The 144,179-nt window shown below is 42.9% G+C and overlaps 1 protein-coding gene and 1 pseudogene across 1 annotated transcript; one reads left to right on the top strand and one right to left on the bottom strand.

Annotated features, from left to right (window-relative positions):
- Window positions 1-38,775: 38,775 nt before the first annotated feature.
- On the bottom strand, window positions 38,776-101,829 carry TMCC3 (transmembrane and coiled-coil domain family 3). Its single transcript, XM_090273871.1, has 4 exons — window positions 101,599-101,829; window positions 46,696-47,612; window positions 44,491-44,626; window positions 38,776-40,816 (listed from the first exon to the last, which is right to left on the bottom strand). Exons 1-4 carry the CDS (start codon window positions 101,674-101,676, stop codon window positions 40,514-40,516), a joined length of 1,434 nt encoding a protein of 477 aa, XP_090129997.1. The 5' UTR covers window positions 101,677-101,829; the 3' UTR covers window positions 38,776-40,513.
- A 2,442-nt stretch (window positions 101,830-104,271) lies between these two features.
- On the top strand, window positions 104,272-105,123 carry LOC150012577 (transformer-2 protein homolog beta pseudogene; annotated as a pseudogene).
- The last annotated feature ends 39,056 nt before the right edge of the window (window positions 105,124-144,179 follow it).

Below are 144,179 nucleotides of genomic sequence, written 5' to 3'. Positions count from 1 at the left end.
ATAGGAATCAAGTCTGTAACCTAGATATATGCCTTGACCGAGAATTGAACTCACAGACTTTTGGTGTACAGGAGGACGCTCCAACCAACCGAGCCACCTGGCCAGGGCTTCTTCTACACTTTTATTCTTTCATTTATTACCTCTTAGGTCTTTAATCCATTAGAAATCAATGGATGTGAAGTGAGAACTTAAGTGGTTGTTCTTCCACGTGTAGTTAACCAATTACCCAAACACTGTATATGGTATAATCTTTCCTTTTCCAATGGATTGATGATACCATTTTTAACACAGATTCCATTATAATATAGTCCTTGGGTCTGTTACTGGGCTTTTTCCTTTCTTCCATTGGTGTGTCTATTGGTTCTTGCACTGCCCAAATATAAGTAAGGGGTGGAGGGTCCTCAGGGTGGGAGAGATAGCATCATCACTACCTCTGCAATTTAAATTCATACTGGAGAGCTCCTCTGAAGTCCACAGTTCAGGATGAAAACTCAGGAGAGAGACACACTGGGAGAGGTTCAATCCAGACCTCTCAGAGGGCAGACATATTTGAGCAGAGGGGAAACTTAGGATGAATATCTTAATCTAATGCTTGTGGTAAGAGCAGAAGAAAAAGCTATACTACAGTCTTGATGAGAAGAGAAACCCTTGGCTTTTTCCACCATTATCTGAGGTACCCAACATGCTCCTGTGAGACCAAAGTCCCAGAGAGCTGTGTGACTATCGCATGCGCAGGATCTAACTGCACTATGAAATAGCGAGTTGCAATCTTTCACTTGTGACAGAATATATAACATTTATTGATTTTCCTGTGTGCAACAGGTTTTGTGAGGATTGTCAATTCTCTGGGGGGAAAACATAAAATGGGTTCCCCTCACCCCCAAATCTGTCATTATGCTCTGTGGAACCTCCCTTCCTCCCTGGGAGCAGGCTCCATTAGCTGTATATATCCCAGTCTGATTCTGTAACTTTTCATCATTTCAGTTATCAAAAGAGTTTCTCTCAAGTTATTAAGATTCAGCTTTGTTCAATTTAAAATTTCAGCCTCATATATAGTTCAAAGGTTTCTTCCTTGCCTCTGGTACAGACTAGACTACTGGCTCTAGAAGATTTTGAGGGTGGAGACGGTGAGCGGACAAATGGTCTATTCTCTCTCACCCTTTCTTTCTCTCTGGTTTTGCGGGAAGAGAAAAAAAAGGGGAAGTTATAGATCTTTTTTGTGATTGTCTGTGGCAGGCTTGTTGTTCCTCATGGCTGAGCTAGTGGTCCTCAGGGTTCATAGCTGGCCAAGTGGCCCAAAAGAGAAAGGTGGCTTCCGCTTCTAGCTACCCCTAGCTGATGGCCTATGCAGCATTGCTCCAACACATACCTCTTCTTGGCCAATGCGTGGCTATCCTCCAACAAGTCTACTGCCTCCAAACTCCAGGGTCTGCAAGCAGGAAAAGGATCCACCCATACAGGATAATCCCACTCAAAACCTCACACAATCTTGTTTCATTTCCATCCTATAAAAACTTCCTTCTGACCCCAGGGCCAACTTCCTGCAGATCTCAGGGCTAGCGATAGCCCCAAACTTTGGACATTAATCTGAGATCTTGATGCCCTCAAACTCTTTAACATAGAGGTTATATTTATTTTGGCTAATTGAGTTAAAAGTATTTGCCTCATTATATGATCTTAAGATTCCACAGAGCGGCGGAGTCGCTTGCCTGAGGCCAGTCACCAAATCAGCACCATGCTCAAATCAGAATGTAAAGTGTCAGAGTATGGACTAAGGTCTTTCCCATCAGGATAGAATCATTCAGGCTAACAGAAGACAGGAGCTAAGAACCTGGGTTCCAGCATCAGACAGATTTCAGTTTGAGTCCTGGAAGAGCCTCTTCCTAGCTGGGTAATCTTGGACAACTTACTCAACCCCTTTTAGTCTGTTTCTTCAGCTATAAAGTAAAAACAATGATAATATAAGGGTTACATTGCTTAAATGAGATCATGCAAAAAAAGCCCAGTGCGTGGTACCTGAGTTGTTATCTATGGTAGTTATTATTTTTGTTGTTTTTTAAATTGAGGCATAATTGATATATAACATATTAGTTTCAAGTATACAACATAATGATTCAGTACTTGTAGATATTGTGAAATGATCACCAAAATAGGTCTAGTTAACGTCTGTCACCACACATAGTAACAAATTTATATTTTACTTGTGATAACTTTTAAGACTTATCCTCTGAGCATTTTTTTTGTTCTTACTACAATTTATTTATTTTTCTTTTTTATTGAATTTGTTTAATAAAATTGGGATGATATTGGTTACTAAAATTATACAAGTTTCAGGTGTACATCATCTGTGTATCGAATGGTGTGTTCATGGCCCCAAGTGAAGTCTCCTTCCATCACCATTTACCCCCCCATGCCCTCTTCTACTTCTCCCCACCCCTCTTTTCCCTCTGATTGTCTCTCTATGACCAATTTTTAAATATGCAAAATAATGTTATTAACTGTAGTCTAATGTTATTTATTGGTCTTCTAAGCAAGAGAATGTCCTCAGGCAACTAATAAATTCAAGTATGTCCAACTGTGAGTGCGTACATGTGAATGTATGTATATATATATACATAACGTTTTTCCAGCTGCAGGGACTATATATTAGAAAACTCTTAAATATTATTCAGTTTTTCTCAGTATTTAGACCTATTGCCTTATGAAAAATTGCCAAGCTGTGGTCATGAGTCAATTCACACATTAAAGAACAAAGACTATGATAGGATTGGTCTGTTAAAAAATCATTCATGGGATGCTCAATATTCACACTGCATCCGATCTCAACCCACCCTTTGGGTTTCCTATTTTACACTTATTTCCAGATTAATATTTCAATTAGAAACCTATTAACTAAGGCTGTAGCAAAAGGCATTGACTCTTTGCACTACAAACTTGCCCTTTTAAAATCACCCTTAAAACCAGAGGAAGGTAGCATTGGCTCTGCCATTCTTGGACAAGCTCTGCCCCCTACTGTTCATCCATGCACGTGCGTGCCAGCAATTGAGTCTCCTTTGTTATTTTTTCCTCCTGGTACGGAACAGAAAAGGCCATCATGCCCAGTCCCAAGTCTTTTGCAGCCCCGAACTCCCATCAGCCTGCTCTGTGCAGATAACCGACCAAAAGGCTCAGATGTTGTTTCTATCCAAGTATTTGAAATTAATTTAGCACATCAATTTTATCGTGTGTTCAAAAGTGTTTCTCAGCAGATTGGTAAGGAAAGTGAAGATGTCTGATCCCTCTGGACAGCCCAAGGAGAATGGTGGCTAAGCTTGCAGTCCGGAAGCAGGGCGGGCGTTGGGCAGGCCGCTGGGCCGGCTCGGGACCTGAGCTGCCTGCCGTGGAAGGGGAAGAGAGCGGCCCCACCAGCGTGCATCTCGCCCGTGGGGAGAAGCAGGTGGTGTCTGTGCTGCAGTTAAGAGAACACGGGGTGTAGGGATAGAGGAGATGACTTTCGATTTTGGCTCCAGCTGTGGGACATAGGACTAGAAATTCACCCTTCTCAGCTTTGAGCTTCTCATCTTATAAAACGGAAACAATAACGTTGCCAATCGCATCATTTTCTTGAGAAGAGCAAGCGAGGGAAGGGCAGGAAGGGGCGATGCGGCGTTTCCCTCGGGAGCTCACCCCGGCTGCACAGTCAGAGCAGGCTGTTCAAGGGCAGACTCCTGGCTCTACCCGAGAGGACTGAATCAGAACCCCCAAAAGATGCCCATGTCCCAAGCCCAAGGTCTGAATGTGTTGTTACCTTACATAGCAAAGACCTTTGCAGAGGTGACTAAATTTAAGATCTGAGATGGGGACACTGCCCTGGATTATCCGTAGGGGCCCATGTCCTCACATGTGGAGAGCGAGGGGAGCAGCGGAGGCAGAGTGCGCTGACAAGCAGCGGTGCGAGTGCCCCGGCCACGGGCCAGGAACAGTCTGCCCTGGGGCCTTCGGCAGGAACGCAGCTCAGCCAGCACCTTGGTTTTAGTCCCTTAGCACCCGCTTTAGGACTTGGGACCGCCAGAGCTGTAGATAATAAACTTGTGTTGTTTTAAGTCACTGTTTGCGGTAATTTGTTACTGCAGCTTTAGGCTACTAATAGGGTGTGTTGGGGGGATCGGGTGCAATTGATAATCATTTGATAATGCATTTTTATGAACTGGTGAGATTCTTGTGCAACGCTAAATGGAGAAGGCCAGAGGTGGAGTGGAAGGAGACCAATGACCAGAAGGTCAGGATTCAGCCGGGCTCTGGCGCCGTGAGCTGTGTGACTTCGGCAGAATGAGGGCACCTCCCTCATTTCCGCATCAGTGAAGGGAGGCGGTTTTGAGAGGGGTGCTCTCTAAGGACTCTACTGGATGCAGCATTCTGCTGAGAGAAAATAGCAAAGCGGTTGGAAAAGAGTGAAGTCTGCGGAGTGTAGGGTTTACCACTCTAATTTCCTAGAAGAAAAAGATATTGTTGATTATTTGAACAGCTAATTTTACACAGTCTTTCCTTTGTGTCGGGTCTTGGTCTAAGCTCTTCACTTATATGAACAGCTTTCTGTGGGGATATCTTGGTACAGCAATTACTAATGTGCAATTAATAATTAAATGCTTTGGGGGTGATGATTTCTAATCAGGAGTCTGATCAATAAGCCAGTAAAAGGGGGTAGGGGTGGGCACCACCTTCCACTAATTAAGGGGGCTACTCCCTGAACATGCTCTGAAAAGAAAAATGTCACCAAACATTACAAGCAGCTTGAGGGGTATGGATAGAAGGGGGAAGGGGCTGCTGTTGCCAGGCAACTAGCTTCTCATCTCTAATCATGTGCATAAAGCCTGAGAGTTCGTTTTCTGCACAGCTAGTGGGCATCCCTCCTCCTACCCCCTGCTCCCTACAGCTGGCCTTTGGGCTCTGGTTCCAGACACTTGGCCCCTAAACAAACCCAGGACCCCTCAGTATTCCAGGGTCGGTACTGCTGCTAGGAAGCAAAGTGAGAGAGAAAAGACTCTGTGTCCATCTCAGATGAGCCAAGGCTTAGCACTGATATTCCAAAACACCCCTTCCTACACTATGGCCTTTTGAATGAGCCATCACCCCAGAGGCTTGCTTAGATTTGAGGAAAATCCCTTTCTGACCCCTGCATTCAAGGGAGGCTCTTGCTATTTGCCAAACGGATGCTGAGCAAACATGTGTGTCCCTGGGCTGGCTTTCAATGTGCTCTGCAAACATTTCTCTCTGGATACAGCCAACTGTCCAATTAGGCAAGATGCAACCCTCTTCCCTGGGGATTTGCTGTCTTGAAGAGCAAGGACCCAGTGTGACCAGACAGTTTACATAGCACATGTCATACAGAGAAAACACACCCACGGGGGAAGCAGCAGTCCCACGGGAGCCCAGCCCTCTTTGGGAAGAGAAGCACAGAAGGCTGCTTTGTCTGTGACAACTTCTGGAACGCACAGGCTCAGGAACAAGCAACAATAGGATAGGGGTTCACATCTGTTTCCTTCCAAGACGCATAGGCTCTCTAGGAGAAAGAAGGACTGCTTTTGTGTTGCAGGGTAAATAATATATGCAGGATGTGGTACTGGAGTTTTCAAAGGGCTGCCTTGGTCCTGGAAGGTTATTTCAGAGAAAAGTCATTATAAGCACTGGCTAAAATAACAGATATCACCCCAGAATGTGGAATCTACCCACCTTTGTGGCCTCCAGAGGTCTAAAGCTGGAGCTGTCCTGTCTGGTCAAAGGCCTGGAGTTCAGAAAGGGCATTGGTCTTCTCAGGAATCTCTGAGGGGTTGTTGCCACCCCAGCAGGCCCGGCGGGCTGCTCTTCTGAAGAATGGTTGGGAAATGTGGGGACACATTTCAGCCACCTGTCACAGTCACTTTCCTGCTTTCTGCTTAAGCCACACTGGATTCCTTCCTACCTACTCGAAACTATCCACTTGAGGCCTTTGCATATGTCCCCTGGATGCTCCCACCTTGGATGACATGTGACCTTCTCTGACCACCACCTTGTCTAAAATAGTAGATGTCACCCAATTTATTCTCTCTATAGTTGCCAGTTTTTATTTTCTTCAAAGTACCTGAGTTCCTTTTCTCTCTTTCCCTCCCTCCCTCCCTCTTCAACTGTCTGTCCCTCATTTGTCCATTCATATATTTTCTTCATTTACTGCCTGTTTCATTCACTAGGGTGTAAGCTCCTTGAGGACAGCACACTCTGTGTCTTACTGACTGGCATATCCCTGGCATGGAGCCTGCCACAAGGCCAGCCCTCAGCTGGCATTTTCTGCGCCATCCTGGGTACTGTTATTCCACTCCCTTCAGGGAGGCACGAGGTGCTTTACTTACATCCTTATCCCCCAGCACCCAGAGATTTTCTCTGGAGGCAGGTGCTGTCTGAGTTTCTGGTATATTTCTACATACATTTCACGTTTATTTGAACAATACACAACATCGCTACATTCCTTCCACCTTCCTTTGTAGAATCATAATAGAGTACTTTGTACAATATTTCTTTTACACCTTGTTTTTACTTTATCATATATATATATTTTTTCTTTTTTGCCACAGCAATTTTGAGGAAGAAGAACACAGTAGGAGGAATCACAGTACCTGATATCAAACTATACTACAAGGCTGTGGTAATCAAAATAGTCTGGTACTGGCATAAGAACAGACATATAGAAAAATGGAACAGAATAGAGAGCCCAGAAATAAACCCAGATCTATATGGTCAACTAATATTTGACAAAAGTGGAAGGAACATCAAATGGAGTGAAAAGAGCCTCTTCAACAAATGGTGTTGGTAGAACTGGACAGGGACGTGCAAAAAAATGAAACTAAACCACCAACTTACACCATACATCAGAATAAACTCAAAATGGATCAAAGACTTAAATGTAAGCTGTAACACCATAAACGTCCTAGAGGAAAAAATAGGCAGCAAAATTTCAGATATCCCACGTAGCAACATTTTCACTGATATATCTCCTAAGGCAAGGGAAATAAAGGAAAGAATAAACAAATGGGACTACATCAAACTAAAAAGTTTATGCTCAGCTAAAGAAAACATCAGCAAGATGAAAAGGAAACCAACCATATGGGAAAATATATTCGCCAATGACATCTCAGACAAGGGATTGATCTCCAAAATATATAAAGAACTCATACGACTCAACACCAAGAAGACAGACAACCCAATTAAAAACTGGGCAGAGGACCTGAACAAACACTTCTCTAAAGAGGATATACAGAGGGTCCATAGACATACGAAAGAATGCTCAACATCACTAGCCATCAGATAGATGCAAATAAAAACCACAATGAGATACCACCTCACACCAGTCAGAATGGCCATCATCAACAAATCAACAAACAACTTGTGCTGGAGAGGATGCGGAGAGATGGGAACCCTGGTGCGTTGCTGGTGGGAATGCAGACTGGTGCAGCCACTATGGAAAAGAGTTTGGAATTTCCTCAAAAAACTAAAAACAGGAACTGCCTTTTGAACTAGCAATTCCATTGCTAGGATTATATTCGAAAAATCCTGAAACACCAGTTTAAAAGAACTTATACACCCCTATGTTCATAGCAGCACTATTTACAATAGCCAAGTGCTGGAAACAACCTAAGTGCCAATCTGTAGATGAGTGGACCAAAAAACTGTGGTACATTTACACAATGGAGTACTATGTAGCAGAAAGAAAGAAGGAACTTCTGCCAGTTGCAACAACATGGATGGAACTAGAGAGAATTATTCATAGTGAAATAAGCCAGGCAACAAAAGAAAAATACCTTCTGCTGTCACATATTACAGGAAACTAATGAACAACACAAACAAATGAGCAAAATTGAACCAGAGGTATGTAAACAAGGAGTCGTCGTCGTCGGCAGCCATCCGTCTCGAGAGACGATGGCGTAGCTTCCTGAGAGTCTATCTGCACCGCCGAGAATGGCTGTGCAGTCCGACTCGGGAGTGACAATCCCTGCCGCACTTGTTACAGGTGAAGGCAGATGGCTGTTGTTGCTGCTGTTGACGCTGCTTCCGCCTCGATCTTTTCTGGGCCGCCTCCTCGTTGCACGCAGCCTCTGCGCGTGACGTACCTTGCCTGACCGCGAGCCTCCAGGCTAGGCGGTCGTCTGCTTGAACTTCCCATGTGTTGAGATTGATGGAGCATTGTGTCATGTCCTTTTTGCAGATGTCTTTGAACCGCAGTTTTGGGCGCCCTGTCATCCTCTGGCCTTCTGCTAGCTCGCCGTAGAGGAGGTCTTTGGGAATACGGCCTGCATCCATTCCTTTGACATGGCCGAGCCACCTGAGGTGTCTCTCACTAAGAACTGCATGCAAACTGCTCATGTTGGCTCGCTTCAGCACCTCGGTGTTGGGAACCTTATCCTGCCAGGCGACATGCAGGATGCGTCGCAGGCACCTCATGTGGAAGCTGTTGAGTTTCCTTTCGTGCCTTGCGTAGGTGGTCCACGTCTCGCTGCCATAGAGGAGAGTGCTGAGTACGCAGGCTTGGTAGATGCGCAGTCTGGTTTTCTCAGTGAGGCTGGAATTGTTCCACACTCGCCGGTTCAGTTTGGCCATAACTGTGGCTGCCCTGGCGATTCTCCGGTTGACCTCCAAGTCAACTGACAGAGAGCTCGAGATGGTGGACCCGAGGTAAGTGAAGTCGTTGACAACCTCCAGGGTGTATCCGTCGATGGTGATGCATGGGGGAGTCCCCGTGCCTTGAGCCATAACGTTCGTCTTCGTCAGGCTGATGGCTAGTCCGAACTCCTTGCATGCGTGGGAAAGGCAAGTGACTAGCTGCTGGAGTCCCTCTTCGGAGTGTGATGTCAAGGCTGCGTCATCGGCGAAGAGCATCTCACGGATGAGCACCTCTTTGACCTTGGTCTTGGCTCGTAGACGGGCCAGGTTGTAGAGCTTGCCATTGGATCTGGTGTGAATGAAGACACCCTCGCTGCAGTCCTTAAAGGCGTATTGGAGGAGCATGGAGAAGAAGATTCCGAACAGCGTAGGCGCGAGGACGCAGCCCTGCTTTACTCCGCTGCTGACTGGGAAGGCCTCAGAGGTTGCGCCGTTGTAGGACACCGTGCTGTGCATGTTGTCGTGAAAGGACATGACCACAGCAAGCAGATGTGGTGGACAGCCAATCTTCCGTAGCAAGCTAAAGAGTCCGCTTCGACTGACCAGATCAAACGCCTTCGTGAGGTCGATAAAGGCGAGGTAGAGTGGTTTATGCTGCTCGTGACACTTCTCCTGCAGCTGGCGTAGGGAGAAGATCATGTCCACTGTTGATCGGCCAGCTCTGAAGCCACACTGGGACTCTGGGTAGACGCGGGAAGCAAGGGTCTGCAGGCGGGCAAGAGCGACCCGGGCGAATACTTTGCCGACGACGCTGAGGAGAGAGATGCCCCGGTAGTTGTTGCAGTCGCTGCGGTCTCCTTTGTTCTTGTACATGGTGATAATGTTGGCGTCTCTCATATCCTGGGGGATGTAACCCTCCTTCCAGCAGAGACAGAGTAGATGGTGGAGCTGCTGTAGCAGGACTGGTTTCCCGCTCTTTAGGATTTCTGGAGGGATTCCGTCGCTTCCTGGTGCTTTCCCGCAAGCGAGGCGGTCGATGGCTTTGCCGAGCTCTGCCGCAGTAGGTGGGGTGTCTAGCTCCTCCATGACTGGTAGGTCTGGGATGGCGTTAAGAGCAGTGTCTGTTACAGTGTTCCTCGTTGCGTACAGCTCGAGGTAGTGCTCGGTCCACCGCCGCATTTGCTGTTCCTGGTCAGTGATGACCTCACCTGTCTTGGACTTAAGGGGGGCGATCTTGGAGGGGATTGGGCCTGTTGCCTTCTTGATACCCTCATACATTCCTCGTGCGTTGCCTATATCGGCGGCTTCCTGGATGCTTCTGCACAGGTTTAGCCAATAGGTGTTGGCACAGTGGCGGGCGGTCTTCTGGACTTTGTTCCTGGCAGCCCGTAGAGCTTGAAGTGTACTGGGAGTGGGCGTGGCCTTGTAAGCCAGTAGGGCCTTCCTCTTAGCCTCGATCACGGGTTCCATTTCTTCCCAGTGAGCCTCGTACCAGTCAGCGTTCTTCGCTCTTTCTTCCCGTAAGCAGTAATGGCGGAGTTGTATATGGCGTCGCGGAGACGTGGCCAATTGGATTTGATAATGTCATCTGCCGCCGTTCCCTCGCCGAGTGCATCTTCCATCCTGTTGATGAATTGCTGGGTCTTAACTGGGTTGCTGGCACAACTGGTGTTGATGCGTGGGCGACCCTTCATCTTGGAGTGGTGCAACCTCTTCGATGTTATGCGCACCTTGCTTACCACGAGGGCATGGTCCGTGTCGCAGTCTGCACTGTGGTAGCTGCGGGTGAGGAGGGTGCTGCCAATATCCGTTCTTCTGGTGATGACGAGGTCAAGCTGGTGCCAATGGCGGGAGCGGGGGTGCCTCCATGACACCTGGTGGATCTCTTTGCACTTGAAGAATGTGTTTGTCACGCACAGGCCGTGGTGACACGAAAGCTCAAGCAGTCGCTGACCATTCTCATTGATCTTTCCTCTCCCAAAGTTTCCGAGGCAGGTGGGCCAGGCCATGTGGTCGGCTCCTACTCTTGCGTTGAAGTCTCCAAGGAGATAAAGAGCATTACTTCTGGGGATCTTGGATAACGCTTCGTCCAGTGCATGGTAGAACTGTTCTTTCTCTTCGGTGGTGGCGCAGAGGGTTGGGGCATACGCGCTAAGAATGCTGACTGGGCCGCAAGTTGTTGACAATCGGAGGGTAAGTAATCTCTCTGTGCCTCCTGTGGGTGGCTCTATGGAGTTAACAAGCGTGTTCTTCACAGCGAACCCAACACCGTGCTGTCTTGGTTGGTCCGGAGACTTCCCTTGCCAGTAGAAGGTGTAGTTGGTTTCTCTGATAGTTCCATTGTCAGCCAACCGGGTCTCCTGTAGAGCCGCAATATCGATGTTTAGTCGTGCCAGTTCCCTGTCGATGACGGCGGTTTTCCTGGCACCATTGATCCACGGAAGGTCTGCAGTAAGTCCAGGACACATGGTCCTGATGTTCCAGCTAGCGAGGCGAAGAGCTGGAGGCTTCTTTCTTGTTGTTTGCTTGGAATTGCCTGATGCGAGTGTTTTGTGGCCCACTTTCAAGAGACGCCTCTCTGATCCCCACGCACCCAGTGGGGCAGGCGAGCCAAGGCGAGACGGCACCTAATTGGCTGGGGGCTGCCCAGCTTGAGGCGGGCGGTAGCTGTCCAGTGAGGTGCGATGACCTCTCTCACCGTCAGAGGAGACCCCTGGCGCTCGTTTCCTTCGCCAATCGGATGAGCTTATAACCAGTATCTGTCTCCTCCCGTGTTGAGTCGACATCTTGCGATGACGCTGGAGTGTCCTCTCCAGTGAAGCTGAAGCTACAGAGCCTGGGCAGGGTGATATGGAGGGCCAGCTGTTGCCCATGCAGCAGACCCCCCCTCTCTTCGCAGCTGAAGGATCCAAGGGGAAAGACAGAGTCAATACAGCTTGGCTTCAGGTGCGCCGCAGGAGTTGCCGGTGTTGACTACAACGTCAAACCGCCTTAGGGACTCCGGCTCTGGATTTTCTGTCGGGGTTTACTCCCTTAGCCTTTCCCCTGAAGAGGTATGCCGCAAGGCAGCGGAGGTTTTTTGGAGTCAGAGTTTTCCTTCTCTGATGTGCCCTGACTGGAAGATCGAACCAGCGACACTTAGCTCGCAGGCCGACGCTCAATCCACTGAGCCAAACCAGCCAGGGTGTGTAAACAAGGAGTAGACTAACAGTAACAAGGAAGGAGGCAGGTGGGACAGAAGGGGGTAAGAAGGGGAAGGGTCTAGTCAAAGACATGTATAAATGACCCACGGACATGGACAACTGAGTGGGGACTGAATGTGGGAGAAGGGAGGGACAGGGTGCAGGGAAGCAAGAGGGAGAAAAAAGTGGGACAACTGTAATGGAAAAACAAACAAAAACATTTTTAGTGGGGGAAAAATAAAAATATGAAGAATGGAAATGCCAGTTCAGTGAATATTAGAAGGACAAGGACTTTCCTTCACACTGTATATTTTTCTCCCTATTCGATCCCTCCAGAGTTTGGCATTCTAAACAAGTAAGTAATGACATAAGTTTCTTTGCATAAAACTAATAAGACCAGTTGTTAATAGAGGTTTCTTTGACCAAGATGTTGACTGGAATGTCATGCCTAAAGGAGACATACTTGGGCTCTGGTTGTTACCAAAAAGCCCTGAGGAACTGGGAATGACTTTCAAAGGTAATAAGAGCCCACGAGACAAAAGACCTGGTACTGTGGTTGGTTGTACAATCCACAGCAATCTTTCCAGGGAAGGAATGAAGGTTGTTTTCCTGAAAGATGGTTAGAAGGAACCTTGAGGCACAATGGAAAACCAGAAGGACTTGGAAAAGACAGGTGTGTACAGGCAAAGCTGAATGCCAGATATGTGACTCAGCTTCTGTGCCCTGAAGGGAAGACTGAAGGTCACCCTAAATGTTCCTTGCGTAAGTTCCAGCAAAGCAGAACTAAAGATCATAGTGATCATTTGCTGCTCTTGCTGTGTTTATGCAAATGAACAGGATAAATTAAAAATGGACTTAATGCAGTCCTTTTAATGACAAGGAGGGTAATCTTAGGGAGAAAAATCGTTATTCAAGGAAAATCACAATGATCAGTGGCAGACTATAAAGTAGTGCAGCTAACTGTATTTAAAGTTTCTTTTCATTTAAAATTTGTTTTCATTTGAAAGTGAAACCATGTCTGTGGTATCATCAAAGATGTTCAATTTACAGGCAAGAAGAATGTCAAATGCCTTGCAACTGGATGTCTTTCCAATAAGACAGTCTTACAGATTTAGAGACTTGTATGTGGGTTATGTTACATAAATTAACATGTGTTTTCTGTTTTCAAAGGGCATAAGCCTATGATCTCATTACCTGAGTGATTGTCTGTAAGTATAGGCCTCACTTAATCCTGTCTGCAGCGCTGCCTCCTGAGACTCAACGTTTTGGCTGAACTAAGTGGCTGGGTTGGTGAAGTATGGGGTGGTCTGTGGGCTTCACTTTATAAAACTGGTTTCTCTTTTTTATCCTAATGGCTTGGACAGAAAGGGCCTAGAGGTCTGAGAGGGAGGAAACCTAAAATATTTCCCTCAGCCCAAACTAAGTATATTGGGCTAAAGGGTTTTGGACAGGTGAGATGTGGCTGGCACACCTTCCTCCAAAGAAGCCCTTTTTTTCCCCTAATGTGGGGCATTGAAAAATTAACCCCTGCCTTCTGTTATCTAGTGGTTATGGATTGAATGATGTCTTTTAACCCTGTTGCCAAATCTGTTGCCCCCAGAATACAACAAGGATGCCAGCCTGTTAAACCAAGCACGCCATTGTCCGGGGACAGCCAACCGACCTGGAGTCTGCACGATCCTTCCCCATGTGGGAAGGCCACCCTCCCCTCCACACCCCCACTATTATTAGGGATTTCTGGACCCAAGGGTAAGTAGGACGATGACCATGTCCAGCTCGAGCAGCTAGAGGAGCTCAAGACCTCCGCCCATTGTCTTTTATAAGATTATAAAGGGTCTTAAGCCTGAGAGGGAGGGATTGTTATTTTTTATTGTTAAAATAATTAATAAGTCATTTATTTATTTTAAAAAAAGAAGAAGAATATATAAAAGGGTGAAGTGGGAGAGCTTGTATGCACGACCCATGGGCATGGACTTGGGGGCATTGCTGGGGGGGTGCTGGGTGGAGGGGAGCAAAGGGAAAAAAATGGAAACTATTGTAACAATATAATCAATAAAATATATTTTATTGATTATGTTATTACAGTTGTCCCAATTTTCCCCTTTCCCCCCCTCTGCCTGGTACCCCTCTTCCCTCCAGCAATCCTTGCTCTTAATTCATGTCCATGGGTTGTGCATATAAGTTCTTCGGCTTCTCCATTTTCTATACTATTCTTAACATCCCTTTGTCTATTTTGTAGCCATCAATTATACTTCTTAATCCCTGCACCCCTTCCCCCATTCTTCTCTTTCTCCCTCCCGGCTGATAACCCTCCATATGGTCTCCATATCTTTGATTCTGTTCCTGTTCTGGTTGTTTGCTTAGGTTTTTGTTGTTGTTTGTTTTAGATTCTGTTGTTGATAGTTGTGAATTTACTGTCATTTTAATGTTCATAGTTTTTATCTTCTTATTTTTCTTAAATAAGTCCCTTTATCATTTCATGTAATAATGGCTTGGTGATGAACTCCTTTAGCTTTACCTTGCTTGGGAATCACTGTATCTGCCCTTCCATTCTAAATGATAGCTTTGTTGGATAGAGTAATCTAAGTTGTATGTCCTTGGTTTTCATCGCTTTGGATATTTCTTTCCAGTCCATTCTTGCCTGCAAAGTTTCTTTTAAGAAATCAGCTGTTGGTCTTATGGAAACTCCTTTGTAGGTAACTCTCACTTTTCTCTTGCTGCTTTTAAGATTCTCTCTTTATCTTTCACCTTTGACATTTTAGTTATGATTTATATTGGTGTGGTCGTCTTTAGGTCCAAGTTGTTTGGGACTCTCTGTATTTCCTGGAATTGTATGTCTATTTCTTTTGCCAAATTAGGGAAGTTTTCTTTCATTACTTTTTCAAATAAGTTTTTAGTTTCTTGCTCTTCCTCTTTTCCTTCCGGCATCCCTATGATTCAGATGTCAGCATGCTTGGAGATTTCCCAGCATCTTCTTATACTATCCTTGTTTTTTTGAAATCTTATATATATATTTTTTCTGTTCTGGTTGAATGTTTATTTCTTCCTTATGTTCCAAATCATTGATTTGAACTTCAGCATCCTTCCCTTCACTGTTGGTTCCCTGTATATTTTTCTTTACTTCACTTAGTGTAACTTCCATTTCTTCCCATATGTGTTTGCCATTCTCAGTGAGTTCTTTGAGCATTTTGATCACTAGTGTTTTGAACTCTACATCTGATAGGTTGGCTGTCTCCATTTTGTTTAGTTCTTTTTTCTGGGGTTTTGTTCTGTTCTTTCATTTGGGCCATATTTCTTTGGCTCCTCAATTTGGCAGCTTCACTGTGTTTGTTTCTGTGTATTAGATAGGGCTGTTTTGACTCCCAGTAAAAGGCTGGAGTTTTAGGTAATCACCAGGGTAGGGTTATCTGCTTCACCAATTTGTGGCTCTGTGTAGGTGGAGGGATTGAAGAGGGGACTGTGCTGCTGCCTGGCTTCTGTGGATTTGTCTGGCAGTCACCCCATTTCCAGTCACTTTACCCACTCCCTGTATGCGACTAGCACCCTTCCAGATGTTGCCCTAGAGTTGAATCCCAGAGTGGGTGGGTTTTCATATGTTTTAAGACTGTGTAGGCCCTTTAAGTGAAGTTTCCTGAAAATCTGGCAGTTTCTTCCACTACCCCAAACCGCACTGGTTTTTCCAGCCAGAAGTTACAGGGATTTATCTTCCTGGTGCTGGAACCCTGGGCTGTGTGGTCTTGTCTAGGGCTGGGATCACTTGCTCCCAAGATATGCCTTCCGATTTTTATCTACCACATGTGAATGTAGGATTGCCTGTGCCTGTTCTGCTGTTGCCTCTGTCTCTCCACACCACACCATATCTCCTTGCCCCTCCACCCCATCTCCACCCCTTTGCCCCTCCTTCCTGTCTGGATGATTGTGGCTTCTTTAAATCCTTGGTTGTTGGACTTCCATACAGTTAGATTTTCTGACAGTTCTGGGTGTTGTTTTGAAATTTAGTTGTAATTATTTTTGCTGTTGTGCGAGGAGGCGAAACGTGTCTACCTATGCCTCCATCTTGACTGGAAGTCCCCCAAAATCTTAACTGTTTTCACTATCCCTGAAGTCACATGTACTTGATATATCTTGAAGGTCCATTTTATGTCAGCTCAAATAAAGCTTCTTTATTTTTTTCTACAGCTGAATAATGTTCTAACATCTGAATGTATGGTAATTTATTTGGTCCTCATGTAGGCTATCTTTCATTTTTTATTATTGTAAAGAATGCTGCAAACAATCTTCCATATGTCATGTCATGGATGTGTGAACACTTGTATAAGACAAATTCTTAGAAGTCAAGTTGCTGAGTCAAAGTATATATATGTACTGATCATTTGGATATTGCCAAATTGCTCTATGCAAAAATTGTATCTACACGCCTACAAAGAATTTATGAGAGAGCTTCTCTCCCCATCTCTTTACCAAAATTTCTTTTATCTTTGCACATCTGATCTTCTGATATTGCACTGTAATCTGATTTTTCATTTTCTTACTATGAATAAGGTTTACTATTTCTCCCTATGTATAAGAGGCATTTTCCATTCTCACGAACTGCCTGTTTTTTCTTTTAGATTGATGATTTTTTTAAAAAATCAATTTATAGGAACTCTGATATATTAGGAAAATTAATCTTTGGCTGTGACATGAGTTATAAACATCTTTTTCTTATTTGTCACTTGTCTTTGAGTAAAAACCATTATATGTTTTCTGCCTTATAGATTATGTTTTATCTTATTTATTCATCTGTGTATGTGTGTGACTGCCACCTTTTAATTTGCTTTTTAAATACTTTATCACATGTCATTATGTGTTTAGCAGTATTCTTGGAAATAGCATCTTTTATTAGTTCCACTTAAATTGCTTCCCCGATGGGGTTTTAAGATAAGCTCTCAACTCTTGATAAATTGAGAGGCTACCCTATTCCTTGAGGAATTTTGAGAGATTTGGGAAGCACTCAAACTTGATAACTCTCATCTGTTTGATGTTGATTCTTATAAATCTCTGTTTCACAGAGTGACATTTTTTTGGACTCTTTTTCAGGATTCCAGAACGTACCACCTGTTTTAGTCTTTAATCATCTCTTCACTCATTATAGGCACAGAAGGCTGACACAGCTGGAAAGCATCTGTTCCCAAAGAAAAAGAAGCCCTCTCTCCTGTCACTCTCCTTGACAGGAGCCCACTGTGCACCCGCTGTCAACCTCACCAGGTCTGCCCTGCCCGCACTTGCCTTTTTGCATCCTCCAGCATCTGTATCCCCCACTTCTTTTCCTCTCTACCTGTCCATGGTCAGTATCCCCCACTTCTCTTCCTCTCTACCTGCTTGCAAGATTCCTCAGTTCTCAGGCTGTCTGGCCACTTTTGTCTCTTTATAGTAGCTTAGGCATGGAGACTGATTCAAGTTTACTGAGTCCTGAATAATAATCACTCTTCTAAAGAAAATGAATGCAAAGTGACAAGTAGAAAATTAAATACAAAAATGAATAGGAGAAAAATAAATAATAACAAATTACAAAGTTTTGAAGCTGAGAAGTATCACAAAACACAAAATATAGGAAAATAACATAGTTTGTATTAATTAATTGTCTGACACACTTTTACATTACTACTTTTCTTCCCTTTTGGCTGCATATTCCTTGATTATCTCTTCATATGACAATAAATTTAAAGTACCATTATCCATGGAGGGAATAATATAGTTGATTGTTTATGAAAGTGTATTTTAGCTTCACAACCTATTATTGACAATGTCTTGCTAAGACATAGTTGAATATATTAGCATTCATGAATCAATCAGGCAATTTCACACACCAATATACTATTATTTTTCTTTTTTTAAATCATGGCTATTTTTCTTTCTTTCTTCTTTCTTTTTTTCCTTAAATACACTTGATTGATTATGCTGTTACAGTTGTCCCAATTTCTTTTTCCTTTGTTCCCCTCCACCCAGTGACCGCCCCATCAGTTGCCTCCCTCTTTGTCCATGCCCATTGATTCTGCATATAGTTCTTCTCAACATCTTCCTGTCTACTCCACTCCCTCCTACTATGCTTCTTATTCCTGTACCATCTCTCTCCCTTTCCCCTCTTCCCCCTCCCTGGTGACTTCCCCCTAATATGTTCCCCATACCTATAATTCTTTTTCCACTCTCACTCCCTATTTAGTTTGTCTTTGTTTCAATTCCCCAGCTTCTGTTGTTGGTTGTTGTGACACAGTTTTCATTTTAATGTTCATAGTTTTGATCCCTTTTCTCCTAAACAAGTCCCTTTAACATTTCATATAACAGTGTTTTGGATCTGATCAATTCCTTCAGTTTTACTTTGTTATGGAAGCACTTTCTCTGCTCTTCTATTCTCAATGACAGCTTTGCTGGATAGAATAATTGTGGTTTTAGGTTTTTGCTTTTCATTCATTTGAATATTTCTTGCCAGTCCCTTCTTGCCTGCAGAGTTTCTTTTGAGAAATCAGCTGATAGTCTTATTGGGACCCCTTTGTATGTAATTCTCTTCTTTTCTCTTGCTGCTTTTAAGATTCTCTCTTTACCCTTAATTTTTGACATTTTGATTATAATGTGTCTTGGTGTGATTCTCTCTGGGTCCAGTTTTTTTGGAACCCTCTGTACTTCCTGGACCTGTAATTCTATTTCTTTCACCAAGTTAGGGAAGTTCTGCTTAATTATTTTTTCACATAATTTTTCAATTTCTAGTTGTTCTTCTTCACCTTCTGGCAACCCTATGATTCAGATGTTGGCCCGCTTGCTGTCCCATAGGTTTCTGAGCCTCTCCTCATTTTCCTCACTTTTCGTTTCCTCTTTCTGCACTGGTTGACTGTTTGCTCCTTCCCTATATTTCAATTTGTTGATTTGATCCCTGGTTTTCCTTCCCTCACCACTTCTTTTGTATGTGTGTTTGTTCATTTGAGCAGGACTAACCTTCATTCCTTCCCCGTCTTGTTTAAGATCCACTGTTAGGTCTGTAAGGTTTCTTATAACCAGAGCTCTGAACTGTTCCTCAGAAAGATTTCCTATCTGCTGGTCTGATAGATCATATATTTGGGATCTCTATCATGATCTGTGCCATCCTGACAGTTTTGTGTTTACATTTGCTTCCTGGGTGGGGCTGTCACAACTCTTACGCTATAGGGGGTGGAGCCCTGTGCACTCATCACTACTGGGTGACCCTTCTCACCACACTGTGGCACTTTGTGTGGAGACAGGGGTCCAAGATGGATTCCTGCCGTTCACTTTCCGCTGAGAGACCAGGAGCCTCCTCCTCTGTCCCCATGCCCTCCAGCTCTCACAGTTTGAGGCAACGGGGTCTGCCTTCCCTGGCATTGGAATCGCGAGCTGATGGATTTGGTCTGCAGCCAGGGGAGCTCTCCAGGTGCTTCTCGCCTCCCCTTAAATACGGGCATCTGTGCTTACCACTGTCCCGCCACCGTTGCTGCAGCTGCCTCCACCAGCACAGCTTGATCTCTCTGCCCCAGCTTCACCCCTCCTACCCAACCAGATGAGTACCATTTGTTTATAACTTCATACGTTGGACTTCCATGTAGCTTTATTTTCTGGAACTTCTGGTTATTTCTGGTTTTGTGGTAGTTGTATTCCTTCTTAGTTGTGGAAGGAGACAGAGCATGTCAGTCTAGGCCTCCATCTTGGCCGGAAGTCCCTCTTTCTTTCTTTTTTGAAAAACCATTTATTTCTTTTTAGAGAGAGGAGGAGGGAGGAAGAAAAACAGAGAGAAACATTGATGTGAGAGAGAAACATTGATCAGTTGCCTCTCACATGTGCTCTGTCTGGACACCAAACCTGCAGCCCAGGCATGTGCCCCAAACCCATGCCTTTTCACTTTGCAGGACGATGCCCAACCAACTGAGGCACACTGGTCAGGTCATTGCTATTGTTTTAATCCTATGGTATTAAATCCCACAGGAATCCTGACAAATACCACTTGGCACAATTTTCATTAAAAAATACATAATATGTGTCAATGTAGCTATATTTGGTATACTCCTGACAAAAACATATTTTACTTTTGAGCAGAAGTTAGGAATTTTGTCCCTCATTTTACAATTTTATACATGTCTGAGAACTAAAAGAATCTGTCAACAGACCAACCTTTGGTTCCGTACATTTTCCAACCTGTTTTTCCTTCACTCTCCACATATTTCTGGTGGCAAGCAGTATGAGACACAGTCAGGTAGTTTTAGGACTGCCAGGTGGCACCTTCTTGTCACTGTGCTGGATGAGTCAGGGCAGTGGGAGTATTTCCACTCCACCCCACCATCCAACAGACTTAATGAAATCACTGGAAGCCATATATCTCATTCAACACACAGTAAATGTACAATATCCTCAACTTAATTTCCCCCTAGTTAGTTTTCAAAAATGCCCATGATCATGTCAAAGCTGGGGAAAGGAAGGATTTAATAACAGAGGGGAAATTGAAATGGACTTATGTGGTCTTAATAATTGCAGTTAATGCATTTCCTAAATATTTTACAAAAACAAATGAGTATGACTCACATCCAGGACCATGGAAGGACTCACATAAGTGAGAGCCCTTGAAGCTTAAGCTTCATTAGCTTCAAGATAGATTCACCTCTGTTCCTCTGCCCCTCACCCTGCCTGCCACTGCTCTGCTTAGCCTTCCTTCAAAATAACTTCTGTATATGACAAGACAATTTTCACTCCCAGGGACAGAAACCCAGCTGAAACAAACTAAGTGCAGGATATACCGATTCCTAAACTGCTGGCCTCAGGAACAATTGGAACCAGGGATGAAAACACTGCCAGGACTCTCCATCTGCCTTTCTCTCCACACCTGGGTTTCCATCTCTAAAATGTGACTATAACTTTGACCTTACGGTAGTGTTCATCTCTGCTGGCTCCAGACTCAAATTGCATTGCTTTGTCACGCAAGGGGAAATCCCTCAAAGGATTCATGTGACCACTCTAGAGTGATGCAATGACAGATAGCTCCCCATTAGATTTTTAGGAAGAAGGGAAGGGTGCTGAAGTAGATAGAACAATGGCTACTCAAAGATGTTCATGTCTTAATCCCTGGCATTGTTGAATATTTTACCTGACATGCAAAAGAACTTTGCAAGTGTGATTAAATTAGGGATTAAAAGTTTTTAAAAATTAATTCTAGAAAGAGAGGAAGAGAGAGAGAGGGAAACATTGATTTATTATTCCACTTATTTATGCACTCATTGGTTGATCCCTGTAAGTGCCCTGACCGGGGATGGAACCCGCAACCTTGGTATATTGAGATGCTATAAACTGAGTCATCTGGCCAGGGCCTAAATTAAAGATCTTGAAATGGAGGGATTATTCTGGATTATCTGGGTGGACCCAATATAATCACCAGGTCTTTCTATGAAGGAGGTAAGAGAGTCAGAGACAGAGAAGATGTGATGAAGGAAGCCAGGGTCTGAATAATGGGGCCATGAGTCAGGGAATGCTGACAGCTCCACAAACTGGAGCTGTTGACTAGGGAAGGATTGTAGTCCTGCCAACACTTGATTGTAAGAAAATAAATGTGTGTTGTTTAAGTTAACTAAGTGTGTGGCAATTTATTACAGCAGCTATGGAAAACTAACACAGGTGCTGAGAAGAAAAAACGCATGCCCCTGGGTACCTTTTCTCTCCCCCTTCCTCATTCTGCCCACCTGTAGTGTTGTGTCCTCCTCACATTCATATGTTGAAGTCCTAAGGGCCAGTATCTCAGAATATGACTGTATTTGGAGATAGGTCTTAAAAGAGAAAAATTAAAATGAGGTCACATGGGTGGGCCCTAATATATCATGACTGGTGTCCTTGTAAGAAGAGGCGCTTAGGACACAGACATGTACAGAGAGAGGATGATGTGAAGACACAGGCAGAAGAGGTCCATCTACAAGCCAGGGAGAGCAACTTCAGAAGAAACCAACCCTGGAGTCACTTTGATCTTGGCCTTCCAGCCTCCAGAACTGTGAGAAACTAAATTTCTGTTGTTTAAGTCACCCCATCTGTGGTACTTGTTATGGCAGCCCTAGCAAGCTAACACACCATCCTTCACGGCAGAGGTGAAATTCTACCTCCTTTCTCAAACTGTCTTTGATTAGCTCAGCTCACAGTGCAACCAGAGTCTCAGAAAACCTTGTGGCCGAGAGGCACCACAGTTCAACACAAGGATCGCAAACCCAAACGCCTGCAGGGGCCAGAAGAGAGCTTACGTGAGTGCAGGGGCTAAGTGGAGGAAACGCGGTGCTTGCAACCTACATGTGAGTGCTATACGCTGTCACGTGGAAGAGGCTTGCTCCCAGTCTCTCTGTCTGTCTTTCATTTTCTCACCTTTGGGGAGGATGGATACCAGAGCATTCTTCTCTCTTCCAGGCAGTACAATGGGTTAATGCGGCAGAGCAAGGGAAGAAAGGCACTTGTCCTCCTGTGTGCGGGGCAGCTGCTGCTCAGTTAGCCAGCTGTTACCAGCGGGAAGTACAAGCCCCGCTGCTGCCAGAATTTTCCAATTTTTCAAAAGAAGTTGGAAATCAAATTGACTTTTTAAAAAACCACAAGAAATCTGTTTTTAAAATATTGGCAGCTAATTAAAAAAAATTTAAAGCTGGCTACTTCACACCCATTAAGATAGCTATTATCAAAAACACAAATAAGCATGGATGAGGATGTGGATAAATTGGGACACTTGTGTACTGCTCGTGGGAATGTAGAATGGTACAACCACTTTGGAAAACAGTCAAGCTTCCTCAAAAAGGTAAAAATAGAATTACCATATGATCCAGCAATTCCACTTCTGGGGATATACTCAGAAGAATTGAGAGCAGGATCTCAAAGAAATATTTGTACATCCATGTTCATAGTCAAAAAGTGGAAGCAACCCAAGTGTCCATTGAGAGATTAATGGATGAGCCAAATGTGGAATATATGTACCCTGGAATATTATCCAGCCTTAAAAAGGGAGGACATCCTGACATACGCTATAATATGGATGAACCTTGAGAACATTATGCTAAGTGAAATAAGCCAGTCACAAAAAGACAAATATTTATATAATTAAATTTATATGAAGTACCGAGAGCAGTCAAAATCATAGAGACAGAAAGTACGATGGTGGGTGCCAGGGACTGGGTGGAGGGGGATATGGAGGGTTAATGTTTCATGGGGACAGGGTTTCAGTTTTGCAAGATGAAAAGAGTTCTGTGATGATTGCACAAGAATATGAATGTAATTAACACCACTGGCTACACACTTAAAAATGGTTAAGATAATAAATGTTAGGTATATTTGAACAGAATAAAAATAGAAAAAACAAAAACAAAACAACTGTGCTGACTAAAATTATTGCCAAAAGAGACATACATAAGGGCTAGATTCTGACCGTAGGTCATGAGTTTGTAATCTCTGGTTTAACACTTAATTGTTTTCTGGTTGTTTCAGGTGTTCATGTTTTATTTACCCAACAAGAAGATAAAATTCTGTGAAAGTAGGAAGAACTGGTGGAGTTGGGGGGCTATAACAAGAGGGTTGATGACTTGAATGTGCTCTCATCAGAGGAGGTTGCTGAGTATGTGTGTGCACGTGTGTCTGTGTGTCTGGGTGTGTGCATGCATGCACTTGCAGTTGGAGTAATTCTCAGGTGGCTTTGGGCCAGCAGACTGTCTACAGGGTCAAGCTGTTTCCTTCCTCTACACCTTCACCACCAGTCCCAGACTGTGACTGTGGGATGGAGGCGGTGCTCAGGTCCAGTCCTCAGATCATCTTTGCCTCCTTGGAGACACGTGGAGGAAACATTGAGAACTTCAGCTTTAAACTGATCCTAGATGTGGTCCCAAGCACTCAGTAACCTGTGGCAACCCCTAGAGGCTGCTACAACCTCAGCTATGGGGAGGACTGTGCCCAGGGAAGCTGCTGAAATGCTTGAGCCTTGGTGATCGATCATAGGGTGTGACCACAAACAGTCTATGCATGCATGGAATTCTCTAGCTGACCAGGCCTGAAGGGAGAAATGCCCACTCCCCCAAAACTCCCCTTTGAGGAGAAAAGATATTAGATGAAATTTTATGAACAGAAGATGATACTTTTCCAGTGGCCAACAGGGTCTGGACATTTATTAAGTGTAGTTCTCTGTTTGCTGAAGGGCAGTTCTTCAACATTGGGACTTGAATATCTCAGAAATAATAACCAGCCACAATTAATGATGCCTCACAAAGCCTGGAGACTAGGTTAGAAGAACAATGTTTCAGGGGTAGTTTGGGGAGGGGTGGACCATGGGGACAGGGACCATTGTCTTTGGGGATCTAATTATTAAGAACTGGGTGACTGCTGGACTGCTGGTCCCAGGGATTTTGTGCTTGGTGATAGAGGCTTAATTCATTCTCAACCTTGACCATTGGTAAAGATGCTGTATGCTCCATAATCGATTGATTATCATCAGCACATACTCAAACCAAAATATACGTCTGAATATAAATGGGAAATGCTTCCCAAGGGTCCCAGAGTTCTCATTAGCCTCTGGGTTCTCTGTTCTCTTCTTGCTCTGAATTCATCTTTACACTTCCTCTGCCAGTAAGTAGCACAGGAGGGATTCTGCTTGTTGCTTCCCCTAACAACTAATAATTGCCACTAGTTAAGAAAAGATGTAGGCACTAACTATGCGATCATGGCAGTATTTGTCACACAGGTGATAGCTGAAACCATGCAGAGTGTGTATAAAGGAGGTGGAATGGAGATAATGAAGCCACAGGTTGCTGAGGAGTGATGAAGAAGTAAAAGGAGGCCCAGACTTATGGTCTAATGGAAACCCCCTAAGGGAGAACAGAGCTTAAAGAGCAGGGAGAAGTCTGCAGTATCAATTAATCTAGAAATCCAGTAAGACTAGGGCTGTGAAATACATGCACTGGCTTTGGCAAGTAGGTAATTCATGACCTCATTGAAAGCAGTTAATGGGACGGAGGCATGGATTCTACTTTGTAGTGGTTTGAGGAGCTTTAGGGAATAAGGAAGTGGAGACAATTCCTTTAGGAAACATATTATGAGGTATGGTGATGTGAGCCATTTGGGCCTAGGCATTATAAAGCTGGTCATGCTTGGGGCCTTGTAGAAGAGATTGCCTTCTCTTTAAAAGGCAAGAAGAAGTGAGCAAGAAGAGCCTACAACTTCTGTTATGTTCTTCTGTGTGAAGATGTGATGGCTTGATCTGTGGCAGCAATTTTGTGGGTAGGAGGGAAGACATCACTGATGCACTGAGGCCAGCAGAGCAGCATAGGATGAGCTTGGTCCTTGGTTCTCAGTGAGCCGATGAACTAATCCTGTAGCCACCTACCTCCAAACTTCTTTTTACATGAATAAAATAAGTTCCCGTTGCTTAAGCCACTTTTATTTTCCCTGCAATTGGTATGTTGAGCACACTGCCCGTGAGATGTGGTAAAAATAAACTCCAGTGCTATTCCCCACCATCCTTGGAATCTCTTCAGCGGGGCTAATATCTCCCTACTCCTGGGTGAAAACTCTGGCAGGCCTCTAGGTAACAGAGAGTCTGAAGTACTTTCAATAGCAAACACAGTCGTGATTCTGGAATTAAAATGGCCCAGGATGAATACAAACCCTGAGCCAGAATGTGCATCAGGTCTCCACCGCTGAGGCCCAGAGCCGGAGGTGGAAAGAGCACATGCTGGCTTCTCTCTTTTCCGCCTCATGCCTCTTCTCCTGTTCTCTGGTGCCGGCAGATGTGTAAGTTGACTTTCTTGCAGGTGCTTCCCATCTCTGGGGACTCTTCCCTGTAGTTCCCTTGACCTGAGGGGATGCATCTGTCCAGGAGACTCCTTCCTCAGCCTCATAGGGATGCTGCACCCACCTTCATCTTCCTTCTGCTGAGTCCCCCCAACCCCCACCCACTGGCTCAATGCCATTCGTACCATGCAGATGCCCCCTGTGCGGCCCATGTCAGACTGAAGGGAAACACTGGGCGCCCTGGTGCTGGGCCACACACCGCCCCCCTCTCCAGCAGCCACTGGCCTTTCAGCTTTCCCACTCACCAGCAACGGCTCTCTTCAAAACCTGCGCTAAACGAAGGGTGGCACAACCCCCACCCCAGCCACCTCAGAAGAAAGCTGAAGAAAAACCAATTTGAGAAGTCACTTTCTCTCCCCTCTCTCAATCCCTTTATATTCTCAAATTGGTGGGGGAGGGGGGTTCATGAGCTTATGGAGAGTTTCTCAGTCATTCCCTTTGGGAGTTCTACACTGTAATGAATGACCTGGCTTGGGAATTTTATCTTTTATGTTCTCGTATCTTTATCTTTTGTATTCTGGGGGACACAAACATTTTGTCCATAACATGCATATGTATGTACCCATCTCATATTACATATTATACACAAATGCACACACGTATCTATCCACAATGCTACATGTACGCCCTGCCTCTGTCCACTGAGAGGACCTGGGAGTGGCGATGCTCCAATAGCAAAGAGCAAAGCTAGCACCCAGAACTTCCATTGAAAGGAGCCAAACTCCTTGAAAAAATGGCTGTTTCCAGGTCTAGGGTGGAGAAAATACAAGATGAGTCCAGAATATTTGGGCCAAAAGAGCAAGGGTACTCAAGGAATGATGAAGACGTGGCAAAGGACAAAAAGACAGCTTAAATGAGTTCCCACTGTCCAAGGAGTGGGCAACACATCATTAAAATACATACTAGTAATCACAGATTATAACCCTTTGAATAAAATAGAAAGCTATGATTTCATACCGATATAAACAAATTGAAAGTTTATTGAGGAGAAGGAGGCACAAAGCACTTCCCCACAAAATATTTACTTATTAACTGTTACAGAACGGGAGTGTCTGGGGGCCCCCAGACCCTGCAGGCTGGGGGATGGGGAGAAGGAAGCAGCTTTCAGGATGCCTTCACACGCCTGAGGCTGGTGGCCGGTGTCTTTGTTACGCAAATGGCTTTGATGCTTCCAAGGCCCCAAGAATATGGGAAGGGTCTTGGGCCGGGGGATGGTATGGAAAGAGCACACAGAGCTTGTGTGAGGTTCTGTGAATGGTCAGAACTGAGTGCCATGCCCAGTGCGTCAGACATTTTAAGAGGCAGACATTTTAACTGGGTACACCGTGCGGCTTGGAAAAGGAAGGTATACCATGAGGCTTTGAGAAGGAAGAACTCCATGCAGTTTACAAGGAGGCTAGGAATCCACGCGGTTCTGGATTAAAAGCTGGCGGGCACCACAGCACAGAAAGGACCTCCCCAATCAGAACTGAGTGATTGGCAGCTGCTGGTAAAGCTGAACTGTGCCTAGGAAGTAGGGAAATGGTATCTCTAACTTTTCTAAAACTAGCCTAGTTTGGTAAGGGGAGGCAGAACTATGGGTTTGTGGGTGTTTTAAAGAAAATAAGACTTAACAGCAGAAGTCCGCAAATAACTAAATCTATATAACTATTAAATAAACAATTCTTTTTCTTTTCACTAAACTCTGGTATTGAGAGTTATAATTCTGGCGGTGGGCAATCGGGACCCTAATAAAACAGCCCGTGGGTTCTGTTTCAATCGGAGCAGTCCAGGGGTTCTGTTACATAACCAAGGAGGAAAAGTTGCCTTTACAGTGAAGTGATCAAAGTGAAAGCACCGGTGACGGGTCACGGGACCCACTGGCGCCCGGACAGGACGCTGTGAGAGCACAGCGTGGCCCCTGTGGCATGCCTGTGGGAGGTGTTTGTCCCGAATCCAGTCACGAGGAAACACCAGCCTGCATGACATTATACAGAATAACTGGCCTGTAATCTTTAAAAGCACCAAGATTGTGAAAGTCAAGGAAAGATGGAGGAAATGTTCCAGACAGAAGGAACCAAAAGAGACGACTAAATGCAACTTGTAATCGGAAGAGGAACCTTTGGCTACAAAGGACGTTACTGAGAAAACTGGCAAAAGCTGAATGGGGTCTGAGGTTTAGATGTCAGTACCAGATCTATTTAATTTTCTGATTGTGATAGTTATGTTGTGGTTTTGTGGGAGAGTGTCTTTATTTTTAGGAATCGCACACGAAGTATCTGTGGTGATGGGACATCAGGTTGGCAACTTACTCTCAGGTGGTTCAGGAAAAATATAATTCTTTGTACTGAAATCCAACTTTTCTCTAAGTTGGCAACTATTTCAAAATTAAAAACAATAAAACCCAATAAATTCTATTCACATATGAGTTGAATCTATAGTCTATGTGGTTATACACTACATATTTACTTGATTTGTGCACTGCAGTGTATAAGTATACTACACGTGTAAATATCTAGTTTGGGACCTGGAAGCAGCCCCAGACCTGTACCCAGTGGGAGGCTGCAGGGCTCTGGGGTGCAAAGAGGCTCCAGAGAGAAGGTGGGGCCCCTCCCTATAGCATCCAGCCACTCTATTCTGAGATAATGCCTTCCAAACATCCTAGAATATTCAGAAATCAGAAGTTCAGAATTTCCGACCTTCTTGTCCCACTGTCACCAGAAATCCCAGAAATTTTTCTATTTTGGGACCCCCTGAGCATGTATGTCACAGATAGCCTTGTGCCCCTGATGGGGGCACCCACCATAGCCTGATGGCCCAGAGTCAGGCCAAGGAGGGCTGGGGTTCCAGCTGCAGCACGTCTGTGCCTCCAGAGGGCAGCAGCTTCTTCCCAGGGCTGTGGTGGGGACACAGTGACATAAACCACACCTTGGGCTGGGCAAGTGATGTGGCCAATGAACAGTAACTGTTTCTTTTCATCAGTTAGTAGCTCATGTTTCCCTGTTTCAATTCCAGAAGTGTGGTCACTATTTTGATAAAAGTGAAAAGTACCAAAAGCCAGTCAGGCTGAGCTCTGGGGTGTGCTCTATTTTTAGCCTGGGTGGACTTTGAGTCCTCTCCGCCAGGGACTGAGACCTGTTCTATGGCCCCAACTGCCTTCTGGTGCAGGGTGAGGGGACAATGCGGCACGAGGGGACAATGGCAGGCGGAGGGGACACTGGTTGGGTGAGGAGACAATGGCAGGGTGAGGGGACAATGGTGGGGTGAGTTGAAGGCTGTGAGGGAGAAAAACGGGGTGAGAGGACAACGGTGGGGTGACAGAAGGGTTGGCATCAGGGAAAGGGAAGTTGAAGGGAAGCCTTTCAGAAGTGGCACTCACTGTTCCAATGAGGTATCTTTATCCCTCAGCATGAGGAGGAGTGTCTGGTAGAAAGCTGGAGTCAACCCAATCCATATACAGCAATATTGATTGAACACCAGCTGTCTGGTCACAGTGGACAAAGAAGAGACACGGTCCCAGCCCACCAAGTGTTCCCTCTAGTGGAGAAGGAGGGCAGCCTCACCGGAGGTGTCATCCTCACGATGTGATTCTTTACTCACTGCATCTATTGAAAGTCACTCATGTTCCCAGCATTGGGGGAGGTCCTAAGGGAGACCCAGACGCGTAGGGTATGGTTTTGGCCACGGGGAATTCGCTAACTAGAGGAGACACGATCACAGGGGTAAAGGTATTACAACAGAAAACAGGGAGGAGAAGAACATTATAACCCTTTGGATTAAACAGGAAGCGATGATTCCATTCTGATATAAGTAACTAAAGGAAAGTTTGATGAGGAGGAGGCACAACATACCTCTCCACAAGGCTTCACAGAGCTGCCGAGTGAGAGGCTCTTAAGCATGATGGGGCGAAGGTAAGTGGTTATAGGCAGACAGAAGCACTTGTGCATCACCCAAGGGCATGAAAAGAAGGTGAGGTTCAGGGCCGGATGTGGGGAGCATGGGGCCGGAGGGTGGGGGATGAGGCGGGCGGCCAGGTTGGCTCCAGTATATCAAGGACCTTGCTGGCTTCACTCAGAAATTCAGATGTGACCCTGAGGGCAGTGGGAAGCCCTGGAGGGTGAACAGTGGAACACGGCATCTGGTTTGCACCTTAGGAAGGTCGCAGCAGCAGTCACATGGGGGATGGACTGAGCTGGAGGCAAAACCAGAGACCGGGGGAACCATCTCAGGGACCCTTACAGCTGTCCTGGGAGAAATCATGGTGTCCCAAACCACGGTAGTGGCAGGTGAGGTAAAGCGAGGTGGACAATTTGGGGTTCGTTTAGAAGGTAGACTTGACATGATTTACTGGTGCTGGTGAGGAAGAGGAGGATGGAGCTGGGGTTTCTAGTTTGGGTGGATGAGTGGGTGGCAGTGGTGCCTTTAATGGGATTAGGGAGCACAGAAAGAGCGGATCTGACGCAAGGGCTACTTCGAGGCGCCCTACTGATAATGATGGAGAGATGAAAGGTCAGTCATTGGAAATAGGGGTCTGTGGATGACAAGAGGCAGGTGCTTGCTGCAGTGATGGTGACTATGAGTCACACAGATGACGGTTGAATAATGGGAAGTCTGTAGAAAAAGGATGAGATGGAGACAGTGCAAAAGAGACTAGAGGTGGCCAGAGACAGAAGTGTGCTGGCGAGGAACACCCAGTGGGAGCAGAATGCTTCGGGCTGCAGGGCGCATCACCACGGCGGATGACGCAGAAGTAGGTAGAGATCCAGACTAGGACTATGCACCAGAGAAGCAAAGTGTCCTTGGTGAGCCCAGTGGGAGAAGTGTCAGGGGAGTTTCCAGGGCTGATACTAGGTGTCAGCGGTTTACGAAGTCCTGGGAGAGGGAAGTGGATTCTATCCCTTTATGAAACGTGGTGGTAAAGGGGAAGAGGAGTGCAGAGTTGAGAGAGGCAGGGTCCAAACAATCAGGTTCAGGATAGCGGCAGTGTGGGTGGTCCCGGAGGCTGATGCGAATTCATGGAAAAGCAGGCACGGATGGCACAGGACTTGATGTAGAGAGGCAAGCTCTCAGAAGAGGTGGTGCAGGGAGAAATTGGGCACTGGTGGGAGGGTCTGGCTTGGAGAAGGGGGATGGAGAGGAGAGAAGAGGGGGAAGAGGAGTGAGCAGGTGAGAGTTCAGGCCTGAAGAGGCGGGGCCCAGCCCCCTGTGGACGGGACTCTGAGAGCTACTGGGGAAGGGAGCTCCAGGAGAAGGGAGTGTCCCTCGGCCCTTGCAGCAGGAAGGAACACGGAGCCTCATCAGCTGGGCCCGGAGCCTGGGCGCAAATGCATGCAGCACTTAGCCTGACTCAAGGTTGTGACTGGGCAGGGCGGCACAGGCAGGGCCAGGGGCCAGAGGCTGCCTGTGAGAAGCTCTTCAGGGATTGGGAGGAGCAGGCTGGAGGCTGAGGCGAGTTCTCAGGGCTCTGCATCCTGCAGGGGGGTTACTCACTGCTGACTCAGACCCAGGTGCTCATTTGCATGTTATGCGTGTGAATACCAGGAGCATCTTGGCCCCTTTCCAAAGGGAACCACCCAGATCTTCTGCTGTTGTGCTGAGTCTCTCTGACCTAGAAATAGTTCCACTAGAGAGAGCTCTCCTCAGTCATGCCGACATGGCTGGCTGAGAAACTGACCTGAGAAACAACACTCGGGAAGGTCACCTCCTCACTAAGAATATCGAGGAGACTTTTCATTTTAGCTTAAATGCTCAGAGCACAGCCCTTACTGCTGACAAATATTTATTTTTGTTATCATCTGCCTCTTCCCACTAGAATGTAACCCACAAGGTCAGGAATATTGTTCTGTATCTCTATTTCTAGAACAGTGCCTGACACACAATAAGTACTCAATAAACACACTAAGTGAAGGCCCTGTTTCAAGCATTTTATCTAAAATTTACCACCATAGGCATTTAACAGTTTAGAAAATGGTGATTCCAAGAGGTTAAATGTTTCCCTCAGGTTAATCAGATTGCAGTGAGGGAATAGCCGCCCTGTTTCAGGCTGGGCTTTCCACATCATGCAGTAACTCAGAATCTACTTTAGTAGTTTATTAGGTGACTGCTCCTGTGAAACTGGTTCATGCTAACTCATTTCTGACAACAACATCCCTGACAAGAAAAATCAAATGTACTGATTACATTCAGATATAAATAGCTCCCAAGGAGTCTGTCCACAGGAGGACAGGTGACCTGAGGAAGCCAGGAAAACTCTCCTCAGCTTGGCTAGGAGCCAAGCCGAGAGGAGTACTCTCAGAAAGACCATGAACTGGTTCTGTGAACCAGATGCCTGGAAGACCCGTTGCAGCTGGCCAGTCAGGACCCCTGCCTCCAAGAGGACCCATGACACACTGTTGCCGCTCTCCAGCTCACCAAGAGAGCAAGCTGTCAGCCTCCTCGTGTCCTTCCAGCTCTTCCTCTGAGGAAACATGCGTGAACGACTGAACAGGCCTCTTCCATTCCATCTCTATATAGAATTTTCATTGACTTTCTATTTTGTACCTACCATTACTTATGCTTCTTAATCCCTGCATCTTTTCCCCCATTCTCCCCTCCCCTCTCTCAGCTGATAACCCTCCAAATGATCTCCATACATAATTCTGTTTCTGTTCTGCTAGTTTGTGTTTTAGATTCAATTGTTGATAGTTGTGAATTTATTGTCATTTTAATGTTCATAGCTTTGATTTTTTTCTTAAATAAGTCCCTTTAACATTTCAAATAATAATGGCTTAGTGATGATGAACTCCTTTAGCTTTACCTTGTCTGTGAAACACTTCATCTGCCCTTCCATTCCAAATGATAGCTTTGCTGGATAATCTAGGTTGTAGGTCCTTGCTTTTCATCACTTTGAATACTTCTTGCCAGTCCTTTCTTGCCTGCAAAGTTTCTTTTCAGAAATCAGCTGACAGTCTTATGGGAGCTCCTTTGTAGGCAACTCTTGCTTTTCTTTTGCTGCTTTTAAGATTCTGTTTATCTTTAAGCTTTGGCATTTTAATTATGATGTGTCTTGGTGTGGGTCTCTTTGAGTCCATCTTCTTTGGGACTCTCTATGCTTCCTGGAATTGTATGTCTATTTCCTTTGCCAAATTAGGAAAGTTTACTTTATTTTTTCAACTGTTTTCAATTCCTTGCTCTTTCTCTTCTCCTTCAGCATCCCTATGATTTGAATGTTGGTATGTTTGAAGATGCTCCAGAAGCTGCTTATACTATCCACATTTTTTAAAATTCTTTTTCCTTTTTGCTGTTCTGATTTTTTTTTCCTTACGTTCCAAATCACTGATTTGATTCCCTACTTCATCCACTCACTCCACTGTTGGTTCCCTGTAAATTATTCTTTATTTCACTTAGTGTAAACTTCATTTCTGCCTGGGTCTTTTTTATGCTGTTGAAGTACCCAATGAGTTCCTTGAGCATCTTGATAACCAGTGTTATGAACTCTGCATATGATAGATTGCTTATCTCCATTTCGTTTAGTTCTTCTTCTAGAGTTTTGTTCTGTTCTTTAATTTGGGCCATATTTCTTTGGCTCCTCATTTTGGCAGTCTCCCTGTTTGTTTCCATGTATTAGGTAGAGTTGTTTTGACTTCCTTTCTTAGTAGTGTAGCCTATTGTACAAAAGTGCACCTGTAAGTTGTATGGGGTGGAGCCTTAGGTAATCGCCAGGGTGGGCCAACCCATGTTGCTGTTCACCTGTGATTCTTTGTCAGGGAGGGCTCAGAGGGGACAGTGCTGTGGCCTGGCCTCTGGGGTCCTGTCCAGGAGGAAGCTATCTCCTGGCACTCGCCCTGGTGCCAGTCACTTCAGTTTCTCCCCATATGCCACTGGTGTCCTTCCAGCTGTTACTCTGGTGCTGAAGCCCAGAGGGAGTGAGTTTGCATTAGTCCTAAGTCTGTTGTGGGTCCCTTAAGAGGAGATTGCAGTTTCTTCCTCTGCCCCAACCCCCACTGGTTTTTACAGCTAGAAGTTGTGGGGACTTATCTTCATGGTGCTGGAACCCTGGGTTGGGTGGTTTGGTGTGGGACTGGAATCCCTCGCTCCTGAGGTATTCCTCCTGATTTTTACCCACCACACATGGGTGTGGGATCACCTGTTCTGCACCTCTGCGTCTCTGTGCCTCCTACCCATCTGGATGAATTGGGCCTCTTTAATTCTTTGGTTGTTGACCTTCATAAAGCTAGATTTTCTGATGGTTTTGGGTGATACTGGTTTTGTATTCCAGTAATTTTTACTGTGGTTGCACGAGGAGGCGAGCCTGTTTACCAACACCTCCATCTTGACTGGAAGTCTCCTCATTGACTTTTTTACGGGATTGTTTCTTACTGACAAGGGGAAACCCTGCATGTAGCAGTGTTAGAATGTACTGGGACTTGGAGGGCCTGAGCCCCCATCTGTGCTGAAACAAAAAGGGTCTGCATCACTGGCCACGTACCTAATCACAAGGTTCCCTATTAACAGAGGTAAGGCATAGCCAGCAGCATCCTGCTGAGAAATAATTACACCCCCATTGCCCATTCCCTCTCCCTTAATCATTTCCCAGAAACAAGAACCATAAGTCTTCTGACAGCCATCCCTAATCAGGGGGCATTGTTATTTTGCCAACACCTATACTCTGGAATCTGGAGCCAACTAGCAGAGTGACCCATCCTCTTGAGGGTTTGCTCCATGCCCTTAAAATCCCCCTACCCCTTGGGACTGCAGTCCCATCAGACTCAGCCGCCTGCTTGAACATCCATCAGTAAAGGCTTTGAACTGGTCCACCTGACTCCTCCCTTCTTCCAGGCACAAACCTAACAAGCAGGAAGTCACCATGGAAGTTCTGGCCATGGAGTCTGGGGAAGGCCACCTCTTGGTTGGGTCCCTGTTGGCTACAGAGACTGTGTGAGGGGGTGTGTATGTTCTGGCCGTGGCCCAAACTTAGGGGTTCCGTCTTATAATTCTCTATTCCCTGCAGCTAGAGGGCGTGGGCTTCACACCACAGGGGAAAAGTAGGATGATGGCACGGTTATCAAAACCACTTTTGGGAGGAAACACCCGGGAGGAGGCTCTGTCAGTGTTGCTGCGTGAGCCAAACAGTCCAAGAATCAGAGAAGAATCCAGGTGCCTGAGGTTCTTTGGCAAATGGAGCCCCTTAGCTACTGAGCACAGACCAAGGCATGACTCTGCTTTCTTTCTACAACAGGCACACCTCGTTTTATTGCGCTCCACTTTATTGTGTTTCACAGATATGGTGTTTTTTATAAATTGAAGGCAAGACCCCCCACCAGCAAAATATTATGATTTGCTTGATTGCCATGGTCTGGAATCGAGCTCACAGTATCTCTGAGGTATGCCTGTATTCAGTCACTTATTTTTAAGCGGAACAGAAAAAAAAAAATCTAATTCCCAATGCTTGGGCTAGAGTAACCACCAACAAAACAGCTGTTAACGTGGGTGACACTCATTTCTGCTGCTTTACTCAAGTGCAAGGCCTGGCAAGGGAGAAATTCTGGCTGGCTTAGCAAGGAGAGAAATTGCAGAGGTAGCTACCACAGATGGTAGCAGATGTCATGAAGCACAGAGCAGAAGCCGCCAGGGACTTCACTATCTCAGAGCTAAGCGAAAATCTGATATATACACAGCCAAAACAACTGCCGGGATACACCCCAGTAGCTCAGGAAGCCAGGGAGGGTGTAAAAGTTGCTTTAATTAACAGCTTTCTATTCTCTTCATCCACAGTCTATGTCTCTTCAAAGACCCGTCCTTACTTAGCACAGCACACCTGTAGTGCAAAGGTATAAATGCACAATTTGCAACTAACGATACTGACTGCTCTAGTCCTAGGGTTAAAAGTGACCCCTTGTAAGGCTCTAGGAGTCATCTGCCTTGAAGGAGCTGAGAGCTACAGAGGGATTAGAAGCCAATTGCTCAATACCCTCCCAGGGTTCCTAGTGCAGTCACACCAGCTTGGGGCTGAAGGAACGGCTCCACCAATATGCGCCGCACGATGCTGTTACCTACCCTCAGCGTTCTCATCTGTTAAGCAGGGATACCTGCCTGTCTTACTGAGTGTTGGAACAACTACATTTGACATTGCACGCAAAACACTAGGCACAGAGCATTGTATAGTAAATGCTCAAAGAACGTTACCTGTCATCCCATAACTATGAAAGGCCTGAAGGGTGCTGTTTGGTATCACCATGGTCCTTTGGTGTCCTATAAATTTCAATATCTTAATGGTCACACCTATTAGAAAGTAACTCCCGTGCTACTAGGACTTGAGGAATGGGCTGCGTAACACATAGCAACTTTTTATGAAATAGGCTTGAAATTAGTTTAAAAATTGAATATAGGAGGTGGGGGAAGGAGGGATAAATAGGCAGAACACAGAGGACTTTCAGGTGTGTAACTATTTTGTATGATACTGTAATGGTGACTACAAAGTCATAGAAGGTACAAGAGCGAACCATAATGGAAGCTATGGACTTCGGAGATAATGAAGTGTTGACGCAGGTTCATTAACTGTAGCAAGTTACCCTCTGGTGGGGGATACTGAGAGCAGGGGAGGCTGTGCATGTGTGGGATGGGACACACGAGAAATCTCCGCACTTTCTGACCAAGTTTGCTTGAAACAAATCTATTAAAAGAAATAAGAAATAAAGTCTACTACAAAATCAATGATAGACACACAAACAAGTCTGCTATTGATATTGGCTCTGACAGATGTGAAAATTTAAGAAATGTAGCTTTTAACATCAAAGCTAACATGAAGTGTTTATTTAAAAAATATAATGGCACCTGCTTTGAATGGGGTGAAGATCTACAGAGAATTTACAATTTTAGGCTGACATGAAACTATAAAGTGTCCCACAAAATGGAAATTATGCGATGGATCTCACAAGAAGCATTTCCAGTTTTTACTTTCAGAGCCACTATCTGCTGCTTAAACATATCTTAAACACAGAGCACGTTTTGCTGAAACATTTCTCTTAGGACAAACACAGTGAGACATGCTTTAAATACATAAATTAAAATTGCAACACATAAATCACTCCTAAAACAATTCAGGTACGTTACTTTCCAGCTTCTTATAAACAGAGAACTTGTAGTGACTTTAGAAAATCATAGGTTAATTCTGCTTTATATCTTATGTGTTATCAAACTCTTAATAACTATACCATTTTAAAAAACTTCTTAACTACTTCGTATGTAAACAGGCCAATATCACTCTTTTCAGTGACTTATGTTTTTTAGATCAACTCTTTTCTTAGCACATATGCTAAACTTCTTCAAACACCTCTCTCCAGATCAAGCCCCGAATTTCAAATAATACCACTTGTCCTACCAGCGGTTCCTCAAAATTATAAATATATGCAAAATAGGTTATTTAAGTACTAACATTCACATTAATAAGTATAATTAAATGTTTTTCCAAACCAATACAGCTATGTTTTAATACAAAAGAAATGTTCCCATTCAATGCAAAATAATTTGGTATTTAAAGTCCAAACAAAAAGGACAAAAGTAATGAGTTGCCGGAGGGAAGCTAGTTCCTGCAACTATTATCAAACCCATAATTCAATCGGATAAGCTACAAGAATGGCAGCCAATGAGCATACACAGAGGGGCAACATTTCAATGAAAACCAGAATGACAAAGCAGGAGAGGGGCTAAAATCACACGGATGCCAGGTGACCGAGAGGGTAACGGAACAGGGTCTAAAATGAGGAAGGGTTTCAGTTTCAGTCCACCAAGAGGGCACAGCGAACAGGGAAGTAAAAATGGTGCCCACTAACGCTCTCTACTGCCCCCGACCAGCAATGCAGGACTTTAATTTACTGCCTCATTGTGGGTTTGAGGTTATTTATTTATTTTTGCAGGGAGAGTGTTTTGCTCTGGCTTAATCATACTCAAAATATAAGCTGGAATAGCCAACTCAAAACCCATAAGGGAATATTTTTAGGTTTTTGTTTTGTCCTCAGCAAACTGTCATTATCCTGGTGATCATGAAAATAATGTCACCAAAAATTCCAGTGCTAGAATCCCATGTCCAACACCTACAATGACTCAGCAAGCTCACTGAGCGAGCAGGTGCTCACCCATCCCACGATTGGTTTTCATCTAGCAGGTGTGCAGAGGATGTTGGCTTCCAATGCAAGTGGGGGAAGGGATTAGTTGACCTACAGGTAAATTAAATACCTAATTCCAGGATATGTCATAGCTTGACCATTATCTTAACTGTATAACATTGTATTAAATTTCCTTATGCAGTGCTGAAAATAAGCAGTGGGAGGGTTTATTCCTTAGGAAGAGAGTAATAAACTAGAGAGAGTAGAAGCCCCTTTGGGGTATATCATCTATTATAAAACTTCATGAACTTTCAACAAAAGTCTAAAATAAATAGGCTATTTAGGTTGAGTATGTCCAAGTGAAAACAAACTTATCAAGCTTACCCAATGTCTAATGAGAATCACAGAAAACAGGAATTCTGTAAAAAGGATTCACAATGAGGTGCAATGATTTAGACGGTACACTATTTCAGAACAGCCGGTTTCCTGCAGCTTGTTCACTGCTCGGGACAGGAGCGGGAGGAGTGTGCTGCCTCCCATTTCCTTCACTCCTCTCACTGGGGAGCACACACTGCAGACTGGGAAGTGTCACAGCAAACCTGCTGCGCTGAGCCATGGAGTTGCACGTGGTGGCAGGAGGAGGCCCGAGTCTTCCTAGCCCCTCCCAGAGCCCTTACCTCAGGGCTGATGCTCTCACCTATTCTTGCTAAAGGACCAGCAGCACCTACACTCACCCCAGACCCTGGCACATCCACACTGCCGCAGAAGGTTCACAGACATCTAGAGGAGCCCACGCAGGACCCAGCTTGATGTAAGCGTGTAAGTTACACCCAGCCCTCAGCCCCCATGGAGGCTGGTGCCACACGTAAAGGGGAATGCTGGCCACTGAAATACAGATGCAAGGAAGCACATCATTCTCTCCCTTCCCTCCCTGGATTTGGAACCCGTCTCTGTCCCCTGGATCTGATGGATCACAGTGTATTTATAGTGAACTTGGGAGACCCAGGGAGTCTGAGAGTGAAAGGAGACAGACATGAGATGTGGGTGGGACTAGTAACTCCTTCCCTGAATCCAAAATACTTTACAGCCAACGATTTCATGAAATTGTTTACTGTTTTAAAAAGCTTGCGTCTGGAATTAGGTAATGGGGATACCTGTGTTTGTCAACTGATTAAAATCACTGACTTGTAAAACTAAAAACAAAAACAAAAAAACCCCTTGCATTGTGAGTCTCATACACATTGGACTTGTACCAAATGCTCGACTATTCATTCCATTTGCTCAAACCCATGGCACAGTCACTATTTTTTTTTTTCTCCAGGAGAGTTCCCTAAAAGCAGCTGTTTGCAAAATATTGCACTTAGATTTAAGTCCAGGTAATTTGTTATTTTCTGGAAGAAAATGTGCACTGACATGCATCTTTACGACTTCAGATAACAGCGTGGGTGATGGGGGCCAGGCCTAGACAGGAGTTTCCTTTTAGGTAGAGGAACAGATTTAGAGGAAAGCATCACCTTGGCTAAAGACAGTGAATGGCATCCCCCAAATAGGCCAAAGATGCTACCTTTGTGGGAACATGGGAAATGTGGCCACTCTTATCCTAGGACTTATTTTCACTGAGATCCTAGAAGACAGATGGCAACCTTGGCTCAGACACTGCATCTCATTTATCTTATTTCTGCTGGTCTCTCTGGGTCCTAAGAGGACTCTCTCAATCTTCATCCAGGTGAATTGCTCCCACCGATCTAGCTGCCATCCAATTAGACACACGTCATATTTTCCTCCTGCTTCCAGTGATCCTACCTTAGTGTACTTTAGCTTTATAAACTATGATTCGGTTTTCCTTCTTAAAGGAAAAAAAACCCTGTAACACAAGCATCCTGTGTTTTCATTTACTGAGTGAGCTTCGCCACTGCTCACAGACTCGTACACAAAGTGAATCACATCCTCACGGGGGTTATCACAATTAAGGTTTGTCGAATCACAGGCCTCCGGAGTAGAGTGCTCACGGATCCCGAATTAATGTTAAAGCCACAGTCTGACGAGGGATTTGGAAGCATTTCTACATGCTGTGGAGGCTAGGCATTCGACAGCTGGTTCAGATGAAATCAGGTGTATTGCTCCGAGGGCATGAGAAGGCAGGAGCCCCATTCACACATCCTCGGATCTTACCATTTAAAGTGCAACAGAGCAACTAAGTTAGACTTTGGGTGAATAAATGGGTGCAAAAGAAAGTTTCCATGTTACAGAGAGTCACACATAAATGACCACTGAGGCACTGGGCACATATGGTACCTACAGCCAACAGTGGGCCATCGGGATGCATTACATGGGATGTAATGTAATGTCACTTCCATTGGCTGTGAGTGTTCAACACGGTCAATGCCTGGGCTTCTTCCCTTCCCTGATTTGTGCCACACCCTTGCTGCTTATGGGACTCAGGGAAAACGTGAGCACTAACAGTGGGGAGCTCAATTTTGATAGACTTGAGACAGAGAGAGACCGACATTCCCTTTTCTTCTGAGCCGCTAATTAGGCCAAGTGCTCCGTAACCAGAAGTCTACCACGCTGGGCAAGCCAGGCGGCAGGAAACCCGGTCTGATTAAGGCAGTGAGTAACACGGGGAGAGCTCCTGGAACAGATTCACGTTAACCAGGCACGGGGACTGAGCTGGTGACCGCTACCAAGTTAAGAGAATTGTAGTTATTTACAACACACAGTCCCAGTTCTATCTTCAGTTGGCACAACTGTTCATTTTTAAATTTGGTAGTATGCACAGAGTTCTCTTTAAAATAAAAACTTGAAGAAACCTGAAGACGGGAACCAGCAGCTTCATCTGGGTATTATTATCCTTTCTATGGCACACAGAATATGATCCCAATTTTTACAAAATATTGCAAGAAGAGTCACAGCAAAGAAGGTGCCAAGAATGTGGAAGCGGCTCTTCATCATGGGCGAGACAAACTTCGCGATGGTGGACACACACACCAAGATAACAGTCATGAAGGCCAGGACCACGTTGATGCACTTCCCCAGGAGAACTTTGGCATTCACTGTGTCTGTCTGCAGAGCTTGCTGCTCCTGCTGGTGGAGCTCCAGCTTAGAAATGCGAGTCTGGCAGGATTCCAAGGCTTCCTGTGGGAAAAAGCAAGAGCAAGGGTCAAATACTGTGAGGTCACGGGCAACATGTGAGCGCCTGGCGGGAGTGCATGAAAGCCCCCCAGCTCAGAACGCTTGACGCCGAGGCAGCTTCACATCGCCAGACTGACAACGATAATGACAATGATGACAGCAAAGAAATAAAAACAAGACTCCCAAGACTCATTTTATCCTTTTATGGGTAGAATGAGCACTTGCACACAACCATAAACAATCATACATGAGAAATTATGGTTAAGTAATATATACGAAATGAGGTGCCTAAAATATGGGCATCTATTTGTATCACGAGGGACAAGCCAGAGGAGGGGTGGGGTTTCATTTTGGGACAGTTGTCTACCTCCAGCCACAGAGTAGGTGGTATCTCCAATGGCTCATCCTTATTTCACTGCTCAGAGTCTGTGTGCATCCACTACAGACTGGCAGAGGATGGAGGGAGCAGAGTGGAGACAAGACGGACTGTGGACAGCTCCGCTTTCGCCTGCTCTTGGAATGCTGCGTTACTTGAGACACCATCTGAGGCTATGCATTCTCGACAGATCTTGATCTTTCCAAGAATTCAATGACTAAGACACAGAAGACTCCAAGTATACCTCTAGCCCCGTTGTCTCTTCTGAGATTGAATCATATATCAACATGCCTCCTTGACATCTTCATTTGAGCTTCTTAAAAGCACTTCAAATGCAACATGTCCAAATGTGGATTCATGTATTGCACCTTTTCCTGCACCTGCCATCAACCCTGTTTCCCTTCCGGGGTTCCTTTTCTCAAAAACCAGCACCTGGTCTGCCCCGTTCCTCATACCAGAAGCCCGAGAGGCATTCACCCACACTATCACCCAACATCCGATGTCTGTTTCAACTGGTTCATTTCTTTCCCCTCCATGAGTCACCACCCCAGTCAAAGCCAGCAGGATCTCCTGCTTGCAACCTACACCGATTTTTCAGTGTAACAGAACAAGACAAGAACCTCTTGGTTCACAACCCCATGAATCCACTTCCCACAAGCAGCCCAAAAAATCTTTGAAAGATGTATATATGATGCCATTTATTTTTTGACAACCTTTCAAATCTTTAACATGACTCAGGCCCAGCCACTCTCTCCTGCCTCACCTAATGCCAGCCCCTGCCCCCCTGACTGTGTTCTGGCCACATTGGCTTTTTCAAGTTCTGAAAAGGAACATGCTCAGGGCCTTTGCACATGCAGTGTACTGTGTCTGAAACGTTTGCCTCCCCACTCCCTCCCCTCTTCACCTGTGGATCTCCCATTCATCTTTCAGGTCTCATGTCAACTGTCACATCCTGAGGGAAGCCTTCCTGACCCATCTGACTACGCCAAGCCCCCCTTTAGCCCTCCTCCCAGCCAAGAGGCCGCAGCTGCATGAGGATGAGGACAGGCCCATGCGCTGTGCAGGGACGCAGTGAGGAACCTGCAGCAGGTGCTTTGTACCGGCTCGGCATGCAGGAGATGAGGTTATGGGATATGAGGCTTGAAGGAGAAAAAACCTTCAGTCTCTTGAGATGAAGGGACCTAAGCAGAGGTGGCCGACTGAGCCCCTTGCAGTTCACTAGCCTGCTATCTAACTCACTCACCAAAATGTATTTGCTCAACTAAAGTACAGTCATCTTTTTATGTTTGAAACAGCATAACAGCTCTAACATGATGTGCTTGTCCTCTGCTGAATACACTCTATGGGCCAAAGAACGGGGTTTGCTGTCACTATATAACTTTCGTTACATAGGCTACCAACAAAAAAGGTAAAACTTCTTTAGATCTTCACATTCTAAAAAGTGCTGGTTCTCTAAAACAACAGGCAAGTGCCCTGGAAATCATGTATTTGTTTCAAACACTTGGGACCAAAGTGTCCATCATTTTGGACATGGCATGGAAAAGCTAATAGAACAAGTCAAAAGATCAACATTTTAGGCAAATTCATTCATCTTCAACTGGCTAGATGAATTACATAGATAAACAGACTGAGCCTAGAATTGCCTTAGATCTCCTATCCAATTTTTGTTACCAAAAGAAAAAAAAAAAAAATTAAGCAATGTGTTTTAAGGAACTTTAGTTACAGCCCCCACTGGAAGCTACTCAGCCCCATGACCTTTAGTACTTCCTCAGGTCCAGTATTTAACTGGGGATAAAGACAAAGGACAGGATTATCTTTTAAACTCTTTTAACTAGAAATTCAGGGTTAAAAAAAAAAGTCCAATACTCATTTCAGTCCAGCCCCTCATATCGCCCTGCCTCCCAGAACAAAAGAAACCACGAAAAAGGACAAAGTTGAGGTGAAAGCCCTGGGAAATATGTACTCACCAACATAATAAAAAGAATGGTCAGCATTTATTTTTTGACTGCTTATATGTCAGGCAAAGAGTTAAGTACTTTAAGTTATTATTCCATTTATGCTCTTGATAACCTTAGGAGATAGAGCTCATTATTATTTCCATTTAGCCGTGGTTGGTGTGGCTCAGCGAATTGAGTGTCGGCCTGTGAACAAAAGGCTTGCCAGTTCGATTCCCAGTCAGGGCACAGGCCTGGATTGCAGGCCAGGTCCCCATTTGGGGGTGTGTGAGAGGAAACCACACATTCATGTTTCTCTGCCTCTCTTTCTCCCTCCCTTCCCCTCTCTCTAAAAGTAAATAAAATATTTTAAAACATTTTTTTTCATTTTATAGATGGGGAAACTGAGGCACAGAGAGCTGACTTGTCCCTTGTCCTGGGTCACACAGAAGGTAGTAGTAGAGCCAGAATTCTCTCTATCATAACAAGAAAGACCCTCCATTCACTCAGAGATGTCCTTTTTGCACTTCTAAACTGGAGATGAAACCAAAAAATGTTAAAATGACTTCTGAAGTCCCTCCCTTTATCTTACTTTATCTTACCCATTCATCCCTAAAGTATGTTTCTTTAGAGAAAGGAGAACAGTATTAACCCAAACTAGCCTCTAAGTAAGAACAGTACTATATACCCAAAGGAAATAAAATCAGTATCTAGAAGAGATATCTGCACCCCCATGTTCACTGCAGCATTATTTACAATATCCAAGACTTGGAAACAAACCAAGTGCCTATTGATTAACGAATAAATAAAGAAAATGTGGTATTCTATCTATAGTGGAATACTATGCAGCCACAAGAAAGGAAATACTGTCATTCGCAACAACATGCATTGATCTAGAAGATATTATGCTAAGTGAAACTAGAGAAAGATAAATACTGTATGATCTTACTTACATGTTGAATCTAAAAAAACGGAACTCACAGAAACAGGACAGATTGGTAGTTGCCAGAGGGGGTTGGGGAGAGCAAAATGGGTGAAGATGGTCAAAAGATATAAACTTAAAAAGTTATAAAAGCAAATTTGTTTCACCTATTTAATTAAAAAAAATTTTGGTTGTGTGAAGAGAGTAGAGTATATGTGACAGGCTTGGGGGGAGTTAATCTAATTTAGGCAGAAACTAAACAGAATATAGCTTCATTACTCAGTAATGTCTGTAGCATGAGCAAATGGGGTAAATAAGATAGAGAAGAAATGTTTGCTCCATGAGCCAGAAATCCTCTAGGGCTCAGGGGAAATGCATTTAGTCTGTTAAGTGAATTAGCGGCTGGGAAGTGCCTGTGGAGCGCCTAATGACAGAGGACAGGCACCTGGATGTCCCGTGAGCGCTCGTAGGCCTGGTAGGCCACCTTCTCCTCGATGCTGGCCAGCTCCTGCTTCAGGTCGGCCATCTCGTGCTGATGCAGGTCCGTCAGGTCGTGGAGCTGGTCTTCCAGTCGCTCATACCTTTGTAAAGAGAGGAACAATTCTGAGCATGACATTTCAAAGGTATTCCAACGGCACATGCCAGAATGACGTCCCTCATTTCTCACTGCCGTCAGTGCCCCTTGGCTTGTTTCCAAAAGAAACGTCTAGATGTGGGAAACACTGGCTTCCAGATCCAGATAAGACTGGTCTCTGCAGTCCTGACTCTGTCCTCTCCGTTGAGGTTTCGTGCAAAGCAAACCTGGCTTTTCCAGCCAGGTCAGACCAGCACCTTGGCCGGCAGCGATGATGACGGCACAGACCTCAGCAATGACACACGCACCAGAGCTGGTCAGGGAGCAGGGCTGTCTGGGCTCCTGCTCAGAGCAAGGACCCGCCGGCATCCCAGTGCCTCTCCCTCCTCCGCCCTACGGTGCTAGCGGTTCACAGGCATGGCTCCCAGGCACCAGGGTGCCTATACAGAAAGAACGAATCACTACACTGGGGCCAATTCCACTATTTCCCAGTGTACACATTGATTCTGAATACACATCTCAGCTCCTGGAACTTAAGTACCAATAACAAGTTAGGCCCATTATAAATTACAGATGGCTTATCAGGTGACATTTCCAAAAGTCCAAATCTAAGGTAACAAAGCCACAAAGATTTCCATTCTCAGGCCTTATCCCCCACAGAGAAGAGGAATTTGTCATATTTACATAACTTATTTATTTTGAAACAGGAAGCACTATTTGGGGAAGATGTATTGGCTTGAAATGACTCTGACCAATGCCAGTTTTAAGATGCTTATACAGATCTGATAGAACAATTTTTTAAAAATGAGACAAAAATTACATATTTAAGTTTATTCTCAGGTATGACTTCTTGTTGGTGTTATAAACAAATCTTTTACAGACCCCTTGAAGTAAGCAATTATAGTCAGTGGCTAAATCATGGGGATTGCAAATATAACTATATAACAAATGAGAACAAACACGTTCCCAAATTTATGTAAGTGGGTATTTGTGACTTGGGATAAAATTTGGATCCAAAGAATGCTATATCCCAAACTAGTCTAATAGAATTAAGGCTAATATTCTCTGGAAAATTTGTGATTCAAAAATAGCTCTTGTCTGACAAAAAAACCAAAGTTAAAGATTATGAGGGAGGTTTAAAAAATTGTTTAATAAAATCTAAGCTGTAAAAAGCCACTTTCCTAAGTTAATAAATATATAAAACCATGTATCAGATATAAAACATGTAAGCTGCACTTAAAATTAAAATCTTATGTAATATTCACTTTCTTATCTACAGTTTTATAAGTTAACATATTTAGTTTGACCAAAAAACCCTTGGAGAATTTTTTTAAAGTAGGAAAATGGTGGAAAATCATCTCATATTTGGGCATATACACTTTTATTAACACATAAAAGCCAGCCTAGAAAACGCTTGATTTTTAAAATTAACTAATACAGGGTGGGGTAAAAGTAGGTTTAGAGTTGGTTGTATGGAAAATAATACAATAATTAATAAATAAAACTGTAAGAATAAACAGTGTTTTGTGTATTCACAAATGTAAATGTATTTTTTCCCTACCATGTATAATCCACAGGTTTTAAATTTATACTTTAATCTTAAAATTTCTTTTGAACACTCTTTATTTAGGGCAAAAAGTTTAATGAGCAAAATACAGTATTTAAAAGAAAAAAAAATAAAGCTATATAAAGACTTTAAAATCAATGCACCAAATAAAATCTACCTTGTTGGACAATGATTTAATTTTTCACTTGATAGCTATTGTGGAGGAAAATCAAACACAGACCTATGAACTAGTATAATAAAACTTCGCAGCAGAAGTCCCTGAATCAGGAGCTTAATATGCACATGAGTCACAGACTAACACAGTAATATTTTATTAGACCCACACATATAATGTCTTTCTCTAAACTGTCAAGTATGAGGTATGGAAAGAACTACTGATCCCAAAATGCCTTTTGACCCATATTCCTTTATATGAAAAACACAATCATTAGCATATCACTGTCAAGCAATCTCTCTGCAGTTAGTAACTCATGCTTCCAAATACATTCTAAAAGAACCATCTGAAATACCTGTATCTCTCCTCTTGCAGGGTCTGAGAGATAAAACCGTATTCTCTTTTAAACTGCACCTTCAGCGCCTCGATGTCCTCGGCCAGCTGTGTCTGGGTATCCTTGATCTCCCTCAGCTGTTCCAGGATCACGGCGAGCTTCCCCTGGCTGTCCAGCGTGCCAGCGCCACTAGCCCCGAACGACTGGTTCCCGTTACTGTCAGCGGAGCCCGACGTGCCGCTGGAACAGTCGTCGTCGCTGCCATACTTGGGTTTGTCCACGATGGTTGCGCTGCCCCCGTAGCCCCTGGCACTCGCCTCGGGCCTAAACTCCTCTAAGGAATTTTTTAGGTGAGCAATATTGTCTGCGCTGCCAAACTTATTCCGGATCAAATTGGCAAACTCTCTGGACTTACTGAAGACAAACACAGGAGGAGTGAGGGAGACCCCCGGCATGCCCGATTTACTGCTCTCCAAGCTGTGCGGCGCAGTTCGAGACTTGGCGTGGGCATCCTTCAGAGAGTGCTGGATGTCCTTCAGGTTGTCCTTGGAAATGTCCTTTGCACTTCTGGAGGTTCCGTTCTGTTCGATCTCCCTGAGCTTTCTGTGATACTGTTCTAGCTTCTTCTGCAGCTGGGCAATGGAGTGAGCTGATTTCTGATTCTTCTTCTCAAAGACTTGTTTGATACGGCCAGCCTGCTGTTTGTCGGCGCTGTTGACTAGTTTCAGGTACTCGGCAACGTTCCCATCACGTGACGTCTGCTCGATTTTGATCTGCTCTGTTACCTTTAGAATTTTTTGTTTCAGGCTGTCCGCACTGGGTTTGACTTTGTGGAAGTCCAGGATGCCATCTGGCACATCAAAGTTGAGGTTGGTGTCTGACCCGCCTCTTCGTATGTTCAGGGGCAGGCTTAGGGTATTCATGTCATGTCGTCCTACCTGAAAAAGAAGGCAGAAGAAGCACTTTAAGGTTTGCAGTCTAAGATAGCTACTGTGATAAAATCTGTGCACACACACAACAGACATATGTTAAGTCCCAGATTTTTAAAAAACTCCCTACTATCCTCTCAGGTTGAATATAGGACAGTCCAACTCCTTCCTGTGTCCATGGACACTGTGAGGTTCAGATCTCCCAGGGTATCCAATTTTCTGTCTGAGAAGAAGGTAACTTTTAGTTGCCAGAGTAGACATGCATAATGGAATGAGGTTCCCAGTCAGTCCTGGTTTCCCAAAGTGCCCAGGCAACTGGGATGCCTGCTATATGCCATTCGCAGTGAACTTCATTGTGGGAAGGGCATCCAATTCAGAACTCAATCATTTAATAGAAGGAGAATGAAAAAATAAAGGAAGGAAGAAGGATAAAAGTAAAGTTCTAGCAGGCACATTCATCTATGTAAGAAATTCTTTAAAAAAAAAAAATTTTATTTAGACATTTTTAGAGAAGGGGGAAGGGAGGGAGAAAGAAAGGGGTTGCCTCTTGAGTGCCCCCAACTGGGGACCTGGTCAGCAACCCAGGCACGTGCCCTGACTGGGAATCGAACTGGCAACCTTCTGGTTCTCAGACCAGCGCTCAATCCACTGAACCCACCAGCCAGGAAGAAATTATTTTCTTAATGAAGTCACTAAACAGATGGCATGAAATAATATGGTACAAGATTAATTTTAATAACTGATTAATACGGCAGTAGTACTGAGATGCGGGAACAACTGCAAAGCACAACCAAAGTGATTAAAAAAGAAACAATACTAAGACGATATGAAAGCGTTTTCTCATTCAAGGGCCACCTGGGGAAAAGAACTGCAAAGCTGAGCATCTTAGCAAGGGGTGGTGGGAAGTGGTTGGGGCAGACTGGGGTGCCACTCTGTGCTCTGAAAGGCAAGGCAAATGCAGTCTGTGTGCTGGGCACTGTGGATGTTCACAGGATTGTCTTGTTTGATCTTCACTACCAAGCCAGGCAAAGAATGTGTTAAAGCCATATAATGAGTAGAACCTGAGACTTAAAGGAGTGAGGATTTGAATCAAATCACCCTAACTCAGGTCCTCTTTGCATGTCAGGACACTACCACCAGTGTCCCCAGAGGGCACTAGTCTTTGTAGCTCCTGAATACATTCTCTAAACAAAGATTTGTAAGATCTAGACTGAAGGATCTTATTTGTCAAGTTAACAACCTTTTGATTAGAATAATGCCTTAATATAGAGCCTCAAGTGGAAGAAAAAACAATATTCAGGCCAAGTTACCTTTTTTTAGGAGGACAGTATGCTGACATAGTAAAAAATTAATAAGGTAATAACTTAACAGACCTCACATTGTCTGAGTGGCCCAGACTCGAATGTGGACTGTGGCCAACAGCAAACATTAACAACTTGCCACATGAAAAATCCCACCCAGTGCTTTGCCCCGGAGAAGGGAGCCCAACAGCACAGTGGGACACAAACCCAGGCTGGTGGTCAGGCCTCCTTTACAACTTGCAATAGTTTGTTAACACTATTTCTAGGCCTCTCTCTTCCCACACACGATTTTGCCACGCACAGGTGACACTGGTGGTTTTATCTGGCACAAGAGCATCAGGCTGGAAGGAACTAGATGCCAAATCCCTCTCAGACTAGCAAAGAGAACGTCTGAAAAAACGACAAAGGAACAGTGACTTCACCTGGTCAAGAGGGAAGGATGGGTGTAGAGACTAAAGAAGATATATAATCATAATCAAGTCCCAGAGAGATAAGCACAGGAAACTCAGGGAAGCTCTGTGTGTATGGCTCACTGGCGGACCCAAAAAGAAATAGGCTTAAATTACAGTAATAAAGAATGCACTAAACCTAGCAAATGTTTATTTTGGGCAGACAGGCTACCTGTACAACCACGAGGCTGGGAAGTTGAAGTCATTAAAGATATCTCATCTAATCATGCTCCTCTACTTCTCAGAAATGTTCTTTGGCTCCCTAATGTCTCTCTATTAAATAATACGACCTGGCCACTGTAAGGCCACAACGTACCTTTCAGGCTTCACCTTGTACCTGATGGATGCTGGTCAACTTGAGTGAACCATGCAACCCACAGTTTCCAGAATATATATGAATCTTCTATGGATTTCCTCCTGTGCCTAATATTTGCAATGCCTACCACCCATCCACCTCTGCTAATCAAAATCCTATATGTGCTGTGAGATTAATTTCAAATGCCACTTCTATGAAGTTTCTCCTTGTCCCGCTGGAAAGCTGCCTTTCCTTTCGAAGCTCCTCCGCTCCTTCGTGGTGCTTGTGTGGCACCCCGCTACTCCCCCCTTATCATCGTGCACGGCCTGAACCCCACACACTGCAGGTTCCCTCGGGGGAGAGGTGGCTCATGCCTGTGTCCAGCTTGTACTAGCACTGTCCCTTGTTCACAGGAGACTGTCAACAAATGTTTGAGAACTAAAATGACATCATTCTTCATCATTCAGGAGAGTCTACTCTGAAGTCATTTAAGATTCATTTTAATAGAATAAAAAAATGATCTTGGAAGTTCTGCCCACACTGACCTGACCATTCCAGGTAAAGATGTTTTCCTAATATCTAGGTAATAAGTTCTACATAATTTCACACTGATTTAAGTAAATGGAGACCAATGTGCAATAGACACAAACACAAATAAAGACTTTTAAGTATAATTTATACTCAGAAAAAAGAACATTTAGTATGTATAAAACTTAATGCATTCCCACAAACTGAACACATTGCCCAGTTTAAAACAAAACAAAGCAAAACAAAACCAGAACAGAAACTTCCTCATGCCCCTTCAATCACAGAACTACATCACCCTACCTCCACGGTAACCACAAGCCTGACTTTAGCGTCCTGTTCTTTTTTTCACTCTACACTGTTTGTGAGATTCCTAAGAACTTGCTCTTGCCCTCCTTGTGCGCATTAGAATAGATTTATTAAAACAAAACAAAACAAAACAAAACAAAACAACCTTCTTGGTATTTTCTCTTGAGAAGTCCACCACCACACTTGGAAGATCCAGAGGTTCTTACCGACCGCAGCAACCACATCACAGCTGGCCACCCGACACCTCCGGCATCTCAACACAATGGCCTCATTCCCTTACGGACTGCTGGGCAGGGCAGCCTCGTATACACAGGAATGTTTACGCACAGAGGGCTGGCTGACTTTTGGCTCACTTACATTTATAACAATGCTTGGCCTGTCCTCGAGAATCCAGGTCAAGGAAAGATACAGCATTTAAAGCTCAAGTCAGTCACTCTTACTGCTGGTCAGCAAATCTCAGTTAGAAATGTTTGATAAGGGTGAAAAGTTGGACCTACTGATGGGCCCCTCCTTGCAGCCTTCTAAAGCCCTGCCTCTGCAGGGTAGTTAGGAGTCCATGGACAGTAGGTGCCCACACACTCCCTGAACACAAACTGCAGTTTCATATACACGCTGGGAAGAAAGCATGTGAGTCCTCTGTCCTGCCTTTTCATCTGGACTCGGCACTGAGGGCAACAGCGAGCTGTTCCAGGGCTGGAACAGAGAGGACAGAGGTTCACGTTTCCCCGGGGCCCGCGGGCATGGGAACTGCGTGGGTCAGGAGGTGTGTTCCAGTTTTGGCACCGACATTTACCAGCTACGTTGTTCTTAGGTAAATCAAATCACATCTGTGGTGTCCGATTTTCCAATCTACGGACTAAGGAGAGAACCAGACTCCTCAGAGCTAATACCCTGCACTGCAAAATTCCACGAAAAGTAATCCCATTCCATGAAATGTGCCTTTACGGCGAGGGAGCGTCACAGAGTAGTCAAGGCCCAGGAGGCAGAGTGCTCTGGTTTCCAACTTCGCACCAGTCTTATGAGCTGTGCGGCCTTGGAGAAATGACTTAGCCTCTCTGTGCCTCAGTTTCCTCTTCTGTAAAATGGAGGTGATTCTTTGAAGGATTGTTATGAGAAAAATGAGATAATGCACGTAAAGTGCTTAAAGACTTCCTGGCACAGAGAATGGTTTCAATAATGTTTGCTATTCTTATCATTCCAATTTCATTAAAAAATGTACTTACATGTAAAAACTGAAAGGAACAATGGTTATTTTTGTACCACGAGGTTATGAAGGGTCATTGTTTTTATTATGCTTTCATTTGTTCCAATTAAAAAAAAAACAAACAACATGAACTACTGTTCTGGCAGAAAAGATGCTATTTTCTAAAATGACTGCTAGCTTCTTTCAGTTCTCAGAATTACTTGGCTATTATTACCTTACATGAAAGGCGGAACACCAGTACCCCAGTGAAAGCCATTTCTAATAATGTTTTCCTTCAGGCAGCAGAAACATTTTCACTGTCACCTTAATGTTCCAGAACAAAGGCTAAGGAAAAGATAAAGCCCAGGACAGACGTCAAAAACTGACACTGAGTCATCTCTGCAACAATCCAAGCCTCCAGCACAACGTTAGGTGAGCTCAGCTCACTCAACTCAATCATTACCAGTGCTGCTCGAACACACTGTTCAGGCGGCCAAAGAGAGCTGTCTCCTGTGACATTTCCTATTCACCCCCTAGAGCTCCAGAGGGAAATGAACACAAAGGGAAGGAGAGAGCATCCAGAGGCACACCACCCAAACTGGCAAGGCGGTGAGGGGCTCTTGTGGACTCCTAGAGGGCAGGGGCTGAGGCAAGAGTCCCGGAGGGTCAGAACGTGCAGGGGCGTAGACAGAGATTAGAATGAGCAGACAGATAACAACTGCCTGCTGAGTCCCAAGGCCAGATACAAGGAGCCTTTGCTTAAGGAAAAGCCCCTGCTTGAGCTCAGTCACAGAAGCAAAGGGTCAGGTATTTCAACTGGCTGTCATGCCCCAGGCAACAGGGACTTCAGAGCACGCCCGAGCTCCGTTTTACAGACAGGCCACACGGGGCTGTGTGCTCAGCCTTCAGTCCTTCCCAGGTCTTTGAGGCCTAGGTGCCCGAGTCAACACAGCTGACGTTCTGTACGCACTGCAGCCGAAATCTAACTTCATGTCTAGAGTTAAGGCTGTGCATGCACGTGGTGTGCCAGTCAGAATGTGCTAGGCTTTGCCGTGGTTACAAACAATGTCAAAATATCAATGGCTTAAAATAGAGGTTTATTTCTTGTTCAGGCTAACAAATCCGCTGAGTCAGCGGAGAGAGCCAGGCTGTGACAGACCCTCTGCCATTGAGAATGTTGCCAGTGGTCATGGCAGGGCAAGGAGCCTGGTGAATCGTCCACCGGCTCCTAAAGGCTTCTGCCAGAGAGACGCCTGTGACGCCTCCACGCAATGCACCGGCCCTGCCTGGCTTCAAGGGACGTACAGGACAGAGCCGCACAGCCCTACCACACGCTGGGAAGGAAGTTTCATGTTAGTGACATGCGCAGTATCTTGGTTAACTGTTAAAAACTCAGAGACAGGTTTCACTATTATTATTATTTTACAAATAAGAAAACTTGGTGCAGAGTTCAGTAAATTGCCTCGCGCACAGCTAATAAATGGCAGAGCGAGGACTGAAACCCACTCACACTGCCTCCAGAGCCTGCCTCCGTAACTTACATGACTGTGTACTTCTATTGAGTCAGCCATTGTGCTAAAGATTTTTTCATATATTCTTTACACCAATCCTATTTTATAAAAAAGGCTTGTAAAGAATATATATGTTTCTCGAGGTCCATGGGTAATAAATAGCTTAGCAGGGGCCCAACTCAGGTATATAAAATATAAAAGACTTTGAAAGATCTGTACAACTCAGCCACCGATCACGTGAGAGTCCACGCTGCAGTGTCCCTAACACAGTTATCCAGACCTGCATGGAAGCGTTGGGCTTAGTTTAGATCGCTCTACCAGAAGATTCTCCCTGAGGCTGAACTTGAAATCATAATCCATGTAACTTCCTGCCCATGGCCCTGGTGTTGGTGCCCGGGGCCACACAATCTCAGGTTTGATACACCTATAAAATCAATTTTTCTTCTCCCATGCTCCAAAATGGAAACAGTGACTTTGGCTAAATAATTTTATGAGGATAAAAAAAGCTCATTGTTTTTATCAAAATCATGGCCAGGCATTTACAATCACTAAGAGAAGAAAGAAAATAAGAGAAACCGAAGGTCAGAATCAGAAATATAAGATCAGGGACCTACAGAGAAGAAGTAAAGGTCTAACAGGTGAGGGGTTGATATCTGGACTCGTGGGAAAAGGCACGCTGCAGAGAAGGGAAGGCACCCTTTCCTGTGCTAGGTGACGCCGCTGAGAGAAGGAAGGGCCCTCAAGGGGTACTTTGTATCCTCTCTCAGAAGAACTTGAGCTTTATCACTTTCCCACTTATACCATTAAGCCCCCTTCCCTCTTGGCTTATTGAGGTCACTTGATACACCTTCAGAAAATGTCTCACCAGTCAGCAAACATGGAACCCAGGGAAGCTAACCAATCATACCTATACAGAATATTCAATACCTGTATTTTAGAAGAAAGGCACTTCCCCCACTACATGCTAGAAATGAAAAAATTATAATGATCTTCTCATAGTATCCAAAAGGACATTAGCAAAGTGTCTTAGTGACATGTTTGTTCAAATTTGTTTACACAAAGAACATTTCCTCTTACAGTTCAAGTCTGACAATAGTACACTCTAAACTTGAAATAAGTTCACAGAGTACAGAACGGGACTAGAGTCACTGGTTTTGCCATAAAGGGTTTATTTCCCCGCTCCTCTTCCTCCCCTTACATCACCGACAAAAGGAATCTGTAGTGTCAAAAGTTCTATTTCTTGACTGCAGGTGAAGTAAAGCTCATTACTCCGGAAGGGAGGCTGAAACACAGTACCTGTGATACCAATCCTTTATCACTGACACTGCTACTGAACAGTGTCAAGTGTTCGAGGCTCTCAAAAACAAGTTCTTCAAACATCTTCAAGAGCTTACAAACACTTGATACTGTAATTAAAATTAATTATGTTCTCATTAAGCCTCTACCAGGCAACAGTGATAACCTACTTTAGTTACATGCACTAGAAAATACATATTTCTTCAAAATAACTCATAACTCACACTTTCCATTAATACAAACTAATCCCTTACAAAATTAAGTCTGACCTGGTAAAGATTTACTGTATACTGTGTAATTTACATAAAACTTAAAGTAAAGGAGAAAAAGGGCCAGATTTTAAGACCATGCCTTGAAGGGTGGAAGAGGAAGGCTATGGTGATGAAAATCAAGTAACTTATAATGGGTAGCAATCACAGGTAAAGAACAGCCAAGGGTCCCCTGGAGAGGAACCTGTAGCAGGTTCAAGGCAACTCCCAAAGAGGGCATTCCTTTCTTTTTTTAATCCTCACTGAGGATATGATCATTGTTTACTGATATTAGAGAGAGAGGAAGGGAAGGAGGGGGGAGGGAGAGAGAGAGAGATTGATTTGTTGCCTCCCATATGTACCCTGACCTGGGAAAAAACCCGCAATCTTTTGGTGTATGAAACAATGTTCCACCTAACTGAGTCACCCAGCCAGAGCACCAAAAGGGCTATTTCGAAGGACAGGAAGAAGTCTCTGGGGACCCTATGTACCTCGAATATAGGCAAGTTTGGGAAAGGGAAGTGAGTGCCTATCACCTGACCCTCACTGAAGAACTCAGTCGTCTGGAAGGAAGGGCTTATGTTCCTTCCTGTGGGGAGATGGTGAGTTCTCACGAAGGAGAAGCAGGAAGCCCCAGTTTTAGAACAAATGCAGAATAAACGTCATTGAGGGTTTTAGTTCCTACATTCAGAAGAAGCTAGGGAAGGGGTAAGTGGGAACCCCTGGGACACTGAACTTCTGGGGAGTTTTGTACTCTTTCCTACCCATGCTTATTACTCCCCCACTGGTGCCTGGCAGTGTCTGTCAGCAAAACCTTCCCAGGAAAAGGACAGAGCACTTGGCTGGAGGGCTAAGGGAGAAGCGGGCATACCACGTCCACTCCAAGAGAACCACCCCCAGGCACTGGAGATTTAGCGGCAGCTCTAAAGAAGGAAGAAAAATGAGTCTCCAAGGCCCTGGGCCAGGGAGCAGAGAATGCCAGTCCTGGCTGGCTGGGTGTGAGAGGCAGCCTGGGGGCAGAAGGTCTGCCTCTGTCCAGGATGGGACCCCAGCCTTCTCCCACCGCATTTATTCACTGCCTCCCTTACCCCCAAAGCTGGGACAGTGAGCGTTCTTGGGAGGGACATGTGCTTAACTAAGCTTCCGAATGACAGCTACGAGTCCAGCACTGTCCTACCCAGTCCTTCAGTACCTCCCATCTGAAGGTCTCTGAGGCGTTATGAGGGCTCTTTTAGGTACACAGAACGACCAACTTCCTGTGAGGGGCACTGACCACAACACGTTAGACTTTCAGAGCTGGAGGAATCCTTAGAGGTCTCACTAGGCCTGCTGCCTATTTTTAAGAGCAGTAGCTTGAATATGAACCCAAGTAACTTTTTACTTTGATCCATGCTCTGTACATTATAGGTGGCCTGCACAAAAGGGAAAGTAACTTGCCTACTAAAGTACAGCTTCTTGGATAAATACATAAAGTGAATACAGTAGTGAATATGATAGGTGCACCGACCAGATAACAATTACGTTTCCCTCTTTGCCTTGGATGCTAGAAAGTTCAGAACCAAATGAAGAGTAACTGTTAGACCTGGTGATTAGTCCTTTTGCTTTCCCCTCCTTCCTTCTCTTCTGTGATTTCTGGATATTATTGCTACTCTATTTGCCATGTGTCCTACCATAAGCTGACCCCCAGTGGAAAGAGGTGGGTGAGCTTTATAGACGCTAAGTATGTCACGCTACCTGGAGATGAACACTACAGTCGCTTCCCAAAGTAACAGGGGTAACGTGGTCAAACATGCCCAACTCATGGCATAGCCACTTCTATCCCCCACTCCTAGGCACCCACAGAAAGCCGCACTAAAGGTCACAACTGGGCTTCTGTTCTTTGAAAAGTTGCTATGGAAGACTGAGCCAGAAAATAGGATTTGGTACTCGGGGTCCAAAGCACATTTCCAAGGAAAACCTAAGTCTCAAAATCAAGTTGGCTGCTCTCCGCAGGTAAGAGTTTAGTTTATTTCTGGTGCCATGACAAATACTGGGGTTGGGGTGAGGGAAATACATGTACCAGATGATCTGTAGCATAGAATTCTGTTGTAAATGTATTGGAATACTACTAGCCATCAGACAGGGCTTAAAAAATCACAGTTTTGAGGGAGTAGAAGGAAACTATGTATATTACTTTCTTTTCCTTTTACAATAATAAAGTTATTTGCTTTTAGAAATCTTATTTTTTTTCTAATATAAGCCAGCAGTATTATCAACAAACAGCAATTAGAAATAAAAGCTAGTTTTAGTTCTACCAAAATAATATACAGCTTTACATAAAGAAAAAATATTAATGTCCATGAAAAGTGCATTCAATCAACACTCTAGTAGTTATTTCTAGTAAGGAAAAACAACCTTACTTTGAAGTTGTGGAGGACCTTCAAATGAGGACAATCAATATAAGAAACCTCCATGGGACAAATAAAATGATCTTTAAAAATAAATCAGATCACGCCCTGTTCCTTCTGAAAAACCTTTCAAGTTCCCTAGATTAAAGTGTGAACTCCTTAGCGAAGAATTAAAAACTCCTGAACAGGGTCCTAGCTTAGCTACATTCCAATGGATCCATCCACATTGACAGTCTGAGCACACCTATGCACAAGGCACTAGAGTACGGCAGGAGCTTTACATACACTCTCACCCAGCTTCATGCAACAGGTGTTATAAGCTATGGCCTATAGACTTGAAAGTGGAAAGACGTCAAATAAGTTTTGGTTATAGCTCACAGGACACAGAACCAGGATTTGCTGCAAGTTTAAAGCTTTCAACCTACACCTTATTCCATTAGTCCAATCAGCCAGCTGCCCCTGAAGGCTTCATGAGCTTTCCTATTTCAGTGTGTGTAATGCCTGCTAGTTCCTCACCCTGGTGTGGCCTCCATGCCAGTTTACCTTTCAGATACTGATTCAAACACTGTCTCTCTTCCAAGTCCCTGCACCCCGCAAGTCAGCTGGAACTGATTGCTTTCCTTGGGCTCGCTGCCAAGTCTGCCTTTACCCCTTCTACAGCGAGCATTTACCTAGCGATAGTGTTTGTGTAACATTTGTCCCCCTTCTACCTTGAAGCCTCAAGGGTCGGAATGTCTAATAAACTGCCTGTGACCTGCCCCACATTCCTTCCTCACAGGCCCTCAATACAATGACTGACAGCCAGCCAACTGGGGCAGCCAGGCGTCCCCCGTGTTTACGTTCTCGCAGCTGCCTGCACTGAGAAAGAAGAACCTGCAGCAGATGTGGTGCTGGATGGACGGCTTTCCAGACAGGCTGGGCTTTGATTGTTCCTGGCTGCTGAATCACGCCAGATCAAACATTCCGGAAACTGACGTGTCTCATGGCTCCAAGCAGAATCTAGGTGACCAGTTACCAATGGTAAATATTAAGAATATGCAGGTGGTATATTCCCTTCCTCCCTAAGTGACATTTTCCCTGGGGTTACCACTGTAACTATTACAGAGAACTCAGGAGACTGCGCTTTCTAACACATCCGTGTTTTAATTCAATGTGTTATTTGTGATGTCAAAAAAAAAAAAAATAAGTCCTATATTTCATTAAATAAAAATCTTTAAAAAATAATTTATCTAATGTACCAGCAAGATTATAAAGTATAGTTCCTCGTCCCTCAGAAAAATAACAATTTATCAGAACATGAACACAAACAAAAGAATCTTTTTATCCTTTAAAGTCTAAGAAGTCAATGACTTGTTTAAAGAAGAAAAGCAGGCCAGGCCTCAAGAAGAATGGTCTGAGAGAGGACAAGATCTTGGCACAATATTAAAAATTTATTTTAAAAAAGAAGCTACCAGTTACTAAGGACTTATTAGGCATCATGTAATTTTCTAAATGCTCATATATTTTACTTTTGCTTTCCACAATCTAAAATTAGAATAATTACTCCCATTTTATAGATGAAAAAAGTAATTACTTTGTCTAAAGTTGTAAGGCAAGCAAGTGGCAGCGCTGTGGTCCCAGCTGAGAGCCTATTGCATATAACAGACCCTTTTCTAGACATGAATACGTTTCCCATAACCCCTACGAGGTAGTTCGCTTAAATCATTATGTTACTGTTAAATATTACAAAGTGATATTTAGAACAGCAAACACTAAACAGATTTTGGACAGTTCTCGGTGCCAAAAGGCAATTACTGGAGATGTTCCCCATTTGACATAAGTAAGAGAAGAGGATAGCTTAAATCCCACGATATCTTGCATAATAAAAAATGTAGGTTGCTTCTGTTTTAACTACAAATAATGATTCTCGCCTCCAGTGAAACATGCCAGCCTGTACATAAACTCCCTCTTCTGGCTAAAGCTCTAGTAATGCTATAATCATTAGATTCTCTGCAACCAAGATGCAGGTAAGAGAAGGCTCCCCTTTCCTCCATCTCCCACAACAGTTTAAAGCACCAAAGATTTGTATTTTGAATAGAGAACAGTTCTCTAAGAATATATTGTTTTATAATCTGGGAGAAAGGATATTACAAAGAAATAAACTAAATGTGGGTTGTGACTTTTAAGATAAACATTATACCGTGACCCTTCTTAGAAACCAAGTCCATATTTGTGTTGACTACTTTCTAACAGGGGAGCTGCCTTCCAGGGCTCATTCAACACACCCGCAGCACCCAGCCAGCTCAGATCCATAAGAAAGCCCTTGATTCCAAGGCCATGTATCCTAACAGAGGCTATACACATTGATAGCATAAGTCTGTAGTTCAAAGCAGTGATTCCGAGCCACACTGCATGAGTTCAAATCCCAGCTCTGCAACGTTAATTTTAACACCTTGTGTAAGTTACTCTCTCTATGCCTCAGTTTCCTCATCTGTACAATGAGTGAGGAAAGCAGTACTGTATCTACTTTAGAGGATGATTGTGAGGATGAAACGAATTAATAACTGAAATGCTTGGAACAGCACCTCTCACAGAGTAAGTGCTTAAGTGTAGGCTACCATTTACTAAACACAGCCTGCCCCCCAATAGGGGGGAGCTTCAGAAATTCCAGAGCCAAGCACGATGATGCTACTGTTGCCCTGAGGAAGATCTCCTGGAGGAGGCTGATGACTGCCCCCTCCCCTGCCCCACTCATGGAAACTGCTGGTGTGTGCACTTGTGTCTTGCCGCAGAGAGGGAGGAGAAAAGATGGGCAGGGTCTCAAATGCATAATAACATGGGGTCCCTTAAGGATTGAGTTTCAATGTATGTGAACTGAACAGTAAGAATACGAACGGAGAATACGTAGTATTTGAGTGATTTAACCTGACTTAGAAAGGTATAGAACCTCAAATGACTAAAATTTAAAACCTCTTAATAAGTGTCATTAGTCTTCTCTGCTGCTATTTTCAGTAAAACCAGGACTCTAGTATCCTAAAGACAAATGTCTAACATTTCCCATCTTCAAGTCTTTAAGTAAAACAAGGGAAATTGCATTAGAAAAATTTATCTAATGACTATAACTTGCTACGTCCTCTAAAAAGCCCCTTAAACCAATTCTTGAGTCATATGTCATGGTAGCTTGTCTTTCTTGGTAATGTGTGGGGTATCATGGACCAGCCACAGTCAATTCCATGACCTTACCTGTCAACGGCATCATCCTCTAATTTTTACCCAGGTTCTCTCTCCTTTATCCTCACTCAAACTGTCACCAACTTTTGTTATGTCTTTGTTCAGTAATTTCTCTCTAGATCACCCTTTCCTTGGCATCCCCAGGTCTATCTACCTGAATCCACACCCTCACTTCCCATCTCATTTATACGAAGGGCAATAGTTTAATCAGATTTTCAGTGCTTTCAAGATTTTACTTCTTCAGTCCAGTCACAGGGAGTCGTTACTCTAATCTGCTAAACTTCCATCACATGACAACACTGTTCAGCATGTAATAAAGAAACTGGGTTCCTTCTCCTGCTAGGACTTAGTCCCTGCCTACTATTTCCCAGTCCGACTATCCAAATATCTTCTTCCTTCCACTATCACGAGACAGATCTTAGCACCGAAGTCCACTCAACACATTTCTGTACCTTTTTTTTTTTAAACCTCAATAGTTACATTATGCCCTTCCGGATACACCATTTCCAAGGCCTCTGTCTTACCCAAATCCTAGCATCCCACCAAGATCTCTTCCCTGCGGGCTTTCCGCAGGACTCATGCCTATGTTACCTCCTCTCCTTCCGGATCCATTTTGGCTCTTATTTATACTGTTGAGTGGGACCCTACTTGTTTTTTCTTTCTTGTTGGATTTTTGGGTTACTGAAAATGTTCACTTTTTAAGACATCATACAAAACTCAGCAGAGAACTAGCAGCATCACTGAGTAGCAAATAATTGTTTATCTAACTGACTTCTCTGTGCTATAAAGCAGTATATTATAGTAAGTACCTATTTGCCGATACATAAATATATACGTGCAATGTATACACATGTGTACATGTGTAATTGAAACATGTGTTTTATGTAATAACATTTATCTTTACTACATGCAATGCAACTGTATTTTAAAAATCACAGCCTATATTTTGGACAGCTGCATATTGGGAAACTGTAATTAATTTTGTTAGGTATATTAACTTTAGCGTGCAGAAAAAGTCCTTGTTTTTAGATACATATCAGAAACTAAGTTCCCTGATGACTGTATGCAATTCGTGTTGAAACAAATTACATACACACCCACACAAAGCAAATATAAAAAATAATAATTGCTGAATCTGGATAAGGTATTTGCTATACTCTTTCTTCTGCTTTTCCTTATAAAAATATAAAATGATAGTTATTACTCACTGAGTTTATTTCATGACCAACCAATGAACTTAAATCCTATTTGAAAAATAGTGCTTTACAAATAGGAAAAACACAAGCCACTCATTTCTATGTTTGCTAAGTACATTTAAGGAGGCACTAACATACTGAAGAATGTTATTAGATTACTTCCTGAAGAGTGGGTCAATAAAGGATTTAATTTTCCATTGCTATGAGTCCACTAATCTCTCCTTTAGTATGCTTTCTATGAAACTTTCTATGAATCATTAGTACATTAGCAGGAAAGTATAAGATTAAGGACTAGGTTTTTACCTGCAGATCACAGAATCAGAAATTACTATAAAACCTCTCATTCTAAGAATAATCTCTGTGATAAAAGGACTACATCTGAGAATGGCAAAAGTTCAAGACAATGCACTTAAATAGAAAAATGTCATAATAAACATGCATGTAAGTTCCACGAACAGAGCCTGAAGTATCTCATTGAATTGACACTAAGAGGGAAGTGTTATAAACGAGTGAAAGAAATTTCCAGAGAATTGAAATTCTTTCCAGTTAAGGGCCAACGTTTTTAAGTCTTGCTGATTATGTATTTCTAAATTTCTGAATTCCTAAGACTGTTTTCCTGATGACTAGAGTCATCCCTATGATCAAGTTTGAATTGCGACACAGCACTGTGACTGCAGAAAGAAACCTGGACGAGATCAGGGGTCGAGGGACTCTCCAGCCTTAGCCACACACTGAGCCCCTGAGCCCCTTTGAGAGAACAAGGTGGCTGGACTTTGCAGTTTCTAAGGCCTTTGCAGCTTGCGCTCAACAATTCTATTAATACTGGGTCTATAATGCTCATAACAAACCACATAACACAAATTGAATACAGGGTAGGGCAAAAGTAGGTGTATAGTTGTTTGTATGTAAAATAATATAATAACTAGTAACTAATAACACACGAATAAACTGTGTTTCACATACAACTGCACACCTGTATTTACCCTTCTTTATAATGAATTTGCCTTACCAAAATGAAAATTAAGCAACAGTAGTTAAAAACCATATACAGCAAGTGAAAGGAATGAACACAACATAGGTGAATCTCATGTATGTCACTTAATGCAAGAGACCACACACAAAGCATACTTGCTGTTTGATTCCAGGGAGACACAGGTCAGGAGGGCGGTTACCCTTGTGGGCAGGGGTAGGGAAAATGATCTGCGGGCAGGCGGCACGGAGGGGTGCTGACTACGTTGATGCAGGTGGTAGTCACACGGTGCACACCCAGACCAAAATCACCCAACTGTGCAACTGTACACGTAAGATGTATGTGCTTTACTACAAGTTATTCCTCAAACAAGTAAAACAAACAAACAAAACAAAAAGTCAAGCAATGAAAATACAGAAGCCATCAAAATTAGTACTTTATCTTTAAAGTACCTATAACATTGCAGGTACTCAATAAATGTTGATTAACATTCAGTATTGTTCGATTCCAGCAGAAAAAGATCTTTAATTTCATTAGTATGTCAATTCATACTGCATTTTGTTAGCTCTTTAACACTTTCAAAGTTTCCAAAACTTTCATGACACTACCTGATCAATCTTTTAGTACCAGAATACAAAAGATCAAATGTACAAAACACAGAAAAGGAGTAACCATCTATATGGCATACTGGTAGCAAGGCCTTAGTATTCATGGTGTAACTGAATACCTCTGTCTAGGCACAAAAAAATTTAATCTTAAATTCTGAAAAATGCAGCAAAATCCTAAATACCACGTTGATGCAGGCTGCAAATGCCCTGGTTCATTACATCATAGTTATTAAGAAAGCCAATGTTTCTCAAAGAGGCTGAATTTAACTAAAGCACACAAAGCACAATTAGGGCTTATTGAGACCAAATTGCTTTATGATCACTAATGGAATTGATTAATTTAGGTTCCAAGTCAGGGCCCCTCAAAAAACAAAATCTCCACTTCAAAAAAAATTGGGGGGCACCTTTTGTGAGTCAGGGAGTATGCTAAAAGCACTCACAGAAAGATGAGTGTGGTACTCTGTCCTCGGAGTTCCCGATGGGGGCAGGAAGACGTGCAGAACACCTGCCTTAGAACAATAAAGTACTACAAGGACCCAAAGGGGTGGAAATGAGTCATCAGAAGATCCCAGTGATACAGCTTTTAGGGTAATATCTGACTCAGACCTAGAAGAGGACGCCCAAAAATCAGCCAAGTGATCCTAAAGCAAGGAGCACAGACAAAATGTAGAATAGTTCGGAAATTAAAAGTTTCTTGGGATGTCTAGAATTTAGAAGGACTAAATGGGTCACTTTAAATCACAGTAGATTGAGATCGAGGGCTGGGGCAAAGGAGGGAGAAGGCATGAGACTCTGAAGAATGTAGACAGCCTGTGGCAGGCTCTGTAAACCAGGCGAGACTTGACCCTTCATCACGTAGGCAAGGGAAAAGCCAGGGTTTTAAAAGTAGGTGGGAATTTTTTAATCATAAAAATAAAATACTGAGAAATAGAGAAGCTGAAATATCTAAAGAGTATGAAAAAGTTCACCCATTAAACCCTCCCTCAAATACAGACACTGTTTAGATTCTTACTAATTTTTAAAAACAAGTAAGTGTGCCTCTACTGCACAACAGGGATTTCAGACTTGGTTCACATGCTGTACTCAGTCACATAAGACGGACCTGCAGGGTTCAGTCAGTGTTCGGCTGCACAGTCACACCGCATTACACATCAGCATTAAGGGGCCTCTCTCTGGAATGCAGGGATCCTATAACCAGACCGTCTTAAAAAAATACATCATTTGAAGCTAAGGACAGTTGAGTTCTCACCTAAACTGGTATCATCCATCACATGCTGGGAAATCAGACACTGTGCCTCACACATACCTGACTGGTAATTTATTCTATCTCCGCTCTTCTCTCTTCTGGGGACCTGAAATACTAAACTGACTCCAATGATCACAGCCCTGGTGCTTTTTATCAAGAGAGCTCCACAGATGAAAAAGGACAACATTTTTACCCAGGATGAAAGAAAGGGTAGGAGTTAAAGATGACATCCCTTTTGTGTTGTATTTATGATTTAAAAAGAGAAATCCTCCATTGCATGCTGCAAAGCATATTCTCCTCACTTTAAGCCATAGTTAAAGAAAATGTCCCAGATTCTTCTCACTGCACCAATGTAATCAAATTACTAATCAAATTCTATCTGGAAAAAAAAAACACTCAAGTTAGAATATAAAAGGGGAAAAAGTGTATGAAGAATAGAAAGCAATCTGGGGAAACATCAATTCCAGTAAATCTTTACTGGGAACGGCAATGAACCAAGTCATGAGTCTGTACCTGGCTTAGAGCCCTAACTTCCCAATGAGACTGCAAGAACTCCAACAGGACACCTGCTCTGAGCTTATTACAGAAAAGCCTGTGCACAGAATCACCACTGGAAAACATATATTAGTTTTATGACCAATTGGATGAATGCCTTTTGTCTTAAGAGGCTTTACTCATGCCTAGTTCCCTAAGATATATGAATGAGGGGCTTTCTTATTGTTTTTTATTGGGAAAGCTGATAAACTTAGTAAGACTCCAAGGGCTGCTAACTGTGTAATAGTATTTTAATGTAGTGTATTTTATTAATTTGACTCATTCTACCTACATTATTCAGCATTTCAAAATGTTAGAGGACCATCTGTTCAAGATTCACCACTGAGAATATTATGAAACGTCATTCAACCAAGACATTACCCTGAATGTGATGAATGAAAATTGTGATTTCTATACATGACGATGCCTCTGATGTCATTCATTCCTTCGTGTGTTGTTATGACTAATGTTTTATTAATAAGGTCACTGTAAACATCTGTAAGTGCCACAATCCCTGTTGCAGAGATAAACTTTCCTCATTTGATTTTCACCCTGGATGAACATGTAGTCAACAATAAGTGAATATTACTACATACTACAGGACAGACTCAAAGTGTTCAGTAATATCTAACTAGAAGCAAAGATATGTTTGTTTTATTAAGGGGCACACGCTTCAAAGGAACCAAATTTTATATGTAAACACTAGGAAAGTGACAAACAATTAGGCAAGAATTAAATGACAAGCAGATTTAAGCACCATCACTTATCTTCCACTTATATAGCACCTCCCGATAAAAATTTCAATAAATCTTGCCAGATGTTCTTGTGCCAACCTGGGATATGAATATTTGAAAGTGTTACAAACATGTTCTGAATTTCATACTAAAACAACTGAAAAATATTCAGTTTTTAGGACTCATTGTTAAGTCTTCTTCCCCTTTGCTTCTCACATAACTATTAAATTTCTTTTCTTGATCTTGTCTCCAACACTTTACCCGTATTTTCTCTCCAACACTTGATACCTGCCTGGTCTAGGCCTTTTATATTGCACATCTGGACCATGGCAACAACCTCCTATCTCAGCTCACTGTCCCCAGACTGCCCGTCACAATGGTCACCACACAGGCTGTCTACATGGTGGGGTCTAAATTCTGTTGGAAGTCAAAGTCCTCCTGTCTTCGCCCAAACCTGTCTCTCCCAGATTTTGTACCCACACTCTCTTAGCTGGACCAAATGGTCTGATCCAGGTGGACTTTGACCAGATCAAGAACAATATGCCCCGATCAGTTCTACTGGCTCATCTCACCTTTGCTCATGCGCTCCCCCCGGGCAGGCAGTCTTACCACCCCTTGTACCTCCACCACCTACTACTTCATGCCTGCTATGTGCCTGTCACCATGATAGATGTTTGACATATTGTGTTTTTAATCCTCATCGTAATTCTCTAAGTTATGTTTAGTCTATCGTGATGAGCATCAAAGAAATCAAGGACTTGGACAAGGTCACAAACTAGTAGGTGATAAGCCAGAGGCTGAATTCAGGTCTGATTCCATAGCCTGTCTTCTTTCTAAAACCTCACCCAATCTTCTTGAAATGCCATCCCCAACCCTCTACTTATCAAAATCTTGGGGCTCCTTCAGAGTTTGGCTCAATTTAACCTTTTCCACACAGTCATTTCTTATGACCCCTAATCTAGTAGCGAGTGCTTGCTCAGAACTCCTGCTGCCCTTACTGAGCCCTTCCAAGTGTACTAAATCCTCTGTTGCCTTGTATCATTCATTAAATACCTTACTGCTTCCCCCCACCTTTTTTTGCAGTCCCAAAGCCTCACATTGTCTCCTGAACACAGTAGGCACTTGACTGTCTTATAACTGAGTTTTCTACTTTGATATTATTTTCTTTGGGTAAAATTCCATATAAAGTAGGATAATTTCAGTAACTGAATAAGAGAAGTTCAATTATAGGGGTCTTTTAGAGCTCACACACTAAGAAGATCAGAGGAGAGGGCTAATTTGGTGGCTTCAAAAAGTGTTATAAACACAAGCTCTTTTCATTCCACTATCCTCAGGACATTTGCTCATTCTTTCATGGAGGCAAGAGAGAGCTACTGCAGTTCTAAGGGTCACATGTAGACAATGTCTAGTTATAGACAAGTATGCTGTCTTTTCATATTTTACAGGGAAGAAACTGTTCTCCAGAAGCCCTTCAGCCGATTCCCCTTAGGCTCCTTTGGCCAGGACTGACGCATATGTCTGTGCATTAGTTGAGAGAGAGGATGCAGGAACAGGAACATTTTCAGCCTCTATTGCAGGAGCTGGCTCTGCCAGCCCTACAGAAAGGGAAGGAAAATGGTATGTTAATGTAAGAACGAGCTCTGTATAATAAAATTCCTCCATGTCCAAATAGATAAATTGTCATAAGAAAGGTTTGCTAATCACACATAACAAATAATTCATTACAATAGGGTGGTGTTTGTGCTAGAGGTAAGAGAGAATTGGACTCTCTCAGTTCTTTGGCCAATAAATTGTAAATACATTCCTTTTACTCAGATCTTTAGTTAAATATCATGATTTCTTACCATCATGACCATTACAAAGGAGGAAAGGCAAGGAGGGATATTCCACACAGTTCTTCGAACACATTAAAACAGACAAAAACATCAAAGAAATCGAAAGAACAAAAATGGAGAACGAAGTATTTACAAGCCTTTGCCTTTTCTCCTATTCTTTGCTGCTTCTAACAGGATAGTCTGCCTTGTATCACCACCAATACCACTACCATTATTACCATCACCACTGCCACCACCACCACCATCACCATTATCACCATCCCCGTCATCACCATTGCCACCACCATATCAACATCCTCATCATCACCATTGCCATCATCAACACCACCACCACCACAACCACCACCACCACCACCATCACTGCCATTATCTGTTTTTCAATTCCGGAATCAGCATAGATGTCCATCAATGGGGAACCATTTAAAAATTCTAGTTCTGGAAAAACTATGCAGCCATTTAAATGGAGGTGGATCTGAATGGTTACCACGCAAGGCTATTCAGGCTAAAGTATTCAAAGAGAAAGCGAGATGCAGAGCTATGTCTACAGTACACATTCATTTGTGCTTTAAAAAGGGGACAGCATTGGGTTTTTATAAATGTATACACATGTTCTCTGTATGAGAATTTCTAGGAGGGTATCTTAGGAATTGTGAATGGTAGTTACCTCTGGGGAATAGAATTGGGAATGCTTGACTAGAGATCGATAATTTTTATTTTATATTCTCTTGCTGGTATAGTTCGTTTTATTCACCTTACTTTCATATTAAAAAAGAAAAGTACCCAGTGCCCACATTCTCAAAGCTAGACTGTTATGCAAATACCTGCAAGATTTCATGAACACACTCAAGATAATTTATCTCCTCTTAGGACCTACGATTTTACTACTAATAGCAAAAAAACAGGACTCAGTATTCAGGATAGTAAGCATTTTTTGTAATACAAACTAACTTGATCTGGTAAACACAATTACTTTCTGAAAGCTCCCTACTGAAAAGAGGGCTTCTAAATCCAATTTCCCAAAGAAGTAAAACTATGTTTTAAAAGGCAGTTCGAAAAACTATTTATGGAACTGAGCAGGAATTGCCAAGTCATAAATAAAAGTTTTCAAATAAAATCCCATTAAAATAATCATGTATACTAATGTTATATCATTCTTATATAATTTCACAAAATACTATCTTCTCAAGAGACCAATGCTACTGGAACATTTCTATGGAGTACTCAGTTTCCAAACGCCCACAGCTTTGAGTCTGTATTGTGTGGGTGATGGTGTTTCCCAAGTAGGGTTTTCAGAAAACATCACAGGTGCAGACGGGCAGTGTGTGACAGGCATACATGTCCCTATCCATGGCAGCCACAGAGTCACAGAGTCAGTCAATCTAGGGACTGTCTGCATATAGCTCACATGATTCCTGGGGGCTAGATTATTCTATTTGTGATTCTCAGGTTTTAAAGTTTGGTTTTGCCCTTCAAAATAGTTTCTGTGCCAACAACTACAAAAAGCGATAAAGTTATCCACTAAAGATTGAAGTTCCTCAGAAGCCAAAACAGGACGGGACTACTTCCATTAAAAAAATATTTTTGATGGTTCTAGAATTTATTTTTAAATGAAGCAATGCTAAAATTGGATTACAAGATATATCTGGAATGCTTACATTTAATGAATCCTTAAAACATTAAAAACTGTTTGGTATTTCAGTATGCACATGCCCTAGAGACCCAGAAATTCCATTCTTAAGAACAAATGCCCGTGTTCAGAGAGCGCACTGAAAATATTCATAGCAGTAATGTTCACAATAGTAAACACCAACAATAATAGCCACCCGGAAATAACCCAAAGGTCTATCTATAGGCATTTGTATAATGCAATAAAATGAACCATAGCTACAAGAATTAAAATGGATCAATCTTAAAAGAAGTAAGTCACAGAACAAGACAGGCAGTATGAATTCCACTTTATGAAGGTCAAATGCAGGCAAACTCTTGTTTAGGTATAAACACATAGGTTGTAAAATGACAGAAAATGCAAGGGAGTGGTTAACACAAATGTGAAGACAGCATAACCTCTTGGGGGTGGGGAGGCTTTTGGTGGAGAGATATGCAATCAGGGTTAAGTTCGATTGCTTACCCTGAGTTTTAGGTACAGGGATATTTCATGTTATTTTTAAAATAGAATATCTTCTATATAGGTAGTGTTTTACAATTTACAAACCTAAATATAAAAACTATTGAATAAATTACATGATAACACGTGTAAGTTATATGATGAATAATATCCTCTTTTAATTTTATTGCTCTATCTCTAGCTCTACATGGAACTCCTCGGGTAATATGTTAAAACCTAAATTTGAGGCTCCACTTAAATTGTGACCTGGACGCAAAAGCCCTCAGGTCCTCACCTGCAATATACCCTGACTTTGTCTTTTTGGGTCATTATCCTCACCGGTTCATACCTGGGAACGTGGAGGGTGTAGTCAGGAGAGAGCCCCTAAACTTCCCCCAACGCTGCAGATTTGCAGCCTGCAAACCACCAGGTTTGCACGTTAGGCAACCCCCTCCTCCCTCAGAGAGGAACCTGGAGGGGGAAGGGCTGGAGGGGCTGACCAGCACTGAGAGGGCTCCTCCAGACGATCCCGTCAACCAGGGAACCTTCCTCCAGCTTTTTGAACAGCCTTGCAAAGAAGGCAGGTAGGGCTGTTTAACAAGTAGTGCACTAGGATCTGGGTAGGAATTTCCCCTTTTCATTCCAACTGAAACCATGCATGCCAATCTCTGTCAATTGTTGCACTCAGATGCTACGAGGCTATGAAGATGCTTTGCTGAGAGAACAATTGGCCCTTCATTAAAAACAAAAAAACAAAAATTTAATCTCCAAGATACAAAGGAGCAAATTATAAGCAGCAAACTTACAACCTTCCATATCCCTCTCTAGGAATCACTATCCACAATAGAGCCCCCACTTTGTGACATTCTAGACAAAACCTCTGCTGCGGAGCTAATTAAATACAAAATACTTGAATTAATAAATGTGTTCAAATAGTTCAAGGTTCAGAAAAATGAAAGAAAGATTATATTTGTTTTCGAGCAATATACTGAAGTCTTCCATGACATATATGCACACACAAAGCTACTGACTGAATATGGATTTCCCATGACACCAGACAGCTCACACGAGCAGGATTCAGGTGAAACGGGACCTTCACTGCCCCCCAGGGAGCCTTGTGTCGGCACCACGGGGCATCTGAGGGTGGCCCAGGAGCCCTGACTCTTCAGTGCCACATGATGCTTCTCCACTGCTGCTTCCCATCCCAGCCCACAGCTCGGAGGCAGCTACCCTACCTTCTTTCTCGCAATGGGCTGGCAGTGGCTGACACTGTCACACGAAGTCAGTGTTAGGAAGTCTGAAGTTTCCAGGGAAGGGAGGACTGAAAGACATCCACTTGCCACAAGATCGGATGTTAAAGTACGAAGTCAGGTTCCAACTCAGTCTGGTCAAACCCACGATGACTTTCGAACTGACCGGGAAGTGGGAGGACAGCTGGCTCTTTCCCAGCCAGTAGCTGGAACACTTAAGCCAGATATTTGTTCATCTGTGAAGCCATACACGTCGGGTTGACATTTTTAAAGGACTAAAGGTGATTCATTAGGAGTCTAGGCAGGCTAAATACCTAGAAACCTGATGAGAAATAGCAAGGGATTTGGGCAAGCACAAAGACAAATGTTAAGAGCACAAAAATATGTATTCTTTCAGGCTTCTCATAGAATATTAATAACCACAAAGCTCTACAATATATACTTATTCAGTCTGGTTGAAATGCGAGAGGGGTGAAGAGACTTACCAAACGCCACACAACAAATCAGGAAGCAGACCAGGACCGGCAGCCAGCTCACCCTCCTGACCGAGAGGCACTAGCGCCTGCAAGGCAGGCAGGCTCGATACTCACTCGAACAGCACCTCCATATGACTCACCCTGGACTTTGGAGATACGGCTCATATATCTCAGGGTAATCCTGTGTTTGTCTTAGAGAAACTCCACACCCTGCACTGTAAATCAATATAACTGCCAGCAATAATACACTGTATTCAACCCACCACTGGACAAATGGGCTCTTTGTGCTGCCAGAAGAAAAGATACCCATTCCGCATCTTTGCAGGGAGGCTGTCTGGAACAAGGTCCTGTTATCACACAACTCTGGGATTGCTAGAGAGCCTACGAGGATGTTCAGTCAGGCACTCCCCGGGTTTACCAAAGAGCTTGAAACAGGCTCAGTTCAACAAATCCCAGGTGCGCAGTCAATGCAAAGCAGTGAACTGGAAACCCCACCATGAATGAAGGCGGAACAAGCAGTAAACAGTCCAGGAGCCTCGGGAAGGCCAGTGACTCTAAGGCAGGGAGAGGACTCAGGAGAATCTTTCCTCTGCGGCTTCATTCATGAGACAGCTGCTCGCTGGTGCCTTTGCGTGCCAGTCGCGGCGAGGCGTCCTGGAGTTGCAAAGGGGCACCCACCCTCCAAGTCTAGTGGTGAGGGAAACAATGGGAGCCACTGATGAGTGCCATGAGAGGGGCACAGGGTGCTATGAGGTAGCACTTAAGAGGGGCAGCAAGGGGAAGGGATGAGGGGGTGGGGGGACAAGAAAGAGAACCTGTCAGTCAGAAGGTGCTTCAGGTAAAGGGAGTTCTGAATCAACTCGACAGACAGCAGGTAAGGATTCGGAGGGTGCACAGAGCAAAGCGAAGAAGGCAGGGGGAAAACTGAGTTGGCAGACAGAGATCAGACCTTGAGGGTTCCAGTTAAACCATGTTAAAAAGTATTCGAATTTCAGCTGATAGGCCATGTGGCAACTGCCGAAGGGATTAGGAGGATCAGATCCCTGTTTCAGAGAAATTCTGAGAAAGCAGGAGAGAAAATGCATTTTGGTGGAGCAGTCTGGAGTCTGCTAATCTAAGGCAAGAGCTGGCGAAGGCTGGATGTAGTCGGGTGGAGGCAGGGCATGGAGAGAATAGCGTCTGAAGTATACAAAGGAGGCAGCATCAAAAGGACTGGACAGCAATGGACTGGCTCTGGGGATTAACAGGGGGAGTCAAGGAAAATTCCAATACGGTTTTTCATTCCTTCTCATGGCCAGTGAGACCATTCACAAGATCTACAACTGAGAAGAGGAAGGTGGAGACAGACGCTAGGGAAGAGCAGGAGTTTAAGTTTGCATGTTTAAGCAAAGCTGTCCAGAGGAATGCTCAAAGCCACAACGCGGCTGAAGAAAGGGAACTGGAGCCTTTAGTGACAGTGTCTTGGGGCAACTTACTGGGAGAACAGGCACAGACTTTAAGGTCAGGGGACCTGATCAAACTCCAGCTCTGCCATTTAGTAGCTGTCTGACCTTAGGCAAGTAAATTAATGTTTCTAAACTCTAGTTTCATCTGAGGAAATTCCTCCTAGAAATTAATGAGGTCATAAAAGGATCTCATGTCATTCCAGACACAGAAGACATTTAACAGTTTTCCCTTGCCCTTTCACGATCATATACTGCTTTGTATTATAATTTGAGTACTAACCCTTGCAAGAGTACAAGCTTTCTTGTGAGTCACTCTTCTTTGAATCCCTTTTGACCTTCATTGTATGAACAGATTCTTCAATATCTGAACTGCCATAGAACATATAAAAAACTCAGGCCAGAATGGTCCAGGTGACCAGGGATTTCCTGCCTTTGAGATTAAATAACAAATGCAAAGATCTCAAAATTGTTATGTGGCATAAGTGATATTGATTTAATTGTGTTCAGGATGAGGTGGGGGAGAAATGGGGTTTGGAAAAGAGAGAGAATGTTATCAGTCTAATAAAGTCTAGTCAAAGGAACAGAACTTTATTCTTTGAGTAACACTATACTGTAATATTTAAGAGGAAGAATGTCTTCCAAAGTTAATATTGCAGAGCCTCTATCCTCTGACTCAGTTCAAGTAAAGGCTTTAAATAAATGTCAAATAATAAATTCTAGCAATAGATCTTGTTTTTAACCAAATGTTAAATCAACAGCATACTTTCAATACAAGAAATATATAATTTGTTTGCTAGGTTAATTTTGCTTATCCTATTTATAATTTAAAATGAACATTTTAAAACTATAATAAAATTAAAAAATCAGAAGGCATAGAGAATTCAATTCCACATAGCTAAGCTTGTGCGTTTTTCTTCTGTTTCGTCTTCACATTTGAGCTCTGAATTGTGTTACCTATTTTTACAGTTACCTTCCCAGTCTGAAAATATCTTGGTCACTGGATCTTTTATTTCATCTCCAACTCACCTACTACAACACATTCATGGTCACTTCTTCATTCCTACTGCCCAATACTTCCCTGGGAGCTCCATATATTTTCATTCTTTCACCTGCAGCCCAATTCAGAATACCTACTTCATGCTGTGTGTGTCACTCATATTTCACACATACACACACACACACAATCACAAAGTTTCTAATACAAAATTCCTTGACAATTGCCTCAAAGCCCTCTACTTATTTGGTCCATTTAATTATTTTGATTAAACATAAAGAATGATTCAATTTGGAGTTATAGCCTTTGGAACGTGCCTTACTCCTGGCTGTCTTCCACCTGCCACATGCAACGCAGCTCAAGCATGACCAGTCTGAGAGGGCATTTTGGCCCCTAAGTGCTGAGGAAGGAACATGTGCCCTGTCTCCCCAGTGTGCCCAGTTCTGACCTGGTGTTCTTGCTGCTCTCAGATGCCCTGGACTCTGGATACCTCCCTTAAACTCACACTACACCTGGCCATCCATCCCTCCTAACCAACTTTATGATTTGACACCCACTGACATTTAAACCCAAGATACCACTGAATTCTTCCCTGCCTTGAGAAGATTTGAACTTCCCATTCCTGAGTAGACTCAACTTAGTTTCTGGGTTTATAAGCTCCTTCCCTGTCTTGTTGGCAAAACGAAGGCACATAGATAGCCAGACTAGATGGTATCTGCCGCTCTAAACCAGCAACAGCCTCATGCCCCCTGGCTCCGATCTGCACAGTCATTCCTCGAACGCTAAGGAGAGGCACACAGTCTGAGTGACTACGGAGACATACTTCTTTTGAATTAAACATTACTTTGACACAGACACACGGACACCCCATGACTCATATTAGAGGTGTTGTTTATAATGAAGAGCATCTCCTCACCATAATGCTTCACGAAAAAATGCCCCACGACATCTACTGAAGGAGGTCATGCCCAGGAAACAGTTTACCACAATCTAGAGCATGATTTCCTCACTAGCACATTCTGCTCCAGGGCTGTCTTATTACTTTCTTCAGAATCCAGTTCAGGTTCTGTGACCTCCTGTGACTCAAAGCACTGTCCTTGAAAATCTGGGGTTAGCTACTTGCTTTACGTAACCTTTCCCTCTTTTCTTCCCCTCTTTAGATACCTTTTAATTTGTGTTTTCCTTAAGAAATATGTCATTTAATTCCTTCCACCAGGGGCCCTGAAGTGAGTCTTAGGTTTTGTGTAAGTAGACCAGGTCATTAGCTTTTACCTGCTGTATCAAAATCAGCTTGGGCAGGAAAGTCTTTTGATAATTCAGGATTTCCCCAGCAAACTGGTACAGCCCTTTGGAAGGCCATTTTGTTCCCATCTAGCCTTCTTTAAAGACACATATAACCTTGACCCAACAATCCTGCTTTTAGAAATTTATCCATATTTGGTTACTAAAAGAGATGTACAAAAATATTTAGTAAATTATTGCAAAGCAAAACAAACATGGAAAAAAATCACCCTGGAAGGAACTTAAGTTGTCTATCAATAGGAGACTTGTTAAATAAATAATGGATATATACGTTTTGTGAAGAATACATTTCCATAAAGAGGCATAAGAAACGTAATGGTGCTTATCTCTGGGGATACGGATAAGTTGGAAGGAGAGACCTTATTTTTCGCCTCACACCCTTTAGTACTATGGGATTTTTTTCTCTATGAACTTGCACTTTTTATGTTAAGCTAGTTATCAGGAAAAAAGGGAACCTTCATAATTTAGACTTGTGGATGATCTACAAAACTCTACATTAAACAATGTTATTTCATCTTTGTTAAACAAGGAATAGAACTAAAGAGGCATGAATAGAAACTCTATAGTGCAGATTTATATTAAAATGTGTTCATCATTAAACTTTAGGAACCTTTTGTCTTCGTCTCAGAAGATCAGCATTCTTCTCTAAGGTCCCTGAGGTATGTGTTATAAATTCTTCTACAATCTAAGCGGCTTCTCTGAGCTATCTTCCTGGTGCTGAGCATGTCTGTTTACATTTAAAGTAGCTTTTACTCTGTCCATTGGGTAAGATTGGAAGGAAAGGGATGCAAACCACAATCTTGGTCAAAACCTTAAAAAGAAGAAAAAAAAACCCAAGAAAACCATTCAAGTTTAAAAAAGAAAGAAACAACAAGAACAGCAACAAAAAACCCAAGACTGATGCCCATGCCCTCTACAGAACTCCTTGAATCTCTGGGTCCAGGAATCCAACTTCTATTTTTTAACAACTTTCCAGGTAATCCCTATGCTGCTGGTGCTGCCTCATGCACCCCAGAAGTGACTATGCTTAGCAAACACTATGTCTTATTTAAGGGAAATAAGATACCACAGAATAGAAAATTCTATAAACTGTTCGCTATTGCACAACTCCAAGATTTTAAAACAAGTAACTTTTAAAAAACACTGACAGGGAGTCTGGAACTGGCACTGGGTGTAAGCAGAACCCGTCAACACAACTGATCTGGCGCATTTGAGGGGGTCAGGGGCAACATGTGTAACAGCCACCCTTGGGGCTGGAAGGCAGCTCGAATAGTGTAGGCCAGTGTCACTCTAACTGTGGCTGCAATCGCTGATTGCTGAGCCCTGCCTGGACTCAGGGTGCAGGGGCAGGACCCGGGCCTCTGCATTAGACAGGGCCTTTCTCCCTCCCATCCCCCATTCTTATACCCAAATAAAGTCTGGTAGCTGCTGAGTGAGTCTGATATTTCCTGAACATCTGGTTGGACTGTAAGATCACCTAGGGCTACTGTCATCCTAGCTCCACGCCAGACCCAGGGAACCAGAATCTGGTAAACCAGTACCCTGGGTTACTCTTATAAACAGGGAAGTCTGAGAAACACAATTTAGGTCAAACGCTTCATTTTAAGATAAGGAGTCGACCCAAGAAGTTAAATAATCACCCCAAGGATTTAACAGCTGACGAGTAATACCTGGGTCACCAGAAACCTGGTGAGCCAATTCTTGCCTCTTAAACCAATACCAACCATTATTTTTATCGTGAGTATCTGTGAAGTTTCTGACTCACTATGGTGAGGCTGTAAGTCAGTGACTAATGAAGTCTGAACCCACAGGGCATGTCAGACGCACCACTGGTTTAAAGGGTGACTGACGCGGTGAGCTGTCCAACGTTTGCCCGCCTCTGGGTTCTTTCACTTTCAATATCAAGAGAAGGAGGAGTAAAAAAGAGCACATTTGACAGGAAAGTAAACGCGGCCCCACACATTCATTATCAGGCGAGGGGGATTCAAAGTCCTCAGATCTCACTATTTCTTGGTCAAACATGAGACAATTCAGCGAATGAAGTCAATCAGCCACTTTGGGTGACAGCATCAGCGCGCACCCTGCTGTTGGGACAGGAAAGAGGACACTCCTGCAGAGATCCCACAACCTGGGCCTGGAAGCAGCATCTCGGAACCCATCAGTGAGAAGCGTGGACGGGAGATGAAACACCCGCTCGGGCAGCACACAGTAAGCTTTACCTCAGGGGGAGTTCCTTCGGTTATAATTGCCTCTCACTGGCCCTCCCACACAGTCTCTCACAATTCACAGCTGTATCAGTTTCACAAAGAATGTGCGACATTTCTTTTCTACCTTTGAAATCAGAATCATCTCCAGTTCGGCTCTTACCATTACTATTTTGAATTGAAAAACATTTTTTTAACCAAGATATTAAAAAGGATGAATGAATGAATGAATGAATAGAAACAAAGATGCAGACTGACTTTTGGAAATAACCACTGACCCCTATGAGCTAATGATAACCCAATGGGATTCAAATTTGCAATGGAGACTAACATGAATTCTGGAAATCTTTCCATTCCAGGGCACATGATCCAAAAGACACATTCATCTGGCCGGACATTTTCCATACTCTGATTTTTATCTTTCTTGGCATACTTGACTCTCCTCTAATAAAGTCACAACCCTTCGTTGCCATGGAAGCCAGTCAGACATGGAGCCTGTTACTATGACTTCCCTGCAGTTCTAAAAAAACCCTAGTGACCAAAAGAACAGCTTTTTCTTAAAAAAAAAACAACAACAAATCTCTAAGGCACAGAAGCTCCAAAAAGAATCCAACCCTTTTATGTCCACTGAGGTTTAAATTTTCATGCAGGCTAACCTGAAATCTTGAGCCAAAACTAGCCAATGTTTTGTAAAAATTTTTCAGCTGGGACATTCCAAAGAAGATGATTTTATAAATAAGTACCTGACAAAGAGGGTAAAAATATTCTTAGCATATCTTCCTTTTTTTTCTTATAGGCAACCTTCCTGAAATTTGAGTAGCTGTTTAGGAAACTATGTGTCAATCAGCAGCTACCAAATTGCAACATTCATTTCCACCAATACTTAATTTTTGCCAAGAGCTCATTATTTCTCTGTGAAGAAAAGATAAGCTAAATAGCACAATCGGCCCTGTGTTCTGTCATATCTGGAGCTGGACTACATCTGTGGAGACAAATATCTGAGCCTAATAGCAGAGCTATTTCAGGAGAAAGAATTAACATTTGCTGAGTGCCTACCATGAGCCGAGCACTTTTCTGTCATCATGAAAACCCTGCAACGGAGGCCTTTTCATATCTCTGTTTTGCAGATCAGGTAAAGGCACAGAGAGTTCGAGCAGCCTGTGCAAGCTGCCGTGCTAGATCAGTGGACTGGTGTCTGGCTCTCACAGCCAAAGCTATTCACGCATTCCACCAACATTTAGTTCTGGCCTCAAGGTGCTATGCATTTTTTAAGGCTTCTTGTTCTTTACGACGGTATTTGCAGCCTGTAAAGCTTGACTTTAAAGAAGGCATGGAGTCTATCTTTATGGTACAAGGTGCCAGTTCTGGCTATACCCACATATAATAACTACCACATCTGCACAGGAGCAGCAAACCCTTGGGAGAATCATGAGTAAGCGCCCTGGCTGCTTACCTAAGATGACATGGAGCAGACACCTACTACACCTTAAAAGGCTGGCTGCCGACAGGGCCTTCCTTCTAAGCCACGGCTCTGTAGTGGGGAGGACCCGGAGGCCCTTGGCGACTTTTCTTATACAATGTTAGCAACAAAGTCAGAGCCACGCCACGCACCTCACAGCAATTATTCTATGCAATCCTGATTTTGGACAACCCGCTTCAACAAATGATTAGTAGTAGGAAGGAATGTGTTCAAGCATGGAACTTAATTTTGAAGTTATATTATCAATCATACCAGACGTCCAACTAAAAATATTTTACCTCTTTCCTCGTATAAGGAATACAACTGCTTTCATTAAAAGAAATTTCAAAAACCACCAAAAAACTTCAATGAGATACAACTTCACATCCACTAGGATGGCTATAATCAGAGGACAGCTAACAGGTATTGCAGGAGATATAGATACACAGAAATTGGAACCCTCATAAACTGCTGGTGGGGATATAAGATGATGCAGCTGCTTGGAAAACACGCCGGTGTAGGTACATACCCACACAGCTGCTAAAACCCTTGGGATTTCCTGAGTTATGAGTGATCAAACTGAAGTGGGTCTCTTGAGCATTTACTCCAGGTACCCAAGAGAAATGAAAACATATGTCTACACAAAAACTTTTACACAGATGTTTACAGCAGCATTAATCATAACAGCCAAAAGGCAGAAACAACTCAAATGTTCATTAACTGATGAACAGATAAATAAACTGCAGTATATCCACGCAAGGGAATATTGGTTGATCAGAAAAAGAAATGAAGTACTGATATATGCTACACCATAGATGAACCTTGAAAACATCATGTGGACTTAAAGAAGCCAGACACAAAAGACCACATTATGTCTGATTCCATTTACAGACAATGTCCTGAACAGGCAAATCCACAGAGACAGAAAGTAAATTAGCCGTTGCCTTGGCCTTGGGGTTTTGAGAGGGAGGAAATGGAGAGTGACTATTAATGGGAGTGCTGTTTCTTTTTGGGGTGATGAAATTGATTGTGGTGGTGACTGCACAGCTCTGTGAGTACACCAAAAAACCATTCAACTGTGCACTTTGAAATGAGTGAATTGTATGGTATGTAAATTATATCCCAATAAAGCTGTTATTTTTAAAATAAAATAAAAAAAGAAAAGCCAACGTAACTTTTTTTCTTTTTTGATTGTCCTACTAAGTAAAAAAGCCAAAGTGATAAAACTTGCCTGACGTTGGACAACTTACTTTGTCTCTGGTGTCTCTGCACCTTATGAAGAAACAAGGCTCATTCCTGAGCCAAATGTTCTCTTTGCTCTGTGTGAGCAAAGGTGTCTGCACCATTTCATCGGAGGGGGAAAACCACTTGGACTAAAACCTCCTTGGTAATGTTCAAACTGGGAGTCAGGCCCGGTCTGCTGCCAGGCCAGGATCCATCTCACCCTAGCTGAATCTTTTTAAACTTTCCTGCTTTGGTTCTCCCCGTAACTCCAGCCTCTGTGCCATGGTCGATTTCTGAACACCTGCTATGTGCAAGGCTCGATGCCAGGCAGTTTTCACTCCTTTTCGTTCTCAATCCTCAATCCCCAGGGGAGACAGTCTCCCTTCCACACCACAGTGCCCAACAGATGCAGAGTTCATGCAAGGTGAGCAGGGTCCAAGGGCCTCAAAGTGGCACACAGGATTTGAACTCAGAACCAGAATCTGAGCTGTTTCTCTTGTTCCTCCACCTGGGTTTTTCAAATGGGGTCCATGGTCATATTCTTGGGTTCCATGAGTTTGCTACAAACAATTTAAAATGTGTTTAGCTAGATGGTAAAGAATATAGACCAGCATTTGGGGGATTATAAGTGATAACCATCTGCTAACTGAGTACTGCCCGGGTGTTTCAAGGCCCCTGTATTTCCACTCACGTTAGGATTTCTTTAGCTGTGTGGGTGATCGGAAACACACTGGCTGACAGTATTAGTTTCCTGGGGCTGCCATAACAAAGTGCCACTAACTGGATGGCTTCAAATAACAGACATCTATTGTCTCACACTTCTGGAGGCTTGACATCAAGGTGTGGGCAAGGCCACATTCCCCTTGAGGTGCCAGCAAAGGAACCATTCCATCCCTCTGTCCTCGGTTCTCTCGTGGCCGCAGTCATTCCTTGGCTTGCAGGCACGACTAATTCTGTCTTCACATTTTAGGTGTTCTCCCTTCGTCTTCACAACACCTTTCCTTTGTGCATATCTGTCTCCCAACTCCCTCCTTTTATAAGGATACTGGTGAGTCATATTGGACTGGAACCCACCCTAAAGGCCCACTGTTAACTTAATTATCTCTGTAAAGACCTTATTTCTAAGCAAGGCCATATTCTGAGCTACTGGGGGTTTGGGCTGTGTAAAGGAAAAATTCTCTCCTGAGTCTCTTTTCTCACACTACTACCATACTTCTGGTCACCACATGTGTGGGGTGGGGGGAGGGGCGGTTCCCACACCAAACAATTCTACACCACCAGCTGGGTGTCCTACAATTTAACTGCATTCTGACATTACCTGCCTGGAGATAGCATCAGATCCCACAGGTTGAGGACTTGGTACGGAAGACCGCCTCCCACCCTTTAGACACCAACTGCAAGCCCAGGTTGTAAGTTACCACTGCTTCTGGCCAACCAGCTATAAACTGGAGGTTCTCATGATTCCCTCTTCATGTTCATCAGCTAGAGCAGCTCACAGAACTCAGGTGAACGCTGACTAACTGGATTAGTGGATTACTGTAAAAGGACATAATTCAGGAACAGCCAGCGGGAAGACAGGCACAGGGCAAGGTATGTGGGAAGGGCAGCCGAGCTTCTGCGCCCTCTCTGGGAGCTGCTCTCCCCATGTTCACCAACCAGAAGCTCTCCCGTCCATCTGAGCTTTTATGGAGGCTTCATTACTAAAGCAAATGAAACCATGGGCCACTGGTGATTACATCAACCTCCAGCCTCTCTCCTTTCCTGGAGGAGGATGGGGCTGAAAGTTGGTTTCCATGGCAAGCAGCTCCCTCCTTAGGGGCTTTCCAAAAGTCACCTCCTTCATGTAAACTTTTTGATTGAAAAGGCTTCTTTAAATGAATAACCAGACACCCATCAGTTTTATCCCTCTCAAAACTTAGGAAATTCCAAGAGTTTTAGGAGCTTTGTGTCAGAAACAAGGACAAAGTCCAAATGTACATTTCTTCTTCTTATTGTTATTCTATTAGAGTTGTTCCAATTTTCCCCTTTGTCCTCCTCCACCAGCCCATCCTCCCACTCCCATAGTCAATCCCCTCACCATTGTCCATGTCCATGGGTCATTCACGCATGTTCCTTGTCTAGTCCCTTCCCCTTCTTTCCACAATTACCCCCTCCCCAACACCCATCTGGTCACTGTCAGTCTGTTCCTTGTTTCCATGCCTCTGGTTCTTTTTTGCTTATTTTGTTCATTGGATTCCTCTTGTGAGATCATATGGTATTTGTCTTTCACTGACAGGCTTATTTCACTAAGTATCATACTCTCCAGTTCCATCCATGTTGTCTCAAATGGTAGGAGTTCCTTCTTTCTTTCTGCTGCTTAGTATTCCATTGTGTAAATGTACCAGTTTTTTGACCCACTCATTTATTGATGGGCACTGAGGCTGCTTCCAGTGTTTGGCTATCGTAAACAGTGCTGCTATGAACATAGGGGTGCATAGGTTCTTTTGAATTGGTGTTTTGGGATTCTTAGGGTATAATCCCAGCAGTGGGATCACTGGGTCAAAAGGCAGTTCCATTTTTAGCTTTTATTTCTTATTATAAAGCACAATATCAGACTTCAAAATATCTTTTCGGGGGTGGGGGAAGGATACAATTTAACTCATAACACTGACTTTAACTGTAAATGATGTAGCAGTTCTAGATGAAAATCAAATGATATCTCAGTGAACAAAGGTTTCACATATAATTTTTCTAACAGAATAGTTAAGGAACTGAGTCTTCCCATATGATATAGTAGATAAGAGAAGCATTCCAAATGCATAAAAAACAAACAAACTCTGCTCTGTAGTAGTCACTATGTACTGCACTGACACTGAGGAGCAATTTAGATGATCCGTATATAAAGTTGATGTTAATTTAAATTGTTACTATGTTTGAACTGATACAGAGAGATCTGATCACTGGGGAGGAGGAGGGAGAGGCTATAGGAGGAGGCAATGGTAAACAGTCTAGGATGGGATTGGCTGAGAAGCTGAACACCCCCAGAGCGCATAGAATTGTGGGCTACGTTTGAAATAAAAGAAGGGCTCCTGGGCTCTTGGGCTCTCGGGCTCGTGGGCAGTCTTTGGGGCACACTGTCTCTCTTCTTCCTTGAGGATGCCTGGATGATTGTGCTGCAGCTGCCTGTGTTTCCCAATGGATGGTATTTTGGATGGGAAGGAACTCCGGGTACAGCTTAGGATTGGGCTGGCCTGGCAGATGGTGGCAGGGTTATTCTTCTTTGGGTGTTCTAGAGGGAGCATGCTCTGAGGCAGAAACCTGCCATTCTTTCAAAATACTGTAGCTTTTGTATTCTATTGTTTTAGTTTGTAAACTAACCCTATAGAAATAATTAAAATGAACAGTGGGAATGATAGGAGAACTCAGGTATTAAACTGTTTAGCCTTAATTGACAGGCTTAAGTGATACGCACGTAGAAAGTTGTTAGTCCAGGAAAAAATAAACAACTGGGACTATATCAAATTAAAAAGCTTCTTCATGGCTAAAGAAACCCTCACCCAAATGAAAAGGGAACTAACTGTATGGGAAAACATTTGCCAATGATGCATAAGACAAGGGTTTAATCTCCAAAATATATGAAGAACTCATATGACTCAACACCAGAAAGACACACAATCCAATTAAAAAATGGGCAAAGGACCTGAACAGACACTTCTCCAAGGAGGACATACAGAGGGACCATAGGCATATGAAAGAATGTTCAACATCACTAGCCATCAGAGAGATGCAAATTAAAACCACAATGAAATACCACCTCATACCAGTCAGAATGGCCATCATCAATAAATCAACGAACAAGTGCTGGCGAGGATGTGGAGAAACGGGAACTCTACTGCACTGTTGGTGGGAATGCAGACTGGTGCAGCCACTGTGGAAAACAGTATGGAATTTCCTCAAAAAACTAAAAATGGAACTATCTTTTGACCCAGTGATTGCACTGCTGGGATTATACCCTAAGAATCCTGAAACACCAATTCAAGTGAACCTATGCACCCCTGCGTTCATAGCAGTGTTATTTGAAATAGTCAAGTGCTGGAAACAGCCTAAGTGCCCATCAGTAGATGAGTGGATCAAAAAACTGTGGTACATTTACACAATGGAATACTAAGCAGCAGAAAGAAAGAAGGAACTCCTACCCTTTGGTACGGCATGAATGGAACTGGAGAGTTTTATGCTTAGTGAAATAAGCCAAGAGGCAAAAGACAAATACCATATGATCTCACATATAAGAGGAACCTAATGAACAACAAAGGAGCAAAATAGAACCAGAGACATAGGGACAAGGAACAGACTAACAGTGACCAGAGGGGAAGGGGATAATAGTGGAAAGAAGGGGAAGGGACTGGTCAAGGAATGTGTATGAATGACCCACGGACATGGACAACAGGGTGGGGACTGACTGTGGGAGTGGTGGGGTGGGATGGGTGGAGGGAGGCAAAGGAGGAAAAATTGGGACAACTGTAATAGAACAATAACATATTTAATTTAAAAAAGAAATAAGATAAAGCTAGGAGAACTCAGGTGTTACAGTGTTTAGCCTTAACTGATAGGCTTAAGTGATTAAAGCTGTAATGTTAACTAAAGCGTTAAAAGAGTTTAGCTTTAATTAATAGGTTTAAGCAACTAATGCATGTGGAAAGCTGTTATTCCAAAACTGTGACCGTTTTGAATAAGAGCTCCTTTCCTTTATCACCAAATCTGGCCTCTGGAATTTTGTTTAGAGGGTGGTGGTGGCAGCAGGACCCCAACTGCTGTTTGGTAATAATATTTCTAACAGTAACTCACATGTATTTGTTTGAAATTTTTCTTAAGAAAATGTTGGGGAATAATTTCCTCAGACTGTTGATGAAATCTGTTGCCAAAATCTTTATTCTTAAAGAACACCTAAGTAAAAACACCAATTAGCATCTCTGAACAAACATTTCTCCACAAGCCAAAAGCGGGAAGAAGATAAATTTTAAAATATGGAAATAAGAGTACATGTCTTCCCTAATTAGACTTATTTAAATAAAAATGTAGCCAAGGCCCTAACTAATCACTTGATATCCTTAAACACTGAACTCTGAAAAGAAAAAGTCCTGTGGTCTGTTGGAATGTGTGAACTCAAATATTACAGTAACATCTATGCATGACACTCTTAATTCATTCTTTCCTTCCTTCCATTTCTCTAGTCGTCCAAGCATTTATGTGGCATCATGTGCCCAGCACTGGATATATAATCCCTGCCCACTCTGTGGTGGGGAGAGAGACAAGGGACCACAAGTGACAATTCCTGTTTCCCAGCAGACTTGGTACAGCTGGGTGGGGAGCAGCCAAGCCGGTGTGAGATGAGAAAAGGGAGTCAGCTAAGGCCCTTTCACTACATACCTTAAGCCAGTGGTTCTCAACCTTCCTAATGCTGCGACCCTTTAATACAGTTCCTCATGTTGTGGTGACCCCCAAGCATAACTAACGCATAGTGATTAATCACAAAAACAATATGTAATTATATATGTGTTTTCTGACGGTCTTAGGCGACCCCTGTGAAAGGGTCGTTTGACCCCCAAAGGGGTCGCGACCCACAGGTTGAGAACCGCTGCCTTAAGCCTTCAAGATCCTTCTAAATTCAGTATTACACTTAATTTTTACACAAGGAAACTGTAGTTCAAATGGGTTGAGCAAACTGCCTAAGATGATCTGACAAAGCTTGTAAGGATTTAAAAACTAGGCCATTGTCCCCAAAGCCTGGCACTACACTGCCCCCTCGGAGCTCTTAGCATACCCACGGAGGGCTTTAAATGGCCTTTTCTTACAAGATCTGGCTCCTCCTTATCACCTACACTGCGTGCATCCTAGGCCAAGCCACTCTCCTCTCCTCTCAGGACTCCCTGCGAGCTCCTGCCCACCTTTGGTCCAGCAGCCAAGGTGGCCTGTGTAGCATGAACTGGCCTCCCCACTACCTCTCAGACCGCGTGTGCTTCCTCATCCTGCTCCTTCCACACAGCCTCTTGGATGCTCCTCAGACAGGACAGGCACGCTGCTGTCTCAGGGGGCCTACTTGCCTGTCCCCTCGCCCTGGAACGCTCTTCCTTGAGTCTCCTACTTACAACTGCTTCCTCTGCCCTCTCACCTCGGCGCTCCCCAGCCTGCTTTCCTTGATGGTTTCTCAACATTGCAGTGATCATTTAACTCTGAAGTCATACATTTAAATACTGTATATTTTACCTCCTGGTCTGGTTTGTCTATCTCGCCTTAACCAGGATATAAGCTTGATGAGGGTGGAGATTTTTGTCTTGGTCCTTGGGATGCCTGTGCATATCTGTTGAATCAGGGTGAAAGCAGAACGGTCACAGCGTGATCCGTACCTGTGCTGCTGATGAGCGGCTCTGGCCTGACATCTCCCACAGACTATGCTCCTGACCTGGAGCAAGGGGGGAGGAGGAGACAGCTGGGTGGTGAGGGGTGTGAAGAAGCCAAGCCAAGGGAGCTCATTCTTAAACCCAGCACCCTGAAAGATGCCTGAGTGACTCCTTTTCCATGCCCCATGCTACGGAAACAGAGGCCCCACCAATTCCAACACCATTGCCAAGGAAGCGGGGCCAAGGACCCCAGAGCTCTCACTCTCACTGTGTGTGTGGTCACGGGTCAGGGGGACCCTCAGACCAAGAAGTCAGGGGAACTGAAGGACAGCACACTTCCTGTTTTCTCTCAAAGTGCTAATCAGCGGAACTCTCTGCTGGGGCACTCAAGGAGGCCCGTATTTTCCCAAGTTAAGCTACACCTGTTCACACAAGGGCTCTTTTCTTACGCTGGCCTTGTGTACACCAGCTCTATGAGCTACCAAAAGAAAACCTCAAGGGTTCAATTCTCCAGGAGTTCTTCGATAGCAAAAAGTGGACTCTGAACTTGCCTTCAAGGTGATGCGAAGAAGCAAGACATTCTCAGCATCTGCGATGGATGAGGAAGAAGCAAGCACAACAGGATAGTACAAGGTCAAACAGCAAAAGCCTTCAGAACATGGGAGATGGAATGCTTTTCCCGTGAGGAGCCTGCCACAGGGCACATGATGCCTGCCAAACTCCCACTCACCCTCATTCTGATCCCTTGTAAAAATCCTGGCCTGTGGATTACACTGATTGTGACCTGGGGGGAGGGGTGGGGCGTGCGGAAATGAAGGGGACGCCCAATGATAAGGGGAAACCCATGGCAATTGATTTGCAAAGTTCTAAGCACTTAAAAGGTGGCTTTCAGTTCTGAAATTCTATGAAGAAACTAAAATACTATTTCCAAAAAGCAAATAAACCCCCCACTGAGAGAAGGTACCATAATTTCTTGAGTTTGCATCAGTCTGTTTTCTGTAGTTAGAAAAAAAAGGTGACTGGCTTGGGTTACAAAGGCAGTACTTCACTATAAAAACCTGCTGGTTGCCATGACAATTACCATCTCTTCCTCTCTTTTCTGCAGCATTCTTCCTCCATCTGAGTCAAATCAAAGACCCTATGTGCAGTGCCCATGATTTAGTATTTCCTTTGTATGAGGATATAAAAATATATATACACATACACAAAATACACATCAAAGGGCTCATTACAGATGAACTAGAACCTCAAACGTTGTCGTCTCTCCTCCACGGCCAATAGTAACGTCCTACAAACAACTATCAGGAGACATCACTGCGGGAGGGTGGAATAGGAAGTGGGTAAGCCCACACCTATTCCTTCCGGTCTAGAGCCTCACAGGATGGGCTCTGGGCCCGTTCTTTCCAGAAGGGTCCAGTTGAGGCCAGGGCTCGCTGGAGCACTGTCACTATCTGTCTGTGGGTCTGTCCTCCCAGCCTAAGCTCCTTACAGGCAGTGTCCACACCTGGCCAATTTCGGGGCCTAGCTCAGCCCGGGGCGCACCCTGGAGCATCCAGGACAAGGAACGGAGCTCTGGGATGAGGCAGCCTTTCTTCCTTTTTTCTGCTGAGATATCAAGTTTAAGCCTAGCCTGCTTCAAATCATCTTAGGGATTCCCCCAAGGTATAAAAACATGCAAAATCATGCAGAGGAATGAAATACAACAACCTCAGGATGCAGAGACCTCTGAGGAAGTAGGAAGGGAGAAGGCATCCAGGTAGGTGGATCTACAACCATTCGCTTCTTAAAATCAAGTGACAGAAATCTGATGCAAATGTGGCAAAATTTAACATCTGTTAAATTGAGGAGGTAGGTATATAGGTATCATATGTTTTTAAATGTATTTTTCCATGTTTGAAGCTTTTAGTAATTAAAAATAAACTTGTCTGCTAATTATTGTACTTAACCAGAACAACTTGGTTAAATTAAGGATTTGATCTGGGATTTCCTCATGCTCAGAACATTCTCCACTCTGTGAATCTGATTTACTTTTAAATATGGTGTAAGTTGCTGTTTCAGATGGGCCATTACCTTATAATTTTGGAATCTGATGTCGATGCATTTACTTCCACAGGATATTAATTTCAACCTTAAATTCAACAACCAAAGCAAGCATAACCTTAAGAAAATGAAAATCCACTGAGAGTTTAATAAGCTAGCGCCCTAGACAAACATACTGGCTCATTTTAGGCTACTGTGTAAATAAACTAAGGAGTAATTATTATAAAGAATTATTTACTAACAAAGTTATTGTGGTTTCTGAAATGTGCTAAGTATCAGAGAACATGAAATTATCTTTGTACACAAATTTGTGTCTCTGTCTTTCAACAGTATATGTGTGATTCTTATTGGTTGAATTTGTTATCATTAAAATTACCCCAAATGTGCAACAAATTATTTTGGAAATAAAGGCTGAGAAGGCACCAACATTTAATTTAAAGAAAGCCACATAAATACAAGACTATTTCATTCATTTCCTATTTTCCAGAAATGTCTGTTGGAATGGTGGGCTGTTTGCAAAACTGTCCTTAAACATCAACGAGGCTGAAGGGTTCTCATTTTAAGTCCTTTTAAAATAAGAGCTAAATTTGAGCCCCAAGTATTTACGACACTTTTAAATGGCCTGAGTGCTAGTCAAATTTCTCATTAGTAGAATTTATATACTCCCACCCACCCAAACAGCAGAGCATTTCTGGGTGCTAGACACAGATATAATGATTTGGTATAAATAAGAGCCCTCGTGGCTCCCCCAGGTGGAAACAGGACATAAATGAGACACTTTAATGAAAGAAGACTTGCTTTAACTTCAGGGCCTACATACCCAACCGATGCTAATTCAGTCAGTAACTCTAAATTGCTCAGCATTTGAGGTAAAAACTTTGGCTGGCTTTATACAACAAATATTACATGATAATTTGCTTAAGTCAAAAGGTTTTTACAAGCATGGTGCCTTTTCCAAATGAAAGCACATGTAATAATGTTGGAATATGCATTCCAACATTAATAGGCTCTTGAGTCAGGGTATGAAAAATGAAGTGTTGGTTTCTGAGTACAGTCAACAGTTTTAACCTCCCTCTGTGTAAGATGCAGAGATTACAAAGCAGGTGAAACTCTCAATAATTAACACAGGTGTGTATAACAACCCCTAAATATCCAGTGATATTTAGCAAACCACAGGGGTAACTTACAAATAAAGTAATTGAGCCAAATAAAAAAAACAGCTTATTACTTATAAACACAAAATCTCGTATTCATTATTCTAACGTGAGTGACAAATCAACTTACATTTCCTAGTACCTAGGACAGCACAAGGGTGCTAAATATATTTACTAAGTGAGAGGAAGACAAGCTGGGAAGTGGTCTGCTCCCCACAGAACACAGGCTGGGCCCCTGCTCATCCATCTCCCTAGCTGGGAGGGTGACCACAAGTGAGGAGGGTAGCAATGACAGTTTGCTTAGGAAGCAACAACACACATTCTTTATCCTATGACAGCATTTGCAAACACATGAAAGGGCCGGATTCTATACTAAGTAGAAACTGAGAAGGAAAATCTTATTCAAAAGAGAACTGAAGAAAAACATCAAACTTGACCATCTCTTGGTTGTTCCTTACTGCAAATGACACTGGAGTCACACCTGTCTCAAAGTTTCTGAATGCAGGAGCAGAGTTCTCAGACTGCCCATTTCAATCCCTGGTTTTGGGGGAAGAGGAATGTCAATCCAGAATAAATGCAACAAAAATATATCTTTTGGTTTGTTTTAAAACCCAGAGAAAAAGTAGAAATTTATAAAAATAAATATATAAAATAAATACATAAATGTTAAATATATCTAATATATTTTTTTATATTTTTATATTTATATGTGTAAACAAAATATAAAAATATAATTTAAAAAACTATGCAAAAATGGTGTTGGGATAACTATGTCATTTACATGTAGACGTGTTAAAGGAAAAGAAATTCTAACTGGATCAAAGATCAAAACATATAAAAATAAAAATCATAAAATATAGAAGAACATGGTGTTTTGATTTTTTTAAAGAATCTCAAAGTATGAAAGGCCATTCTAAGAATGACACAAACCTAACATTTTTATATTTCCTTATGGCAAAGTCTGGTTACTATTTTATTCACTGTTTGCTACATGCTTCTCTATACTCAGCATGCACACAACATGTCATTAGGCCAGTGTAGTAGGGAGAATTCTAAGATGGCCCCAGGATTCCCACCTGCTGGTGTATACACCCTGTATTTTACCCTCCTCTTTCATGTGACAAGACTTGTGAATATGATGGAATTTCACTCTCATGATTATATGTCATTATATGGCAAAGGTGAAAGAATTTTGCAGATGTAATTAAGGTTCTCTATTAGTTGACTTTAGTTAATTAAAAGGTGAACTACCCGAGTGGGCCAGGACTAATCAGGTGAGTCCCTTCAAAGAGGGTCTAGAGGGAAGAGATAAAATACAATAGAGATGCTCTCCTGTCGCCTTGAAGAAACAAATTACCAGGTGGTGAAGGGATCAACTGGCAGGGAACAGTGGATGGCCTCTGGGGGCTGAGTCAGTCCTACAGCTGCAAGGAATTTAATTTGGTAAAGAACCAGTGAACTTAGAAGAGGATTCCAAGTCTTCGAAGATACTGTAGTATCCGACACCTTGATTTTAGGTCAATAAAACTCTGAGAAGAGGATGCAGGTAAGCTGTGCCTGGACTCCTGGCCCACGGAAACTGTGAGATGATAAATGGGTGCTGTTTTAAGTTGCTGAATTTATGGTGATTTGTTACACAACAGTAGAAAATTAATACAGTACAGTCAGGAACAACAAACTGGAAAATATGTATGTGCAAAACAATTTACTTAATAAGTAAAACATTTCTACAAATTAATTTAAAAGATTAGTCACCCAATACACAAATTGCCAGAGTATAAAAAAAAAAAAAACAAAACAGTTTACAATACAAATGTTTTCTAATTATGTAAAAATATGATCAACCTATTGTAGTACAGATGTAACCATGGGGAGATTCTGGGGGAGGTATAAATGAACACATATCTCTACTATTTTTTTTGCAACTTTCTGTAGGCATTTACTTCAAAATATAAAGATTTTAAAGATGATCAACTTCATTCGTATCAAGAAAATATAAATTAGAATGAGCTACCAGTTTTCACCTATCAGATTGGCAAGGATCAAAAAAATTTAAAATACACAGTGTCAGAAAGATGTGAGCTGAGACATGTTTATACAAGAATGGTAATATAAACTGTACCAGTTCTGTTCACTGCTGCACCCTCAGCTCCTAGTGTCTGACACAAAGTAGGTACAGTGTTCAATTTGGCAATATCATAATTTAAAATGCCTAGGCCCTTTGCTGAGAAATTTCATTTTTAAGAATATAGAGCTCACTATCATTCTGCCCCATGTGCGAAAATGATGTCCAAGGGCAGTCACTGAAGTGCCTGATTAGAAGCAGTATACACGCCCTTCAAAAAGGAAATGGTTAAATAAATTATGACACTCTTGCAATCCTGTTCAGCAATTAAAACAAGACAGATTAACCTGCACTGATATAAACCAAGAGTAGAAGGTTATCCAGCTTCTCAAGCCCCACAGTGCAACTTTACAACACACCCTCACTCACTGTTTACAAAGCCCCAACTACCAGGCTCCATGCAGGTATAAAAAGACTGTGACCACTCCCATCTGAAAGGATGGAGCAGGTGCCCACAGGCACAGAGGCCAGGCGTGGGAGTCCACAAAGAAGGAGACCAGAGTCCAAGGCAGGCAGTGGGTGAAAGACAAAGGTCAGATGAGAGACTCTGGGTGTCAGGCTGAGAAACTGAGATTCTGCCTATTGAAGGATTTAAAGTCAGATATTGACAAGACACTATGCCAAGCATACACTTGCTGTAAAAATAAAGGAGTGGCCCAGCTGGAGAAGTTCATAATCTGGAGACCATCTCTGGTTTCATTAGAGGTGTCTTAAGGTACCTTATCTTGTATACTTGTGGTAAGCTGAGTCACCCTCAAACACCCCTTCAGCTCATGTCCTCAGCAGCATGGAGTCCTCTTCAGCCATCCTAGGGGGTGGTTTCAAGAGATACCAGACATTTTCCTCAAATGCAGAAACATTTACAAGTAGCCCTCTCAAGCACTTGGACAAGTTTCACTCCACGGTGTCCTTTCTCTAGCTCCACACACAACACTGAATCAAAGCAGCTGACTATTAGACTGCACTTGTTCTATCTTCTCTCAGTCTTCTGTGCTTTTAAGGGTCAAAGTTTTTAAGCACTTTGATGCCAACAGAGCTTGAACAGCTCTTACTGAATGGGCCCCATATTTTCAGATAAATTGAAATCTATGCCAGCTAGTGATTCAGTCTCAAATAGAGGCCACCTGTTCCAATTAGTGAGACTAAAATAGTACACCACTATCTGAAGTCGAGCTCCAGGCCTTCTGGATTATCACATTATCTTTACAAAGACAGAAAAAAAGAAGCGTTTGGGCTCAATACACAGCTGCACACATTGGAGTAAGTACATTGAGGTGCTGAAGCATAGTTTTCGCTAAGGGCATACTTTGTTTTCTAGACATGTGCTTATGTCAACACTTCCGTGAAAGGCTGCAGCACTATTTAATTCCCTCATATTACAACAAGCCTTGCCCTGGCTGGTTTAGCTCAGTGGATTGAGCGTCGGCCTGCGAGCTAAGTGTCGCTGGTTCGATCTTCCAGTCAGGGTACATCAGAGAAGGAAAACTCTGACTCCAAAAAACCTCCGCTGCCTTGCGGCATACCTCTTCAGGAGAAAGGCTAAGGGAGTAAACCCCGACAGAAAATCCGGAGCCGGAGTCCCTAAGGCGGTTTGACGTTGTAGTCAACACCGGCAACTCCTGCGGCGCACCTGAACCCAAGCTGTATCGACTCTGTCTTTCCCTTGGACCCTTCAGCTGCGAAGAGAGGGGGGGTCTGCTGCATGGGCAACAGCAGACCCTCCATATTACCCTGCCCAGGCTCTGTAGCTTCAGCTTCATTACAAGATGTCGATTCAACACGGGAGGAGACAGATACCATGTCACTCCCGAGTCGGACTGCACAGCCATTCTCGGCGGTGCAGATAGACTCTTAAGAAGCTACACCATCGTCTCTCGAGACGGACGGCTGCCGACGACAACAAGCCTACATACACATCTTCATTAGATTCAACTTTACTTCAGAAAACCACAGAGCTTACACTTCTTCTCCACCTGCCACTTTCTGTTCTTGCTTGAAATCCCCAAAGAACCCTGAGGCCTTCTATTGCCTCAGCTTCTCTCAAGGCATCAGAAGACTAGAGACACACACACCCTGCCTGGAAGAGGCACAGCTCTCATTTTTCCAACCTCCACTGTCCAGGTATTCCTGCGCAGACCAGACTGTCTTCAACTCACCAGAGTGGGCTTTTGTTCATCCCAATCCTCAATTACCCAAGTTTTAACAATCCATGAAAAAATATTTCTAAGCAACTTCTAGGCCATGTTTCATAAAAGCATGAGAAGAGACGATACATTAAGACCCGTGTTTCCCCAAGAGATTCTGAATTATTCAGGCGACATTCAATGAAAGCATTCAATAACACAGGGTCACAGGGAGCAGCAGGTCATTGCCTTGAAAACAATCCTCAACCCAATCCAGGTGATTCAGTCCAGGAGCAGTTCCTGTTTGGTGCTACAGCTCTCCAACAAAGCTCCCGCATTTCCTACGAATCCTTTTCATTGGCACTGCAGGCCTGAGAGTGTCACACAACATTTAGCTAGAATAGTAACATTGATACTTTAAAAATAAATTTAAGTTTTAAGGAGTGAATTGATTTAGAAATACTAAGTAAATAATTGTACAGGTGGTGCGAAGCTGTGTGTAGGTGTGGGAATGACTGAAGCTTGGGAAACTCTCTGGAAGACAATGAATGACTCAACTGTCAGAGCAACAGATGCTGTAATGGGTCTCCTGACGCCACTTCTCACGGTTGTTCTGCTAAGTGGAAGAGTTGACATTCAAGTCTGACTCCCAAGTCCATACTCTTAACTCTTCGTACTAATCTCAAACCCAGAAGTAAACTAAGGGGATAACGAGAGAAAGGTGACCTGAGAAAATCTGAGAAGTAAACCACTGGCTGTGGTGTGTGAGTGGGCTGACTGAGGAAGTTCCCGAGCATCTGGTTTGGGGAGCGCCTGTACGGGAATAGCTTTAACCAGGAATGGGGGTGGACATTTGAGAGAATGAATTAAGCTCGATGTATATACTTTGAGGTGCTTGTGGAACATCTAAGTACAAACGTCTTAAGCCACATCTTACTTCAGGGCTGGGCTCCAAGTCAGAGCGTAAGGCAGAAATCATACAGAATTTGCCCCAGAGAGACACTTCACTGGGGGTCGGCACTGCACGCACCTCCCCTCAACAGGCCAACAAACCCTCTCTCTGTCTTCCCCCCAGTGTTGGAGCAGTATCGGACGCTGTTTCTGTGTTGAGCGGCCATGTTGTATGAAAATTACATATCCTAAAGACACCAGGGGCTGGAAGATGCTCTCAGTGAGAGACTCACAGGAACAGAGAGCTTCAGAGGGAAGAGAAGACTCAGGTGCAATTCTGAACTAAATACATATAAGATATACTCATGACTTGTGCATCTGGCCTATGTTTGTTCCCAATACCCTAGCCCAACATATGGAATTTGTTTCTCAAAAACTTTCTTTTGAGGAAAAAAACCCAACTAAAAGAGACCTCATTCAGAAAAGATTACTTTAAAAAAGTGGCAGCAGATCTAGTGCAGCTCAGTAGTTTGGTGTATGAATTACCACCCCTTCTCATCCCAACCCTGCAAAATTCTGGAAATAAGTTCAGAAAGATGATGGCCTAATGCTAAATCATTTAAATTCACAGCCCCCTCCCCCCAAGGGAGCTCACAAAATTTTAAATCTGTTCCATTATTTCTCTACTGAAAACTTTTAAATTCGTTTCTACCTTTATTAATTTTGAAATGTTTATCCCATATAACTTAGCAATTAACTTGGTATTCAAAAATATTTAAAGCACTTTTCTTTTCAGGAATTCTAAGACAGTAGCTGGTATAACAGTTAGTCCTAACCAGTCTGTATTAGTTACATAATTTTACTGGATACAGTCTGGTTGGATGCCACTTTTCTATACCTGCAAATGGAATGGTCTGGAGTTTATGCCTCAACTCCCTTTCAGTTCGAACACAGTAAAACCTTTAGGTCTAACTTTACAACCCTCTGCCTGAAATATGAGAAGGGCACACCTTCAGTCCAGGGAGGCTGAGTCCTACAGGAAGGTCTGGGGACACCAGATTGTTGCAACAAGGAAGCGCCACCCTTGTTATGTCCTTCAACTCCTCATCCTCTGCAGATCAAATATCAGGCTAGAAGCTGGTGTTTTAACTCTGTTCTTAAATCATGAGTTTATTTAACATCCTTTAAGACTTCCCCAAACTATCAGCAAAATTCTTACATCCTAGGCATTACAGAAGATTCCTAGGTTATCACTCTAAATCAGTGGTTCTCAACCTTCCTAATGCCGCGACCCTTTAATACAGTTCCTCATGTTGTGGTGAGCCCCAACCATAACTAAAGCATAGTGATTAATCACAAAAACAATATGTAATTATATATGTGTTTTCCAATGGTCTTAGGCGACCCCTGTGAAAGGGTTGTCTGACCCCCAAAGGGGTCGCGACCGACAGGTTGAGAACCCCTGCTCTAAATCATTTACTCATCAGATGTTTACCAGGGATATATGACTACATGCAAAGGACTGGCAAAGGGCTGTGTCATAAGAGTCGTGAACACACCACTGGCTAGGTGCCCTGTAGAAGCTGTACACACCCACTTCCAAGCACCCAGCAGGTTTATTAAGACTGAACTGCTCTCCAGTACTCCCTTCAGAGGGAGAAGATAGGAAAGTGGTTAACAGCAAGCTCTGGAACTAGATCTCGGTTCATCAAATGCTAGCACTACCATTTTCCTAATAGTCACAGCACCTTGGACTAATTACTTAACTGCCTGGACCTCAACTCCCTCAGCTGTAGAATTGAACTATAAATAGCATATCAGAGGGTGAAAGAGGGTGCATCTGAAGTGCTTGATATTGTGCCTGGCGTATAGTAGACTTAGAACACGTTAGCTCTCATCACTGCTACTGCATTGTTCTTTTCATTTATGTTCTTTTTGCTTCCTCACTGAGGAATAATCAATGCACACACTAGGTTTTCCTTCAAGCAGCATCCCTCTCCCCTCAAGTCAATGGAACAGTTGGATTACGCACAGATCATATATCCTGATGTTCCTTTTCTAAGGACAGTGATTCATGCTTCTCTTCCTTTCCTCTCACCTCCCCCTCCACTGAAAACATAAAAACACAGTAAGAAACAGCAGGGCTGAAAGCTGCAGCCTCTCCTAAGTCAAGACTGGGGCAATTTCCATGGAGAAGGACTCGGTTGATTTCTGACCTTAACAGCAGCCCTGGAGATTAAGGCAGTGGGTCTGAAGCAAAACACCCTGTGATCCAACTTGGTAGCAGCTGTTGTGGTGTTCCATAGCAGATGTGACAAGCCAGTGTGCTGGTGGTGGCCGGCAATTTGTTCTCCTCTAAAGGGAGAACTGGTGAGCTTGCAGCAAAGCAGAGCTCAAAACACACATACCACATCAATCTATCCACCCTAAATTTAAGAAAAATCCAACTTAGGAGACTCATCATTATTCACCATTCCTTTTATTAATTTGTCAGAATAAAGCAAGTCGCCGATTCAAAGTGTACTCACAAAATACTCAGTTCACCATTTGACTAGATCAGTGTCCCTATGACAGAAGTCTGCTTCCACTCTTCCTCGCTCCTGCCTGGGAATCGGGCATGTGGTCATCACCTACTGCATCACTGCCCAACCATTTCCACTGTGAGAAGGGCCTTTTCCTTGACTGCTTTTGGCCGTTACTCATCATTCATCTTTGGATCTATTTCCAAACCAAAGAACACTTATAGATGCACCACAGGTGGCCACCGTGGCTGACACAGGTGTTTTCTTCAGATGTTAGAGACTTGTACTTATTATCATCATTTCTTCCTGTAAGAAAGATGGGATTTCCTGGGCCAGAAGTAGAAATAAGGTACAACCACCAGATATGAAGCTTCTGGAGAGGTCAGACTGTTTCGTTTACCATTATATTACTGATCCCTAGCATGGCAGCTAGTATGTACACAGAAGGTGCTCAACGGGCATTTAGTGAATGAATGAAGCCTCCTGCGCTCAGAGTGCCGGTGTCTATAGTTTAAAACATGTAAATGACAAGCATGTGAACAGCCAATGTGATGAGAGAGGAGCAAATGCTACAAATACCAGAAAAGACTATACTGTTCACCAAATTGGCAGTCTTTCCATTTTAAGCTTATGATCACTTATTATACAGTAATAACAAAAATGGCTACTATCTACTGAGTTCTTACTGTGTACCTGACATTTCATAGAAATTATTGCATTTATCCCTGGTAACATCCCTAAGACATGGAAGAGGAATCTAAGACTTAGAAAGATTATAGGACCCAAGATGCCACCACTAGTCAGTAGCACTAAAAAACATGATAGGCTTTAACTATCTAGGGCATGAAAAAAAAAGTAGGAGTCTAATTATGTATGTTCTTTCTTTTAAAGTAGGGTTATATTATTTGCATCAAGTTAATATGCACCATTTCTGAGTTTTAGCCAGATGAAGTTTAAAAATGTGAATGATCCTGACTTGTCAGCTTAGAGACAATCACAGAACACATAGTTATATTCCATTTTCACTGAGGGGGGAAAAAATCTAGGTTAGTCCACCTGGCTATAAAAATAGACTTCTCCAATGTTAAAAGAGTAAACTGCCTCATTATTATTCCAGTCTCAAAGGCTTAACCAAGCTCAGCAAGAGAGACATGTATTTTCCCTGTTGTCTCTACAGGGTATCAATTTTGAACTAAAAAATATGACCATCTGGTAACAAAGAATTTGATCTCATTGAGTCTTAGGTTCTTCCTAGGAGGAAACTCCACATCTCTGAAAGGTTAATCCACTCTTCACAGGCACCCCAGGTCCTGTTAGTTATAGTTTTTTTAGGGGAGATATTTTACCAAATGAGTTCACAAAAAGAGTATTTTTTAAATACTGTATTAGATGATTTATTGCCAAGGAGAGGGTAACATCAAGAAATTAAACTTTTTGAATGTAAAGAAAACATGTCTTTATAAGCTACATCTAAGTGAATCCCACAAAAGAGGAGCTAGAATCATCTAACGGGATATTTTCTGCACAGGAAAATTGTTGTGGCTTTTCCCCTCATTACAGCAGGCTTATTGCAGCCTCAAGGACAGATTCAAAGTTACATCAGCTCCACTGGAGAAAAGTTCTGATGCAGTAACAAAATTTCCGCTCATTATCTCTATTCCTCATGTCTCAACAATAAAACCTTAAAAGCAGACAGTCAAGAAGTTCAAAGTGGAATCCTAGCAGAACTTGTGATTATTGTCTACTCAAGTTTTAGCCCTCCTCAGTTTGATTTCTTCTAGTCCTCACTAGATTTCGTTTGCCCAATAAGCTAATTTAGAATACTCAGTATATACTATAATGTCTAACTCAGTTTTAATACATGGTCCACTTAAAAATCAGGTATAATCATACACTGCATAACAAGGTTTTGGTTAATGATGGCCCACATACATGACCATGTTCCTATAAAATTATAATGGAGCTGAAATTTTTCTATTGTGCAGTGACATCTCAGCCACTGTAATGTCATAGTGCAACACAATACTCACAAACACGTGGGGATGCTGGTGTAAACAAACCTATTGCACTGCCACTCATATAAAAGTATAGAACTTACAATTATGTACAGTACATAACACTTGATAATGATAATAAATGCTACCGCTTTATGTATGTACTATAGTCTACTTTTTATCATTCTTTTAGACTGTACTCTTTCAACTTATTTTAAAAAGTGTGCTGTAAAACAGCAGCCGTATTATGCTGGCAGGAGCCTCGTACAATGCATCTTGTGTTTACTGGGTCTGTTGATTGCATCATTTTCTCTTGTTCTTGATTTAATCTCATGTTGTTTTGCACAATAACATGCTGTACTCTACTACACTATACAGCCTAGGTTTGTAGTAGGCTATACCATCTGGGTTTGTGTTAGTACATTCTCTACAGGAGTGATCAAAAGTAGGTTTACAGTTGTAAGTACGGAAAACACATTTTATTCTTGTATTGTTATTTTCCATACAAACAACTGTAAATCTCCTTATGCCCCCCCAATATATTCATACAACAATGGGATTGTCTAATGACCCATTTCTCAGAACTATCCTGTATCCCATCATTAAGCAGCATATAGCTCTATGACCAATGTAGTAGGTATAACATCATAGGTAAATTTAAAAAACTAAGAAACCCCCTTCACATAATGTTGTGGCACTTGAACAGAAAAGAAGGGAGTAGAAACAGAACAACAGCAGATACAGCACAGAAACTGAGCCTGCATTAAGTGACCCGTTTGCTTTGCCATTTTTCGTCTGTAAATAGTTGAGGTAAAAAGTTTATCACCACTGTTTTACGGATTATGAAGACGGAGTTTTGGTGAGTTCTGCCAAAATGTTTAAATGAGCTCACAGTGAGCCATCCATCCCTCAAAGATTACTAATCTTGTTTACACCAAGATTATCACTGTTGTGACAAACAAAACCAAGCTTCCACACTTTCTTCAAGTCTGAAATGTCTTCTGTCAACAGCAACATTAATGTAGACTCCCCCAATTACCGATGCTTTAGAAATAAAGACCTTTGTCTTTCTTCATAGTTAACCTTGTTAACTAGCAGTCATCCTTCCAAGAACTTCTAAGTGTAGGTAAACAAGATTTTTTACCAATGCTTTCTTACAAATGGAGTTTCTGGTTACTTTCATAACAAATTGTTATGACACTTTTAAAGAAAGTGCAAAAAATAAGAGAATTCTTTTGGGGGGGAGAGTGGAATGGATGCAGGAGGTATTATTCCACCAAATATATTTAATCTGTAACAACTTAAATCATTCTGCTAAACTGATTAACAGATGCCAAAGGAAAAAGGGAAAGCAAGTAAATATACCAGGGATGTGTCACTTCACTTCTGGGGCAATTGATAACTTCCTTGAATTACGATTAAACACCCAAATCCTGCACATGGGGCAGCACCACATTTCTGTCACTGTTGCTACTTTTCCCATCCGATTGGGCTCTGGATCTGGGAGTTGGTGAGCCAAAATTTGAGCGCTCCTGTATCTCCGTGAACTTTATACAGAGAGGCTGACGCTCAAACGCTGAGATCGCAGACAAGCGAGTAGTTAGCTGAGCAAAGGACAAATCCAAGTATCTCCTGCCAGAACAAATGCCAGGGTGGAGGAGGTGCTGTCCCAAATGGCACTTCAATCGGCCAAGGGGTGAATCGGCCAGGACGATTCAACAGCCCAGGAGGGCAAAGGTATCCGGGAGGGCGGGGGGAGGCTGCTTCTTCCCAGACGGACCGGCGCTCAGGCCGCCGCCTCCGTCTTTATTTTGAAGCGAGACAAGGCTATCCCTGCTGCCTGCTCTGAAGAGCTATTTTCAACCACAGCCAAAATCAGCAACAGCAAATTACACTGCGAACAATGGAGAGGGCGCCTGCTCGGCACGGCTAGAAACTCCGGAGTGGCAGCGCGAAGACTGACTTTTCACTCGGGCAGAGTCATTCGGCGCTCCCGCCTCCACGGGGCAGGCGCCCGAAACCCCGAGCGCTGGGAGGTGGGTCATCCCACCGCGGACAGGGGGCCGCAGGTGGCGGGATTCCCTCGGGTCCGGGCACCGCGCGGCGGGCGCTCCCTAGCGGAGAGCGCGGGAGAGCGCGGCCGTCGGGGAGACCGGCGTCCTGGCCAGGCGCTCGGGGACCTAGGGCGGCAGAGGGCGGGGTTCAGGGGTTCGGAGGGCCGGGCTTCTCTCTGCACCCACCCAGCGGTGGAACTGGGGTCTCTGAGCCGCAGGCCGGGCTCCGACGCCCCACTTCCCAGCGCCTTCAGCGAAGACAGGGGCGGGGAGGCTCGGATCCCGGGCAGCAGGGGAGGGAGTGTGTCAGGCAGAAAAACGCGGAGGAAGAGTGAGTTTACGCGGGAGCCGAAGCCCACTCGGCCTCGCCCCCGCCCCCGGGGCCCGCACCCCCACCGCCATCCTGCCTGTGCCGCTCACCCGGCTCTTGCAGCGCTGGTGCCGGCCGGGGTCGGAGTACGTCCGGTCCACGGTGAGCGCTGTGTCGCTGCCCGGCATCTCGGCGCTCGCTCCGGGAACTTTCCTGTCTCCTGGGGCCGCAGCGCCGCGAGCTGTCGGCGGTGCTCTGGTCGCCCCCGGAGCCGCGGCGGAGCGGGAGGCGCAGGCTGCTGCAGCTGGTGCCGACAGCTGCGCGGCCGCCCTGCGCCGCCTCTGCGGGGTGGCGGTGCGGGGCGGAGCAGGGACGCGAGAGTCTCCTCCCCTTTCCTCTCCCCGCCTCCCTGTGCGCCGCGGGGGCTGGAGACCCTTCTCCAGGTGCGACTTCTCCGCCTCCTTCCCTGCCTGAAACTTGATTCCACCCCCTCCCACACTGCTCTTTCTCTTCAAAAGCAGCGACAGCTATGGTTGACTTATTTGTGTATTTATGATAAAAGATAGATTTTTGACAAGATGTTGAGGGTTGCCTTAAATTCTTGCTTTCAGGCTATTATTATCATTAATTTATTTAACATGTACCTACTGGGCATCTGCCATGTGCCAAACCCTGGGAAACGGAGATTTTTAAAAAAAAGTTTTCCTTATAATTACACGGAGCACAGAGCACACTTCCACTTAACAAAGGTCTACGGTGTGCTGTGTGTTTAAATCTTGTGTGTCTGGCCCACCTTTATGTTGGAAGCTACTTGAAAGTCAAGACATATCCTTTCATTTTAGTATTCCCTATTTCCAGTGAATAGTCCCTGCCCTCAAGAAATTTGGAGTATTATTACCTAAGCCAACATTCAGAACAACAGGTCTGGTTATGTAGGGTGTACCTAGTGGGCGACTGACTTGAAATACTGAACGTGCAGCTGCTTCCTAGAGGAGTCCGAGTGCAAAGTGAGCAGCCCAGAAGGGAGGACGGATATGCTATGCTTCTCCCCTTCAAAGGGTAGAGGGGCTAGGAGATTGCAGGCGGTAGAAAAGTACTGAGCACAAAAACAAAGGCACATTTGGAAAACCTCCAGTCATCCGTTTAGAGGGTGTCTTCAGGAACAGAAGGACAAGCTGGAGAAAGTAGGTGGAGGCTATGTGGTACAGGGCTCTACTTTCAAAACTAAGACGTTCAGCCTTGTTCTGTAGACACTGGGAAGCTGCTGGGGGGTTCTGAACAGGGAAATGAAATCCGGATGGAAATTTAAGAGGATGTATGTGACAGCCATGAGAAGCACTGATTGAAGATGGGTGAGGGACATTGGTTAGAAGACCATTGCAAATACTGAGAACAATCTAAGGGTCCCTTAGAAGGAGACTGAATGTAAATTATAGGAGACAGTGGAGTATTAGGAAACTGTAATGGAATAAGACAGCTCTCTATTTATAGCTACAGAAATATCTCTAAAAATATCTATAATAATTTATATGGTATTTCACCATTTATGTATTGTAAAACTATATGTATGCTTATATATGCGTAGCATATTTCTGGGCAGGATAAGCAAGAAACTAGGGAAATAGACAAACTGATGGCAGGAGAAGGGAATTAGGTAGCTAGAAGGAAGGGATGGAAGAGAGATTTATTTTTCACTGTATATTCCTTTAAAACTTGAATGTTTGAATTGTGTACATATATTAACTATTCAAAAAGTAAAATAAAAATATTTTTAAATGAAGAGATTAAAATTATTTAAACTATCTTAAGAAATAGAAAACCCCATATAGTCCTAAAACCATTCAAGAAATTTAATGAAGACTTAAAATAGTCTCATACATTTGACACAAGTAAACCAGGCTCAGAGATTTTTTCAGGTAAGTTCTTTCAAAACAGTGGAGAGTCAAATGTTAGTGTGTTAGTGTGTGTGTGTATGATTTTAGATAGGGTGGCCAAAGAAGGCATCTATGATAAGGTGACATTTGAGCAGAGATCTGAAAAGTAAGAGGGCCAGTGATGTAGATATCTAAAAATTTCAGACAGAAGGAACAGCAAGTACAAAGGCCGTGGGGCAGGTACTTTTGGAGACTATTTGAGGAAGAGCAAGGGGGTCAGTGTTCCCTGGAACAACTGTAGGAGATGAAGTCAGAAAGATTTCAGAGATCTGAATAATATAGGACCATTTAAGTCATTTTAAGAACTTTGACTTTAATTCTGAGGAAGATGAGAAGATTTGGAAATTTTTAAGCAAAGGAGTAGAGTGGCATGCTTTGCCTTCTCACTTGGAGAGAAAAAAGATTCCTATATCTCACAGGGTACACAAAAATCAATACCAGATAGATTAAAGGCCTAACAGGGAAAAACACAACTTTTAAAGCTGCCAGAAGAAAATGGGAGAATATCATTTTGATCTCAAGTCATAAGAAGCAGGTCACAAAAAGCATAAACCATAAAGATTCAACCACATTAAAATGATAAAATTTCTACTTATGAAAAGGAGTAATTATAAAATAAAAGATAAGCCACAAACAGAACTTGAGCTAAAAAAAAAAAAAATCAATATGGATGATTTTGACAAACAATGCTTAGAAATAAAAAAGCAAGCCACATAAAAATTACATGTAGTATGACTTTATTCATGTAAAGTTAAAAATACAAAGATTAAGGGAGCCTCTATAAAAGAAGCAAGAGGTTGGTGCCTTCAATTGAAGAACTTCCAGCCAAGTGACGGCAGCAGCTGAGTCATGAGCGACAGTGGGGAGCAGAACTACATCAAGTGGGAATCCTCATTCTGCTTACAGAAGTGGAAGTGATCATGCAACTGGGAAATGTGCAAGGCATACCCCTGCAAGGTCTCACTCCAAGGAAGATTCCAGGTGATCCAGATCAAAGCCTGGGTCCAGATATGAATCTAGGTCTAGATCCAGAAGAAGTTCTCAAAGGCATTATACAAGGTCATGATCTCAGTCTTGCTCTCATAGACAACCCTGTAGCAGGTCTTCCAGTCGAGATTATGGAAGACGTCACAGCCACAGCCAATCTCCCATGTTTACTCACAGGCGTCATGTTGGGAATCGGGCAAATCCTGATCCTAACTGTTATCTTCGAGTATTTGGATTTAGCTTGTATACTACAGAAAGAGATCTAAGAGAAGTATTCTCTAAATACGGCCCCATTGCCGTATTATGGCCAGAAGTCTAGACATAAAGATTTGCCTTTGTGTGTTTTGAAAATGTAGATGATGCCAAGGAAACAAAGGAGCATGCCAATGGAATGGAGCTTGATTGACCTAGAATCAGAGTTGATTTCTCTATAACAAAAAGACCACATATCCCAACACCAGGAATTTACATGGGAAGACCTACCTATGGCAGCTCACACTGTCGTGATTACTATGACAGAGGATACAATTGAAGCTTGATGAGCGGGACTACTATAGCAGATCATACAGAGAAGGAGGTGGAGGAGGAGGAGGATGGAGAACTGCTCAAGATGGGGATCAGATTTATAGAAGGCAGTCACCTTCTCCTTATTATAGTTATGGAGCATATAGATCATGTTCCAGATCTCGATCATATTTGCCTCCTTGCTATTAAAGCATGAAGTAGAAGACTTTCCAAAATCTGCCCTAGAGTCTGGATATTGTTTGTGGACAATATTTTTTATTGTCTCCTGTTTAAAAAGTGAACAGTGCCTAGTAAAGTTAGGTGACCTTTACACTTTTTGCGATGACTACTTTTGGTGGAGTTGAAATGCTATTCTCATTCTGCGTTTGTGTAGTTCAGTGCTTTATTCAAAGTTAATGTTTTCAGAAAAATATGTTTTGCATGTATCTTTTTACAGTCTAAATTTTGAGTGCTGAGAAGTTTCTATTGTACAAAACATTGTATAAAAGAAAGTTTTTTTTCTATTGAATCCAGGGTATTCTGAACATTGAAGCCTGTGTCTAAATGCTACCAAATGGCAAAAAGCAACACATAAAGTTTGATTTCTACTTAAAAAAACATAAAGATTAAATGACTCATTTTTTTTAGAACAAAGATGTATAGTAAAACTAGTAAGAAAAACAAAAGCATGATAAACACTAATTTCACGACAGCATTCATCTCTGTTAGGGGGGATGAAGAAAGACAAGAGGGGCACAACATTGCAAATACTGGTCTATTTAATGAAGGACTATGGCTACACTAGATATGTATTTATTCACACACAATGTTTTCTAATAATTGAAAAATTTTAAAGGCAACAAACAGTCAAGGGGCAGATGTGATGATGGCATCCTTATTCCCAGGATTTAAGTCACCAGTGGGAGGACCCTACTCAAATAAATAAACATAATAGCATTTTTACAAGTATAAAGCTTGCTATAAAGTTAAGATAGTCTGTTACTATTAACTTAAGTCATTATGTCAATTTAATCTTACAAAGATCCATTCTGAAAATCTTATTTCTGGGCTTTCCCCCTCATTTGCCTGATACCTAATTTTTTTCTAGCTACTTAGGGCTACACAAAGTACAATACTCAGGTAGGGGTGTGTGTGTGTGTGTGTGTGTGTGTGTGTGTGTGTGTGTGTGTGTGTGTGTGTGTGTGTGTGTGTGTGTGTGTGTGTGTGTAACTGTGTGTGAGGCCTCAGACAAACCAAAGCTTGGTTTAGGTCAGTGTGCCATCAGGCATCTACTTTTGATTTCTATTAAGGTCTTGGCATTCCTCAGAAGAACTCCATCCTAGAAATGCTCACCCTCAATGAAAAGGATGAATAAAAACTTTATTAGGTTGACTTGAATTTCATTTAACAGAGGATGTTCTTTTTAGATCATTTAGACTTGTTCTGTGAGCTAGTGGCCCTAAAGTTCCTCTACTGGGCACTCACATTAAAAATAAGTTGGTTTTTTTTTTTTAATTCTCACCCGAGAACATTTTTTTTCATTGCTTTTAGAGAGAGGCAGGGAGAAGAAGGGAGACAGACAAACATTGATTGGTTGCCTCCCATGTGTGCCCCAACTGGGGGTCAAGGACTGGGACCGAATCCACAACCTTTCAATTATGGGCCAGGGGAAAGAATAATGTTTTTAAATATACTAATTAGGTAGTGCAAGAGCAAGCGCCCCAGAAAAGATGGAAAACAAGCAGTGCTGATCACTATTTGGCTCTCCTACTGGGAAGAAGGCCCCAAGGGGATAATAGATTCTGTCCCTTCTTTTGGAGGCATTGCCTATGGTTTTGTCGGTCCTTAAGAGAGGGAGAGTGGGAGGGGGTGGGGGAGAAGAAGAGCATGGGAGAGAGAGAGAGAGAAGACAGAAAGAGAATGCAAAGTTTGCCTGTCATTGTAAGAATTGTCTGCGCCTCTGATACCTCCAAAATCCTCTCTCCACAAAACATAATGAAAACAAAATCACACTTTTACAGTAACAAATGCAATCAGAACAATAAGAAACACAAAAATAGAATATCTAAGTGTGAAATAAGAATTTACTTCCTAAGAGTAAGCAGCACAATAAGGCAGCATATGATAGGCACCAAAGAAGTACAACAGGTTCTTTCAGTTCTACTAGCTTAAAGTTTGGAATGAGGAGAATTGGCTTTATAAACGAGGTAGGGTTACCCTTGACTTTTGTAGTACATATTTGTTGTTTTTTGTCCCTGGCTGGTTTGGCTCAGTGGATTGAGCGTCGGCCTGCGAGCTAAGTGTCGCTGGTTCGATCTTCCAGTCAGGGCACATCAGAGAAGGAAAACTCTGACTCCAAAAAACCTCCGCTGCCTTGCGGCATACCTCTTCAGGGGAAAGGCTAAGGGAGTAAACCCCGACAGAAAATCTGGAGCCGACGTCCCTAAGGCGGTTTGACGTTGTAGTCAACACCGGCAACTCCTGCGGCGCACCTGAAGCCAAGCTGTATTGACTCCGTCTTTCCCTTGGACCCTTCAGCTGCGAAGAGAGGGGGGGTCTGCTGCATGGGCAACAGCAGACCCTCCATATCACCCTGCCCAGGCTCTGTAGCTTCAGCTTCACTGGAGAGGACACTCCAGCGTCATCGCAAGATGTCGATTCAACACGGGAGGAGACAGATACCGTGTCACTCCCGAGTCGGACTGCACAGCCATTCTCGGCGGTGCAGATAGACTCTTAAGAAGCTACACCATCGTCTCTCGAGACGGACGGCTGCCGACGACGACGACGATTTGTTGTTTTTCCCTCCCCAGCATCCAGCCCCTTATTTTTGAAACAGGACCTGGATTTTTCTTTTGGGACCTATTCCACCCCCACCCTCAATCCAAGTGGTTTTAGTGAGGCAGACCAGCCCTACCATGGGTTCCAGTGAGAGGCCTGTGATCCAGCCTTGGTCAATCGAAACCACTGTAACTTGTGCATAGGCACATGACCCAGTCACAGCCAATCAGAGTCCCCCCTGAGAGTTGCTGGAAGCACTGGGAAAGAGCTGTGCTATTCCAGTGGGTTGCTGAGCTGGTGGAACGCATGCCTGCCGCCCTGGTGGATGTCCTTGCCACCTTTTCTGAGAAAGCAGAGTGTGAAAGGAGAAAGGGTCCTTACTGAGTTAGAGCACTAGCTCCAGCTTTTTCCATTATCTATTGCTGCATTTCAAATCACTCTAAAATGTACTGGCCTGCAACTACCATTCACTTGCTCCTGATACTGTAATTTGAGCGGGCCTCCAAAGGGGATGACTTTTATTTGCTCCATGGGACATTAGCTGGGTCTGAAGTACCCAAGATGGCTTCACTCATACGCAGGGGTGGCTGGAACCCCTGGGGCTGGCCAGGCCTCTGTCTCTATTTGTATATGCTTACATTTTTTACAACAAAATATTCTTATACTTTATGGTCTCTTATCTTCAGGGCTCCCTCTCTCCAACAGGGCAGTCAGGTTTCTTCATATGGTGACTAGTTTCCACAAAAACAAAAACAAAAGCTTCCAAGCCACCTAAGGCCTAGCCTGGAACTGGCAGAGTATCATTCCTGTCACATTCTATTGGTCAAAACAAGTCGAAAGTCCAGCTCAGACACCAAGGGAGAAGAAGGAGCATCCACCTCCCTGATGGAAGGAGTGGCTGTGCCTACAGCGGCAGGAGGAAGTGCTGGCAGGCCATGGCAGTCGAACCACCACACCAGACTTGGCTGGGCCCCTTTCCACTTAGATATACAAAAGCGTGTTCCTCTTTTTGCTTAAGCCATTTTCAAGGATCCTGACTAACATTACAACATTCAATGTTGCCTGTGGGTACAAAGAAAACAAAAAGATGGGTGGCATTTTAAGCAATGGCAAGAATTGCGAACAGCATGAACAAAGAAGAATGAACAGACTCTGCTTCTGGGGCTGGGAATATAAAACTGTGTAAGACATAGGACAATCCTGAAGGGACATTCCATCTAGACAAGGAGACAGACAGTCAACAAAAGGTTGCTACACAGTTGTGTCCTTGGTTCAGTGGTAGGACAAGGGAAAGAAGTAGTCTCCTTAGAGATTGTACCTCCTGACTTGTTTCAGGCTTACCATGTCATTCCAGTAGGGAGAAGGAAAGACATGGAGAAAAGCCTAATTTTATACAGGAAAGGTAAGCCTTTTACAATGTAAAGAAAAATGTTTTTCCTTTCACATTGTGTTTTGATTTAATAGTATAGGGAGGCTTCAAGTGTTCTGGAAACTGGTCTCTAATTGTTGTCTTCCCTGAAGACTTGAGGCAATATTAAAAAGTACAAAAATATATTTTACTTCATTGAAATGCTTTGTGAAAGACCTGGCAAAAGGATGGAATGACAAAATATAGATGGGGAGAAAATATGTGCAAAACCACATATCCAATAAGTTAATTGAATCAGTATCTAGAATATATAAATAACTCAAAATTCAGTATTAAAAAGATAAACAATCTGACTTGAAAAATGGGCAAAAAATGTTGAACAGACATTTCATTGAAGGCCAATATGGATGGCAAATATACACATGAAAAGATGCTCAATGCCATTAGCTGTTAGGAAAATGAAAGTTAAAACCATATAGAGATATCACTATATACCTATCAGAACGGTTAAAATAAAAAAAGTGATAGCAATGAATGCTGGAAAAGATATGGAGAAATTAAATGATTCATATATTGCTGACAGGAATGTAAAATGGTACATACAGCCCCTCTGGAAAAGTCTGACATTTTTCTAAACAACAGAACATGCAAATACCACGTGACACAGAAACTGCGCTCTGAGGCATTTATCTTAAGAAAAGGAAGATGTTCATACAATAACCTACACACAAATGTTCACAGCAGTTTTACTCATAAAAGCCAGAAACTGGAAATATCCCTGATATCCTCCAACAAGTGGACAGTTAATCTATGGGACACCCATATTATAGAATACCATTTACCAGTAAAAAGGAACAAACTACTGATGTACAACAACTTGGGTGAGTGTAAAGGGAATTATACTGTGTGAAAAAGCCAATCTCCCAAGGTTATATTCTCCCAAGGTATGATTCCATTTATGCAGCATTCTTGAAATAACAAAATGATAGAAATGGAAAAGAGATTGGGGTTGCCAGAGGTTAGAAACTAGGTGGGGAGGGAAGGGGTTTGCAGGAAGGAGGTGGGTGTAGTTATAAAAGGGCAACACCAGAGATCCTGTGGTGATGGAACTCTCCTGAATCTCGAGTGCAGGTGGTGGATAAGATATACTCATGTGATAACTGCAGAGAACTAGCCCTGGCTGGTGGGGTGGCTCAGTTGGTTGGAACATCATCCTGTGACCAAGATTGTGGGTTCAGCCCTGGCTGGTGTGGCTCAGTGGATTGAGTGCCAACCTATGAACCAAAGGGTTGCAAGTTCAATTCCCAGTCAGGGCACATACTTGGGTTGTGGGCCAGGTCCTCAGTTGAGGGCACGCAAGAGGCAACCACACATTGATGTTTCTCTTCCTCTCTGCCTCCCTCCCTTTCCCTCTTTCTAAAAACAAATACATATCTTAAAAAAATTTTTTTTGAAGGTTGTGGGTTTGATTCCCAGTCAGGGCACATACCTAGGTTGTGGGTTCCTCACGATAGGGGTGCATTCCCTGGTTGGGGCACATATGAGAGGCAACAGATCTCTCTGTCTCTGTACCTGTCTCTCTTTCTCTCTGTCTCTCTCTTCCTCTCTAAACATATCCTCAGGAAGAGGATTAAAAAATAATTGCAAAGAACTAAACGTACACACAAAACTAAATATGATTGTGGACTGTATCAAAATACTATGAAATTTGTACCATAGTTTGGCAAGATGTTACCTCTGGGGAAACTAGGCAAAGGGTGCACAGGATCTCTCTGTATTACTCCTTACAACTGCATATGAAGCAACGACAATCTCAAAATTAAAATTTCAATTTAAAATGTATTTTAAATTTTAGGTGCAATTGTGGTAATTTTCACAGGAGAAACTTTGTCTTGGGAGGGCAACACATCAAGTAGGAATGGGTGCTGTACGGGATGTTTTTCTCTGAAGTTGTTTTCCAGAGAACAGAGCTCTTCTAGGATCTGGTCTCACACTGCACCAGAGAAGGGGACCAGCTGTGGAAACTGAGGGGCAAAGGAGAGACCGCAGGTGATGCTCACTAATGCAACCACCTCCATCAGCACCTGACCACAGTGCACACTATGTCTGAAACTCTGGCCAACCATGAAGAAATTAAGGGCCAAGGGCAGAGTCCTTTAACCTTGCTCTGCCAATGTGGAGCACAGCACGTAGAAAAAGCAGTGATCCTATAAGGTTTTTGTTGAGTAAATGTTACAGAAACAAGAGAGTTCAAAAATCCCAGGAGTTTGTGGCTGGGGGATGGGGAGAAGGAAGCAGCTTTCAGAATGCCTCCACGTGCCTGAGGCTGATGGCTGGTGTCTTTCATTATGTAAATTGCTTTAATGCATCCAAAGCCTCAGGTGGATGGGAGGAGTCTTGAACCAGGTGATGGTATGGAAAGCACACAGAGCCTGCGTGGGGTTCTGTAAATGGTCAGAACTGTTGGCAACACCCACTGCGTCAGAGGACGCAGTCAGGGATATATAGGTAGCTGCGAACACTTTGTGGGGGGCACGCTCTGGGGCTGTCTCCCTCGCTGGTGGGTGTTCGCAGGGATGCTCTGGAGAAGGAGAGGAGATCCACGTGGTTTACAGAAAGAAGACAGTTCTCAAGGAGGCTGAGAATCCAGGTGGTCCTGCATTGAGAGCTGGAGGGCACCACAGCACAGAAAGGACCTCCCCAATCAGATTGAGTGATTGGCAGCCACTGGTAAAGCTGAACTGTGCCTAGGAAGTAGGGAAACAGTGTTTCTGACCTTCCTAAAACTGGTTAGGTTTGGTAGGGGGGAGGCAAGGATATGTGTAACTGTTAAATAAACAATTTTTCTTTTCACTCAAATATAATATTCAGAGTTGTAATTTTGGCGGCGGGCAATCAGACCCCTAACTAAAGAGCCCGTGGGTTTGTTTTCAATTGGAGCAGCCCAGGGGTTCTGTAACATAAATGATTGACCATTAAGTCCTGATTTGGTTGTTAGAGTATGTTAAAGTTCACAGATTTGGTTCAGGTTCAAAATGAATCATTATATAGTTATTTACAGTAAAAATTTACATTGTAAGTAAGTTGTAAAAAATTACAAATTTGTGTGCTTTGTTCTGTTATGGAGTTCCCATATTGGTTTGAGTCTTTGTTTTATATTAGGTACACATGGATTATAAGTGCTTTGTTATTTCTAACCTCTTGACCCTACCATTTTCTAGGAAAGGGTTTCACTGTCCGATTACTGTGTATTACTCCTGACTGTCTGCTATTGCAGTTTCCCAGAAGCGCACAACAATAACAGAAAAACAATAATCGATAAAAATAGCTTACTCTGCACTAGGCACAGAGTGTTCTGTTTGGTTAAGTCTTACACTGGAGTTGTGGTGCTGAGAGTTCCCTGTTCACTTGAAGCAGTTCTCTGGAACTCTCTGGCTGTCTCCATTCTATTCATGGCCAGCCCAGGAAAATTCTTTTTCATTAGGTACATATTAAATCTGAAGGATGACCTAGCTACACTTTAGGAACATATCATCTGTGAATTCACTTTGCATTTTATGAATTCACTTTGTAAGATAAGAATGGTTGGTGGAATATAAAACTACCAGAGAAATCTGATGTGATGTCTCAGACCAGTCCAAGTCAGTCCTTTTAAAAGAGAAGACGCTACTTGCTGAAGCCTTCCTTGTCCACTTCAGTCTGCACTCACTGCTTCCTTCTCTGACTTCCGACAGTATCTGTTGCTTATATCACTCACATAAGCATTTAAGTATAAGTAATCATGTACAGGATGCTATACTGGAGACAGACCGCCTGGATTCAAATCGTGGTGCTGCTACCCAGTAGCTTTAAAGCCTGGGCTCTCTCATTTGTAAACTGAGGTTAGTAATAGAATCTCCCTCATATCACTGTTGAGAACTAAAGGAGGTAATACATGTAAAGCACTTCCAAATAAGAGATCAATAAATGTCTGCAGAGAACGAAAACAAAGACCTAAAATCTGTCTTCATGTGATAACTTCTTATCAGTAAAGACTTCGAAGACTGCTCATATCTTGGTACTTCCTTGGTTAAGGAAGAGGGTGCATTCCAATACTATATCTCATCATCACAAATTCTGCTACTAGAACTAGGAAGAAAGTGGGAGCCTCTGGCTAAACTCTGGGCGCTACTGAGAAAGGCAAACTTCCTCCCTCAAGGCAAATCTCCAATTCCTTTAGTCCCCAAGGCACCTGCTCCCACATATAACATAGTTTCTTTTTGCTTGTACACTTTGACCAAATAATTTCACTTTTAGGAATCCATACTAAAGAAATAATACAATACAGAAAAAGTTTTACAGACAAAGATTGCCCATTACAGTTTTTTCTCATTCTGAGAAGTTGAAAGAGCTTCAAGTATTGTTTATGAAAAATAAAGGGCAAATTATATAAATCAGGAAACAGTCATACAAAAAATACAGTATACCTATTGCAAATTGGACTTAGGAAGAATTAGTAATCATAGGGGGAAATGTTTATGCAATAATATTATACAAAAAAGAAATCAGGATAACCCAGCTCGACAAAAATTAAAAGGTATTACAATGCTTAGTGCTGGCCATGATCTGCATGCAGCAAGAACTCTCACACGTTGGAGGTGGGAACGTAAACAGGTACAATCCCTTGGAAGCATGATTTGGCATTATCTCATAAAGCTGAAGCTATGTGTAACCTATGATCCAGCCTCCCTGCTCTTCAGTATACACCCTGAGAGCACAAGTCAATCAGGGCACCCATACAAAGATATTCATAGTGGTAACAGTCCCTTTCTGGAAACAACCCAAGTGTCATCAACCACCGTGGCTAAATAAATTGCAGTACAGTTATTTCCCAATGAAATCAGTCATCTGATGCTGAAAACCCGCTTACATGTATACATGCATTCAACACACATCTACAAAAATGATAAGAAGTCGCCAGGCATGCAACATGTAGGTTTTTCAGAATATTAGCAGGGTTTGGTCATTTGGAGTTAAAAACAACAAATAATTCCTTTCAACTGCAAGAAGGGACTCTTGGAGGTTATAAAAAGTAAAGACAAAAGACAAATGTTCTCCATGAAAATGCTAAGCTGAGCCTATTTCCTGTTACCTTAATTCATTTTACAAAGTAAGATTTTTCTGGTATTAGCAGCCAAACCTAATGCTGATTGACAAAGACCCTAACAAAATGCCTGGTAGGAAGTTTCACAACTGTTGACACTTCCTGCCCGACCCCACCCCATCCCTTGAAAGTTCAGGGCAAAATGGTCAAAGAAGCTCTGAAGTATTTTGGTACAGAAGAGCAAGAAAAAGAAAATCTTTCTTCACTTCTCTTGCATCTTCCTACAGCATCTCTAGAGTACTCTGTACAGCATCTGCAAGTGACAATAGTGATTATTTATCTAAGCCTACTTCATCTGCACCAGAACTTGAAATACATCAACTCTGAGTTATGCCAAACCTCTTCCTGCCTCCTTCTCTATGAGGGCAGGTGCCATTATTTTCCCATTTATGGAGGAATAATACAGTATCTGAAGAGATTAAGTGATTTGACCAAGGACACCCAACCAATAAATGGCAGCAGTGGAGTCTAATTCCAGGCTTATCTTACGCAAAAGCTCACTTACTAGGTGTATATCCCTGAAAAATTTATGAATCCTTTATAGGCCTCAATTTCTGTAACTGCAGAATGGGGATAATTCCACCCATTAAACAATAACTGCCTCTTAACCAAAGGCCTATGCCAGCACCACAGAGAATATAAATGGGAAAGAAACTCAATGTATCCGGAAATTCCACTGTTGCATGTCCTGGCACAGAATATTTAACTCATGTAAACTTGACTTGCCCCCACCCTGCTTGAGCTTTCCCAGGTTCTCCCAAACAGTTTAATGAAGGTCCAGCATTCATCGTAAATCTGTTTCCTGCTCTTTCCCTGAAGATAGAAAATAAGCAGGGCTTTTGAAATTCAAAATCACACCTTATGACTTTATCCTCTGTCTGAAGGCTACTTGTAAATCCTTTTGTTTTTAAATCATTTCCAAGTACTTTTAGATTGTCAGTTTTGCACTTTAAGTTTCACAAAATGAGATATCAATTCTCATATCTGTTTGGAAGTGAAGGTTAAATTTCCTACAAGTATTCAGAAGTACTCACTTTCCTAGCTGACAGTGCTGAAAGGTATTCTATAGTTCTATTATTTTTCATTGCTTCTTCCTAGATCAGCTGTGGCTGATGTAATCCTAGGTAACATTTCTGACATTCCACTGAAGGAACATCTTTCACAAAAGAAGAAACTGCTATACCAGGCACAAGATTTACATATCTAATATGATGTCACGGGCATGTACAGGGTACTCAACAGGCAGGCGCACCTTCTCAGATGTATGAGCATGCATTTAACACACACATCTACAGAAATGATTGGAAGTCACAAAACCTGCAACATGTAAGTTTTTCATAATAATAGCAGGGCTTGGTCATTTGGAGTTAAAAACAACAATATTCCTTTCAACTGCAGAAAGGGACTCTGTGAGATTATAAGAGAAAAAAAAACAAAAAACAAAAGATCTAAGAAGAGCCCAAACTGCTTGTAAAGCAGAAGTTACAACTTCTGTTCCACCCCAAGAAGAAAATCCATGTATTTTACCCTAGCCACCTGACACTCATAATTGCAAAACTGTTCTCCAGACAACTACTGAGTGTACTGATATATGAAACAGAACCCACTACTGAGAGGAGGTGTTCCCATTCTTGCTTATTTCCATCTTTTACAAACGGAATTGGATTTTCCTCAATCAAAAAATGTCAGAATGTTTTAGATATAATCAATTAGAATATACATTAATTAGAATATGTATTATTCATAAAACCCACCCCAGAGATACCTATTTAAATTACTGTGCTTCAAATGTTTCCCCTTATTTTGCTATCACAACTGATTGTCTAAAGCTTCACTGTCCAGTAGAGTCGACACTAGCTACAGGTGGCCAAAGAGCATCTGAAATGAGCATACTGGGACAGAGGAATTGACTTTTAAATTTGACTTAATTTCAATTAAATAATATTTTGAAGACTTCATACAAAAAAATTCAAAATATCTCAATATTTCTTATGTTGACTAGATGTCAACATAAACAATAAAAGTCACCTTGATGTAGTTGCCAAAATATGACAATACAGAGGCTGACAACTATTCTCTACATCTCGTTATAGGCATATGAGACAAATATTATATAAACATACTAATACTTGTATAGCTCTTTCCCGCAAGTGACCTCTCAGGTAAAAATTAATCTTCCTTTTCTAGTAGCAAATTATGTATAATTTTAGCATAGTATTATAACAATCTAATTTATATTAAATTGTGTACACATCTACCACATCCTTCTCTACTAGAGTATGAACTTTTTGAAATAGAGGACTAACTTGCTTATTTTTTAAAAATCCATCACTGCCTAGCATAGCTCTTGCAGTAGAAATCCTGCTATAAATGTTTGTGTAGTTGAATATAGTGTATACTAGCATTAAAAAAAAAATCATTGTTCTAGGAAAGAAAGCCTAAAATTAATGTTGAAGTATCCCATAGAGTGGAAGACGGCAGTATCAACTAGTTGTCAATTTTCCCTAAATCAGTTGATAAATAAAAGAGAACCCAATTTAAAAGGATTTTTCCTAAACATGACAAGCTTATTTTAAAATTCAGTGGAAGAAAACATAACTCTGATGAAAAAAATATGATGAGCAGGGGCAGGCAAGATGAGCTCTTCTCCAGATATCAAGACATTTTATAAGCAATAGTTAACATGACTAAGAATAAGCTCATAAACCAATGAAGAGAAAGCTCAGGAGTAGACCCATGCATATGTGGAAGCATAATCTATGACAGAGGCAGAATTATAAATCAAGGGAGAAGGAAAATACTGGGCATCTACCTGGAAAAAAGTAAAACTGAAGTAGATCCCTCTCTCACACCAAAATTAAAAAAATTCAGTTGCAAGTCACCACTGAAAATTGTCATATTTCCTATTACTGGTGTTTCATTGAGAATTCCAAGTGGATTATGCAATACATGGATTATACATTGTTAATATATTGTTCCTACCCAATGGAAATAAAAAGGAACAGAAATGATGGTTTTTAAGGACTTATTTTAAAGATGCCCATGCAAAAGGGTACATAAAACATTTTTTTTCTTCTTTAATGTATTGAAGCAAGTCAGAAATCACTGTGGCTTTCTCAAAGTCAAAATTTTAGAACTGAGATGGAGGCTGATAAGAAAACGGAGGGACTCAGTTACCATGCAAGTACTTCTAAAGACGTCTTTGACGCTAACTCCATAAAGCTGAAAGCAAAATCCAGCGGAACAGTGACCATGCATTCATTACACAGCACCTCTGACTCACCTAAACCTGGTTGTTCTTAACTAAGGCAAAGCTCAGTCTCACCCTCACTCACGCAGAACCTAGCCGGTTATTCTCAGGGTCACCCCGTGTGTCAGATGGCCAGAGCATCAGTACAGGAAGCAATCTCTCTGGATGCTGCAGGGTTTGCTTAAATGGCTGTACTTCTGAGCTGCTGGTGACATTGTTCCCCTGGCTTCGAGAGAAGCCAACCCCCTGCCCCCAAATTGGGCTTTGAGAGAAAAAGAATGTTTTAAACATGTTACAGAGCACATATGTCCCAGATCCTCTCTCAAGTGAGTTAATTTCCTGCTTGAGAGTTGTTTTGCCCTGGTGTCTAGCTCTCATCTCTTGATTTTCCTATTTGATCCTGCAGTGATTTAATAACACAGATGTGGTACTGCTATAAACATTTTTTAAAATTTATTTTTCAATTACAGTATTCATTCAATATTATTTTGTATTAGCTTCAAGTATACAGCATAGTGGTTAGACAATCATATGCTTTACGAAGTGATCCCCCTGATATTTCAAATAGCCACCTGGCACCATGCATAGTTATTAGAATATTATTGACTATATTCCCTCTGCTGTACTTTATGTCCTCATGACTATTTTGTAACTGCCAATTTGTACTTCTCAATCCCTTCACCTTTTTGAACCAGCCTCCCAAACCCCCTCCCCTCTGGCAACCATCAGTCTGTTGCTGTGAACATCTGTATTAGTGTATAGGGCTACCATAACAAAGTGCCAAAGTCCAAGATCAAGGTGGCTGCAGAGCTGGTTTCCTCTGAGGCCTCTCTTCCTGGCTTGCAGATGGCAGCCCCCTTGCTGCTTTGTCTCTCTACATGGTCACCCCTCTGTGCACACACTACCCTGGTGTCTCAGCATGTTTAAATATCCTTTTCATAGAAGGACACCAGTCAGACTGGAATAGGGCCCACTGTAATGGCCTCATTCGAACTTAATCACCTTGTTAAAGATGCTAATCTCCAAATATATTCTGAGGTACTAGGAGCTGGGGCTTGAACATATGTTATTTCAGGGGGACACAATTCATCCCATAACATCATTTATCTGATGATTAACTCGGCAAATACATGTAAGCAGCTGGGAGGAACAGCAGCCGGGAAGTGAAAGAGAAGAGATCTCTAAATCTATTGAGAACCTCTCGGTCCCTGGGAAAGTAGAAGCCTCATTTCTTTTGTTGAAAACTGTTAATTTTTATTAAGCAATCTTTTAAACTCCTATTTTAATTTCACATGGAGAGAGTTATGCAGAGAATTTCATCAAAAGCGGTAATGAGAGAGGTAATGTCTTTAACAGCTACTGCAAATTACCATCTTTTCTCCTGAGCAGCTGCAATTCTCAGTATGCTGTCCCTATGTCTAAACATGTGCACAGGCCCCAGTGATAAATGCGCAAAACGTGAGAATGCAGGGAGAGGAACGAAGACATGGGAGATGATGGAAACCAGCGAATTGAGATTTTAGAGAAAGAAGTGCAGTTAAGAAAAATTGAGAGCTGAGAACACTCTGCAATGGTGCTCCTCTGAATGCAACACTAGGGTAGGACTAACCAAACGAAGTTCTGGTGTGAAAAAGAGGCCACAGGAAAGAACAAAAAATAGAAAGCATTTACAAAACTCCGTGATTCATTTTTAAATGAAATGTAATCTACTTTAAACGACTTGGGAGACAAGGAGAGAGTATGGACCTATCAGTGGAGACTGGGGAGCAGGACATAGTTCTGCCATTGCTGATCAAATGAGGAGTAGCTTTTCGGGTCAAAGAGACAATACCCTCAAAGAATGAACCTGAGATTAGCAAAGGACCCTACAATCCCATATTCTGGTGTTAAAAGTCTATATATCATGCCTAAATAAATATATTTAAGGAGCTGTGGCCAAAGATGGGAATTTATAATTACATATTGATTTATATTGGATTTCATGGTCGGCTGCAGTTTGGAATCTCTCCAAGATTACTTCCCTGCCAACTTCTAGGTAACTTAGAGCAATTTCAAAGCACCTCCAAATATACATTTTCGACAAATGGAATTATTAAATGCTTAGTGCAAACAAGGATCCATAGATGTGTTACCACTCACTAGTAGACAAAGCAGACATTCTCTCTGCTTCACTCACATTCCAATTAATATTTACAGTAGTCCCTCTCTATATCGCAGTTCACTTATTGAGGCCTCACTGCATCGCGGGATTTTAAAAAATATTATATTTAATTATTTATCAGGGATTTTTAGCTATATCGTGGGATTTTGCAGTACTGTATATGTATGTTGTTAAAGTTACATAGGTTTAAGAGTGTAGAACATGTTTAAGAACATAAGCAGTGTTTATAAAAATGTGGAAAAGGTTCATAAGGGAGTGGGAAAGGTTAATAAGCGACTGAGAGAGGTTTATCAGTGTGTGGGAAGGGATTATAAAGCCTTAAAACATATATAAATACTAAAATAAATATAAGGTTCCTACTTCGCGGATTTTCACCTATCGTGGGGGGGCAGTCTAGAACATAATACCTGTGATAAGTGAGGGAACACTGTACATCCTTCCATGTGCCCATTTCATGAATGCAGTGTATGGAATCTCATTGCTCTTTTAAGGTGGATGTAAAAGCTAGTTGATGATTTCTGGATTTTCCAATTAAGTTGTTCTCAGAATAATTCATTTTTAGCATAAAAATAGACACAGTTCATGCCTGTTGATATTTTTATTTACATATCAGTCATACTTCTGAGTATGGTAGCAATAATTTTTTTCAAGTAGGAACCATTTTTTAAAAAGTATTTACACCCTGACCAGTGTGGCTCAGTTGGTTGGGCGTCGTAACACAAAGTGAAAGGTCAGGAGGCAACCAATTGAATTTCCCATGTCTCTAAAAAATAAATAAATATAAAAAAAAAGTATTCACACTTTTAAAGCCTAGAATTTTAGAATTTTCAGAAACTTCAAGAATGTGTGACCTGGCTTTCTTTTTCAGATGAGGGAAGGAAGGCACAGACATGTAAACTGACTTGCCAAGCAGTGGCAGAGCCAGAGGAAGAAGTAGAAGAGGGAGAGAAGAGACTTTTGCAGTTACTGTGGGCACCGGCTGGGTGGCCAGATCTGTGTCTGTGCACTTCACACGTGCGTGTGTGCACGTATGTACACACACATACACACACACCCCTCACAGCATCCTCGTCACACTCCTATGACAGTGGGGCTGAGATGGGGCTGAGACTGAGCTTAGGAAATGCCCATTGTGACTGAGCAACTGGCTTAAACCCATCTGAATAATAAATACCACACAACTGTTTCCCATTTTTCTACACTTTCAAAGAAAATAAATAGAACCAAATTATATCAAGTTCAAAACTGATATTTATACTGGCATGATACAACATTAGATTTAATAGCGTCTCAAAATCTTGGCTTTATTTCCTACTATTTAATCTCTGGATTGTTACTGGTTTTTATTTTGGCATCATAATTGACATTCAGTTAAGAAAGTATGAATTAAGACATATTTGGGTGCAAATCAAGTGAAATCCTGGCTGTTTGACCTTAACTGATTAGTGATAAAAAAATTCCATAATCTTTTGATTGTTTTTATTTTGAATGCAATTATTTGAATGAAATGGAATGCAGAACGCTTTAGCAAGTCTTACCTGAATAGGAAATTTACTGACTATAGCTTACATACCCACCACCTAATGTTCATGGTGAGAGACACAAAAAGTACAAGAATCAGCTAGTAATTGATTCAAACTCAAGACTATCTGACCAGAGAAACCAAGCCAAAGAAGTATGAAATGTGTTTAAAACATATCAAGCTTATTTAAATGTTCTTAAAACTCAAACCTTCTTAAAACCTTGTGTTTGTTTCACAGAGCTTATAGTCCAGTTTGAGATGTTTCATCAAGCTGAGCACTAGTGCTCCATTTCTGTGATCCCATTAATAAATAGCTTTATTTGGCAGGAAGAAGAAGTAATTTACATTTATTTGATCCACAACTACACTGACTGCTAAATGCCACTGGACTTCAGGGCTGATGAGACTTGATGCTTCACACCTATTGACTCAAAGTGCTGTGAACACAGGTCATCCTTAAGTCCCATATGGTAAGTCTGAACTGCATGAGTGATTAGGTAAGAGTGTGACCAATTACCACCGCCACAGTGCGGCTTAAAGGGTATATACTATTACTAGTTGTAGGAGCCCCGTGGCACAATATTAGTTTTCAACAGACAGCAAGTAACAGTCATTGGCAGACTTTGTGTTTTTCTGCTTACATTTAATGCACACAGTTATAATTTAAAGCCAAAGCTGTTTTTTTCATAATACTATTCAATTTTCTTTCAGATCACATTGAAAATCTAACTCTGCCCTTGGGTCATCCTCAGTGGAATGGAAACCGGGAAGGGAAATGGGCTGCATTTGTTTTTATGTCATCACGTCCATAATTAGGAAGTGTTTTCAAAAAGAGAACAACCAAAATGTCCAGGCACAATAACCTTGTAACCTTGTACAATTTTGTAATCTAAAGTGGTACACTGACAAGCCCGGTAATTATTCTGTTTTTAATCTCAGATAGCCTTCCCTCAGTTGCCAAGAGTGTATTCAGTAAATCAAATCTACTTCCTTCGGTATTTTAAATCCCATTTGTATCCCAGTATAAACACACATTTCCTGAAGAAAAGGAGCCATGTGTTTAAAAGGGAAGTTGAAGTCTTTAAGCTTCAGATAAGTCTTTTCAACACGGAAAAAAAAAAAAAAACATCCCCAAACAAAAAACCCTACCTTTGACAGAACTTGAGTGCATCTTATAGCAATGGAAACTAGAAACCTGTCCTTTATTTCATGCCTATTACTATACAAATTATAAAATATACTTGCACCACATCAATCAACTCCACAGAAGGTATCTGTAGCTTCAAAGAGAGCAACCCAGTTGAGGGGGAGGGGCAAAAGGAACTAAATATTGGAATCAGAGGTTTGTGAAGATACTCTGTTGTCACTGTCCCAGACTCCCTTTGACTCTCAACTCAGATTGAGAGGAACCCTATTTTACTGGATTAGGCACATGAAGTCGAGCCATTACAGTTTATGAAACAGAACCAAATGAAATGAAGTCCATAAAAAGGTTGCTATAACAGTCTAAGGATTATCTCAGCTTTCCTGCTCTCTTAATTCACGATCCCCCTTTGAACACTTAGTTCCGTTTTTCAAGAGGTCGGCAGCCGTCCGTCTCGAGAGACGATGGTGTAGCTTCTTAAGAGTCTATCTGCACCGCCGAGAATGGCTGTGCAGTCCGACACGGGAGTGACACGGCATCTGTCTCCTCCCGTGTTGAATTGACATCTTGCGATGACGCTGGAGTGTCCTCTCCAGTGGAGCTGAAGCTACAGAGCCTGGGCAGGGTGATATGGAGGGTCTGCTGTTGCCCATGCAGCAGACCCCCCCTCTCTTCGCAGCTGAAGGATCCAAGGGAAAGACGGAGTCGATACAGCTTGGCTTCAGGTGCGCCGCAGGAGTTGCCGGTGTTTGACTACAACGTCAAACCGCCTTAGGGACTCCGGCTCCGGATTTTCTGTCGGGGTTTACTCCCTTAGCCTTTCCCCTGAAGAGGTATGCCGCAAGGCAGCGGAGGTTTTTTGGAGTCAGAGTTTTCCTTCTCTGATGTACCCTGACCGGAAGATCGAACCAGCGACACTTAGCTCGCAGGCCGACGCTCAATCCACTGAGCTAAACCAGCCAGGGCTTAGTTCAAGAGGTACAGTTCACATAACTGCTGAAACTTCCTCCTGTTTAATGAAAAGGATCATCAGATTAATGAGTGGCAATTACAAGCTCCACTTGGAAAACATTTTGTTTTATTAAACACCCTGACAATTACGGACGAATCCAAGCAAACCAGGTGGTGGACATTTATGGAGGGCCTACTGTGTGCCTGGCTTTGGCCAGGCAGCAGGGAGACCAGCAGCAGCATCCAGGACCACGGAACAAAGCATGGACCAGGGAAATGGACACTAAACAAGCCAGTGCAGTGTGATGTGGGCTCTCACGAAGAAATAAGCCGAGCTGTGATGGGACATGACCGGGAGACCTAATCACATCTGGCTGTGGGAAGGATTTCCAGGTGGAGACATTCGAATTGAGACCCAAAGAAAGAAAAGTTTTTAAGTGGGTGCAGAAGGAGTAGAGAAAGACAGCTGAGGGGAGAGTGGTGTGTACCTGAGAAATGGAGATAAATCTAATGTAGCAGGAAAAAGTAAGGGATTGGGAGCAAGGTAGACGGAAGGGGGAGCAAGTCACAGATCTCACAGGGCCTGGGGGGCCAGATGAGGGAATCTAGAATCTATTGCTGGGGCAATTAGAAACCATTGGTGGGCTTTAAGCAGTGGAGTCATAGGATAAGATTGTGGTTAAGGTCAGTCTGGCTGCAGTGGGTACAGAACTGAAGAATCTGGTTTCTTTCTGTTCAAACCAAATAAAGAAGTGAACACTCCCTCTACCCTCTTTTTTAATTAAAATTTTTTCCAATTATGTAGGGGGATGCTCTGAGTAGCAGGATGTAAATACAAAACTATTACTCCAAAGCAGACATTAATAAACGTTCTGTGGCCACAGGAAGGTGTTAAAATTCATATCTGGGGCAAAAGCATTCTTCATCCTTGGAAGGAGCATTCTGGTTGGGCAGATGTTAGTGGGATGCCCACTGACCACAGGAGCACTCCACTCCGGTGCTGTAATCCAAAAGCAAACGCTTCTGATGTTAGTGTCCCTTTCTCTAACTTAAAAGGCTGCTCCACTGCGAGAAAGGCCCATATTTACAGAAAATCTTTTTTTTCACTGCTTCTCACAGAGTCCTACATTTTCGTGGAAAATTCATTTCACAGTCCCACTGTAGCTAACGGGGCAGAGCAGACACAGAAGTGCCAGTTACGAGGCTACGGCTCTCGTCTGGGAGAAGTGACGGAGGCCTGGAGTAGAGAGGCAAGGAGTCCACCTGGGAGAGGTGGTGGGACAGGAATAGCAGGACCTGGTGATTTCCTGAATATGATGTGCTAACGGGACAGGCTTCGAGTAGGACTCTAGAGCAATAGGTTAGGTGCCATTTACTGCGGTGTGGGACATGAAGGAGCATGCGCACCTCTGGATGTACTGAGTGGTCACCAAGTGTAGATGGAAGGAAACAAATGCATAGATGAGGCTGGAGGTCAGAAGAGAGGTAGGAGCAAGAGTTTAGGAGCTGTAGGCACATAGATATTATCTGAGCGAAGGTGGTCTAGGAGAGAGAGCAGGATGGGAGGGGAAGGGTCTGGGACAGACCCAGAGAAGTGCTGGACTACTTCAATAGCCTTGTATGCAGACTCCTGCCTCCAACTTTGCCCCCTATAGTCTTTTGCTTAAAACTCTCCACTGGCCTCTAACTTCACTCACAGGAAAGTGAAGTCCTTGCTTTGCCTGGACAACACCACCAGACCTCCTCGGCCCTTCTCGTAACCACAGGCTACTCCCCTGTCCCCGTCCCCACCACTCTCCCAACAGGCACACTCCGCTCCAGCACACTGGCTTCCTGGTGCTCCCCAAACGTTCCATGTAGTCCCCACCTAAGACTCCTTGCACTTGATATTCCCTTTGCCTGAACTGTCTTCTTCTAGACAGTCTACATGCATGTGCTAATCTCTCACTTCCTGAGGTCTCAGCTCAGTCAGTGAGGACTTCCCTGAGCTCGCTATTCTAAATGGCAACATTCATTCGCTCCCTTCCCTGCTTTCTAAAACTTCACATCTGTATGGTATATGTTCACTTGACATATAGTTCATTATGTATAACACAGTATACATTATATTCATATGTTACATACCATGTTTATATTTACTACATATCAATCACCACGTGGTACATTACACATTCATGTTTACAATTCACCACCCTGAAATGTAACTCCAAGAAGCCAGCAACTTAATTTTGTTCACTGCTCTATCCCTAGAACCAAGAAGAATTTCTGGCATGAAACTTGCACTTGCCAAAATATTTGTTGAATTAAAAACTCCAACATTTCATGATACCATAGAAAAGGAGGAGGGATCAAGGCTGTAGGAGGAAAACAAGAAAACACAGTGTTGCAGAAAGCAGGGACACGCGTGTGCCGATAACAGCGGTGGCCGACACCACTGCTGCCCGGCCCTGCAGCAGACACTGTGCTCACCCTCCCACCGGCTACCCCACTGAGACCTTGCTTCAGTCCTGTGATGAAGGTCCTACCCTCATTTAATTAAAAAAAAAATTTAGATGAGTAACTTTCCCGAGGGCGTGATGCTGTGTAGTAAATTCTGTTGAGAGGAATTAAATACGAGTCCTACAAACTATCCACTGAGTTGACTCACAGGGAGACCACCAGGGACCCTAACAAAAACCTGGGCAGTGTCCAGCCTTGAGAAGAGGGAGAGCAGGAAGGAGGGAGGGAGGGGAAGAACCGAGCACAGGGGGCAGCCTCTCTGTCCAAGGCTAAGCTGTGAAGAGGAGTGTGGATGAAGGACTGGACCTGTGGTTACAGAGAAGAGGGTTTTATTTTAGGTGAAAAGGAAATAATTTGAGTTTCTAAAACCCAATCCCTTTTCAGAGTTTTGGTTAGCATGTCTATATGAGCAATCAGCACAGATGAGGTATTTGTTTCCCTTGTTTCCTGTTTCACAGAAATTCAGATTTTGCTTATAAATTTGGTTTAAAAAATCCTTAGCTTTGCATAAAATTTGCTTTCCACATCCTACAGGACAGAGACATCTATAGAAAAGGAGATGTGTAATTGGGTCAACACAACAAAGAAACAAAAAGATGACCTATTCTAGTTCTTTTGGGAAGATGAAAAATCAGGACTTTAGAAAAATCAATCAACATGCTATTCTGTGACAACGTGGGGGAGAGGCCCACACACTGTACCTGGACGCAGAGGACCTAGCTGTCTGTTCCTTCTGATTTAGCCACTGTGTGCCACCTTCTGCAAGTTGCTCAACTTCAGTGTCAGGATAATATTTATTGTACTTCTCTTGGTTTTGAGCATAATCAGATGAGGTGGAGCCAATCAAATTGCTTTATACACATACAAGGTATTCCCAGTATTTCTTGTAAATAAAGGTAAGCCTAAACAGATTTTTATCATAATGTACACAGCCTGGAAGGAACCTGTTTGGGTATGTGTACAAATATTGACCAACTGAATCAAGAGAAAAAAAAAAATGCCATAACTGCTTAACAATTCCACATGACATGTATTTAGAAATACCTGCATATTTATAATTCATTCCCACAACTGGTGCTGCTGAAACTGGTTTACTGCAAATCAGGTTAAGCCAGGCCTGAGCTTGAGGCATTGTCTGCTCTCTGAAAATACTATGTGGCATCCTCTCAGGTTGCTCTGGATCTGACAATGTAACAATCTGTACCCAAGTCCTGCTACATAGTAATGCCATGCATTTACAGCCAAAGACAAACCAGTACAGCCAGTGTAATTATAGACCAGCTGAGCATCAAGACTCACTCTTAAACACTTCTGAAATTAGGCCTCACTTAGGGCAAGATCACACATGACTCCAGCCATGTACCAATTCCCCAGCTGTGCCCATTTCTTATGAAGACATGGATATGGCCACCTTCATTTAGAGGAACAAAAACAGAAGACAATCATGTGGGCTTTACTTTTAATTTTTAAATTTTAAATCATTCCACTGTACACTATGAATATTGAAAAAGCTGAATGGGGGTGGAGGTGGGATTACGTGTTATTAAGTGTTACAGAGACCAAATGCATCAGGCGTTTCACTTATGTAACATTTTGGGCTCCCAAAACCTCTGAGTGGGAGTGAATCAATCCCACATGGAAGCAGATAACAGCTGAAGTTACCCTCTCAGCACAATTCTTCCTGGCATCCTCTTGTATCTCTGCAAGATAAGATGGGCCCTCCCTCCTCTCCTGGACCAAGGCTTCCCAAAGTCAGAAACACCCACGTGGCACAGTTGTCTGGCTGCTCCGGGCCCTGTGGCTGTGGCTAGGAATGAGCATAGTGGGCAGAGGGAGAGTGGAGCTTCGGTGATGCGTTCAGGGGTTATGGAAGAGCTGAAAGTCCAGTGGCTTCAGGGGTAATCCTGCTGCCTCCTAAGTCTGCAAGGGAATTCTTGCCTCCAGGGCATCCTGGCTAGGACCATGAGAATCAAAAATGCAAAACAAAAACATAAAAAACAAAAGATAGGGACATTCTTCTTTACAGAGGTATGGACCAGGGGAGCAGTAAGAAGAGATGGTCCACAAATGACCTCTGACCAGTCTTTCCCTCCTCCCTCCCACTGATCCCTCCGCCCTCTGGACCTCAGCCATTCCATATCACTCACTATTCCCAACACCTGTCTTGCCTGCCTCCCCCATCTCTGGGCTTTTGCAGGTTACGTTCCTGCAAACACATATGGGAACTATCCCACCACTCTCCGGAAATTCCTCCTTTCTGGGCCCTGATCGAATGCTCTTCCTCAAAGAAGTCTTCATCAATTACTAGAAGCAGTATCTCCTTCTCCTTGCCACAAATAATATTCTTTACAACAATAATAAGAGCTGGTAATAAGATTACTTATTGGGCACATTCGGTGGGACAGGGATCATGTAAGCACTTTATAAATTTTATTTTATTTCTTAATCCTCACAACTTCCAAGCAAATGCACTGTAATTATTCCCTTTTACAGACAAGAAAAGAGGCCTAGAAAGGTTAAGTACTTTAAAAGGTAAGTGGGGGGCACTGGATATGGGCCGGGCAGTTTGATTCCAGAGCTCACACTCTCTACATGTTGCCTTAACCGTAATGACGTGTGCACTTGTCCCATCAGCTCTATGTATTTCTGAGGTTGTATGTCTTTGGGTATTCCATTATATTAACTCAGAGCCTGGCTCAGAGGGCTGCCTGAATTTGAGCAAAAGCAATTTTGTGTGGTTTTATGTATTCTAGACAGATCACTGCAGCTCACTTTTCCATGCGTGCTATTCCTGTCTACTCTATTTTTAATTAAAAAAAAAAAAAAGGATTTAGGACAGGTTAAGAGTAGCATTTATAACTGGTCTTCCAAATTTAAGAATCCAAGACTCAAGAAAGTAGGAGAAGTCTGACCCCTGAAACTTCCTAGAAGCACCGACGGGCCCCAGAGGATATGGACACCGCGTCCTCTAACTTGGGTGATGAAGTACTTGAGACATAAAAGAACCACCTCTGTGTGCATGAGCTACATAATTTTTTCAAGTATATAGTAAAATTACATTATGTTGCCATCTATGTTTCTTCAGATCCTGTTTTTAGTCTCCTGGAGAATAATAAATTGTTACTGAGAGAATAAGGCAGTATGGTTCAAAGGTTAAAGCAGATGGGTTTTAATACTTAATGGACTTGGTCCGAATGAGTCCTGTAGGCCAGGAAAAGGTTTTTCTCAACCCTCTTAGGGTCTGAAAAATAAATTGACAAAGACATTAACAGGAGAAAAGGATACACATTTATTTACTTTAAATTTTATATGACACAGAAGCCTTCATAAGGAAATGAAGACCTAAAGAAGCAGTTAAGTATTGGGTATTTTATGCCAGGTTTGATGAAGAGTGGACAGTCATAGAGAAATGTGATCAGAAAACTGTGGTAGTAAATCGGGGGGAACTTAGTAAGGCCTGTATCTTCTGATTCTTCTCAGAGTCCCTTGGTCTTTGGAGACTAGGACGCTCCTTTCCTCTGAGCACAGGGAAGGTTCTTAGGGGACAAGGTGAGGAGAAAGTGGGGGGAAGGTCAGAGTGGCCTTCCTGCTTCTGCTTTGTCTCAAACACCTTCAGCTTGAAATATTCAATATTCCATTGTCCCATACTTTGGGATGGCAAATCCTGACCCCTACCAGTCCCAACTCTCCCCATCTTTGTGATGTGGGACAAAGTCCTTACATTTGTGCCTCAGTCTCCTTGTCTGATACCGGAGATAACATGTGCACCTATTCATTCATAAGGTGACTGGGAGGGCAGAATGGGATAATGCATATAGTGTCTGGTACAGTGTACTCAATAAACATTAGCTCTTAGTATTTAACAATTACCATTATTAATGTTAATTGCTACTTTCAGTAGTCATGGTTTTATGGCTCTAAGGATAGCAAGTTTTTCATGTGAAACATTCTTTTCTGAAGTGTATTGGTAAAAATAAGTGTTATTCTTTTCTGCTCTATGGAGCTGGCAGTAAATGCAGAGACCCACAGCCCTAAATCTAAGGAATGAAGAGATCGAAACTGTAGAGGTGTCATCTGATAATTAAAACTGCTCAAAATATGGTGACCTCTGAAATTATAAGCCTCCCTTTTTCCCTACCCAACTGAAATTGCCTCCTATGGATGTTGTCTTTGGTTCAACTGAAGGTCCAAGTCTAAGATTCCAGCCAGTTTAACGCAGCCACATACACATATAGGTATAACCAATCCTCAAAGGTCTGACACACAGGGTGTCAGGAGGAAATGTAGTTGCAAATATTGGCTCTGTGCCAGGACTGGACAGTCAGAACACTTCTTTCCCTTGACTCCAGTGACAGGAGGCAACACAGCATTTAAAACAAACTAAGACCACTAACTCTAGGGGAGAATGCTCAAGCTCTATACTCACTACTGTGTGATCCTAGGCAAGTTACTTAACCTCTCTGGGTCTCAATTTCTTCATCTACAAAATGGGATGTTGTAAGAATAAAGTTGGTTCATATGAATGTTTGATTATTGGACGATCATCTAGACAAGGCAATGTCTCTCAGTCCCAGAACTTCTGCTGGAGATGCTTCTCTAAGAGTCACTAAATTGGTAAAAATCTAAGCTGAGAACTGTCAGCAGCCACCTGTGAAGAACGTGTTCCTGAGAGTGAACTTCCCACCAAGGAGAGAGAACTGAGAGAGAAAGCAGCTAGGGTTCAATGCTATTGTTTGAGACTGGAATCTAATCAGACTGGACACCTACGGTGGGGCTTTTCAATGACATGGGCTATTAACTCTTCTTCTTTGGCTTGGGTCGGCTTGAGTTGGTGTCTACTATCGGCAATGAAAGATTTGTGACCTAGCTTTATTGAGATATAATTCGTATACTATACAATTCACTGCGAAAACTGTACAATTTCAATGGCTTTAAGTACATTCATGGAGTTGTGAGACCATCACTATGACATAGGAGTTTTGATCCAAAACTCTGCCCAACAGACACAGGGAGTGGGTGCTATGGGGACGGCACAAGCAAACCGCTTCCAAAGTCATTACCATTCTGACACTACTTAAAAAGTTGGCATCATCGACTTTTTTATTTGGAAGTGGTTAAAGCTCATCACCGTATAATGGAAAAGGAAATGAACTGGGAGTTAGAGCCCTGGCTTTCTTTGGAGGGAAGTTAGAAAATCCCTATGAATCCTTGATACTCTACATAATTCTGTAGTTTTAGTCAGATTCACTCATCTGTCGTGATAAAACTGAAGCCCAGAGAAGCTAAGCCAACTGCTCGAGTTGACAGAGGTATTTACTGTAAGACACACTCAAGAATATAGTTCAGTTTTCTGCCGTTAGTTTCAAGGCACCCTTACTTTTCCTGCAGGATATCATGCTCAAGATCGAAGTCAATCTGTTAAAATGCTCGGAGGTTAAGAGAATCTTTGTATAAATAAGCAAATGTTCATTCATTGATTCAAGAAATACACTGGGATTATGGGTATTCTCCCTATTTATAGTCAGTGTCAGTGTTTCTCTTCAGATAAAATAGTGTTCTACCTACAAACTAGGAGAAATTAATATAAGTTCATTAAAGCAGGATATAATAGCAAATTTCAAAAATATTTTATGGCATATAGTGTGTTAGGTAGATAATAGGTGAGTTGAGTTTCTACATACATTTGTGCAATAATCTTGGTTTGCAGGACCAGGAGGTTTAATTACAAAGAAGTGCTGCCGGGATAAGGGTGGATGATAGTTAAGGGAATAGTAACTGCACTCTGCATTTAATGAAAATACAGAGACATGATAACCAAAAGGGAAATTTGGAATGATTTCACTTCTAACAGCCTTTGAGGCTTCAGAGGGCTTAACAAAAATATAAAGAACAACCCTTTCATTACTAATTACAAATCTGTGGGTCTGGGCACACAAGAACTCTCTATACAGGCTTTGGAAAATTTTAGAAACACATTTCCTGGAAGAACCCGAGAGGTTGGGATCTGGCCCACAAAATGTAATACAGTTGGGGGCAGGATGCATTGTACTGAGCTGTATTCAAGGACCCAGGGTATCCTGTGAAAACACATTAAGAACTTCCAGGGAAATATCATCAGCAGGGATATTATTTATGGTCATTGTCTTTTTTTTTTTTAAGATTTTATTTATTTCTTTTCAAAGAGGGGAAGGGAGGGAGAAAGAGAGGGAGGGAAGCATCAATGTGTGGTTGCCTCTCACGCACTCCCAACTGGGGACCCAGCCCGCAACCCAGGCACACGCCCTGACTGGGAACTGAACCGGCAACCCCTCGGTTCGCAGGCTGGTGCTCAATCCATTGAGCCGCACCAGCCAGGGTGCCATCGTCATTTTTAATGCATATTTTTTCCTTTGTGAATCTGGACAAAATAAGTTGAACCCTGCAAAAGAGTATTGGCTGTTTTATTTAGATTGGCAAGCAAGAGGTGGTAGAATTTTTAGACTAAGTTAAAAGGGAAGTCCTTTGATGGAATTCGAGGGGAAAATAGTGAAAAGAGAGAAGAAAAAACCGTCCATAATTCCATTACCCTGATACAACTACTACGAGGACTTCGACACGTTTTCATTTACTTTTCTCTTAAGTATTTGTTGTATGTGGTCGCAACTGGCACGGCCCCCTTCCACCAAACTATCCTGCTCCCAACACGTATATGCTCAGTCTTAGAAACCAGTAAGACCCATCCCATCATGCTCTTTCCCCTGTTAAGGGCCTGTCACTGTGAGCCTGGGGTGCACGTGGGTGGACATCATCACCGGACACTGCCACACAGTGCTGACAGCCCAGTGCCCAAGCCCCTGCACACTGCCCGCAGAACCCAGAGTCTGTCATCAACGGAGTCCTCCCTATTCCCGAATTTGAACATTTCCTCCCCTTTCTTGTTCTAACGGATCTCCCCGCGGACACTGCTCACTCTGTGGCTTTCTCTCCCACTCCCTGTGTGCTGTGGCCCCGAGCTGACCTCTGCACTTGGCGTCCCGGCTCCTCCTATCACCAATCTTCCTGTCTCTCTACGCTTGCCCCCTTTGCAGAGTGGTTGTCATCAGACCTCACACAGGCTGCCCCTCCTTGCTGCAGTGAACAACAGAATCCCCCAAGCCGTCCCTTCCTCACATTCCTTGAAGATTTTGGCCTCCGACTCAGCTACCTTTGCCAACAGTACTCCATTCTAAACACTTGGAGATTTACAGGAACAGTGCCTCTGTTCCCCGACCACTTTTCCATCGAGTATCCTGTCCTCCTCCGACTTCAGCTCCCCCGAGCACATGCTAGACCATGTCACTGCCTCCACCGCCCATTTCAAGCATCCCAACCACAACTTCAATTTCCAGCTCGCTCCCTTCAGGACCCTCCCAGTCCAGAGAGACCTATGATGCAGATCGATATTCTCCATATCTTCACTTAACTTTTTCAGCAGTTTATCGTCCTTCACTCACTCATGCCCCCAACTCCCTTCCCTCTCCTTCCCTTCGTAATTTTCACCCAGCAAAACCTCTGCCTTGGTTAAACCTGACTCCCCACGTACTCCGTGCCTGCACCTGCACAGCTCAGCATGGCAGGGGGAAACAGAACCATGCGGCTCCTCTCATTTTATACTCGTGATCAGAAACCAGGATCGAGATCTGGTCGTCCTACCTCATCTCCCTGGTCCATTAACTCTCCCTCCCTCTTAGGTGGTTATAGTTCACATCCTCTCTCCTCGAACCCCCAACACTTTCTCCTCCCCCACCCTCACTTTGGCTCATGATCTTGCTTTCTATTTCTCTGAAAAAAAGAAATAGAATCAATCAGAAGAGAACGTCCACAAGTTCCTACCACCACAGTGACCCACCACTGCATCTGTTCTGTGCCTTCCCTCCTGCTGCTCTGAATGAATGGTGCTCAGTGCTCGAGGCCAGTCCCTCTGCTGCTCTATATCCCAACCCCCCTCCGTACTCAAGGGCATCACACCAGCAACTCTCCTCTTTCCGGCAGCATCGTATTTTCTCTCTCCATGTGTTGTTTCCAACAGCAGGCAAACATGCTGTTCTGTTCCCAGGCCTTAAAAATCCCTCTCTAAGGTTAATCCATCATGAACCCCAGTTAAAACTAAGTCATTGCTCCTGCTCAAAATCCCTGAATGGCTCCCATCTCACTCAGAGAGAGACCAAAATGCTACAGAGAGCTACACAGCCAGACCTCACTCATGACTTGACCCTCTGTGCTCTAGCCAAGCTTGCTTCTTCACAGGAAAGCACACCAGGCACGCTTCCTTAGGGCCTTGCACTTGCTGTTCCCACAGACTGAATGCTATTCCTCGAGATATCTGAATGCTCATTCCCTCCCTTCACAACTTTAATCAAATGTCATCTTTCAATGAGGCTTGTTGAAGCCTTCCTTTGTAAAACTGCATTGCGGCCACACCCTCGTACTCCCTCTCTCATCCCTGCTATAGTTTTCTTCTTAGCACTTATCATTTTTTAACATACCATGTAATGTGCTTGTTAGTTTCATTGACTATTTTCCCCAGTTAATATTCACAGAACTGGAATAGAAGCTCCTTAAGAACAAGAATTTTTTAAATTGCTGTATTTACTGCTAAACGTATCCCTAGCACATAGTAGGTGCTCAATAACTATCGGCTGAATAAACAAATGATTAAATTTAAAGACACAGGCATCATGTCTTATGATTTTAAAGTTTTCATAATCATGCTTGCGTTTGATTCTTCTATAGCGTCTGCATTGAGTTCTCTGAATCAAATGCATGGACCTTTATGTTAAGTTCTACTGTAAACATGTCTGTCTTTCAGATGGAATTTGACTTCAGAATGAGGAGAGTTAAAGTCCTGGAGCCCCATCAGAAGCTCATGGAGTCTCTTTCCTGGCTTTCATTACGATTAATACTGAGTCTGGTTTGGAGGGAGAAGATCTTTGTGTCTGTCTTGGGGAGGGAGCAGACAGCTTGGAAGGCCTTATCTGGCAACAGAAAGCATCGTTCAGAGCTTAGACATGAAACCCATCAGAGGCGAAGGAAAAAAGAAACAAAAAAACAAGAGCTGGAGAGAGAAGGCAGAATCAGTCATATCCCTTGAGACTATGGTTCCCTGGCCATAAGGAGATAGTGGCCCAAGGCAGCTTCTAAGGATTAAAAAAAAAAAAAAAAAAAAAGTCATTCCACAATAGAAATAAAGATTTTAGCCGTGATTGGAAGTAAGAATGTTATAAAAACAAAACCACAGCAGGATAGAGGCTCCAAAACAGTAGGGAGGCAGTAGCCGGGGAGTTGAAAAGGCCTGGGTTGAGGCTGGCTTCGCACTTTCCAGAGCGGGGACCGAGCTCCAGGCCAGTCTGGCAGAGGCTGGGGACTTGATGGCTCCTCCTCTCCCTCCCCCAACCTCCACTGTGTCCCCAGAGCCCAGCACAATGCAAGACACAGAGTGGACGCTCAACAAACATCACTTTAATGAACAAACGCCTAACTCAGGAGGACTGACTTGTCAAATCGAGCTGCCTCTACCTTCGCACCAGACTTCACAGAGCTGGCCTCTTTCTTACTCTCCTGTGCCCTCTCACCTTCTGCTTAACCCACTGCTGAGATCATCTCGCCATTTGTTGTTTGTGTCCCCTCTCCACAATGGATCCGGCGCCTGCTACGTCAGTCCCTGAGCTGCCAAACATTAATTTCCATTTAAAAACATAGCTTTTCAGCAGAGAAACAGACCAAGGCGCTGTGCAGACTCCAGCCTCAATTTATTACTTCAGGCTGACAGGCTTTTTAGCAGGTTCTTGTTTTTCTCCTCTGGAGGAAAGCTTGTTTCCATAGAAGGATTTCCCCTCTTTGTGTTCATTCTTTGTTCACAGTTTCAGTGTTTACTTTTGCTTTTTATCTTTGCATAATCCTTGCTGTTTCAAGAATCTGAAGAGACTCTGGACTGGAATCCCTCACCCTTCCCCGAAAACGTCTCTGGTTCTTGCCAATCGTGGCTGACACCTTTTCCTAGATGTCCTTTTATACCCAAGATGTTAAAGGATGCTGGTGAATCCTGAGGATAAACCTCCGATTACCCGGCCTTTGTTTATGGGGTATTTTTCAAGTCTGCAACCAAGATTTTGTGCAGCAATCAATTTGTGTCCTTGGAGTTCCTGGAGAGAGGGTTTCAGATCAGTGTGGACTATGTCTGGAAACATGGACCTGCTCAGAAGTCCAGCAAGGCTAAGGAGGTGGGGGACCTCTTTGCTTCAAAGGCAGGGGAGCCCACTGCTCAGAGGACAGTGGAGCCCACTGAAGCAGGTGGCTGCTGCCCAGGACTAGCTTGTAAGCAATAGGAGGGGGGAGTTGAGATTTGCTTGGAAAACACTGGAGCAGCAAAAGAAGTGACACCGTGGGGACACCCCTAGCAGAAAATAATCTCCATAAATGCAGAGCCTCTTCTTGTTTCGTTCACTGTGTCCCCAGCACCCAGCTGTGTGCACAAGTTATGACTGGTGTTCAGGAGGTATTTGTGGAATAAATGAATGAGGTAGAAGGATGGGACACCACAAGAATCCTCTTGAATCAAAAGGAGAGTTTTGAAAGGTGTTCAAGTTGCTGTTTTCATGTTTAATTTTACTAGGAAATATTTATAATTCTACTGAAACTCTGGTTAGGTGTGGCCTGGAGAAAAAGATGAGTTACTAAAGCTTTTTTCTTTTTGCCATATATGCCAAATCAAAACAGGGGCTTCAGGCAAAAATTACGGTGCTTAGTGTGTGCCAGATACAATGCCAGGTAGGAGATGAGAAACCAAGATAATGATTCCTGTATACCGAGCTATATTTATGTGAGTTATTATGCATGTGTATATACATCTATACATATATAGTTACAATTTATCAAACACTTGCCTCATGTCAGACACTAATTTTTCTAATACCACTAAGATATTGTGGCATTATTTCCATTTTATAGATACAAAAATTGAGACTCTAAGAAGTTAAAAAATGGCTGAATATAAAGCAACCTTGAAAATAAAGTGATTCTTCCCTTTCCCAATGAAAACATTTCTCCCTTACAAAGATGGTTGGCTAACTTGAAATAAAAAACTTTTATAAGTGACAGTACAAAATCTCTTATATGCGCTGTTCAAAATAAGGAAACTATAAGAGGTAATTGGTTTAATTTTTCCTTTTGCCAAAAAATAAAAAAATTAAAAAAGACAAATTTTGGAGGATCCCTTTCTTGACAAAACAATCAAAACTTTGTATCATCTTTGGAAGTTACAGTTATCTATTTGAATAATGTTACCCGATGACAGTTAATTAGCATGTAATGTTATTTCCGTAGGTCATATTAAAACTTAGAAAGTCTATATTCTCCAAACAGGTTACTTAAATATCTAAAAAGATATTTAATAAATTACTAAAAACAGGGTAGGATTTTATTATGGGAATGTTTCTAGTCTTCAGCTTTCTCTTCAGTGGCTTTACAGTTTAGCACCTTGTCTCTGTACTTACATTAACAGACTCGGAGGCCAAGTGTTTCTTTAATCAACAATTGTTAAAAAAGAAAACTCCAGTTTCAGGCCACAGACAAGATTTCATTTGCTGAGTCCGAATCAGATACACAGACCCTAAATCTAAGGCTAACCCAGGTACAGCTAATGAGGATGAATCTACCTCAAAGGCTATGTATGGACATACCAACTCCCAGTCATTATCGTCCAACTAAATCATTGCTGAGACTTTTTCCACACATGCACTTATAAAAATTAATTTGTGACTCTCTCCCTGGTGGATCTAGCCATCTGTTTCTAACAGCTGGAGGCAAGAGTATTTGACTCTCCACAAACACAAAGACCTGTAAGAAACTTAACTTGCTGTCTGCCTCACCATTTCCCCGTCATGCTGAGGGATGGCAGTGGGGCTGACTATCTGCCACCTGCCCCTCAGGTCCCTCTCTGCCTTCTCTGGGAGCCCACTCTACATGGCCTCCAGTTGACGACCCTTTGGAATACTGGCAAGACAGGGGACAGAGAAGAGTGAGAGCAGGCTGAGGCTCCATTTCCTTCTCTGTGGCTCACTGCAGGCTGGCTGTGTCCCTGCTCTGGTCAAGCAGCCCCCTCCACATGGCCTCCTGTCCCAGGTTCTAGTAGCCACTGCCTTCCTCTTCAGGTCTAGGGCTGGTATCCACCCTTCCATTACCAGCCTAAAGTGCCCCTACACTACCACCTGAATTCTCTCCACCTTTGTAAGGAGTTTCTATATTAATTCTCTTCAAATGATCTGATTCGCATATATCACCTATTTCCTGTTTGGACTGTAGTTGTTCTTATAATCTTGTCAAAGGCTCAAGCTGAAGCCTTCATATTAAGTGAAAAGAAGGACAGCATTAGAAACATCCTAAGGGACATGTTTAACTTCAGAAGGCATGGAGGAGGAAAAAGGAACGAATGGGCTTCCCCTGTCAACACATAAACAAACCACCCACAGAGTCTGAGGTCCCTTCAACATCTGCTGTGATGCAGGATATGGGGGGAGGGGCAAAAGGAAATGGCACGAGCACCTATTATGTGCCCGGCCTGGGGCAGGCACTTTCACATACATCATGTCATCATGTGCTGTGTGACCTTGAACAAACTTGGAATCTCTCTTCATCCCAGTTTTTCATGTGTATAAGTGTATATAATAATAGGACCCACTTCATAGCATAATTGAGAGAAGAAATTTAAAGTACTTAAGGCAGAACATAATATACATGTTCAATAAATATTAGCTATTAATAATGATGTTGTTGATGATGATAGTTATAAGAAGAATAAGTAGCTCATAAAAATTTTTGGAAGTAGAGGTCATTTCCCCCATTTTAAACATAAGGAAACCATGGCAGAAGAGAAGTTAACCTGGGGGTCACCTCTTTATAGTGGGGACAGAAAAGACTATGGTGATCTATTGATTATGCTTTCTAGGTCAGTATAAATTCTTTTATGAGCCATCATTTCTAAAAGACAGCTAACCTGTCAGTTAACTAAAATATAAATATATTCATGCATATTCATATACAACACACACATAAACACATACTTAAAATGTTGAAAATAAAAATGAAAACATGATAACTTCGAAATAAGCCCCCTTCATGTTTTTTGAGTCCTTGATTAATGAAATATCCTGTGTCAACCAAATTCAAATACTGAATTTACTTGTGCATAAAGTATTAGTTACTGCTTTCTCAAAATATTCTGTGAGAAGCACTAACACCAGAGGTCTTAGATCTTCATCTGAGGATAAAGACATCTCCAAGGAGTTGTAGGGAAACTGTAATTTTATGACCATGTAAGATAGAAAAACACTTATAACATTATTTAAAATTGATCAACATCTTCTCATTATTCAATACATTTAATAAACCCTAAAGAAGTTTTACTACTTTTCTGTTTCAGAAATTATACACAATATTCTTTTAGAATTTTGAAGTCTTCTGTCACTTTACAGATACCTTCTTTTTATATTTGTTAAAGACCAATGAAAAACCACTTAAGAATCTTCTGTTATCCTTCTTTAAATAAAAATTAATCAATTTTCTTTGAAGAGAGAAAAATCTGAATCCTGACACCTCATCTCTCTATTCCACCATCACCACATCACATTCCTCTTATGTGCCTCCTGTGTGCCACAACTCACAACCTACATAAGGGGTAACACCCACGTGGCCCATGTGCTCTAGTACTCTGCTCCCCAGACCAGCGACAGAAGAGGGTCCTCTTTCTAGTTGACTCTCAGAATGCCTAACATACTACCCCAAACAGCCACTGACAGTTAATCAGAGTTGACTTGTGAGGGGAAACTCATTTGCTATCCCTGAAGGAAAATGTTAATTCAGATGAACAGGACAGAATCAAATACAGAAAAGAATATCTGCTCATACATCTGGAACTTTGCTGTGTTTACATCATCATCTCCAGGGCTTAGAACAATGCCTGGTGCTTAGGAAGCACTCAATAAATATTTGAGTGCATGAACGAGTGAATAAAAGTTGTGATCTATAAGAGCTAGGACAATGCCTTTAGGGAATGTACAGAGAAGGAATATAGATAAATAGAAGAAAATAACCAACCCTAATGCAAATTAGCCTCAGCTATTACTATAAAAGTGTAACAAATTGTGGGTAAAATGAGAAAAGAGAGTAGTCTGATTTAGTTAGAATAACACAGCATTTAAAAAGAAATATGAGACTCCCAGCCAAGATGGAGGCTTAGACAGACATGCTGCATGTCCCTCCACAACCAAGAAGGAATGCAACTACCCCAAAACTAGAGACAACCAGAAGTTCCAGAAAATTGAGCTGCATGGAAGTCCAACAAAGATATAAAGGAGAAATACTCATCCAGACAGGTAGGAGGGGCAGAGCTGGGGTGGAGAGGACGTGGTGTGGTGGCAGCAGCAGCGGTGGCAGCAGCACTGGCAGCAACAGGCTGGCAGAAAGCACAGTCACACATTTTAAAAAGTAGAGAGGGACACCTGGTGTCCCAGTGCCAGACAAGACTATACAGCTCACAGTTCCAGCGCCAGGGAAAATAAAGCCTCATTGCTTCTGACTGTGCAAACCAGTGAGCTTGGGGCAGAGGAAAAAACTGCTGGTCTTTCAGTAGAGTCTGCTTGTTTAAAGCGCCCCCATGTTCCCAGAACATCCACAGACCCACCCACTCTGGGAACAATGGCCAGGGCAATAGCTAGAGAGGTCCCAGTCCCATACAGAAGTGGGAGAAATGCCTGGCAAAGGGGCAAGTGCTGAGCAAGTGGCATTGTTCCCTCTCAGACCCCTCCCCCATATAAAGCGCTACAGCATGGTGAAACTGGTTGTTCTGTACTGATGAATACCTAAGGCTCCACCCCTTACAATGTAACAGGAGTGACAACTCTACAGAGGCAAACAAACACAGGAGCTTGTCAAGATGAGGAGACAGAGAAATATGGCCCAAAAGAGGGACTAGATCAAGGTTCAGGTGGAATAACTAAGCAACAAGGAGATAACCAACTTAACAGATGCAGAGTTCAAAACTCTGGCGATAAAGATGCTCACAGATATGCTTAAGTATGGCAAACACATAAGGGAAGAAGTGAAGGCTATGCTAAATGAAACAAAGGAAAATCCATACAAAACCAATGGTGAAGGGAAGGAAACCGGGGTTTAAATAAATGATTTGGAACATAAAAAAGAAAAAAATAGTCAACCAGTACAGAATGAGGAAACAAGAATTGAAAGAAATGAGGAGAGGTTTAGGGACTTCTGGGACAACTTCAAACATACCAACATCTGAATCACAGGGATGCCAGAAGGAAAAGAGGAAGAGCAAGAAATTAAAAGCTTAAGTGAAAAAATAATAAACAAAAACTTCCAAAATTTGGTGAAGGAAATAGACATACAAGTCCAGGAAGCACAGAGAGTCCCAAACAAGCTAGACCCAAAGACGGCCACATCATAATTAAAATGCCAAAGGTGAAAGATAAAGAGGGAATCTTAAAAGCAGCAAGAGAAAAGCAGAGAGTTACCTAAAAAGGAGTGTGTGTAAGACTATCAGCTGACTTCTCAAAAGAAACTTTGCAGGAAAGAAGGGACTGGCAAGAAGTATTCAATGTGGTGAAAAGCAAGGACCTACCACTCGTCGTCGTCGTCGGCAGCCGTCTGTCTCGAGAGACGATGGTGTAGCTTCTTAAGAGCCTATCTGCATCGCCGAGAATGGCTGTGCAGTCCGACTCGGGAGTGACACGGTATCTGTCTCCTCCCGTGTTGAATTGACATCTTGCGATGACGCTGGAGTGTCCTCTCCAGTGAAGCTGAAGCTACAGAGCTTGGGCAGGGTGATATGGAGGGTCTGCTGTTGCCCATGCAGCAGACCCCCCCTCTCTTCGCAGCTGAAGGGTCCAAGGGAAAGACGGAGTCAATACAGCTTGGCTTCAGGTGCGCCGCAGGAGTTGCCGGTGTTGACTACAACGTCAAACCGCCTTAGGGACTCCGGCTCCGGATTTTCTGTCGGGGTTTACTCCCTTAGCCTTTCCCCTGAAGAGGTATGCCGCAAGGCAGCGGAGGTTTTTTGGAGTCAGAGTTTTCCTTCTCTGATGTGCCCTGACTGGAAGATCGAACCAGCGACACTTAGCTCGCAGGCCGACGCTCAATCCACTGAGCCAAACCAGCCAGGGGGTAAGGACCTACCACTAAGATTACTCTATCCAGCAAAGCTATCATTTAGAATGGAAGGGCAGATGAAGTGCTTCCCAGACAAGGTAAAGCTAAAAGAGTTCATCATCACCAAGCCATTATTATATGAAATGTTAAAGGGACTTACTTATGAAAAAGAATATCAAAATTGTGAACATTAAAATGACAACAAATTCACAACTATCAACAACTAAATCTAAAAAATAAAAACAAAATCCAGAATAGGAACAGAATCATAGGTATGGAGATCATTTGGAGGGTTATCAGCTGGGAGGGGGAAGGGGAGAAATGGGGAAATGGTCCAGGGATTAAGAAGCATAATTTGTTGGTACAAAATAGACAGGAGGAAGTTAAGAATATTATAGGAAAGGGTGAAGCCAAAGAACTTATATGCACAACCCGTGGCCATGAACTAAGAGGGATGGGATTGCTGGAGGGAAGGAGGGTACTGGGCAGAGGGGAGCAAAGGGACTACTGTAACAACATAATCAATAAAACATACTTTAAAAAAAGAAATATGGTATTGCTTCCAGTGTTTTAATAATCAGGTGAAAATAACTTACAATCAGTAACATCATTTGCCTTAAACTGTTTACCATTTAAGTTGATTAAAAAAAAAACCACCCTTTTCTTTTTAGAGTGAGCAAATGGGACCTCCCACCCAAAATCTAAGGGATTAGTGTGAATGAATGAGATCTTGTATTATTTGAACATGAGCCCCAAGGACCTGTCCTTTTCCCACTGAAACCTAACAGAGCCCTTGTACATAGAATTGTTGTATTTTTTCCTTTTGACCCTAACATGGCATATCTTTAATTTTTCTTTTATTTTTCTAAGAGTCATATACAGTCAAACCTCGATTCTCAAATGACTTGGTTCTTGAACAAATTGGTTCTCAACCAAGTTGTTCATAAAAAAGTGTCTCAGTTTTCTAATAAAACTTTGGGTCTTGACTCTGTACCCAACAACCCTTTCATAATGATACCTGTATGATCTCAGTCATGTGTCACTCAGGCGACAAACAAAGAAGATTTGTTTTTTTAACGAATCCCTCTTCAACAGTTTTCCAGAACAAATTAAGTGCAAGAACCTAGGTTCCACTGTATAATCATTCTAAAAAATTCCCAAAATACAAAAGTTCAGTAAGTAGAAAGTGGAAAGCAAGCCACTTCCTCTTTCCTCAATCATCCAACTCCTCCCCAACCCAGATGACGACAGGGGTCAGCAAACTGTGGCCCATGGGCAAATACGGACTGCAGGATGCTTAAGTGCAGCCTGTGGGCTACAAATGGATTTTACAGTTTTCAGTAAAGAAAATCAAAACAAGAATAGTTTGTGGCATATTAGAGTTATATGAGTTTTCAGTATTTATAAAGTTTTATTGGCACATAGCCACATCCATTTGTTTATTCCTTTGTCAGCGGCTGCTTCCACACCAGAGCTTCAGAGTTGAGAAGCCACTCTGGTCTAACAGAATAGATCCTGTCACCTTTTCTGAAAAATACCTCTCATTCTAACTCACTATATTACCCATCCATCTATATAGCAAATAAATTACTTGACACAATACCTCCCATTTGTCTGACAATCTGCTTTTTTCCAATCCATGATATCTATGGTCATCTTAAGTTTTCACAGACCCATCAACTATCTAATAGGTACTTCACTACCACCCATTTTAGCACCAGCCATGCATTCAAGAGCATTTCTTCCCCTCCTCACTAATCTTGCAGGGAATACTGAGCAGAGGGAGTACAAATGGGAAAAGGGCTCAGGAGAAATGGGAGTGATAACCCAGTGACTTCCCTTTGCAGCAGGCACACCGCCCTGGTAAGCAATTGCCCTCCAACTTGGCTGGTCAGGTCTGGTGGAACACACCCTATATATCTGTGCTGTCTGGTTGGAAAAATATTTGCCAAGCAAATGTCTTGAGAGAGGGGGCCATGTCAAATAGAAACATTAGATTTTATTCTTCTGCCCTTTAGCTAAGGTGAGGAACAAACTTCAGATTGTGCAGTTCTTATAGCTGATTTCCAGTGACTCACAGATTCATATAAAATCTGGTTTTACATTAGTTTAGTTTCTGCACTTATTTTGCTGGCACTTTGTTGATATGCTACTAGAAAATGTGTTGTTTTTTTTCTTAAAAGATGCCAGTTTAGTCAGTAAATCTGTACTCATGTAGGTGGTCTTTGATATTTGCTTTAGTGAGTGTAGAGAAAAAGAATATTTTA

This window comes from Furipterus horrens, unplaced genomic scaffold (assembly GCF_987537825.1).
Source record: "Furipterus horrens unplaced genomic scaffold, mFurHor1.1.pri manual_scaffold_4, whole genome shotgun sequence".
In the NCBI taxonomy this organism is placed as follows: Eukaryota; Metazoa; Chordata; class Mammalia; order Chiroptera; family Furipteridae; genus Furipterus; species Furipterus horrens.
This window is presented reverse-complemented; position numbering and strand designations above follow the sequence as displayed.

Excerpts from the sequence above, each read along its gene's own strand:
- TMCC3 (XM_090273871.1), bottom strand. The coding sequence starts at position 101,676 with ATGCCGGGCAGCGACACAGCGCTCACCGTGGACCGGACGTACTCCGAC. Across the intron at positions 44,627-46,695 it reads CTGCAAGAGGAGAGATACAG|GTATGAGCGACTGGAAGACC; the intron begins GTATTTCAGATG and ends CTCTTTACAAAG. Across the intron at positions 40,817-44,490 it reads AGCGCTCACGGGACATCCAG|GAAGCCTTGGAATCCTGCCA; the intron begins GTGCCTGTCCTC and ends TTTTTCCCACAG.